This window comes from Ochotona curzoniae, unplaced genomic scaffold (genome assembly GCF_017591425.1).
Source record: "Ochotona curzoniae isolate NIBS_2020 unplaced genomic scaffold, NIBS_Ocur_1.0 scaffold_4701, whole genome shotgun sequence".
Classification (NCBI taxonomy): Eukaryota; Metazoa; Chordata; class Mammalia; order Lagomorpha; family Ochotonidae; genus Ochotona; species Ochotona curzoniae.
Genome location: NW_024467122.1, coordinates 81,814,993 through 81,955,280, shown reverse-complemented (window position 1 = coordinate 81,955,280; position 140,288 = coordinate 81,814,993). Strand labels below are relative to the sequence as shown.

The following is a 140,288-nucleotide window of genomic DNA, read 5'->3' as shown; positions in this document are numbered from 1 at the left end:
GTGGGTATGTCTACTTGATTGATTTTTCTTAAGAATCAGCAGTTAGGGGCCTGGTGTGGTAGCCTAGTGGCTAAGTCTTTGCCTAAAGAAACCAGTGCCGGGATGCTATATGGGCACCAGTTCCTGTCCTGCTGGCCCTGCTTCCCATCCAGCTCCCTGCCTGTGGCCTGGGAAAGCAGCCGAGGACGGCCCAAAGCCTTGGGACCTTGCACCTGCATTGGAGACCCAGAAGAAGCTTCTGGCTCCTGGCTTTGGATCGACTCGGCTCTGGCCGTTTGCAGCCACTTGGGGAATGGATCAACGGATGGAAGATCTTTCTTTCTCTCCTCCTCTTTGTATATCTGACTTTTCAATAAAAATAAATAAATTAAAAAAAAAAAGAATCGGGGCCTGGCATGGTAGCCTAGCAGCTAAAGTCCTCGCCTTACACACCCAGGATCCCACATGGGCGCCGGTTCTAATCCCAGCGGCCCCATATCCCATCCAGCTCCCTGCTAATGCATGTGGAGAACAACAGAGGATGTCCCAGTGCTTGGCCCCTGCACCCCACATGGCAGACCCAGGCAGAGTCCTGAGCTCCTGGCCTCAGCTTGGCCAAGCCCTGGCTGTTCCAGCCAATTAGGGAGTGAATCAACAGATGGAAGATCTCTGCCCCATCCCCGTCCCCATTCTTTCAAATATATATTTTAAAATATCCGTTCTCTGTTCTGTTGTTTTGAAAGGCAATCCACTTTTTTCCTAAAATAGAATAATATTTATCAAAGTGATATGATAAAGCCTTCTGAGCTGGGTCTTTTTTTTTTAACATGAGGATAATTCATTTTCCCTTATTTCTTTCCTTTTTGACTCTTATTTATTTGTCATATTTACTCAAGAGACAGACAGAGATTGCTCCTCTGTGGGCTCGCTCTCCAAATGTGTGCAGCAGCTAGGACCGGGTCAGAACGAAGCCAGGACCCTGGGACTCCACCCAGGTCCCTCACACCACCTGGCAGACACAGGTGAATTAAGCTGTCACCTGCTGCCTCCCAGAGTGTGCACAAGCAGGCGGCTGGAATAGGGAGAGGGCATCTGACGTGGGATGTGGGCATCTGACCCGGGATGTGGGCATCTGATGTGGCATCTGACGTGGGATATGGGCATCTGACCCGGGATGTGGGCATCCTCTGCAGCTTGCTACCCGCTGCCCTGACACCGGCCCCTGAACTGGGCTTTGAACTGAGATAGACCAAAGTCATCTATTCTTGGTGGGTTTTTTTTTTTTCTTAAAAATTTTATTTTTGTTTGAAAGGCAGACTAACAGAGAGAACAAGAGACACACAGAGATCTTCCATCAGCTGGTTTACTCCCCAAAAGGCTGCAACAGCTAGAGCTGAACTGATCTGAAGCCAGGAGTCAAGAGCTTCTTCCAGGTCTCCCACATGGATGCAGAGACCCAAGGACTCGGGCCATCCTCTGCTGCTTTCCCAGGTTATAAGCAGGGCGCTGGATTGGAAGTTCAGCAGCTGGGACTAGAACTGACATGCACATGGGATGCTGACACTTCAAGTGAAAGATTAACTTGTTGAACCATTACACCAGCCCCAAAGTAATGTTCTTAATCTAGGAGCAAAGAAACAAGGGACATGGGGATTTGTTTTCATTGATTTTCTAGTTTCTTGTAGTACATTAACTCCTATTACACAATGTATTTTTATTAAATTGTTTTGAAAATGAACAAATCAGATTTTGAAATTCAAGGGTTAAAAAGGACAGGTGCTCACAATCTATAATAGCAAAGACATGGAAATAATCCAGATGCCCATCCAAAGAAGAGTAGTTAAAGAAACTATGGGGCCCGGCACGGTGGCGCAAGTGGTTAAGGTCCTCACCTTGCACGCCCGGGATCCCATATGGTTGCTGGTTCTATCCCAGCAGCCCCGCTTCCCTTCCAGCTCCCTGCCTGTGGCCCGGGAAGGCAGCAGAGGACGGCCCAAAGCTTTGGGACCCTGCACCCGCGTGGGAGACCCGGAAGAGGTTCCTGGCTTTGGACCGGCATAGCATCGGCTGTTGCGGTCACTTGGGGAGTGAATCATGGAAGATCTTCCTCTCTGTCTCTCCTCTCTGTCTATCCGCCCTTCCAATAAAAAAATAATAAAAATAAATCTTAAAAAAAAGAAACTGTGGTACATCTACTCTTTGGAATACTATCCAGCTATTAAAAGTAATGCAATCATACCATTTGCAACTAGATGGTCCCAACCAGAGACCATTGTGCTCAGTGAAATAAGTCAATCCCAAAGGGATAACTACCATAAGTTCTCTCTAATATAAGGCAACCTTCATGCAAATTGTAAGATCAGTACCCTTTCCATACTGCTTTTGCTGCATCCCATGTGTTTTGATGTTTTTGTTTTCATTATCATTTCTTTCAAATAGTTTCTTTTGTCAAATCCATTGCTGGCTCATAGATCGCACGGTGGCATCACTTTATCCAAGAGACTTTTGATCCAGTGATGCGTTTTTTTTTTTTAAGATTTATTTATTTATTGGAAAGTCAGATATTCAGAGAGGAAGATCTTCCATCCGATGATTCACTCCCCAAGTGAGCATAACGGCCGATGCTATGCCAATCTGAAGCCAGGAGCCAGGAACTTCCTCCAGGTCTCCCACACGGATTCTGGGTCCCAAGGCTTTGGGCCGTCCTCAACTGCTTTCCCGGGTCGCAAGCAGGGAGCTGGATGGGAAGTGGAGCTGCCAGGATTAGAACTGGCGCCCATATGGGATCCTGGGGTGAGTTCAAAGCGAAGACTTTAGCCGCTAGGCCACGCTTCCGGGCCCCTCAGTGATGCATTTTTTTTGGCTCCATGGTGCTGTAAATTTTCTGTTTTAACTTCATACCTGTTGTTGACTTTGTTTTGTGGCTTTTCATTTGAGGGAATGGAGCTTATACGTTAAGGGAATGTACAGTGTCGGCATAATAGAGACTGTCACATCCAGATGTAAAGATACAATGCAGTAGGCATCCCTACCTCCAAATCTAAGATGGACTTCCCATGAAACTGTTGGGCATTTCTGGACAATGGGATGCTGGACTGTCTGACATTGTCTGTATCAGCAATGTTGGAGCACACCTAAATAACAGACTGATAGACTTATGACTGCTTATGAAGGACTATCCTACTGTAATATGGGGAAAAGGTTTTCAGGGGGGTGGGATTTTGGGGAAGAGTTAAGGAAATCCCAGACACTATGGACTTGTATCATAAAATTCAAAATAAAACAGCAAGCAAAAAAATTTTAAGTAAAAAAATTTTAAAATAAAAAAGGACAACTATATCCCAACCCACTATGGTGAACAGCCTGACTGTGTCATAAAATGAACATAAACTCCAATCTCCTTCCTGTCTTGCCCATTTCTTCCTGTGAATAGAGATCCTACTTTAATATATATATTAAATATATTCCCCCATTACTGTGTTTTAGGACACAGTTTAGGACAATGACCTCGGAAGGTTATTTAGTATGTATGGATTTGGGCATGGAATTGCGTAACAAGACTTTTTCAGGGAAATAAAGAGATTTTCCATGCTATTTATAAGACCAACATCCTTGCATGATCTTCCTCCTTAAGAATGAACTGAGTGGGCCCTGTGCGATGGCGCAAGTGGTTAAGGTCCTCTCCTTGCACACCCAGGATCCCATATGGGCGCCAGTTCTAATCCTGGCAGCTCCACTTCCCATCCAGCTCCCTGCCTGTGGCCCGGGAAAGCAGTCGAGGACGGCCCAAAGCTTTGGGACCCTGCACCCGCGTGGGAGACCTGGAGGAAGTTCCTGGATCCTGGCTTCAGATTGGCATAGCATCGGCCATTATGCTCACTTGGGGAGTGAATCATCAGACGGAAGATCTTCCTCTCTGTATATCTGACTTTCCAATAAATAAGTCTTTAAAAAAAGAATGAACTGAGTGTGTTTAAGCATAGATGAGTGATGACAGATTTGCAAAGTGAACGGGGTTCAAGGCCTGGCACATGTCTTTCTGCAGCCAGTTGTGCCAGCTACTCCCGCACACACGTTAACCCCAGGTCTGCCTGTGTGAGGATGACAGACAGGTCCAAGGGTAGCTCACGCTCCCCTTCCACCCATACCGCTTGCAAGTTCCCTGCCTTGCAAGCATTACCTGCCTCTCACGTGTCTGCTTGCTCGCATCTTCCTTTTCTTTTGAGATGCAACGGGAAAGCTGGATGTGCATCCCTTGGCCTTTCCCAGTGGACAGTGCCTATAGCAAGAGCCCCTCCACACTGGCAGCAAACACCATGGACTTAAGGTCAAGGGATATCTGCCTCCCCTCTAGAGCCCAACACCTTTCTGAGTATGGCCTGTGAAGCTCCTCAAGCTTTCAGGGATCGTTTATCAGAAATATCTGTGTGTGTCTGCAATATAGAATGATTTTAATGCATGTACTCTGAAGGAAGCGTCCCTATCACTCCCCACATGTCATCACTTAAAAAAAAAAGTGTTTATTTGAAAGGTAGAGTGACAGAGAGAGAAAGAAAGGTATCTTCTATCCTCTGTTCACTCCCTAAATGGTTGCAGTAGCTAGAGCTGGGCCAGGCTGAAGCCCGGAGCTTGGAACTGCGTCTCCATCGCTCCCATGGGTGCCACAGCACCGAGCACTTGGGCTGTCTTCCACTGCCTTCCCAGGCACATTAACAGGGAGGGAGAACCAAGACGGCTTGGGAATAGGTTAAGGACACGTTTAAACAGAAAGAGAAACATTAGCCAGTGTGAAGCAGAGAGGGCACATTCCAGGAAATAGGAGAGGACAGAAAAACAGCAGAGGGGTTCCTGGAGACTGACAGACACAGGAAAGCAGCAGACACAACAGTGTGGTGTTGCAATCACTGATACCCCAGTGGCATTCAGTGAGCAGAGATCTGAACTGCACCAGCAGCTAGAATTCCACCAGCAACCAGGTGGGAAGGGGTAACCACCAGGAGCTCAGGCGGTAACCCAGATGAAGAAGTGCTGGTCCTGCTGGTCTGTTTGATTTGACCAGGAGCAGAGACAGAGTGGCAGGTCCCAGATGGGTGGTGGGGGAACAGGGTAGTCCCTGGGCAGTCCCTCCCCTAGAGCCCAATCAGGTACCATTTTGTCTGGAGAGACAAAGGCTATGGGACAGGACTGAACATGCACTGAGCTGGGAGTGAACTCTTTCTGGCTCAGGGAACTGCAACAAAGCAGCATCCTACAAGTTCCACCCAAGATAGGTCCCAGTCGCCCTCAGACCTGACAGCCAGCACATCAAGAGCTCTAGCAGTGGCACATCAGGCACCATTTTGTAGTGTGGCAAAGGTGTTAAGACTGCAGGGACAACAGTGAACTGTGCATGTGCTGAGCCAGGAGTGAACTCACTGAGCTCAGTGCATTGCACTGGTCCCACAGGAAAATAATTTTGACTTTGGCATTGTACGGGTCAAAATAGGTCCGTGTGGCCCTCAGACATAACAGCCAACAGGTTCCAGCAAGATCAGCGCCACCAACAACCTAGCTATATAGGACACCTGGTGTCTCCCTAATTCTGGCATCTGCTGCAAACCGGAAGTGGGAGAAAGCTTCTATAGACAACGGTGCAGACTCAGCATGGTATCACAGGCGAGAGAGACTGGTGAGCCAGGAGCTGGGGCTACAGAGACCATGATGGAAATCTAACATAAGAACCCAGAACTGGAACTCACTGGAGGGAGTGGCACAGCTGACTGCAAACAAAGAGCTGTATACCAACTGCAATAAGTAAAATCAAACTGTAGACCTGTGGGTGGTACAGCTCAGAAACCTGCCCCAAGGAGAAGAATCTGCTAACCAGAAGTACAATGACCAAGAGAAAAAGAAGAGACAAAGGCACAATGAATATTACTGAAGACTCCCCTGCAAAGGAGCAAAACCCTTTGCCAACCTCAGATTTCACTGAGGAAGACATCGAGAAAATGGGGGACACAGAATTCAAAACACTTGTTATAAACTTATCAACAAGGAGAAGCATGTAAAGCAGGCATTTAAGGAATTTAAGGAATATTTTACACACAGAAATGAATTAAATGAAAGTTGATATATCAGAAATGAAGAATACAGTGGAGCAAATTAAAAGTACAGCGGTGGCCTAGCGGCTAAAGTCCTCACCTTGCACGCGCAGGGATCCCATATATTCCATGTTATTTAACTTCACTGTGTTGTTAATTCCTTTTTTTTTTTCTATTGTTGATTTTGTTTTGTGGCTTTTCATTTAAGGGGATGTACAGTAACTGCGTAATGGAGGCTATCATATCCTGGAGTGAGGATACAATGCAGTATGCATCTCTACTTCCAGACAAAGATGGACTCCCAGTGAAACTGTTGACTGTATCTTGACAATAGGATGCTGGACTCTCTGCCATTGTCCATGCCCGCAATGATGGGCATATGACTGTATATGAAGAACTATACTATAATAATGATATAGAGGAACTCAGTGAGTGGGGAGGGCACTGGGGAGGGAATAAGGGAAATCCCTTTATGAAACTGTATCATAAAATGATCATTAAAACAAACAAAAAGCCAGGGAACTGGCTCAGAAGTAGAGCAGCCAGGCTTGAACCGGCATCTATATGCAATCCCTGCATCACAGGCAGTGGCTTAATGTGCTGCGTCTTTATGTCAGCCCGCAAAGCCTTCTCTTTCTGCTGCTGCTGGTGTAAACAGCACCACTTGGTTCTCTCTTGCTTGGATCCAGATGGAATTCCGCAGTCTCAGGTGGACTCGACAGGCACACCACAGAGAGAATTCCGGCTCTCTCTATTCCAGACCAGCCCAGTAGAGCAGGCCATGTAAGTATCACGTAAACATTCCTGTGTCAGTTACGTTTATACTATACTGTGGCACATGATGTCAAAAACCAAAACATACCTCAGCTTAAAATACTTTGTTGCTCAAAAATGCTAACATCATCTTGTGTTACAGTGGGTCGTAATCTTTTTACCGATGGAGGGCTACCTCGATGTTGGCTCTGCTTGCTGACCGGGAAGCTCCAGGCTGGAGCGGCTATGTGGGTTTCTCACAGCGCTACACACACGGTGACATCTCCTTGTGTAAGTGTTGCCTGTAACGCTCAGTGCTGCCTGACGGTGTTTGGCCCGCAGATGTCCCTCTCCATACCGGAGTTATCGTCTTGCTCCTGGCGCTGCTCTGCACGTGGCTGCTGCTGGAGCAGCGCAGGTCTCGCCCCAGCAGCCTCGGTGGGAAACAAGCAACTCCTACGCGTTAGCTTCAGCAGAAATCGCAGCAGCCCGGCCACCTCGGCCGCCCGCCCCTTCGGGGTCCTCTTTATTTCTGTTCTCTCCCTGCTTCACCGAGGCCCTGCAGTCCCCGGAGTCCTCTGTACAGACCGCCGGTGACGTCAGTGGACTGATCTGTCCCTCACACGGGGACACTCGGGCAAAGCCTTTCCCGGAAGGTTTTCAGTTTATTGTGCCCAGGTGCACTAGGGAATCGTGTCCATGGCAGCCGGAGCCGTGTGCAGTGTGTTTCTTAACTGACCAGACGTGACCATGGCCACGCTCCCATGGAATGGGAGCCATGCTAGCAGATACGAAGGCACCCAGGACTGCTGTCCATCGCCTGCAGAGCTCTTGGAATACCTTAGAAATCGATTTTCTGAGCAATAGGTATGAACAGTAGATGTAAGATATTCAGTAAGCCGTGTTCTGAGTAAATGCTCTGTTATCCGCACTTTCTTAATGTATGTATAGGGCACAGCAAGCATCATTTAGTAAAATTCTTAAGGGCACTAGAATTTTCCAAGTAGGAAATGAGCATTTTTTAAAAATTATTCACAAGGTTTGCAAGAATATTTAAAATCCAATGCCAATTTCTAGGTTTCCTTTAGTTGCTTATAATTCCACTGCTTTCTGTTAAACACGGCATATTCTACAATATTAACTATCAAGAAACACCAGATCACATTCAAAAATCAGTTTCTATGATGCAAAGATTTTTTTTTAACACTCCATGGGTACATCAAATAATTTTGTTACAGCAGCATAGTTTAGTTTAAATTCAGAGATGATTTAGTACCCTGATTAAGACAAAGATAAAATCAGTCTTATTCGAGAGTGCTCCATATGCTGGTTGGCTACTGAGCGTTCTTAGAAGATTTGTTTTACTGGGCCAGGCACGGTGGCCAAAGTCCTCACCTTGCATTTGTGACAGCATCCCATATGGGCACCACGTTGTGTCCCTGCTGCCCCACTTCCCATCCAGCTCCCTGCTTGTGGCCTGGGAAAGCAGTGGAGGACAGCCCAAAGCCTTGGGATCTTGTACCCATGTGAGAGACCTAGAAGAAACTCCTGGCTCCTGGCTTCAGATCAGCCCAGCTCCAGCCATTGCAGCCACCTGGGGAATAAACCAGAGGATGAAATATTTTTCTGGCTTTCCTTTCCTCTGTAAATCTTATATTCCGATAAAAATCAGATAGATCTTTTAAAAATTGTTTTATTTATTTGAAAGGTGAACGTGACAGATAGGCAGAGAGCTCCCATTTGCTGACTCCGTCCTCAAATGGCCACAACATCTGGGGCTGAAGCCAGGAGTCTGAAACTCCATCTGAGTGTCCCAGGTGGTGGCAAAGGCCCAAGCACTTGGCTGCCTTCCCAGGTGCACTAGCAGGGAGCTGGATTAGAAGCCAAGTAACTAGGACCAGCACAGTAGCCTAGTGGCTAAAGTCCTCACCTTGAACACTCTGGGATCCCATATAGGCGTCAGTTCTGATCCCATATGGGTGTCAGTTCTAATCCCAGCAGCTCCACTTCCCATCCAGCTCCCTGCTTGTAGCCTGGCAAAGCAGTCAAGGAGGGCCCAGTGCTTTGGCACCCTGCATCTACGTGGGAGACCCGGAAGAGGCTCCTGGCTCCTGGCTCCTGGCTCCTGGCTTTGGATCGGTTCAGCTCTGGCTGTTGTGGCCACCTGGGAAGTGAATCATTAGACAGAAGATCTTCCTCTCTGTCTCTCCTCTGTATATCTGACTTTCCAATAAAAATAAGCGAATTAAAAAAAAAAAAAAAGCCGAGTAACTGGGACAGAAAGCAACAATCCAGTTCTGGATATGGACTTCACACGTTGCACCCATAACAAGGACCCCAGTCAATGAGCACTGGCTTCAGCTTAGAGTCCCTACCCGCGTCAGCCCTGGCACAGCGTGCCCGGCCCTCAAAGCTCCGAAGCCAGGTGTCGACTTCTCAGCAGCTGCAGACGTCCGACCAAAGCCTCTGCTGCCACAGCTCCTGCCGCCGCCCTGGAAGGCCAGGGTTTAGTGGAGCTGCCTTGCTCCTGCCTCAGCTGGGTCTTCTGGATTCTTGGCTGCAGCATCTGCATCAACATCTGGTCTGCACCTTGCACCTGACCACCCAGGAGACGTCGTCTTTCCTTAAACCACGAACCAACCTCTGCTCGTGTCCTGGTTTTCCCCTGCTGCCGCCTCACCTCTTTCGGCCTTCACAGAGCTCAGGCAGGTAGGGTCTAGTTCTGGACTGGATGTTAGCTTAAGGCAACGTGCTGGTGTGATCTCAGGAATGAAGGCTCCTAGAGTTTTCTGCCTGTCGACAATAAGGGGCATTTTTTTTTTTTTTAAAGATTTGTTTAATTTTCAGAAAGGCAGGAACAAGCCAAGAACTTCTTCCCAGTCTCCCACATGCAAGGGCCTAAGCATGCAAGCCATCTCCTGCTGCTTTCCCAGGCGGATTAGCAGTGGAGCAGCCAGGACTCAAACCAGCACCCATATGGTACCCACTGACACTGCAAGTGGTGGCTTAGCCTGCTCTGCCACGGTTAGGTGACGAGCTGCTCTGCCAGCAGTCCATTTCAGAGCACCACTTCAAGTCCTGGCTACTCTGCTCCCACCCCAGCTTCCTGCTGGGAAACAGCAGAAGACAGCACGAGGTCTTGGACCCGGGCCACGCACGTGTGAGACCCACGCGGAGTTCTAGGCATCTAATTTTGTCCTGGCCCGGCTCCCCACTAGTGTGCTTGGGAAGGCATCGGGAGACGGCCCAAATGCTCGGGCACCTGCTGTCCTTGTGGGAGGCCTGAAGGAAGTTTCAGGCTCCCAGTTTCGGCCTCGGCCCAGCTCCGGTTGTCATGGTCATTTGGGAAGTGAACCTCTAGCAGAGGGACAAGCACATATTGTCTGTTTGCCTCTCTCTCTCTCTCTCTCTCTGCTCTCTAAGTGCCGCCTGGCATGGTATGATCGTGGGTGATGGTACAAGTGACCACACGATGCTTGGGCCCCCGCGGGGGCGCGGGGCGCGTTGAGGACAATGCCGGAAGCTCGGGGTGGGAGTGGCAATCTCAGCTTGAAGGCTGGACGGGAGGAGGGTGTGAAAGGAGAGCCGGGTGCCCGACAGAGCCAGGGTCACCATCCTCACGCCCGTTAGAACAATTCCACCTGTGTCTGGACCGCCCAGCTTTCTGCTTTCCAACTCGTTTGCTCCCCCTTATGTCTGTGTGAGTGTCGTCTTTCTGCTCTCTAAGGGTTCATTTCTCTGTTTCCTAGCCTTTCACGCTGAGTGGTGTCCTGCGTGATGCGTTTTCTTCCGGCCCTGCCTGTGTTGTCACTACTTGGTGAGATCCTGCAGGCGTGGCTGGGATCAAGTGCTCTTAAAGCTTCCAGTTAAAGGATTTTCCTGCTTTTAACTTCATTTGTTGATATATATATATATAAAATTGCCGCAATCACAGAATGTTGATTTTACCCCTGCTGTTTTTTTTTTAAGATTTATTTTTATTATGTTTTTTATTGGAAAGGCAGATATACAGAGAGGAGGAGAGACAGAGAGGAAGATCTTCCATCCGATGATTCACTCCCCAAGTGAGCGCAACGACCGATGCTATGCCGATCGGAAGCCAGGAGCCTCTTCCGGGTCTCCCACGTGGGTGCAGGGTCCCAAAGCCTTGGGCCGTCCTCAACTGCTTTCCCGGGCCACAGGCGGGGAGCTGGAAGGGAAGCAGGGCTGCCGGGATTAGAACCGGCGCCCATATGGGATCCCGGGCGTGCTAGGCGAGGACCTCAACCACTTGCGCCACCGTGCCGGGCCCTTACCCCTGCTGTTTTTACAGTTACTGGGGATCGCTCTGTGTGTCCCTCCATCCCACAGCGGCCAGTGTGCCGGTCCTCCAGGTTCCAGACTTGTCTCTGTTAACTCTTTCCTGGCCTGAGGATCAACCCGGGGTGTCCTCTGGGACCACCAGCCCCTTCCTTCTCTGCCCCGCAGGCCCTGGCCTCCGCCAAGAGCCTTGGAGTTTGTTTCCGTGGTGGCACATCCCTGTGGCCCCATCTGTACGTGAACTGAAGCTGGCTGTGGGTGAGGGCTGGGGAGGTCACATGTTTTCTGTGAAGGCCATCACGGGGCTTCGACACCTGCCGGCTGTTTAGCAGGGGGGCCCCCCCACCACCGGAAGGGGACAGGAGGCTTTGCATTCTCGATGTTGTTTCCTTGCTTTGGCTCCATCCGTGCCTTCCGCTGACTTCACCCAGTTTTCCCTCTCACCACGGCCTTCCCTTCCCACAGACATTAAAGTCGCCATTCTATTTCTGTCTGCAAAGTGCAGCATGCACATCTCATTTCGCGCAGTCTGAAGTTCACCCATCACACGATCGTCCCACCCAACAGTATAAATAGCTCCGAGTCATCAAACTCCCATCCTCTCCTTCTCATGGCGTTATTCACTCGACTAACCCTGCTGAGTGCCCACCATGTACCCAGTTGCTGAAACAACGACCCAGAGAGGGGGGATCCCCACAATGCAGGCGTAGTTCTGGTGGGAGAAAAGGATGGGCAAGGAGTTAGAACAGACAGCATACTGCCTGGTGGAAAGAGCAAAAATGAAGCAAAGGAGGGAAATCCAAGGGGGCTGGCACCAGCATCTGCACGAGAATGGAGGATTTCATTTTTCATTAAGATTTGTTTGTTTGAAAGGCAGAGTTAGAGACACACAGAGAGACAGAGAATCTTCCACCTACCGGCTCGCTCACCGAATGCCTGCAACGGCTGTAACTGGCCCAATCTACAGCCAGGAGCCAGAAGCTTCTTCCAGTTCCCCCACGTGGCCCATTTTCTGCTGCTTTTCCCAGGCCAGGAGCAGGGAGCTGGGTCATAAGTGGAGCAGCCATGATCCGAACCAGTGGCCATGCGAGATGCCATCACTGCCGATGGTGGCTTTACCAGCTGTGCCTCAGTACTGGCCCCAGAATGATGTTTGTTTGTTTGTTTAAATATTCATTTATTTATTTTTATTGTAAACTCAGGTATACACACAGGAGAGGCAGAGAGGAAGAACGTCCATCCAATGATTCACTCCCCAAGTGAGCACAACGGCTGGAGCTGTACCAATCCAAAGCCAGGAGCCAGGAGCCTCCTCCAGGTCTCCCAAGCAGATGCAGGGTCCCAAAGCATTGGGCCGTCCTTGACTGCTTCGCCAGGCCACAGGCAGGGAGCTGGATGGGAAGCGGGGCTTCCAGGATTAGGGATTAGGGATATGGGATCCTGGTGCATTCAAGGTGAAGACTTTAGCCACTAGGCTACTGTGCTGGACCCGAATGGTGGTTTGTTTTGGTTTTTTTTTTAAAGATTTATTTTTATTATTTTGTTATTGGAAAGGCGGATATACAGAGAGGAGAGACAGAGAGGAAGATCTTCCGTCCGATGATTCACTCCCCAAGTGAGCCGCAATGGCCAGTACTATGCCGATCCGAAGCCAGGAGCCTCTTCCGGGTCTCCCATGCCGGTGCAGGTTCCCAAAGCTTTGGGCCGTCCTCGACTGCTTTCCCGGGCCACAGGGAACTGGAAGGGAAGCGAGGCTGCCGGGATTAGAACCGGCGCCCATATGGGATCCCAGGCGTGCAAGGCGAGGACCTTAACCACTGCACCACCGCGCCGGGCCCAATTTTTTATTTATTTTTAAAGATTTATTTACTTTTATTGGAATGGCAGATATACAGAGGAGGAGAGACAGTGAGGAAGATCTTCCATCCAACGGTTCACTCCCCAAATGACCACAACGGCTAGAGCTGAGCCAATCCGAAGCCAGCAGCTCCTCTGGGTCTCCCACATGAGTGCAGGGTCCCAAGGCTTTGGGCCGTCCTCGACTGCTTTCCCAAGCCACAAGCAGGGAGCTGGATGGGAAGCGGGGCCGTGGGGATTAGAACCAGCGACCATATAGGATCCCGGCACGTGCAAGGTATGGACTTTAACCACTTCGCTATTGCGCCAGGCCCATGAATGATGGTTTTTTAAATAAAGATCTAAAAGAAGTGACAGGTACTCATGCAGCCATCTTGGGGGGTACGAGGAAGAACATTCTAGACAAAGAGAAAAGTGACTTTTGAAAATGAACAGCGAACAGCCAGGTGGAGAAGGAATGAAGGGCAAGACCGGCAGTGTTGTGTGAGTGCGTAGCTCCAGCTTTAATTCTGAAGTCTTGCTCCCACCCAGACAAGAATTCAAAGCAGAGACATAACACCGTGCCCACGCGAGGGTGTGATCCAGCTACCTGAGAGCGCGTGACTGCATGCGTGTGGATCACTCCCCACGGAGAGACACCTACATGAGTGGGCCAGAGAGCTGCCTGGGAGGAGGCCGGCGAAGGGCCAAGAAAGACAAGACGCGGAAAGGCGAATGGGCTGCCCCGCGTGTGTAACAGCCGCCCCAACGGGGTACAGGGTGGTTCCCTGATTGAACATGGCAACGAAGTGGAGTATGGGCAGGTTTTGTCTGTATGAGAGGTCTTCTGGGAATTTCGCAGCATCCCCATGTGAAGTTTAACTTTTGTGTGACCCTCCTGGCACCACCCCTTTCCTGGTCCTGCAGACACAGGTGCATCATGGGAAAGGCAGTGTACTGGACTGACAGGGAAGGGGTGGGTGGGATTGCAGGGCAGGGCTGTGCACAAACTGAGCTATCTAGCTCATCTTTCGCTACTTAATTGTGCTGCCTGCTTCCTCCATGTCTGCAGGCCTGGGGGTCGTGGAGCTTCTACAGGGTCCAAAGCAGAACCTTGGAACTCGCATGCCACATTCTGTGGTCTGGCATCTGCTGTGACAGAACCAACCTGGCTGTGGTGTTGGGAAACGCAGGTCAGGAGGGCATGGCAAAATACCCATCTGAGAGATAACAGTGGTGGGAGGTGGCATGGCGTGCTGGATTCTGAGCGCCTGGTAAAAGCAGAGCCGGCGTTCCTCTCTGAGCAACAGCGAGGCATGAGCCAAGCAAGCGGTCAAGGCTGACACCCAGCACTCCACCCAGAAGCTGCAGGAAGAGAGTTGCCCCTGGCATCCTGCTGATCGCAAGTGCTTGTAATTGCCTGGTACCCCAGCAGGCAGAATTCTAAAAACCCACGCAGGGAGCCCTTGTCTAATCCTTGCTGCCCCTTGGAGGGCAGGTAGAGTTGGTGACGTCACCTCACTGCCTCATTCTGTTCTGCTGTGAGATTAAAACTGACCACAAGCGAGTGCTTCAGAGTCTGCTGCTCACCGGTGAACGGAAAGGGGAGTCAGAGAAAGGTACTGCCCTGTGCTGCTCTGAAAGCAGGGGCTCCTTGACAGGACAGGCAGGTCACCTCCCAGCTGGCAGCTCAGGTGCAGGTGAAGGAACCAGATTCTGTCGGCTCAGATGAGTCTAGGAGTGGATTCTTCCCCAGAGCCTCAAGGCAAGAGCCGAGCTCAGTGGAGAGCTCAGTTTGAAACTTGTGGGACCCCGGGCCAGGTGTGGTAGCCTAGTAGCTAAAGTCCTCGCCTTACATTTCCTGGGATCCCATATGGGTGCCAGTTCGTGTCCCAGCTCTGCACTTCCATCCAGCTCCCTGCTTGTGGCCTGGGAAAGCAGTGGAGGACGGCCCAAAGCCTTGGGACCCTGCACCCGTGTGGGAGAACCGGAAGAAGCTCCTGGCTCCTGGCTTCAGATCAGCTGAGCTCCGGGCATTGCAGCCACCTGGGGAGTTAACAAGCAGACAGAAGATCTTTGTTGCTCCTTCTCTCTGTAAAATTGACTTCCCAATTAGTTAATTAATTAATTTTTTTAAAAAGAAAAGGTAGAGGAGGATAGACACAGCGAGGTAAGCGGATCTTCTTCCACGTGCTGTGGAGCTGCTTGGCTCCAGCCAGCAGACACTGGCCACCTGTGCGTACCAGTGCTTGACTGGTACCCAGTAGCAGGTGCAGCAGGTGAGGCACGCAGGGACAGCAGCATCCCATCTGGATGCCCTGAGCCAGATCCAGCTCCCTTCTGATGCAGCTGAGGGGCAGAAGATGGCCCAAGCACGGGGCTCCTTATGCCCACGTGGGAGAGCAGGCTCCATTTCAGGTTCCTGGCTTCTGCCCAACCCAGGCCCCGCACTGCAGCCGCTTGAGGAGTGAGTCAGCAGATGGAAGCTCTCTCTGTAACTCTGGCTTTCAGATAAGCAAATAAATCTTGAGAGGAAGAAAAGGAAGGAAGGACGAACAGAAGGGAAGGAAATATTCTCAATGCAAATGAAGCCCTACCTGTTGTCTTTGTAAACACCCACTGAAGACTTGTACAGTAGTTCAGTATGTTTTCAAAGATTTTATTTATTTTTATTGGAAAGGTAGCTATATATAGAGAGGAGGAGAGGCAGAGAAAGATCTTCCATTTGTTGGTTCACTCCCCAGTTGTCGCCATGACCGCAGCTGAATCGATCCAAAGCCAGGAGCTTCTTCCAGGTCTCCCACACCGGTGCAGGGTCCCAAGGCTTTGGGCTGTCCTCAACTGCTTTCCCAGGCCACAAGCAGGGAGCTGAATGGGAAGTGGAGCTGCCGGGATTAGAGCTGGCGCCCTTATGGGATGCTGGTGATCATGGGAAGAGGATTAGCCAGTTGAACTGTTGTGTCAGCCCCAGTATCTCAGTATATTTTATGTTGATTACATCTTTGACATACTGGGGGCTGGAGTTGTGGTACAGCCAGTTAAACCAGTGTCTGTGATGCCAGCATCCCATATGAGCCCTGGTTCAAGTCCCAGTTGCTCATCTTCTGATCCAGCTCCCTGCTGATGCACCTGGGAAAACAGCAGAGGACGGCCCAAGCGCCTGGGCCCCTGCACCCGCGTGGGAGACCCAGCTGGAGTCCCAGGGCGCTTAGCCAACTCCTGGGTCCACGCCAGCCATGTGAGAGGTATGGGGGGTTAGGTGAGCAAATGGACAATTCTCTTTCCCCGTCTTTCCCCTTTCTCCGTCACACTTCTTTTCCAATAAACAAATATTTAACCTTTTCTTTTACCTAATCTGTCAAATGTATTTTAAATTTTGTTTTTATTTATTTGAAAGGCAGAATGCCAGAGAGGAGGAGAGAGAGAGAGATCTTCCATCCGCTCATTCACTGCCTTTAAGAACCGCACCAAGTCAAAGCCACTAAATGCTAGGGGACGCTCGTGCTTGAGCCATCACCCACTGCCTCCCCGGACACAGGAGCGGGAAACCGGATTGGAAGCAGAGCAGCCAGGACCCCAAGCAGTGCTCACACATGCAAACGCTGGTGTCATAAGCAGTGCCTTAACTCACAGCTCCTCAACGCGAGCATTAAAACGTATCACTAAACTTATTTTCACTTCTCCCTTAAAAAAAAAAAATTACTTGTTTGTTTAAAAGGCAGAGTTAGAGAAAGAGCTTCCGGCTGTGAGTTCCCAGCAGCACGAGCTGGACCAATTCAGATCCAGGCACCAGGTGTTTCTGCCAGCTTTCCCGCCTGGGTGCAGGGAGCTCGATGGAAGTGGAGCACATTGGGAATGCACCTTGTGCCCATCTGGGATGTTGACGCTGCAGGCAGTGACTTACACACTGCACCACAGCAGTGCCCCCCCACACTTGTTTCCTTTTACCTCAAAAACTATTGGCCACCTATGTGATTTTTAAATAGAAGTTGCTATTTTTGTTTCGGTTACAGAGAAAAGAGGGTGTGGTGGGACTAGAAACTGCTCTAGCCTAAATGCCCAGGTCTCTCCCACGGGGGCAGCTGAGCCAGAGCGCGGGAAGCAGAGCCAAGCCAAGGCTGGGCACGCCGACGTGGGACGCGGGTGACTCGGCCACTAAGCCCTCCCGCTGGAATCTGACATGCAAAGTTAGGCATGTGGCTCGCATCCAGTTTTACTGGTCAGTGAATCAATCAATTCCTTTTTGTACATTTCAGTTTTTTTCTTCTGTCGCATTCATGAATTGATTTTTTTTTCTTCCAGTGCAAAGGACTTACACTAGTACTTCTGCAAGAAATAACGGGCAAGGGCGCTCCCGACGTCCGCGGTGCTCGCGGGGGAGGCTGAGAGGCCGTCAGGAGCCCGGGAAGCGATGTCGGTAGCTCTTTGCCGTGGTGGACACGCAGGCAGGGCAGCCGGTTCTGGTGCGTGAGCGCTGCGGGTGACTGTTCTCGAAGCTCGCTCGTCCTCTCCGGACGCGTGCGCGGCGCCCTCTGGCGGGCCGCGGGGGCACTGCGGTCCGCCGCTTGCGCAGCTCGCTCTGCACGAAGGTGGGACCCTCGGGTCGCGGTTCCCGCTGGACCCCCGGGGGTGACTGCCTCTCTTCCGAATCAAAGCCCAGGTCCTCACAGTGGTCTCCACGGCTCTGCTCCCCTCACCTCACTCCGCCACCTCTCGTCCCACCTCATCCCTCAATACTGTATGGTTTCCCCCCTCTAGTTCATCCTGCTGCGCCCCTCAGTTCAAAACTTCAAAGAAAGAGGGAAAAAATGTCTCTATCAATGCAGAGGGGCCAGGGCAGGGAGGGGTGAAGGAATTTAAACAAAACTGCACTGTGCCATTAGAACTTGTGGATTGTCTGGAAAGTTAGATTTTGCAGAAGAGAGACAGGAAGCTCTGCCATCCGCTGGTTCACTCCCCGAGTAGCCGCAATGATCAGAGCTGAACCAATCCGAAGCCAGGAGCCAGGAGCTTCTTCCAGACTCAGGCGGGTGCAGGGTCCCAAGGCTTTGGGCTGTTCTCTACTGCTTTCCCAGGCCACAGGCAGGGAACTGGATGGGAAGTGGAGTAGCCAGGATATGAACTGGAACCCATATGGAATGCTGGCTCATGCAAGGCGAGGACTTTAGCCACTAGGCTATCACACCAGGCACATGGATATATATGTTTATTTGAAAGGCAGAAAGAGTCGCAGGGACCCCAGATTGTCACAACTGAGCATCTGGAAAGTCCATCTGGGTCTACATGATGGCAAGGGTCCAAACACGTGGGTCATCTTCTGCCACCTTCCCAGGGGCAGTAATAGCTGGGAACTGGATGGGAAGTGGAGCAGCCAGGACTCAAACCATTTCTGATTACCGGAGGTGGCACTGCAGGCAGCAGCTTAACGCACTGCACCACAGCACCAACGGGGATGTGACAAGCTCCTAGAAAGAGAGGAGCATTGGTGTGGAGAGCTAATAAGTACTTCAGGTACCCATTCTCGGTAGCAGAAAGATCTCACAGCAAAGGTCTGGGGCCCCGTGAGCCCGCCTGAGCACCGGCCCTGTGACACTGACTCCGCCAGGCCCGTGTTCCATCTTTGCCCAGACCACGCCAGCACAGGATCAGACAAGCCTCTCCCGGTGACACAGCAAAGGGCACAGCCTGTGAACATTGTACTCACAGGTCCCTGGGCTCTGGGCATGTTTGAGATCCCACCCTAGGGTAGGAAGCCCCCCACGAGCACTGTGGGCCGGGAAACTCCTGCCTGGACTACGGGGGGCTTGTCCCTGCAGGAATGTGCCTAGCGCCCTCCCATAGGAAGCAGGGAGGTGCAGGGTGTCCTCCTGGTGGCCAGTAGGTGTCCTCAGTGAGTAGCTCTGTGTTGGTCTGTGTGACTGGAAGCTGGAGATCGGGCTGGCCAGTGGCTGCAGCACAGCGGGAGAGGCAACCGCCAGCTCTGCAGCCGTGACTGCCAGCCCTGGCTAGGACCAGTGGGCTGAGTCCTGTTTTGTCTCATGGCTGACCCCTGACCTCTTGTCTCCAGTCTTCCGATGTTTTCCCTGGCCAGTTGCCCAGGACAGTGCCCACGGTCCATGAGTCTGTGTGTTAGCCTGCAGGTGCCAGTAGAGGATTCCCCGCATGGTCCCAGGTAGGAGTTGTGGGACAGTCCCTGGTTCTGCAGCGATGCAGATTTTAAGCCATCTGCCCATACAGCTTTCTTGCATATTTTAGAAAAAAAATATATGTATATATATTTTTTTTTTAGAGACACACACAGAGCCTGCACTCCCATCCCATCTGTGGGCTCAGTCCCTGAATGTCGGTGAGGGTCTCTAGCTGCACTGGAGCGGGGAGCCAGGAGTCATCGCAGACACCCATGTGGTGGCAAAAACCCAGTGATTTGAGCCATCTTCTGCTACGTCCCAGGATGTGCGTTGGCAGGAAGCCCGAGTCGGGTGCCGCCAAGTGGGACCCAAACCCAGGTATTCTGATGTGGAATGCAACCGTTAGCGACCAGCGTTTTCACTGCTAGACGAAACACTCATCCCTCTCAGATCTCCTCATCCTGCTGTGACAAGCAGGCTCGTGCCTTCACTATGGCTGGGCGCTCCCTGGCCTTGTGCACTGATGATGGAAAGATGAGAGGGTCACAGGCGTTTAGTGTCTTGTGGTCAGCATGAGTAGGGAGAAAGTGACAGAGTGAGATCTTTACATGCCGGCTCACTCTCCAGCTGGCCATGACAGCCGGGGCTGTGTCAGACTCAAGCCAGGAGCCAGGAACTCCATCCGGGTCTCTCACATGTTTAGTAGGGATCCAAGTACTTGGCTCATCTCCCACCGCCTTCCCAGGCACATCAGTGAGCTGACCTGCAAGCGGAGCAGCCAGGACTCAGGCATACCTACAAGGATGCAAGTGGCTGTTTACCACAACACTGCCTCCCTTCTCTCTCTCTCTCTCTCTCTCACACACACACACATTCTGTTTTTGCTGATACCCAGGGCATGTGAGACTCAAAGGATGTGAAATTCTTGCCACTCTGGAGGGTATGTCCTTGCTCCAGAGCCTAGAGGAATACCCTTCCAGCCCTACCCAGAGTTTGGCCTGAGTCATCTGCCGCCTCATGCCAGCCGCCAGCCTCCAGCCTCACAGGGCCCACAGCACTTGTGGCCCCAGCAGCAACAAAGCTCTGCCAAGCCCTAGGCCTGCTCCAGCCCTCAGTCACTGTGCCAACCTCTCAAAACACGTGAGCAGCAGCTGAGAGCCAGGTGGCCCTGGAGGTGGGCAACGTGTGGACCCAGAACCTGAAGAGCGCTGGCTTCCTCCTCTGTGTGGTGAGCAGGGGGAATACCATGCAATAATCCATCGCACTCTGCAGGCGATCTTCCCCTGTGCCCCGCCCTGAGCACGGATGTGGCAGACCCCCGAGTCTTCACAGAGCTCACTCCAGAATGCAGGTGTCTTACCCAGGCCTCCACGGGGTCCCTCCGGCTCATGATCTTGAAAGGATGCCCAGACGGTCCAGATCTCTTCAAGGCCATGGCCAGGGGAAGAGATGCAAACTTAGGGGCTCGTGTTGTCCCCTCAAGGTAAATAGACATTTTCTTGATTTTGTTTTTTCCTCTGTGGGAGAGAAAGCAACATGTTTGCCCACACAGTGGCTGCACAGTGACCAAAGTGACCCGCTCTGGCAAACGCGGGTCCCTGAGCTTGCACCTGCACATGGGACCCCAGCACCCAGGTGAGCCTGTGGCAGAGTACAGTCAGCTGCGGATTCACCTGTTTGCTGGTGGGTCAAGGATGACGAATCCAACAGTGCGATCAAAACCTCCATGCCTGCCTCCTTTGTAGCCTCAAGGATGCGACTGTAGGACCAGGCACCCCATTCCCAGGTGTAGCCCAATCCCAGTTAGACCCTCGGCGGGGTGGGAAGTAACCACTGAGTGACCGACCCCTGGGAGCCCATGCTAAGCCAGGGTTCCACTTACTGCTTGACCCTCCAGGGTCTTGACCCCCCCCTCCCCCAGCTATGATGAAGAGGGGGCTCAGGATCCTTCCAACCTGCAGGGTCCCGGGCAGCACAGGCCGTGCTGTCAACAGATCTTGTTGTGCTGCATCTGGACAGCCTCCCTTCACCGTGGGGTTACCTGAGGAAGGGGCACAGGAAGTGTATGTTGGGGGGGTGGTCAATAGCACGTTCCTCCTGCAGCCTGAGAATCCTTGTTTCTGGGGGGTCCCAGCCACCTCTGAGTGATGGGATGCCAACCCAGAAACCGCATTGGCACCTTTCCTGGGGCTGTCTAATCAGTCCACTTGACTCGGCCCAGCAGTTTTGCCCCTGGAGACAGGCACTGTGCATCCACCGTTCTTCCTGTAGGGGAGTCTTACGTTGCCTCCACATGCTGGAGTCCGCCTCCCTCCCCTTAACATCAGGCTTAGAAATTTGTCCATCTGGCCACATGTCGCAATGCAGTGTTCTTTTCCCAGTAATGTATGGTACACCACTATATGACTACAGCCCGCTTTGTCTATCCATTCTGTCATTCCAAGTTTTATCTGCAATGAATATGTTGATTCGCCTTTGGGTAGACTTATGTACCTAGTTTTGAGGACGTACACCAAGCTATTAATGTAGCTTAGTATTGCTAGATACTGTTAAGCAGCTTTTGGGGGATTTTTTAAAAGGACTATTTATTAATTTGAAAGTCAGAGTCACAAAGCAAGAGGTAAAGAGAGAAAAAAAGAGAGAGATTAGATTCTCTATCTCTTGGTCATTCCCCACATGGCTATAACACCAGGTGTTGGGCCAGGCTGAAGCCACGAGTCAAGAATTCCATCCGGGTCTCCTACATGGTGGCTGGGGCCCAAGCACTGGGCCGTCTGCTGCTTTCCCAGGGTGTATCAGTAGGGAGCTGGGTTGGAAGTGGAGCAGCCAAAACTTGAACCGATGGCCATAGTGGATGCCGGCGCCTCATGCGGCAGCTCCCCTCGCTCTGCCACAGTGCTGGCCCCCATGCACTGTTTTCTAAATGGTGCTGGCTCTCTCCGAGCACCACGCGTGCGTTCCAGCTGGTTCAGAACCCGGTGCCGCTGGATCAGTCATCCTCATATCAATCGCTCTTGCCTGTGTGAGGTGGCATCTCCCTGCAGTCTTCATTTGTGTTTCCCGGATGACCCAGAGGCAGAAAGCATTCCACGCCCAGCAGTCAGTTACACACCCTCCTGTCTGGGGCATTTGTCTGTGTCTTTTGCTCCAAATTTAGTTTTCTGACTTGTTTTTCTTAATGTTTTGTAGTGCGTGGACATCTTCCACAAAAGGTAAGTGTCCACTGCCAGGGCAAAGTCTTTGCCCCCAGAGTCCCCGGGACGCATCTGGAACCACAAACCACACCCAACAACTTCTGTCCCCTCCCAGCTGGGCTTGTCAGGGGTGTGTGAGCGTGGGCGTGGCTGGACATGGACATGAGTATGTGGTCCTGGTCAGAGCCCCCACGGGACTTTCACGTTGCAGGTGCAATCTGCGTGTCTGTGGCCTAAGATCTTTATTATTTTTTTTTTATTTTAATATTCATTACGAAGGTGAGGGGGTTGCAGACCCCTGTGGGCCTCCAATCAGGATGGAGAGGGTTCGGATGGAGTCTCGGGGAAGGCCGGTTAGAGACCTGTTTCCGCTTTCCCTCCTGTGTCCACAAGGGGGCGGCATGGAGTGCAACGCTCCTTAACTGTCAGACCACATCCAGCACGGGGACGCAGCCGGTCATTTAATGTCACCTTAGATCTTCACTTCAATCAATTCAAGCTGTGAGCATTTCCGTGGTCAGTGCTCCCTCTGCCCCTCCTCCTCCCTTTCACAGCACACGCTGGATGAAATGTGTGTTCACTGAATTGCTGTGGGATGTTCCCGGTGGTCCCCGTTGGCTGGGAGACCCAGCCCTGTCTTTAGTGTGAAACCCACAGTGACACCCTAGCCTGGTGTTCCTGCGTTTCCTCCACACCCCAGAAGGAGCCACTCTCACACCCCGCAGTGCCACTGACCAACCTGCCTTCCCGCTAGCAATTCTTGGCTGCCGTGGAAGGCTCCAGATCTCACTATGCCTGGACGGCAGCCGCCTGCCACCCACATGGGCCAAGCAGTAAAGACAATGCAAGTCAGGACTCCTGCCCGGTTAACTGAGCCTCTCAGCAGAGCATCGCAACCGCCCCGGGAGCAAAACTGCAGGTGCACACTCGGTCACACTCTGCATTCGCAGATGCAACCGACTGCACATCAGAAATAGTCAAGGTAAATGGGGACATTGAAAAGACTGACCTAAAAACAAAACCTGTGTCTTGGTGTAGGTGCTAGATGCAGCAGTTAAAATGCTACCTGTAGGGCCTAGGGCAATAGCCTAGTGGCTAAATCCTTGCCTTGCATCCACCAAGATCCCATGTGGGTGCCAGTTCATGTCCTGGCTGCTCCACCTCCCATCCAGCTCCCTGCTTGCGGCCTGGGAAAGCAATGGAAGACGACCCAAAGCCTTGGAACCCTGTACCAGCGCGGGAGACCTGGAAGAAGCTCATAGCTCCTGGCTTTGGATCGGCTCGGCTCTGGCTGTCGCGGCCACTTGGGGAGTGAAGTAGCAGACATATCTTTGTCTCCCCTTCTCTCTGTAAATCTGCCTTTCCACTACTTAAAAAAAAGAGAGAGAGAGAGAGAGAGAGAGAGGCATTTACAGTGTGTGTGTGTGTGTGTATGAGAGACAAAGAATATCTTGCATCTGCTGGCTCACTCCCCAAATGGCAGGCTCAGCCTGGCTGAAGCCAGCAGCCAGGAACATCACCGGGGTCTCCGATGTGGGTGGCAGAAGCCCAAGCACTTCCTCCACTGCTTTCCTAGCCACGTCGGCAAGCAGCTGGATCAGAAGCAGAGCAGCTGGGGCTTGAACTGGTATCCATGTGAGATGTTAGTGTCACAGGTGGCAGCTTTACCCACAATGCCCCAACGTGCCCCATCTGAAAGTATTTCAAAGTAAAACATTTTAGGGGTATGGGCCGGCATTGTGGTATAACAGACAAAGATACTGCCTATGGTGCCAGCATTCCATAGAGGCACCAGTTCAGGGCCCAGTTATTTCACTTCTGATCCAGCTCCCTGATAATATTGCCCCAAGTGCCTGAGCCTCTGCCACCCACACAGGAGACCTGGAAGAAGCCCCTGGCTCCTGGGTTTGGATCGACCCAGCTTCGGCCGCTGCGGTCAGTTTGGAAGTGAATCAGCGGACAGTAGCTCTTCCTCTCTGCCTCTCCTCCTCTCTATGTCCGACTTTCTAATAAAAACAAGAATCACAGGCGTAATGAATATGTAACTGCTCATTCCGTACAACAGAATGTAAGTATATACGGTAAGGACTGTTGGATTGCCCTTCGTGACAACCGCACAGGGATACTATCTGGTAAGCATCACTGAGCGCCTAGCTGTGTCGAGCCCAGAGTCCCAACTCAGACGTCGTGGCTCAGCTCCCTGATGTGTACCACCAAGGACCCTTCCTTTACTCAGGTCCCAGTCCCGCACCACACACTGACAGGTGTGCCGACTGGCAGGTGTCTTTGGTCTCTTTCTGCATGGAATAATTCGTCCACACTCCCTCACCCCCCCATGTCCTCGCCACCTGCAGCTCGGGCCTGTCTCATGATGAGACCGAGGTAGAATTAGCCTAAGAAACACAGCTTTCTCCCCATGTCCTACACAGGAGGTCAGCTTGCCCCTGCCTGGTGACCTCAGCTCCAGCTCCCAGGTTAGGGGGTGTCTGTGGCTGCCAGATTCCCCTCTGTCAAACTAGTCTGTGTCCGTTTGGGATGAGCAAGTATCTGTGAGGAGACCTTTGGAGGTTATCCCCTGTGCCCTGCTGGTCCTAGCACCCATCAATGCCAGTGTGACAATCGTTTCATTACAAAAGTACAAGTCTGGGGTTCATCACCGCCTCCAACACACACATGCACACACACACACACACACACACACACACACACACACACGTGAAGACACCTGCATCAGAAGGCCTGGGTTCAAGTACCCACTCAACTTCTGCTCCAGCTCCCAGCTGGTACACACCCTGCAAGGGGTTCGGAGGTGGCTCAAGGACTTGGGTCCCTGCCAGAGACCTAGATGGAGTTCCAGGCGCCCGAGCTGTGCCTGGCTGTGGCAGACACTGGGGAGTGAATCAGCAAGATGGAGGGTTGCTGGCTCTCTCCGTCTCTCTGACATTTTGCTTTTCAAATAACAAAGCCCTTTTTTATTTCTTTTTTTTTTCTTATCACTTCTTTTTTTAAAAAGATTTATTTATTTATTGGAAAGTCAGATATACAGAGAGGAGGAGAGACAGAGAGGAAGATCTTCCGTCCGAGGATTCACTCCCCAAGTGACTGAAACAGCCGATGCTATGCCGATCTGAAGCCAGGGTCCAGGAACTTCCTCCAGGTCTCCCGCATGGGTGCAGGGTCCCAAAGCTTTGGGCCGTCCTCGACTGCTTTCCCAGGCCACAAGCAGGGAGCTGGATGGGAAGTGGAGCTGCTAGGATTAGAACTGGTGCCCATATGGTATCCCAGCGCATTCAAGGCGAGGACTTTAGCCGTAAGGCCACGCCGCTGGGCCCTATTGTTATTATTTTAGATGATGTTTACATAGTCAATCAAGGTGGGAAGGATCTAGGTTTAGGGAGAAGTGGGTGTGGTCATTGTGTCCAAGCTTTCTCATTTTCTTTTCCCATTTCTGGGGAGAGTCCAGAAACAGGGGGACAGGCCATACCCAGCCTCCCAACCATCCCAGGACCCGAGATGGCCACCCAGTGTCAACCCAGGGTCACAATGTGCCTCTTGCTCTGAAGGTTCAGCCCAGGTGGAGGCGATAGTTCTGAAATGCTGTTGATCTCGCCAATCTACGGATGAGAAATCCCTTCCAATGTCCGTTGGCTGACACAGTTGTCCTTATAATCCCCATTTGCCCAGATACTTGCTATCACCATTTGGCCGGGGTAGTTGTCCATATGTTTTGTTCTCCATTCTCTGCTATGGTACCAACGTCCTCTGCAGGTCCCAGTGAGCTGCCATGTCCTCCATGTGTACCATGGTCTGCCATCCAGCACTCCATCCTCTACACTGAGGACCAGTTCTTCTAGGTGGGCTCATGGGCTTGAGTCAGACGACCTGGGCCAAGCTGGATGCCCCATCCCTGTGGCTCATGGATCCAGTGCCCAAAACACAGATGGGCCCATGGCCCTAATACCCAGAACCTGCCAGATCCCCTATCCCTGGGGCTCAGCACCTACCACACAGGCAGGCCCAAGGCCCCGAGCCATGCTACTGAGACCTGCCAGACCCCTCCACCCCTGGAGCTCACAGAGCCCATTCAAGTGGGCACCAGGACCTGGACCAGGTGACCCAAGTCACACCAGAGCTCCCACCCCTGGGGCCCCTGGATCCAGCACCTCCCTCGCACATGGGCCAAAGGGCCCCTCCGTCCCTGGGGTTCATGGATCCGGCACCCACCATCCTGAGACTGACATGGCTCATCTCACCTCAGCATCCACCAGTGGGTGCTTCAGTCCCTCATCCTGGCCCCAGTGTGAACTGGCTGGTGATGCAGCCTGACCCGGCTCCCCTTGCTCTTCATCCTGGTTCTCAGATCTGCTAGTGGTTGTTATGAACTGGCCTGGCCTGGTCCACGCCCATCCCGTGTGCTCTGCTCTGCACGTGAAGGGAGATGACGTGTCCTACCACATTCTGCAGTCATCCTGGGACCCGAGGGCTGTGGGCAGAAGCGAGAAGGGCACCCCGGGGCTGAGGCACTGGGGGCCAGCACCACCTCTCCCTCTAACCTCACCGCAGTGTGTTGAGGGTCACACTGTCTAGATGCTGAACCAGCCGCAGGAGCCCCGAGTCGCCACGCGGGAGACAACAAACAACTGCCTGGAGAGTTACCGACCTTGCCACTGGATGTGAGCCCCTACAAGAAACAGAAGCCTTTGCTGTGGCCAGAAACTGAGATTTCTAGTTCAGTTCGTGACCTTGGCATGGCACAGATACCCTGATGAGATCCTTCCGGAAAGGAGCCTCTTACATGTATCACTGCCTGCTCTGCTGGAGTCCACAGGCGCTTTGTGAGCCACTCTGCGCCCAGCCTTCCCCCGCAATAGATCCCTGCTGCTTCTAAAATCAAAGAACAGGACTCATTAAGACCTGAGAGTGCTCCACTGCATACGTTCACTTGAATCTATTTACGACATACTTTAAAAAAAAAAGATTTATTTATCTATTTTGGAAGGTAGAGTTTGAGGAAGGGAGAAAGAAAGAGATATGGAGGCCTGGTGCAGTAGCTTAGTGGCTAAAGTCCTCACTTTGAACATGCCGGGATCCCATATGGGCGCCGGTTCTAATCCTAGCAGCTCCACTTCCCATCCAGCTCCCTGCTTGTGGCCTGGGAAAGCAGTCGAGGACGGCCCAAAGCCTTGGGACCCTGCACCTGGGTGGGAGACCCGGAAGAAGTTCCTGGCTCCTGGCTTTGGATCAGTGCAGCACCGGCCATTGCTGTCACTTGGGGAGTGAATCATCAGACGGAAGACCTTCCCCTCTCTCTCTCCTTCTCTCTGTGTATCTGACTTTGCAATAAAAATAAATAAATCAAAAAAAAAAAAAAGAAAGAAAGAAAAAAAGGAAAGAGATATGGTGCCAGCACAATGACTCAATCTTACACCTCGCAGCGCTGGCATCCCACACAGGCACTGGTTCATGAACTGGTTACTCCACTTCCCTTTCAACTGCCTGCTTACGGCCTCAGAAAGTGATAGAGCACGGTCCAAAGCCTAGGGAGCCTGCACCCATGTGGGAGACCTGGAAGAAGCTCCTCGCTCCTGGCTCCTGGCTTCAAATCGGCTCAGCTCCCGCCATTGTGGCCATTTGGGGAGTGAACCAGTAAATGGAAGATTTCTCTCTCTGAACTCTGTCTTCCAAATAAACAAAATACATCTTTCCATAACAATTTCTTTTCTACGAGAGCAGAATCTGGTATACCTGGGACTTCCTCTGCTAGCAGGAAGGGGGCTGTTCATGGCCCAAACTGGGCAGGATTCCCTTACGGCCCAGGGGGCCAGTGCATGTATGCCACTTCTCTCTCTCCTATTAGAAGATTTATTTTGTTTTCCTTTTATTTGAAAGGCAGGGTTGCACAGAGAGAGGGGAAGGGTGAGACGCCAGCATCCCATCAGTGTTGGGTAAGTCCTGCTGCTGCACTTCCCACCCAGCTCCCTGCTAATGCATCTGGGAAGGCAGCAGAAGACGGCCCAAGTACTTGTGCTCCTGTAACCGTGTGGGAGACCCAGTTAAGTTCTTGGCTCCTGGCTTCCCCCTGGCCCGGCCCTAACCACTGCAGCCATTTGCACAGTAAACCAGTAAACGGAAAGATCTCTCTGTATCTCCCTCTCTAATGCCACACAGCCTTTCAAATAAATAAAAATAGGGGCCAGTACGCTGGTATAATAGCGTAGGTCTCTATGCCAGCATCCAATATGGGCTCCAGATGAAGTCCCAGCTGCTCCATTTGTGAGCCAGCTCCCTGCTCATGGGCTGGGAAAGCAGTAAAAGATGAGTCAAGTCCCTGGACCCCTGCACCCACCTAGGAGATCCAGAAGAAGCTTCAGGCTCCTGGCTTTGGACCGGCCCAGCTCCAATCATTGCAACCATTTGGGGAGTAAACCAGCAGATGAGAACTCTCTCTATTTATTCTTTTCTTTCCATAAAATCTGCCTTTCAAATAAAAATATATAAATCTTTAAATTTTTTAAAAAGATTTTATGAGAAAGATTTGCAGAGAGAAGGAGAGACAGAGAGAAAGATCGTCTGTCTGTTGGTTCACGCCCCAAGTGGCCACCACAACAGCCAGAGCCAAACTGATGCAAAGCCAGGAGCTATGAGCTTCTTCTAGATCTCCCACATGGGTGCAGGGTCCCAAAGCTTTGGGCCATCCTCAACTGCTTTCCCAGGCCACAGGCAGGGAGCTGGATGGGAAGTGGAGCAGCTAGGACATAAACTAGCACCCATATGGGATGCCAGCACTTGCCGGCACATGCAAGGCAAGGACTTTAGCCACTAGGTTACCACATTGGGCCCACATAAATCTTTTATTTGAAAGTCATGCCTGGCGCATGGCCTAGCGACTCAAGTCCTCACGTCAGGATCCCATATGGGTGCCAGTTCTAAAATCCTGGCAGCCCCACTTCTCTCATCCAGCTCCCTGCTTGTGGCCTGGGAAATCAGTGGAGGACGGCCCCAAAGCCTTGGGATCCTGTACCCGCGTGGGAGACTTGGAGGAAACTCCTGGCTCCTGGCTTCAGTTTGGTGCAGCATCAGCCATTGCGGTCACTTGGGGAGTGGATTGTCAGACAGAAGATCTTCCTCTGTCTCTCCTCCTCTCTGAATATCTGACTTTGCAATAAAAATAAATAAATCTTTTTTTAAAAGTCATAAAAGAGTAAGTCATTTGATTCTTCTCTTTTTGTTTAAATGTATTTTATTCCTTCAGTAGAGTTAGAGAAAGAGAGGAAAAGATAGAGGTCTTCCACTCACTGGTCCATTTCTCAAATGGTTGCAACAACTTGGGTTGGGCCTCTGGATCTCCCTTGTGGGTTCAGAGACCCAAGCACCTGGGCCACCTTCCACTTCTCCCAAGTGCGCTAGCAGGGAGCTGGATCTGAGGTGGAGCAGCTGGGATATGAACTAGCACCCTGTGGGATCCCGATGCATCCAAGGTGAGGATTTAGCCTCTGAGCCTTCGCGCAGGGCCCTCAATGATTCTTTTTTTATATACGTCTCTGCCACATGCTGGTTTCTCTGTAAATTACATCATTGACATCAGTGGAAGCACTGTGACTTAATTTTTTTAAAAAATTTTACAAAAGCACACATTTTTCTTGAGCCTTTTTTTTTTTGGAAAAAGATTTATTTATTTGCGATGGCTCAATGGTAAATCCTCACTTTGCATTAAAAATTTTTATTTATTGCCATTGGAAAGGTGAATTTTAGAGAGAGAAGGAAAGACAGAGAGAATGATCCTCCGTGTGCTGGTTCACTTCCTAAATGTTCACAACAGCCAGAGTTGAGCCAATCCAAAGCCAGGAGCCAGGAACTTCTTCAGGGTCTCCCTCGCGGGTGCAGGGTCCCAAGGCTTTGGGCCATCCTCGACTGCTTTCCCAGGCCACAGACAGAGAGCTGGATGGGAAGTGGAGCAGCCGGGACATGAACCAGTGTCCATATGGGATCCCTGTGCATGAAAGAAGAGGATTAGCCTGTAAATCCATCGTGCTGGCCCCTTCAATATTTATTTTAAACAAGAAGGTTTGTTTGTTTGTTTGTTTGTTTCCTTCTAGAATTTGTGACTATTCCTTTGAATTTTGTCCTTGAACCACAAGGATTGGATTCTATCAGAGCTGATCCTTTGGGGTAAGTCCAGGAAATTCATTGTAGCAACATACCATCAATTAATTGACACACAGCCAGTACTGCAGAGGTCCCCAGGTCCTCATGACCTTGGGGGAAGGGGAAGGGAAGGAAAGAAGTTGAGAAAGACATACCCAGTACAGGTACTGTTTTCCTGGAGCTCGGATGCCAGCCGTGACTTTAGGGGCCTGCTGGGCAGGTCTGTACTGGGAAGCAACCGGGTGCCTGGCTGAGCTCCCTGTTCCACTCCTCCTCGGGTCTGGAGGGGACCTTCCGTGGGGCCTCAGTCAGCGCCGCAGCAGCAGCATCCTCCCGCAGAGGTCAAGGGTGTTGGGAAGCAAGGCTTCACTCCCCAAGCTTGCCCAGGGTGCCCTGAGGGCCCAGGCTGCTTTGACATTTAATTCTCTGAAGTCTCCGGGACTCTCACTGAGCTGTACTGAACTTCTTTTGGCTCTCAGCCAGAGTGGAAAGGGCATTTCCCCCGCCCTGGGAGTGTGGTGGTGTGGCCGGGGCTGTGCTGGGACAATTACTCCTCACCCTGCTGTACTTGGGGAAACTGCCAGAGAGAGCAGAAAGGAGGGAATGAGATCCTGTGTCTCAGATTCACATCCCAAAGGATCTCAGCAGCCACAGTCAAAGCCAGAAGCCCTGGAACTCCACCCAGGTCTCCCATGTGAGTGACGGGGGCCCAAGAACTCAGGCCATCTTCTGCTGCCTTCCCAGACTCAGCAGGGAACTGGATCAGAAGCCACTGCACCACAGCACCGGCCCCGGGAAACCTCCCATGTCTTCGCCATTTTTCAAAATGCTCTAGAACACACCCACCTCTGGGTACACACCTGCAGAATGCTTGGCCCATGTCCTCGGGGGACCTTTCTGCCCTTTCCCCCTCTCGCAAATAGTGTTGTATCTCACCAGCCCAGAAGCGATGACACATCCGGCCCACCTTGACTACGGAGAACATGGGCCGTTATCCTTGAGCAGCCAACGAGTTCAGTGTTGGGGCTTGGAAACAAGGTGGCCCCACGACTCTGCTGACCCGCCAAGCTCACCAGCAGGCCGACTCCCACCTGGCCTCCCTCTCCTGTCCAGCAGCCTCACAGTGCCTGGCTCAGCACAGTTTTGTGGGTGGGAAGGAGGGAGCAGGCAGCAGGGATGGGAGCCCTGTCCAGAAGCACAGGCCTGCGACCAGCTGTCCCGTTCTAAGACAAGCGGCTTGCTCAGGGCAGCACTGGCAGACCCAGGAAGAGCTAGGCAGAACAACTTTCCGCAAAGTGCCAAAGAGAGTGAAAGAACGCAGCATTTCCAAAGAGACCAAGTCACCATGGGCTTGGGTCCCCCAGCCTCTCCCACACCCAGGCGCCAGGAAGCTGCGCAGGGCCAAGGCCGGCCATCCAGACGCTGGCACCGCAGTCATAACGCGAGCGAAGGCCGCCCAGTGCTGCCAGCAGGTTGAAAGGGAATGTGGGAAGAGGTTCTAGGGCATGTGTGTCTGTCCACTGCCAGGAGGCCTGGACAGGTTCAACAAGTCCAAGTTTACTGTAGGGGTGTGGTTAGCGGAGGGTTACGGGGACACAAAATCTAGGTTGACAGACACCAGAATCAACAATCTGATTTAAAATTCAAACAGATGTGGGCCTGGTGCAAAGGCGCAACTGGCTAACCTTTCCCCTGCCAGCACTGGGATCTCATATGGGTTTATGTCTTGGATCCTCCATTTCCTATCGTGCTCCCTGCTTATGGCCTGGGAAAGTAGAACAGGGCCTTGAAACCCTGTACCCACTCAGGAGACCCACAAGAAGCTCCTGGCTCCTGGCTTCGGATCAGCTCAGCTCCAGCCATTGCAGCTATTCGGGGAGTGAACCCTTCTCTCTATAAATCTGTCTTTTCAGTAAAAATACATTTTAAAAAAATTCCCACCATTCTGTGAGAGAGGAGACCTTGAGCTCAGCCTGGCGGAAGCATCCTCTCGCTAAGTGACAGGGCCAGTCAGGCTGCAGGCCAGGACACTGTTGTATTTACTGCATAACCAGACAATGGCACTCCATCACCTCTGTCCAGGGGCCGCCTGCCTCTGCGTGCAAGCTTGCTGATTTACGCTTGCTCCAGGGAGACTGCTGAGGTAGCCTGACCTGGGACAGGAAGAGACCTTCAAGATGTGGTTCCATGTTCTTCGTTCACGACAGTAAAAGGTACCACTGGGCAGTTTCCTGTTTTACTGTTTTACTGGGCTCAGTAATTCTGAGAAAATCTCTCTTGGGCCAATTCAAATTGATAACGTAGTACTAATAACTTCAATGGGAAACATTCGTTGAACGGTTTATTTCAAAGTCTTCACCTGCTGGATTTTGTTTGGTTTATTTCAAAGGCAGAGTGACAGACATAGAGATCTTCCATGTGCAGGTTCACGTTTCAGATTCCTACAGCAGACAGAGTTGAACTGGGCCGAAGCCAGGAGCCCGGGACTCCATCCAGGCCTCCTAGGTGGGTGGCAGACGCCTGGGCCAACGTCATGGCTCCTCCTGGTGTGCATGAGCAGAAAACTGGAATTGGAGTGGCAGCCCATGTGGGATGTGTGTGTCCCATGTGGCAGCGGCATGGCTGTGCCAGGCGCCAACTCTAGGAAGATATTGCACATGTTGCCTGAATCCCAGAATGGACACTGACTCCAGCTATTTTCATGCGGAGAGACACAATTACCTCAGTAATGAATGTTGGCCTTTATAGACACAAAAACCGTTTTCCTTCCTTACTAATGACAACTTAGACTGTTCTAGAACATGCTATCTGCTCGCTTGTGTTCATGCACCATAGGGTTAAGGTAGAAGTTTTTGTTTTTAATTCAGTGTTTGTTTGAGAAGCAGAGAGACGGTTTTCTCCACTGACTTCATTCCCAGCGCTCCGTTGTAACCTGGGCTGGACGAGGCCAGATCCAAGAAACAGAAGCTCAGTCAAGGCCTTCCTTGTTGATCACAGGGGCCCGACCACTGAGACAATCACCTACTGCCTCCCAGGGCGTGCAACACCAGGAGTGGGAGCTCAGAGTCGGTCCTGGGCACTGCGATCTGGGATGTGGGCATCCCAGCCAGGGTCTGAATTATTGGTCAAGTGCCCATCCCAGGTCTAAATGTCTGAAAAAAAAAATACAGAAAAGGAGACACCCAGGACCTGATGCAGTAGCCTAGCCTGGAGTCCTCGCCTTGCATATGCTGAGATCCCATATGGGTGCTGGTTCGTGTCCTGGTGGCCCTGCTTCCCATCCAGCTCCCTGCTTCACATCCAGCTCCCTGCTTGTGGCCTGGGAAAGCAGTCGAGGACGGCCCAAAGCCCTGGAACCCTGCACCTGCGTGGGAGACCCAGAAGAAGCCTCTGGCTCCTGGCTTTGGATTGGCTCAGTTCTGGATGTTGTGGACATGTGGAGAGTGAACCAGCGGGTAGAGGGTCTTTCTCTCTGTCCTCTCTTTCTGTAAATTGGCCTTCCCAAAGAAAAGAAATCTTTAATAAATAAGTAAACTAATAATGTAAATAAAGATTGAAATGCATAAATATTGGATAGCACTTTTTTTTTAGATTTATTTTTATTGAAAAGTCAGATTTAGTCAAGGATGGCCTAAAGCCTTGGGACCTTGTACCCATGTGGGAGACCTGGAAGAGCTCCTGGCTCCTGGCTTTGGATCCGTGCAGCTGAAGTCATCGCACTTACTTGGGGAGTGAATCATCGGACGGATGATATTTCTCTCTGTCTCTCCTCCTCTCTGCATATCTGACTTTGCAATAAAAATAAATAAATCTGGCCCGGCGCGGTGGTGTAGTGGTCAAGGTCCTCGCCTTGCACACCCGGGATCCCATATGGGCGCCGGTTCTAGTCCTGGCAGCCCCTGTACTCGCGTGAGAGACCCAGAAGACGCTCCTGGCTTCGGATTGGCTCAGCTCCAGCCGTTGCGGCCGCTTGGGGAGTGAATCATGGGACGGAAGATCTTCCTCTCTGTCTCTCCTCTCTGTATATCCGCCTTTCCAATAAAAATAAGATGAATCTTTAAAAAAAAATAAATCTTTAAAAATGTAATAAAGCCAATGAGAGTTATGTAGATGACATTACCTAATTCAGTAAGTTGATGTAAGAAATACAATTTAGGGACCAGTGTAGCGGTGTTAGCAGGCTTATCCTCTGCCTGCAGTAGGGACAGCATCCCATATGTGTACCTATTTGTGTCCCAGCTGTTCTGCTTTCAATCCAGCTCCCTACTTATGGTCTGGGAAGGCAGTGGAGGATGGCCCAAATGCTTGAGCCCCTGCACCCATATGGGAGACCCAGAAGAAGCTCCGGGCTTCAGATCAGCTCAGCTCCAGCTGTTGCAACCATTCTGGGAATAAACCAGTGGATGGAAGACCTTCTCTCTCCATCTGTCCTTCTTTCTGTAAAGTCTGCCTTTCCAATAAAAATAAGCCTTTTTAAAATATTTACTTATTTTTATAAGAAAGGCAGATTTTACAGAGAGAAGGAGAGACATGAGAAAAGATGTTCCACCTACTGGTTCATTGTTCAAGTGGCTGCAGTGGCTGGAGCTGAGCTGATCTGAAGCCAGGATCCAAGAACTTCTTCCTGGTCTCCCACGCAGGCGCAGGGTCCCAAGGCTTTGGGCCGTCCTCCACTGCTTTCCAAGACTACAAGCAGGGAACTGAAAGAGAAGTGAGGCAGTCAGGACACAAAGCAGTGCACTTATGGGACCCCGGTGCAGGCAAGGTGAGGACTTCAGCTGCTAGGCTACTGTTCTGGGCCCTCTGGTGATAATTTTTTTAAAAGCCTTTAGAAAACATAGCTAAGGATCAAGTGTTCGACATAGCAGTTAGTACCGCTTGTTGGAATCCTGTATTGGAATGTCTGGGTTCAACTTCTGGCTCCTTTTTTGACTCAACTTCTTGCTCACGTGCACCCTGGGAGGCAGCAGCGAGTAAGAATTCAGGAGGGGTCCCTGCCATCCATGAGATCTGGGTCTCCCACGTGGGTGCAGGGTCCCAAAGCTTTGGGCCATCCTCTACCTCTTTCCCTGGCAATAGCACGAAGGGAAGTTGGGCCACTAGGATATGAACCGACACTCATATTGGATCCAGGCGCATGCAAGGTAAAAACTTTAGCTACTAGGCTATTGTGCTGGGCCCCTGACTCACTTTCAAGTAAAATAAAAACACAGTTTAAAAGTAAAACACAGTAAAACACAGTTTAGAACAAAATTGTAAAAAGGAAACATAATTGCTAATACTGAGAAGGCAAAAAAGAAAAGAATCCTATAAAATGCTCAACTAAAACCAAAGCAGGAAGGAAAAGAGCAAAGTTGTGAACAAGTCATAGAAAACCACGGCAAAGTGGGAGCTGTCGCTGCAGGAACAGCCGGAGGGGCCACACCAGGGACAACAGTCTCTGGACTCCAAGTGGCTCAACTCGTGGGCTTGTCCCTGTGAGCCTTGCACGTGGAAAGCTCCACTGGGTTCCAAGTCATCAGCTGTGACCACTGAACACAGGTGAGGTAGAGGGATGGGCCCTACAGAGCTGGGAGGGCCTGCTGCCCACCCAAGGATGCTGCCTCAGCCAGCCGAGTGGTGTCTGCTGATGCCAAGCGATGGCACAACAAGGGCAGCGCCCTCAGGCCAGCTTGGCATGTCCTGCTGGGCGGCTTTCACAGTTAGGAGGAATGGGGGAGTCGGTCACTAATCCCCCACCTGGGCCAGCTCCCAGATAGCTCAAGGCTACAGGCCAGGACCCACCTGCTGCCGCCTGAGTGGCATCAGGCCTCCTCAGTACAGACCCTCTGCCCTGAGGCTACCAACGGAGAGCAGAGCAGGTTTCAACTTTAGGTCTTGTGTGACTTTAAAAATAAATAGATAGGGCCCGTCGCAGTGGCACAGTGGTTAAGGTCCTCGCCTTGCACGCCCGGGATCCCATATGGGCGCCGATTCTATCCCAGCAGCCCCGCTTCCCATCCAGCTCCCTGCTTGTGGCCCGGGAAAGCAGTCGAGGACGGCCCAGAGCTTTGGGAACCTGCACCCGCGTGGGAGACCCGGAAGAGGTGCCTGGCTTCGGATCGGCATAGCATCGGCCATTGTGCTCACTTGGGGAGTGAATCATCGGATGGAAGATCTTCCTCTCTGTCTCTCCTCTCTGTATATCTGCCTTTCCAATAACAAAATAATAAAAATACATCTTTAAAAAAAAGATAGACAGATAGATAAATGAACACATAGGATGGGACAACGAGAGTGCTGCCTTACCATGTGACTGAAGCTCAACATGAAGCAATGGCTCCTGTGAACAACAGGGAAGATGATCCAAGGGACCCTGCAGCGGGCAAAGACAACGCTTGCCCTCGTCACAAGTACATGACTGCCAGGTCAGGAAACCGCAAGACCGGCGACTGGCACTGCAGGAAGAGGAGCAGGCAGGAAGGAAATGGGCGGTGTTTGTGGGAGCTGAGGCTACTGAGCTCCTGGGCCTCCAGGAAGCAGACAGAGGCGCAGCCCCTGTGGCTCTGTGTTCCTGGAGAGAGTTCGGAGCAGGGTGTCCTGCAAACCTCACTGTCCTGTAGGAGCTGCAGAGGGAGCAGGTGGCTTTACAGAACTCAACTTCCTGGCTGGACCGGGGCTGCGAGGGGTTTCTGCTGAGAACTGCCACCACACTGCCCCAGGAGCCCTGGAGAAGATGCAGGGGGTGGAGCTGAGGAAGCTCAGACCTGCAGAAGAGGCAGACCTGGGGCCAGCACGTGTGTCCTAGCTGTTCCAGTTTGCATCCAGCTCCCTGGTTGTGAAAGCAATGGAGGACGGTCCAAAGCCTTGGGACCCTGTACCCATGTGGGAGACCTGAAGAAGCTCCTGGCTTTTGGCTTCAGCTCAGCTCAGCTCCAGCCATTGCAGCCACCAGTGGAATGGAAGATCTTTCTCACTGTGTCTCTTTCCTCTATGAATTTGCCTTTCCTATAGAAAGAGAAAAAATTTCTGCAGGCTACTTACTTGAATAGCTCTCATTGGTTTTAAAAAACAATGTAAAAAAATGAGCTAATCTGTAATGATATACCCTTCAAATTTATACTACCGTTATCTGCTTAACACGTTCATCTATTAACAACGACCATAGGATGAGACATTATGGGGCTTCTAAGCTCTTCTTTTGGAATTTTAAACAATTGCTTTCAAGTGGTCTTTCAGTGTATTGGCCTTCTGTTATGTGGAGTTCCGTGTACCCCTGTACAGATTTGTGGAAGCACTGTCACGACCAGGATTCCGAAGGATCCCCTCACCCCAAGCACTCCTTTCTGCTCTCCCTTTAATGTCATCCCTCCATCCCTTCCTAACTCCGGCCATCTGCTGCTTACACACCATCACTAGCTTTGCTATCCTGCAGAGAGTCGCTTGGAGCCTCATTTCAGCGCAACGCTCTTCACTGCTGTGCTGCTTGAGCACCGGGCTGCTGTGTGTGTATCAATGGTTGGCTCCCGTTTGCTTTTGTTTTGCTGAGTACTAGCCCACTGAGACCACAGCTCTCACAGTAACCGCCAGATCACACACCCCTACCGTTCCTGTGACTTGAGCCCAAGCTTGACATCTTCTAACCTGTCTGAAAACTCTTGGTGGCTCCGCTTCCAAAACACGCTAGTTACTCAGGGTCTTCATGGCTGTCACACACCTGCCAGCATCTGGGCTTCTGCTTCTGCCCCTCTAGTGCTCCTAGCATGTTCCTGCCTGAGACCCAAATCCAATCCAGTCCCTGTGCCACACCAAACTCTCCAGCATTTTCTGTAGCATGGTCAAAGTGTTGCCATGCCCACCCAACCTTGTACCATTAGGTTCCTGGCTGTCTCTCCCTTCCCCACTCATCACTCTTCTCTCACTCTGTGTCACTCTTGGGGCTCCCCTGGCTGTCCCTACAGCTTGTTGAGCCGCCCTGGCCATCCCGTGGCTCCCCCACTCCCATAAGGTTAACTTGTTTCTGCCTAAGGGCTCCTTATCAAACAGTCCCCCTCTGACTAATGTCTCAGATAAGAGCGGCTGGACACAGCCATCCGGCCCTCACATTCCAGCCACCCGGCTTTCCTGTCTCCCCAAATCCAGCACACGGTGGGAGTTCTAGGAACATTTTTTGATGGAGGAAATGGGAAGGAAGAACATGGGCATTCATATAAGTAGACTTCTAGATTTCAGGGCTTCCTACAATCTCTGTGACTCAAAGAGTGAGACAACTGGATTTGGACAGGAAGAATTCGGGATTTGCAGAGTGGAGAACAAACAGGCCTGAAAAAAGATAATGAATTTCTGATCACAATTGCATCTTAGGAAAAAAAAAGTTTAGGGGACAGCGGAGTGGCTCAACAAGGCTAACACTCTGCCTTGCAGTGCTGGAACCACACGTGGTACCAGTTGTGTTCCAGCTGCTCCATTTCTCATCCAGTGCCTACTTGTGGACTTGGAAAACAGTGGACGATGGCCCAAAGTCTTGGGACTCTGCACCCACATGGGAGACCTGGAAGAGACTCCTGGTTCCTGGCTCCTGGCTTGGGATCTGCTCAGCTCCGGACATTGCAGTCACTTGGGGAGTGAACCCGGAGATGGAAGATCTCTCTCTGCCTCCGTCTATCCTTCTCTCTGTAACTCTGCCTTTCAAATAAACACTCTTCCTTTATTTGAAACGAAAAGTTACAGAGGGGGAAGAGACAGAGATCCTCATCTTCTAGTTCACTCCAAAATGGCTAAAGTGACCAGGGCTGAGCCAGGGGGAAGCCAGGAGCTCAAGTACTCATCTCCAGCTGCTCTCCCACAACATTCGCGGGTTGCTGGATGGGGAGCATCCAGGAGTCCACCCAGCGCCCTCAGGGGATGTTGCGGTCTGTCACAGGTCATGAATCCATTTAAGGTTAATGCCAGCCTGTTTAGCAGGACAATCTATGGCAAAGTACAAGCGTGGGTAAGTATCCAGGGCGGGGGGTTTGTGATCACAAAAAAGGGAGTGTTGGAATGGGAATGAGTGGTTTAAAAAAATAGGTAGTGGTGGGGGGTTGTTACTCTGCCGCGGTGCAAGGAGGAAGTGAGGGGTGGAGGGCGTCCGCTCGATAAAGTGAAAGCAGGGGCCGCGTGGGGCGCGAACACAGAGCAGTCCAGTCACTGCCTCCACGTTTCTAGGAACCAGGTGCAGATGCACGCGGGCACTGGGAGGTGGACGTTAGGACCGCTGGACACCTGGCCCCAGGTCGAATGGGGGTCAGCAAAGTCAGAGCAGGGCTGGGTGCACATAGCGACCGGGTGGCCCCCCAAACCGCAGAGGGCATCCAGGGGAGCAGCGTCCACAGGGGGCGAGCTGGAGGCGGCGCAAGGAGCTGAGACGTCCAGGGAAGTGTGGGTCAGGAGGGACCGGAACGACAGAAAACCCCAAGACCAGGCTATTGTTTATTAACTTTCCTCCCGACACTCGGCCTGCTGCGGCAACAGCTTCCACCCGCAGTACGAACACACTAAGCCGGACGAGATGCCGTCGCCAGCTCGGCTCTTTTCAACTGCCCGCGGAAGTGCCCACACCGGAACTCCTCCGCGCCTACTCTCTTCCATTGGCTGAAGCTGCAGCCAGCTTCCACCCTTTTCCGCCCTTAGACTCCGGGGGCGGGGCCGTTCCGAGGAGTCATTTCCGCCCCGCCCCACCCCTCCTTTCCCTTTTACGCCGCTTCCGGGCCCCGCCCCGCCCCGCCCCGTGCGGCCCCGCCCCCGCCCGGGCCCCGCGGTGCGGCCAGCGGCGCCGCTTCCGGTGCGGGCCCCGCCCCGGCTGTGGCCCCCCGGCTGCGGAGGAGGCCGAGACGGCCGGGCGCGGCGGGCGGACGCGGGCGGCCCCGCACGCAGGTGAGGCGCGGGGGGCTCCGGGGCCGGAGGGGGCGCCGCGGCAGGTGGAGGCGAGGCCGGTGGGTCCCGGGAAGGGCGTCCGGTGCCCGTGCGAGGGCATGCAGGGAAAGGGGCGCGCCCGGGGACAGCCGGCGGCGGCGGCGGGGTGACCGGCTCCGCGCCCCGGGAAGTTCGGGGAGCGGCGGTGGGGGGCGGCCCGGGGCGGGCAGGTGGAGCGAGCCGCGCGCTGCGGGCCCGAGTCCCCGGGGGCTGCGGGCTGAGGGTCTCCGGGCTGCGGGCTCCAGGCAGCGGCATCCCCTGGGCTGCGGACTGCGGGGCTCCCGGCTCCCGAGCGGGGCTGGGGGTGGGCGTGCGGCCGCTCCAGCCCGCCCCGCCCCGGGGATGCCGCTTGCGGGAGCTCAAGGCGGAACGAGAGCTTCTCCGAGTGTCCCGAGGGGAAGTCGGCGTGGGCAGGCGGGGCGCGAGGCTCGCTGGAACTTGAGTCTTTTCTCGGAAATACAAAAGGCACGGTCAGTGCTTTCTAAGATAAACCCGAGAGTGAGAAGTTTTTTTTTTTTTTTTTAAGATCTCTACTTTTTTTTTTTTTGGCCTCGCTTTAACCAATGTCCCTAATCCTCCACCTCCTTCCTTATCTATAAGAAAAAAAAATTCGTAAATGCCAAGTTTTTCTTGCTAAGGGTATGATTACTGCCTCATGAATTTTTGAAGATGCTAAAGAGAATTTTTTTTTTAACCACCCCTCCATCCCCCTTGACCCTGTCCCAAACGCTGGAACAATGCGAGTATCAAGTCCCAGCCTGTGCAAGGCAGCGCCGGCTTCCCTGTGATAACAACATTGTAAGCAGGGGTGCAGGTCTGGTGCACCCTCAAGTTTGCGGGTGCACGGTGATCCCATCCCACACACACCCTGTGTTGATTCTTCAAGCTTTTGGGGGAGACCACTGCAGGGAGGCTTGCTATGGGGGAGTTGGGGGCAGGACGGCACAGTGTGGATAGCTGGAAGGGGGAGAGGAGGAAGAGGAGGGGGTGTGCTTGGAGACAGGGCTGGTAAGAATGCAGATAAACCTACCCCCAGAAGGCTTTTGGCCTCCCGTGCCCTTTCTTTTTGTATTCGTTTTGTTGTGGTAGAGTACCTTTGCCGGGAGCGAATCCGAAAGCAGTGTGGGAGAAATACTTGGCTGGCTGCTGGCAGCGGGGAGTGGAAAGAAGAGGAAGAAGAATCCGCTTGTTTAGGAGGCAATATTGATATGTTTCAAATTAATTAACTTTCAGATCTCCCGAGGAATCCCCCTCCCTTTTTTTTGAGCAAGGGTTGCAATTTGAACCCTCCAACTCCCCCTGCCCCCCATGTTTCTTTCTTTCATGTTGTTGAAATTGGATTCTTTCGTGTCCAGTTCACCCGGCTCCTGCCACCCCGCCAGCCGCCCAGCGGGTAGGCGATCTGAGCTGGGCAATTCGGGGAGCTTTGAGGCAAGGGGAGCCTGATCTCATCTTGCACCAAGTCGCTTCCCCGGCCCGAGGTTCCAGTGGGCCTGGTAACGGTGGGGTGTCCTCCCTTGGAGCCACCCCGTCTTTTTTTTTTTTATCCCCCGCGGTCTTCACAGTGACTACCCCCGTGTTATGGAGAACCTCAGCTGTCTTCTCAGGAATAAACAGATGACTGGTTAGAGGGAGAGAGTGCAGAATGCACACGTCAGCCGACCAGATCGAGTCTGGATTTGCTCTCTTTAAAGTGCTCAGGAGCCTCCACTGCCTGGGAACTCCCTGCACAACCGCCCCCCCCAGCATCCCCCCCCCCCAAGTTAAACGACAACAACAGCAATGTCAGGCTTAGGAGCGCGTTTGATATTCAAAACAGCAAGTCTCCTGAGGAGAGAACAGGATGCCTTTTCTACGGGTTTTACATAGTTTTTTTTTTGTTTGTTTTTAATTGTTGAAGGTTTTAGGCCCAGTGAGCCTGCCAGGCTGCGCTCTGCTCTGAGCCATGCCTGTGTGCGGGTGAAGCTGGGAGCCAGAATGGAGCCCCCGCAGCAGCCGCCACTGCCGCCGCCACACCTGACTCCTCAGCAGATGGAGACTCGGCCACAGCAGGGGCAGCCAACCAGAGACGCCTCAGGGCTGTATGCCCAGAAGCTAACGACCCAGCCGGCCTTGCTGTCTGCCCCAAGGTTGGCTGGCAGCCCTGTCCTGGCTCCCCCTGCCCGAGTTCTCCCAGCCTCCACCGTGGCCCGGGTCTTCGAGCGGAGCCACGGGAACACAGACGCTAAGGAAGACGAAGGTGGCTTGGAAGATGCCGACGGGGATGAAGAAGATGCGGAGGCAGATGACCAGGAGGCTCAGGCGGCTCCCAAATATTTTGCTGTGCACAAAACAGCTCGTCAGGAGCCCAGAGTGGCCCCGGCTTCTGGCAGCATGCTTCCAGCACAGCCGGGGCTCCCTGCGCATGGACACCAAGCCAGAGAAGATACCAAAGATGCTTCGCGGGCCGCACCTGCCGTGGCCACTGCCGGGCAGCCAAGCTGGAATCTGGACGAGCAGCTCAAGCAGGTGCGTGCTTCTGCCAGGGGAGGTCACGTGTCCCTCCTGAAGGCTTGGGAGGGCACCGGCGCTGTGCCAGCTGGGTCTTGCCAGCCGCCTTCCGGGACTGCTACCCCAGACCTGTGTGAATAGCCTGGGAAGCATTTTTCTCGCTTGGCGTTTGTTTTCCTTGTTCAAGCAATGGAGTGCATAAGTCACTCTTAACATATTATTCTCAGTGGAGTGAGGGAATGGCAGCGCCGTCTCTCTGTCTCTAAAGGAAGGATGAGCTTGCGCGAATGTTTTGAGGGCTGTCTTAAAATGAGATGTGGGGCTCTAATTATAGGTCTGTGACGTCGAGAGAGCCATCCTGCCTGTATTCAGCTTCTTGGCAAAGCCAGGCTCTCTGAGGACGCTGTGTTCTTTTTGCAGCTGATCAGAGCTGATAAGAGGCACGTGCAGTTGTGTGTGTGCCTACAGAGAACATCTCCCCATTATCTCCTTAGAAATAGGGACAGGCCGGCCGGAGTGGTGGTGCAGTGGGTAAAGCCACCACCACCGATAATGCCGGCATCCCAAATGGGCGCCAGTTTGTGTCCCGGCTGCTCTACTTCAGATCCAGCTCCCTGCTAAATGTGCCTGGGAAATCAGTGGAGGATGGCCGAGGTCATTGGGCCCCTGCACCCATGTGGGAGATCCAGAAGAACCCCTTGGCATTGGCCTGACTCAATCCTGGCCGTTATGGCCGTCTGGGGAGTGAATCAGAAGGTGGAAGATCTCTCTGTGTAAATTTGTCTTTCAGATAAACAAATTCACCACTACCACCTACCCCCCCCCCCAAAAAAAAAAAAGAAAAACGAGGTGGGAGAGGGAGAAGAAAAAGGAAGTAGGAATGGGTAGACCTCAAAATCCCTCTCTAGGCCAGGAAAGCAGATGGAGGATTCTCTCTCTCACAACTCTATGTTTCAAATAAATAATGTTTAAAAGAAGAAAACAGAAACGAGTTTGGGAGCACAATGCCCAGGCCCCGCCCTGTGAGGTAAATCACTGCAGTTGGTGTTCTTACGAAAGAGTGAAAGAGTTATTTATTTATTTGAAAGTCAGGAGTGAGTGAGAAACAGACACACAGCTCTTCCATCCATTGGTTTATTCCCCAGAGGGCTGCAGGAGCCGGAGCTTCATCCACGTCTCCCACGTGAGTGGCCAGGGTCGCCAGCATTTGGACCATCTTCTGCTGCTTTCCCAGACATTTAAGCAGGGAGCTGGATGGGAAGTGGGGCAGCTGAGATTCGAACCAGAGCTCTGATGGGATGCTGGTGCTTGCAGACAGCGGCTTAACCCGCTGTGCCACTGTGCCAGCCCCTCTGATTCCATCTTTTGTTTGTGGCCTTGGCTCACCCAAAGAATGGGAGCGATGAGTTGGGGCAGGTCCAGTGACATGGATGCTCAGGTGGGGAGTGACAACAAGCCAGTGGCAGCTCAGCGTTCTGCATGTGTAGGCCCAGGGTGCTGGGTTCAAGGCCTCAGAACTGTGGGTTCACATGGGGCCTGTGAGACGTCAGATGAGACAGGGCTTGCAGCAGTGAGAAGTGAGGTTCCCAGCCTGACATTTTCTCGTCTTCCGCCCTCCCCCAAGTCTTCTCACTTGTGAAGGAAGAAGTGATAGCTCCTTGGGCTGGCACGTGTTACAGTCAATCCATTGCCCAGGCACGTGGCAGGTGGTGGTGGTGCTCCTGTATCCACAAGGACACGCCCTTGAGGCAGGGCCAGACGCGGAGCCACACGTCTCCGCACTCTGGGACAGCAGTCAGAGAATCCCAACTTCCACGACAGCAGTGCCCTGGCTGCCAGCCCGGGCCCGCCTCCCGGCTGATTGCTTCGATTTAGCAAAACATCTGTGAGCTGCCGGCCACCCCCGCTTGCCTGTGTGGTTGGCAGAGTTCCATGGCGGCCGCTGAGTCAGCCCCTAGTGGGATCCCGCCCTGACAGCGCTGGGAAAGTTCAGGCCCGAGGCGGCTGGGCTGCCCCCGCCTTGGCAGCCGGCCAGCCGCGGCGTGTGTGCGGTTGTTCCTAGAAAGTGCCGCCGCGTGCGCGGAACAAGTGCAGCTCCAGAGCCTGTCTGTCTTCAGGAAGTGCAGCAGGTGTTGAGGTCAAGCCATTAGGGCTTTGAAAAAAGAGACACTGGAGAGTTGGCGTGTGCGGGTACCCACGTGTGCTCCAACCAAGGCAGGCACCGTGCTGCAGCGGGCCTCAGTGCTGGGGAGGGGTGGGGACTGGCTGCTGGCATCAGAAACCCTTCGAGTTTGTTTCATTTGAGACTTCCTGGCTAATTATAGACTGCCTCGCAGAGCACCTGCCAAAATGTTGTACAAATGCTGAGTTGCTGGGGCCTAATCCCTGACCCAGAATTTACCTTGGCTTGGATTTGAAGATCACAAACCGGGTTAGGGGGGCGTTGGGTAGCAATTACTCAAAACTGGAGGTGTGCCCCTCCTTCTCTTTTGAATTTAAATTTTTCAGAAACTCTTTGTTCTGTACTCCCCTTGTCTAAATCCTTTAAAAGTTTTAACAATGACTTGGAGCTTTTTTTTAGTAGCACTTTAGGAGTTTAATATCCTTGGGGAGACTCAGTGGAAACTGTTACATGGTGAGGCTAGCTTTCTTTCTTTCTTTCTTTCAAACTGTTCTAGGTCTATTCATTTCTGGAAGACAGAGTATTCTTTCTTCAGTAACAGAGACTCCTGTGGTTGCCCCAGATCTTACTGTGAATGTGTTACAGCGTCCATTTGGTTCTTTTGAACAACCCACTTTTTATAGGCGTCTCATTGTGCCTGGTTCCTGTTCTGAGGGGCAGGTTGGTTTTTGCCTCCAGGAGCTGGTGTGGTTGGTGTGACTGCCACGGGGATCAGAGCCCACGTTGGGTTAGGCTGTGCCCTAAGCCTGCTGAAACCCAGTACTGGATCCCTGGGGTGGCGTGGAGAGCCAGAAACCCCTGTTGGTCTTACACACACACAGACCAGAGACAGAAAAAGCTAACTGTGTGCTTAGCCTTTAGCACAGCCAGGCTCTCCACCAGGAACGCTCAAGTAGCATCTGCAGGATTTGGGGTTGGTGTGGGGGCAGGAGGGATCTTCAGGCACCCGCCCCTGGAAAGAAACTGCAAAAGCTTGAGGGCACCGCACACTGGCCTCCGTTGCTCAGTCCTTTTCTTGGAACAGGGAAAGTCAAACACAGAATTACTTCATGGTTTCCCCTTGACTCCGCTCCTTAGGAGGTTTCCGCTCCCAAAGGCCTGGGTCACTGGGGTGCGGCGTCCATTGACACCAGGGTGATGGCAAGATGGATGGCGCCGTTGAGTTCAGCTTTCTCAACCCCAGCAGCTCTCGGTGGGTCGAGTAAATGATTGTAAAACAAGACAAAGACAGAGAACCGAGTGTCCGTCCCTCAGAGGAGGGAGCAGAGCCGGCCGGGGACATTGCTGGCCTCGTGGGGTGGTCTTCTGTCTGGGCCAGTTCTGGCTTTGTCGAGCCTGGAACCCTTGCATGGGCCCGAGAATGGGCAGTGGGTTGGCAGATGTGCAGGCCAGAGCAGGTGGTGACCTGTGCATTTTTTTGCCTGTGTGGTGTCACTGGGTCACAGGCAGCTCCATGCAAAGCGCTGGCAGCCATTGCCCATGCAGCCTTGGCCTCCTGCCTTTCCATTTCCTTTGGGTTTTCCAGGGCTTGTGTTCAGGTGTGCTTTCTAGAACGACAGAGTAACTGCACAAAAGATTTATTTATTTTTATTCGAAAGGCAAATTTACAAAGAGGAGAAGAGAGAGGAAAGATCTTCAGCCCACTGGTTTACTCCCTAAGTGGCTCCAACAGCCAGAGCTGAGCCAATCTGGAACCAGGAGCTCCATCCAGGTCTCCCATATGGGTGCAAGTTCCCAAGGCTTTGAGTCATCCTCTGCTGCTTTCCCAGGCCACAAGCGTGGAAATGGAAGGAAAGTGAAGCAGCTGGGACATGAACTATCTCCCATTTGGGATTCTAGCACTTACAGGTAGAGGATTAACCGGTTAAGCCATCATTCCAGCCCTGAATTCCTGGCGCTTGTAAACCTCACTGGTAAGCGTGTGAGTTGCCAGGATAGGATGGCAACAGTTCCACACACCTGGAGCCCATGGGGCCACCCCAGCTGGCAAAGGCTGTGTGCACCCTCCTGGAGTTCATTGGGGCAGGCTCTGTCCTCTCCACCTATGGGGTGAGGTCTTGTGTTAGGTGGGCACCAGGAGACCAAGGATGCTCGTTTGGCTTTTGGCCTGTGCTCATGAATTGCATACAGAACCCATCTCGTCTTACTGTTGGATAGGGAATGGGTACCCAGGGCTCCTGAGGCTGGTGGGCCCTGGGTACATGCCGAGTGACTGTGGGACATCACATCGGGGCAGGGGAAGTGGTGGCAGGTGCCTCCCAGCCTGTAGCTTAGGGTGCCCACCCTGGCACCCATGATCTGTCCCAGTGTCATCTCTAGAGTTGTTCTCAGCCTGGGGGGAGCTCTCACCCAACCAGGGTCCAAGTTTCAGTTGTTGTGACTGGAGCAAGGGCAGATGAGTGGAGGACAGGGGTGCTGTTGAAAGGCCCACAGATTCCTAGGGTGTGGAGCCGAGGCCCTGCCACCACGGAGCGGCAGTGCTCTAGGATGTGCAGCAGAGGCAGGGCCCATGCCGACAGACCCAGGTGTGGCTCTCTGCTTGTGTCTGATCCAGGACGGTCTGCTTGGTTTTCTTCACTTCTGCTTTTTTTTTTTTTTTTTGAAAGGTCGATTTTAGAAAGAGAGCTGTTTGAGCTGCTGGTTCACTCCCCAAACAGCTGCAATGGTTAGAGCTGGGTTGGTCCAGAGCAGGGAGCCAGGAGCTTCCTTCGAGTCTCCCACGTGAATGCAGGGTCCCAAGGCTTTGGGGAGTCCTTGACTGCTTTTCCAGGCCACAAACAGGGAGCTGGGTGGGAAGTAGAACAGCCAGAACGTATGGGATCCCAGCACCACAAACTCTTAATGTACCAGATCACAGTGCTGGCCCTGCAGTTCTGTTTTCAGTACCCATGTGCAGTTTGGTCAGCAGCGTGAGACTTTGGAACCAGAATTTGAGATGTCTGACTTGGCTGTGGCAGTGGGCATCTCGTCTGTCCATCTGTTTCATTGTGTTGGGAGTGCTCCCTTCTCCCTCTCTCCCTGAGAACTCCCATCTGCTGGGGCACTCTTCAAATACCCGCACTGGTCAGGGGCATCAGGCAGACAAAGCCAGGATCTGGAAACATCTGCCATGTGGGTGGCAGGGGCCCAAGTGCTTGTTCTGTGCTCTGCTGCTTCCCAGGCTGAGATTGAGCGAGACGCACACCCGGGCACCCCTCATGAAGGCGTGTGGACAGTCAGCCACTAGATGACACATCTGCTCCTCCACCACCACTTCCTACCCAGCCCTGCATCATGTCCATGGTGATGGGTGGGAGAGCTCGGTGGCCCTTAAAGCCATGAACCCCCAAGACTAAGGCACGTGTGCTAAATGAACTGGTTACTTGATAACGTTGGGTTATTGAGTCAGTGTTGTTTTGAGAGCTCAAGGATGTGCTTCTGTGGTACTTGGGGATTTTTTAAAAAGATGTATTTATTTTTTTAATTGGAAAGGCAGATTTACTGACAGAAAGAGAGAGAGAGAGAGAAAGATTGTCTGCTGGCCCGCTCTGAATGGCTACAACAGCCAGAACTGAGTCCGTCCAAAGCCAGGAGTCAGGAGCTTCCTCTGGATTTCCCACATGGGTGCAGGGTCGCAAGGCTTTGGGGAGTCCTTGCCTGCTTTCCCAGGCCACAAGCAGGGAGCTGGATGGGAAGTGGAGCAGCCGAAATATGAGTCAGCGCCTGTAAGGGATCCCATTGGTTGCAAGACGAGGATTTAGCCATTAAGATGTCATGCTGGTGTCGGTGTTTGTGTTTTGTACCAGTGCACTAGCAAACTTTCAATTCTGTTTTCCACAAATGTTGCACGAGTTTGAGCTGAATCAGAAGTGAAGCAGCTGGGACTTGAACCATTGCCTAATATGGGATGCCAGTGCTGTTGGCAGCAGCTTTACCTGTGCTAACGGTGCTGACAGCATGCTATTTTTAAAAATGTTTTCTTTATCTACTTAACAGCCAGAGAGAGAGCCATCTCAGTACCATCTGCCAGTCCACACTCTGGTGCCTGAAGCAGTTGGGCTCATACCAAATCCAGGAGCCAAGGGCTCCATTCAGATCTCCTGTGGTGTGGGTGCCGGGGGCCAGGGTAGTTGAGCCACCAGGTGCTGTCTCCTGGGGTGCATTAGCAGGAAGCTGAATCAGAAGCGGAGTAGCCAGGACTTGAACTGTCACTCCAAAGTGGAATGTGAGTCTCGAAGCAGGGGCATGACCCACTGCAGCGTCATCTCCACCCCCATGCTGTAGTGCTTTGGACCCCAGCCTCTCACCCCATGCGTGATCGCTCATGTTCTAGGACACAAGTGTTCTCCCACCATGCCCAGAAGCAACTGTAAACCGCTACAGAGAGAGAACAAACGTGGACGTGAGAGATCTTTGTAAAGTGAATACCATTATCCAGAGCTGAGGTCAGTTTGTTGTACCTGAATGCTTGATGAAGCTATACTTCTCCCCTCCCCACCCTTTTTTATAATTCATTTTATTTATTTGAAAGTTACAGAGAAAAGAAAAAAAGGAAAAAAGTACAGAGAAGGAATGAGACAGATCTTCCCTCTGCTGCTTCAGTCCCCAGATGGCTGCAGTGGCTAAGGTTGAGCCCCGCTGAAGCCAGGAGCTTCAGCCAGGTCTCCCACACGGGTGCAGGGATCCGAACACTTGGGACATTTTCCACTGCCTTCCCAGGCCATCAGCAGGGAGGTGGATCAGAAGTGGAGCCCATATGGGGTGCAGGTGTCACAAGTGGGGGCTTCTGTGTGCTGCACCACAGCGCTGTCCCCGTGGCCGTCAGTTTCAGTGTTTTGGGTAAGCAGCTTGGCATCCTCCGCTGCTGGCTTGTGAGGCGCAGTGGTGTTTAGGTTACAGGCACGCCCGCATATCTCGCACAGCGGCCAGCCTGCCTCCTGCATTTAGCGTTGTCAGTGCTATGTATTTAGGCTGTTTTTCCTGTTTCCTTAACAGAGATTTTCATGAAGATAATGGTACATTATCTTGCGGTTGTAAGCATGCAGGAGCAATGCCCGTAGGCTTTGTCTGCCGCTCGGTAACATTGGAGAGAACTGCAGGGCCTGTCTCCTGGCTGTCCACCCAGACCAGATTCACCCGGATTTCTGCCGTAGTCTCACTTCTGCTCCTTCAGTGTCCCTGGGTCTGTTCTGTCCTGAAGCCATTTTGGTTGTATGTTTAATAAGTTCTCTATAATTTCTTTTAAAGATTTATTTTATTTTTATTGCAAAGTCAGATATACAGAGAGGAGGAGAGACAGAGGAAGATTTTCCCATTCAATGATTCACTCCCCAAGTGAGCACAACGGCTGGTGTTGCGCCAATCCGAAGCTAGGAGCTCAGGAACTTCCTCTGGGTCTCCCACGTGAGTGCAGGGTCCCAAGGCTTTGGGCTGTCCTCCACTGCTTTCCCAGGCCACAAGCAGGGAGCTGGATGGGAAGTGGAGCTGCCGGGATATGAACCAGTGCACATTATGGCATCCTGGGTGTATAAGGTGAGGACTATCTACTAAACAGCCACTGGCTGCTAGGCCACTAGCCTGCCCCCTTCTTTTCAACCATGCTTGTTTTCAGGATGATTTCCAGTTATTCTGCTGTTACCTGCGGTTCTTGCCTTGCGAGTTTTGCATTGCCTCTTGCAGTGGTTCGTCTTGGTTGCTGGTGTTGCTGGGTGTGCTCACTGTAGCACTTGGGGTGGTGGAAACATCTCTGACATGTCCCTTCTGCCAGGCACTTTGACCCTGACTGGCCTCAACCTGGAGTCCCACCTTTGCACAGTGACCTCGTGTGGACATCTGGCCCCAAGGCCCTGGCATTTCACTGGTGCCTCCTCCCAGGAGGCCCTTGCCTCTGTGTGTCCCCTCACGCTCGTCTGTGAAGGTTGTGGCTGCTTTAACTGCACCTGTCATTCTCTTGCTTCAGGTCTGAGCTTCCTGGAAAAACTACGCCAGTCACTTTATAGTTGTGCTTTGCTGTGCAGGTATTCCTGCCATCTGGAATTAATGGGAATGATGTGGAGGGGTCACAAGGCAGGGGTGAAGTTGCTGCTTTGGGACACCCACAATCCATAAGGGTGCCTCTAGATCACGTCCTGGCTCCTCCCACTTCCCACTAATGCATCCTGGGCAGCAGCAGGTGGTGGCTCAAGTTGCCGGGTCCCTACACCACTTGTGGGAAGACATAGATGGAAACCCAGTGCCTTAGCTTGTACCTGTTTCCAGCCCTGCCTTTTGGGTAGTTGGGTTAATGGACTAGTAGATGGAAGATCTCTCTTCACCTCTTTTCTCTCTGCCAAATAAAATGAAAAATAAGTTAAATTTTAAATATAAAAATATTTATTTAAAAAATAAAAATTATTTATTTGGCAGAGAAAAAAACTAAATAGTCTGTCTACTGGTTTACTCCCCATCTGCTCACAACACATGGAGCTGGGCCAGGTTAAAGTCAGGAGTCTACAACACAGGTCAAGTCTCCTGTATGGGGACAGGGACCCAGGGATTTGTGCTGTTAGCTGGAATCAGGAGCCAGAGGCAGGCCTGGAACTCGGGCCCGCCCATATGAGCTGGCTGCACTCTGAGCAGTGCCGTGTCAAATGGCTGCATGACATTCTGTCTCCTGGACAACACTTGCCCCTGGTGCCAGGTGTTTCAAGCTTGTCTGGCTTCCATCGCTGAGATGTCTATCAGATTGAGTGGTGGAAGCAGAGCTCTGTGCTCAGGTGCACTCCAAGAACCGAGCAGGGAGAGCTGGGATCACCGTCATGGCTGTGCCTGGTTCTAGCCTTTTCCAAAAGTCAGTCGCTCGGGATCCCCCTCAATTTTCCTTCCTTCTGCTTTGATTTGTCATCTGAGAAGCCAGGTGGCAGTCATAGCCCTGTGAGAGCCCCTGACAAGGGCGCAGCTGAGTATGTGTGGAGCTGCACTTCCTGCCTGGTCCTGACAGGGGCTCTGCTGCGTGGAGCCGCGCTGCCAGGCTGGCCACTTGGGCACTGCCCAGTCATGTTGGGCACTCTGCTGCCTTGGAGAGGCAGTCACTCCCAGGAGGATGGTGCTGCTTTGAGTCTCCCCTGTGGAAGTGTGGGGAGGCCTGCTGTTCTACCCTATGCCCCCCCCAGCCTGCTGTTTTCACAGCCTTGCTAGCGCGTGCTAGGTCTCCCTCGGGGGAGCGGGCGCTGCTGTCTTCTGCTTTGTTGTTGTTGAGTTGTTTCCCCACTGTCTGCTGGCCCATGCATGGCAGGCTCACAGCCTGGCAGAGGCGTGGGCAGCAGGGGATCGTGTGACAACAGCTGCTGGACTTGGGTACGACCTGGTGTGAGCACTGAAGAAAGTCCATGGCTGGGGCTGCTGGCCCCTTGCCACCAGGGACCAAACTTGAAACAAAAGAGGGACGTTTGCTTACTTTATAAAGTAATTGATGCTGAAAGTTTTTGGGAAAAGGGGTATTTTTATTTACTTATTAGATAGGCAAACTGATGGGAAGGGAGGAACAGAAAGATCTTCCAACTACTAGTTCATACCCCAAATTTGCTACAATGTCCAGGGTTGGGCTAGTCTGAAGCAAGGCGGCTGGAACTTCTTCCAGGTCTTCCACATGGGTGGCAGCTGCCCAGGCGCTTGGGCCATCGTGTGCTCCCCAGTCACGTTAACAAGCAGCTGGATTGGAAGCAGAGCAGCCAGAACTCAAACTGATGCTTATATGGAGTGCCATCATTGTGTGGTGGCTTGATCTACTACACCACAGGACAATGGAGGCTAGTCTGGGTCCTTGGGACTCCACACACATGAGAGACCTGGAAGAAGCTCCTGGCTCCTAGCTTCTGACCGACTGCTTCCAGCTATTGTGGCCATTTGTGGAGTGAACTAGAAGATTAAGATCTCTCTCTCTCATCCCACCCCCCCCTTTGTAATTCTATCAAATAATAATAATTAAGTAAAATGTTGTAGTCATCTTCCACTTTTTTTTATGATATATTTGTTTTTGTTGGAAAGGCAGTTTAACAGAGAGGAAGAATGAGAAAGATCCTCCATTTGCTGGTTTAACTCCACCAGTGACTACAGTAACTAGAACTGAGCTGATGTGAAGCCAGGAGCTTCTTCTGGGTCTCCCACACGGGTGCAGGGTCCCAAGGCTTTGGGCCGTCCTCCACTGCTTTCCCAGGCCACAGGCAGGGAGCTGGATGGGAAGTGGAGCAACTGAGACGTGAACCCGTGCCCATTTGCCTACCCGGTGCTTGCATGGAAAGGAGCCATCATCTTTGAACCTTCATCCTCTCCTTTTAAATTTTTTTTAAGATTTATTTATTTTTATTGCAAAGTCAGATATTCAGAGAAGAGGAGAGACAGAGAGGAAGATCTTCCATTTGTTGATTCACTCCCTAAGTGGCCACGGTGGCTGGAGCCGAGCCGATCCAAAGCCAGGAGCCCAGAGCCTCTTCTAGGTCTCCCATGTGGGTGCAGGGTCCCAAGGCTTTGGGGCCATCCTGGTAGGGAGCTGGATGGGAAGTGGGGCTGCTGGAATTAGAACTGGCATCCATATGGGATCCCAGCACATTCAAGATGCCGCTAGGCCACTGCACTAGGCCCCCTCCTCTCCTTTTAAAATGTAGTTTGAGGGAATGGCATTGTGATTCTGTGGGTTAATCCTGTTACCGTGCAGCTTGAGCTCCCGCTGCTCCACTTCTACTCCAGCTCTCTGGTAAAGAAGTGGAAGATGGTCTAGGAGCTTGAGTTCTTGCTCCCCAGCCGTGTGTGGGAGTACTCGGTGAGTATAGTGATCCTGGCTTTGGCATGTGCCTGCACTGGGCGTTATGGCCATTTGAGGAGTGAACTGGTATGTAGAGGATATATCCCCCTCTCTCTGTGTCATTCATTCTGACTGTGAAATAAACCTTTAAAAATAAAACGAGGGGGCTGACACTGTGGCACAGTTGATAAAGTTGTTGCCTGTGGCACCAGCATCCCATATGGGCACCAGCATCCCATATGGGCACCAGTTTGAGTCAAGGCTGCTCCAGTTCTGCTCTAGCTCCCTGCTTATGCACCTGGGAAAGCACTGGGAGATATGGCCAAAGTGCTCGGGCTCCTGGCTTTGGCCTGGCCCAATGCCAGGCATTGCAGACATTTGGGAAGTGAACCAGTAGATGGAGGGTATCTTTCTCTTACCCTGTCTTTCAAGTAAATATTTTTTTAAAAAGAATGCACAGTTTTAGAGAAGTTTGTTAACACTTTTGTGAAAGTTGGCCTCAACCAGTTTCCTGACTCTGGTCCGGCCTGTGTGTGTGTATATATCAGACTGCAGAGGCCTGGGAGGTGCTCAGGGCTGGCGGCAGGGAGCCACGGTGCTGCCAACAGAAGGGAGCTAGGCTCCCCATCTGATGCCCAGGCTTGAGCTTGGCCAGGGGCACCAGAGCTCCTGGTTCCGAGCCTTGCATCCGCTTTGTTCTTCCTTGTGGACACGGTGTTGGGTCTCTGCCTGGGGGGCAGGTGGGATGGCACCCTCGCCTCCCTCCCCCATCCTTTGGGTTCAGCGCCGTCAGCAAAGTGAGCGCTTGGCGCCTTTCCAGGCCACCGCCTTTGAATGGGTCTGTGTAGCAAGTGGGAGGTGGACAGGCTCTCTGGTTCCTGTTAAAGTTACCTGGCGGCGGAAGGTGTGCATCTGATAATTACAACCCTAGCGCTTCCGAGGCCTGAGCCGTTGAGTGCAAGGCAGTAATCCTGATCTTATCGCAAGGGTTTTGTAGTTCCGCAGCTGGCTTAGAACTGTAGCTCCGTTGCCTCCTGGGCTCATTCTCTCTGGACTGTCCGTAATCCTGCCCATTACCGCCTGGGATCAGTGAAACCTGTGGCAGGACAAAGAGCGTGTTTCTTTGTGCCGAACTGGCAATTGCACTAGCATCACCAACCACATCTTCCCAGGCAGGTGCACTATGTGTCGCCTTTACTGAGCCAGTGACCTGGCCACAGATAACTCGCCTATGTTCTACTTATTTAAAAACAAGAACAACAAAAAGGAACTAATGTACTCCGCCAGATACTTGAGCTTCAATGGGCTTGGGCTGCGCCCCTTCCCCCACCCCCGGAGCTGTGGTGGCTGCCTTGAGTTTGGCTCTTTGACCCCAGGGTGCATTGTCCTCTCACAGAGTCGGAAGGGACCCTGGGATCTTTGGATCTGTAAATCCAAGATCTGGACGCCTGGGCATTGGGATCTTCTGGGTGTCAGGGGCGCAGAGTAAAGAGGCACTGGCGGGCCTGGCCAGGATCCCATATGGGCGTCTGTTCTAATACCGGCAGCCCCACTTCCCATCCAGCTCCCTGCTTGTAGCCTGGGAAAGCAGTCAAGGATGGCCCAAAGCCTTGGGACCCTGCACCCGTGCGGGAGACCTGGAAGAGGTTTTGGGTTCGAGGCTTCGGATCAGCACAGCACCGGGTGTTGCGTTCACTTGGGGAGTGAATCATCGGACGGAAGATCTTTCTCTCCGTCTCTCCTCCTCTCCTCTCTCAAAGTATATCTGACTTTGTAATAAAAATAAGTAAAACTTTAAAAAAAGAGGCACTGGCTGAGCCCCACACTCTTGTCCCCAGGAAAGGGTTAACTGCCAACCAGGCCTGGAGTGAGGAATGGGAGCTAAAATTGCTTTGGACATCTGAGCTGGGCTTTAATAAGATATTGCAGGTGGTCAAGGAGTAATCCTAAAATAGCCTAGATCCTTAATTGCTTTTAAAGTCAGGCTCCCGCCTCTTTGGGCGGTGCAGCACTAAGGAATGTGGCCTGGCTCCTGGGATCCTGGAGGCGTGGTACCCGGCTGCTTTGGTGGGGGTGGGTTCTTGGGCTTTTTGCTCCTTCAAATGCCACCAGAAAGAATGAGCCCAGACAGCCTTTCTGGGTCAGGAGACCGTTTGCTGAATTCCCCTTTCCCGTTTCTCAGCGGAAGTGCACAGCCTGCTGCCAGCTGCAGGCACCTGGCTTCCTGCTCCATGCACAGCCCAGCTGCTTTCTGTCAGCCAGGGCGTCATCGCCTCACACGCCTCCTCCTCTTCTTCCCCCAATCCACTCACACCCTGGTTGCTCCGTGGTTTTCGACACCAATGCTAATGTGTGGGACGCTTAGCCCCTGGCCAGCTGCTGGCACAGAAGTTACCCGTAGCTTTGCTGGTCATCCTGAGGGCTCTGAAAGTGCACTTCATCAGATGGAGGAACAGAGCGCTCTCCTTTGTGAGCAGCCAAACCCTGCAGAGCTGTCAGCTGGGAGCGGGCCACTTCAGCACTGTCCCAGTGCAGAGGCTCACCAGGAGGTGAGGCAGGGAAGTGGCTGACGGGGCTTGATTCAGTAGTTAATCCAGGAGAGGTTGGCAGGTCTGTCTTGTGCTTATTTGGAAGAGAGGGAGAAGTTCTCCGCGGGCATTGAGAGAGATCTTTCATCCACTGGTTCAGTCCCCAAATGGCCAGTGTCTGGGGCTAGGCTAAGAGGAAGCCAGGAGCTTCATCCATGTGTCCCCATGGCTGCAGAGGCCCAAGCACACGGGCTGTCCTCTGCTGCTTTCCCAGGTTCACTAGCAGGGAGCCACTGACCCCCATGGGAGACGCTGGTGCTGCTGCACCCCAGCGCTGGCCCCGGCACCAGTTGTCCACACTCGGCACAGTCACATTGTCTGGTTGCTGTTACAGCCGTCCCTCCCCGTGTTAGATGTAAGCTCGACGGGGTTAGAGCCTCTCACCCGACGTTTTTCCTCCTCTGCGTGGCAGGTCATGATGTCCTGAGTCAGAGCCTGCACTGTCCCAGGAATGAGGAGTCTGGGTCAGTGTGTGTATGTGTGTGAGAGAGAGAGGGAGAGAGGGAGGGCGGTTAGTGTGTGTGTGGTGTCTGTCACGTGTTAGGAGTCTGTGTGCATGTGTGTGAGTACCTGTTTGTGTGTATATGACATATCAGGAATCGGATTCCCTCTGTGTGTGTCACATAACTAGGTCCATGTGTGTACTTGTATATGTGTGTGTGTGTAAGAGAGAAACAGGGGTCTGGTGTGTGTGTGAGAGAGAAGTTTAAGAGGCTGGGTCCATATGTGTACCTGGTGTATCTGTGTGTGTGTGACAGACATTTAGGAATCTGGGTCCATGTGTGTACCTGTGTGTGACGGAGGCTGGCTCCCTCTGTGTGTGGCATTGTCCCAACAGAAGTGGGTCTTGGGAGCACTGACTTAGTCATTTGTTTTTCAGGAAGTGTCCGTTGGCCCCCTCCCCTTCACAGTTCACAGTTTAAATTTCCTTCTGGAATTCAAGGCATTTCGCAGCCTGTTTCCATCCTAAGCACTCAGACTTACAGCCTCCCTGCCAAAACACGCCTTGTTTACCCCAGCTCCCTGCTCATTTACACTGTAAATCTCCCTCCACTGACTTGAGCTCCGCCCCCACGCTCCCCACCCCCACTGTTTTGCTGCCTTGCCCCACTCAATGCTCTGTGTGTCCAGCCTGTTTCCCAACTTGTGGTACCAGCTGCGGGGACCACGTCCAGGGGCGGCGGGGGGGAGGTTCCACGGCATGTCCGGTGCTCTCCCTGGGTCCTCAGGAGATCGGTGTGCTCTAAGGAAGTTGTCACCCAATCTTCGCTGCCTGGGCCAGCCCTGTCTTTTGTCCACACGGGGACATCCACACAGGTGGTCATCTGGAAGCGGGAAGCTACCTGCTCCTCTCTTGGGCATTGCCAAGCAAGGGACTGGCTAGTTCTTATCTCACCTTGGTTTTGCCCTTTCGGGGAGCTTTAGAGAAAAGGGCGAGTCTTGCCCCTCCTCCACAGGGCAGCCTTTTGGATCTTAAGATGTACTTACTTATTTGAAAGGCAATTACAGAGAAAGATCTTTCATCTGCTGTTCACTCCCCACATGGCCACAGTGACCCAGGGCCTGGGCCAGGCCAGGGACCAGGAGCTCCATCTGGGTCTCCCACGTGAATGGCAGGGGCCCAGGCTCTGTCTCCGGGGCGCTTCAGCAGGGAGCTAAATTGGAAGTGGAGTAGGCGGGGCCTCACATAGAGCAGCTGACCCCTCTGCACCTGGGCACTGGGTCCCCTTTCAGGGGTTCACAGGTCGTGGGCTTTTCACCGTCCTGTGGGCTTTCCCCCGTCCTGTGGGTCTCCTGGGTGCAGGTGAGGGACCAGCACCATTTCTCTTGGGAGTAGCTACCAAGGCAGAGCCAGGAGCTTCAGAGTGGAGCTCTGAGCGTGCAGGGTACCATGTGCTTCTTCTGGCCTTAGAGGTGTGGCTTCTCTCTCTGCCCCTTCTCCCCAGGGTGCTGTGGCTGCTCTGTGTTGAGGTGCTTATGGCAGTGCCCAGGTCATGCGAGGGCCACTTCTGATGAGGCCAGGAAGGTGAATCAAGGAGTGGGTGAGAGCCAGCAGGGCCAGAAGCAGGTGTCTGAGGCATCCTCACTGCTTTCCCTCTGCCTTGCTGATGTGGTGGGTGCTCTACTTCCTTACTGTCCCAGATAGCCTTCCTGCCTGTAGAATGACGCAGGCTCTGCCTCCTCTCCTTCCCCAGCTGCCACTCCCCACATTCTGCCAGGGCTTAAAGGCACAGCATCACGTCTTCCCTGGGAAAAAGCTTTTCTCTGTGACCAAGCAGCCAAAACTGGTCTTGTGTGGATATAGGACAGATTATTTCCCATTATAATCTCTGTGAGACCAGAGGTTAGCATCAGGCTCTGACAGAGGAGCGGGCCGGCCCTAAAGGAATGCTCAGGGCACTGCAGCCTCCTGGGGTGCACCCCAGGAGGCTGAATGACTCCCCTGCAGCTCAGATCTGCATGCAGCCTCAGCAGCAGCTGCCTAGAGACCAGGAAGTCTGAGGGACCTGAGGGAGTAGAAGGGAGCCACTTGCAGCAGTGAGGATGTAGAGGAATCATGGGGTTACAGGGGAGCCATGTCTGTCCCTCAGCAGGTTGACCTGGGTCTTCTGGAGCCGCTGTCCATCCCTGGTAGGGGATGGTTAGAACTCCCCACACCCTAGCTACAGAGTGCTGGGAGGCAGGGTCCCTGTAGAGCAACCCCAAGACCCAGCAGGAACTGTCGGGGACCCTTCTCTAGCTGCCCAGCTGAGCAGGGAAGGTTCGTTGTGGAACATCCCTGCCTTGGCATCTGACCGAAGAGGACAGGCCCCGCCAGGGCTCCCCACAGCCGACCGCTTCCCTCTGTGCTAGAGGTGACCATCCCATGGCCACCCTGCTCTGCTAGCTGGCCTGCCCCGGGCCTCCCACATGTGGGCAGGACATGGATTGAGAGGACCCAGACCTGCAGCCCTCTTCTCCAGGGGTTCTTCCTCTGTTCCTGCTCTTGGTGTGTATTCTCACACCAGCCTGTTCCTTTCCAGTTTTCACCTCCACACCGCCCCCCTCGCCTGCCCCACGAGGCTCTGGGTGTGGAGGCTGGCCTCTCCTCCCAGCTAAGTGCTACATCACGTGAGTGATCAGAGTGCCCAGAGGTTAGTGTAATTGTAATGAACAAAAGACACATCTCCTATCTCTTGGCGCCTTCCAGCTTCCCATATCTGGCCTAGTGTGGAGGCAAGATCCTCAGGAAACAGCTCACCTACCAGATGCAGGGCACCGCTCTGCTGCACCCCCCCATAAGTGCCTCTCAGCTGTGGGGCTCCCACTAAGTGTCCAGCAGGAGCTCCCTGTCCTGCCCAGTGTGGCTGACCTCACGGGCATCATTCCTCCTAGCTGCATGCGCCAGTTGCAGTAGATGACACCAGGTTTCTGGTTGGATGGTTGCCATGTGGAACTTGAGCTTTTGCCTTTCTTGTTTGTGTTTTAAATGCTGTCCTTCCCACTTGGCCATAGGCTCCCCTGAACTGAAGGTGCATGTGCTGTCACCACCCCTGCCACCCTGGGCCTGACTCTGACTCTCTTCAGATAGCATTGGCCAGATGCAGCTGGCGTGTGGCTGTTTCCTCTCACCTTCTCCCTTGGCCTTACCTTGCTACGTGCCAAATGGCTGCTATCAGAAAGTGGAGCGTGTCCCAGGCCATGTGGAGCAGGGGAAGTAAAATACAGCTGAGGGAACAAGCCTCAGGCACTTGTTCATGGCTGGAAGCTGAGAGCGACTGCAGCTGGGCCAGGTGCAGCTGGGCCTCGGAAGGCGGTCCTCCAAAGACTCAGAAACCTCTGCTCGCAGCCGCACGTGCCCCTCCCCGCCGCTTGCTGGGTGGCAGCTATGGTCCTGGGGAGAAACGAGAGTGTGGCTGGGAAGAGTCAGGGTGAGTGCAGCTCTGGGCTCTTGAGATCTGCCCATCCCTACATGGCATGGCATTGTTCAAGGTGCCAGTTAGCTAAGATAGCCTGGCTTTCTGTGCCAGATGGCATTGCGATGTGGGTCTAGAGCAAGAAGACAAACCTCCAGAGCTGACATGATGGCTCAGTGGTTAAATTCTCACCTTGCACGCACTGGGATTTCATACTGACAGTTCATATCTTGGCTGCTCCACTTTCCTTTCAGCTTCCTGCTTGTGGCCTGGGATAACGGAAGAGGGTGGGCCAAAGCCTTGGGACCCTGCCACCCGCATTGGAGATCTGAAGAAGCCCCTAGCTCCTAGGGTCAGATCAGCTCAGGTCCAGCTGTTGTGGCCACTGGGGGAGTGAACAAGTGTATGGGAGATCTTCATCTCCTCTCTAAATCTGCTTTTGCAATAAGAAGAAATAAATCAGAAGACACACCTCCCAGTCCCAGTTTTCCGGGTGTGGGTGAAGAGCTTTGCAGGGTGGCTGTCCGAGCAAGGGGCGGGCGCTGCTCCGGATCCATGGGTGCCACCTGCCGAAGGAAGGGGAGGCTGCCCGCAGGAGTGCCTCACCTGGAGCCTGGGAGTTACCTGAGGGGAGGAAGGGAAGAAGTGGTTCAGAGAACTCAGGGGCCTTGTTGGCCCTCTGTGTCTTTCTGGCTTTCTGTTTCTCTAACAAAAATGAGGGGAGGCTGTGCCTTAGGGACAGTCTCAGGCTGTGCCAAGATCATCGCACCCAGGAGGCACTGTCACGGTTGCTGGGTGTAGGGCTTTGGATGGCGAGGTGAGGCTTCAGATTGTGGGCCCTGGCCCCTTTATCCCCCACTAAAAAAGTGTTGTAGGAGGTAGGCTAAATACTAGGTACTCAGTACTCGGCTATGCCACCTGGTGATGGCTTCCAAGAACCCTGCTGTGGTGAGCAGGGTCTGGCAAAAATGAGCCTGTGTGCTGCTCCAGGATCATCAAGTTCAAGTGGCACTACGTCACCCCAGCAAACCTGACTCCCTCTTACTTGGGAACCGTGATAGCAAAATATAAAGCCAGTATGTGGCATAGCAGCTAAAGCTACCACCTGCAGTGCTGACATCCCTTATTGTTCAGCAGTTCAAGTCCCAGTGATCTAGTTCCAATCCAGTTCTCTGCTAATGCTGGTAAGGAAAAGCCGTGGAGGATGGCGTGTCTGCTCGGGCCCCTGGACCCATGTTGCAGAACCAGATGAAGCCCCTGGCCATTGTGACCATTTGAGGAGTGAACCAGCACGTGCAAGACCTCTCTCTCTGTAGCTTTTTCAAATTTTTTTTAAAAATAAATTCAAGTTAAAAACAATGAAAAAATATTGTCTAAGGGTGGGCCTGGCTTGACAGGTGGAAGCAACCTGCCAGTGTAAGTGTGTGCTGGAGGATGGAGTCGGTTAGGTTGAGGTAGGCTTCAACGCATGATGTGTACACAGGAACCTGGGCTGGGGGTGGGCCCGGTGAGGGTTACTGGTGCTCACTGACTGGGCTGCAATTCCACTGATACACATGAAGGCTGAGTGTGTGGTGGGCAGGGTTGGGCTGGGCCGTAGCGTTCATTGGTTTGTGTAAAAGGGCAGGAGATAGATCTGATCCAGCAATTGCAACTACCAGTGTGTGCATTGGCTGACAGAATGAACCAGACCCTTTACTGGCAGGCACACACAGGAGTCAGTACTGCAATCACATCAGACGAGCTTTCTTTGAGGATCCCCCCAGCTAAACCGCTGGACTCAGAACTCCAGCCATAGGGAGAGTGGCAAGACCTGTGGTCTGGCTGAGGAGGCCGTGTGTCAGATGCGGACGGAGGCCTCCTCAGTGGCTTAGAGCAGTGGACGGCATACCCAGGTGCCCGTGGAAGGTATGGGAGCACACTGGGCTCTGCAGAGGACTTTTGGTACCATAGCAGAGGAGGGAAAGTACAAATTGGTCAACTACCCCAGCCAAGCATTGACAACAAATATTTGAGTGAATGGAAATTGGGGGGTGTGCTGTGGCAGCAAGTGGCCCTGGGAAGGATTTCCTCATCCTCAGATCGGCGAGATCCACAGCGTCTCACAGCTGTCGAAAGCACTTGAGCAGAACTCTCAGAACATGCTCCACCTAGGGGAGCCTGGGGTGGCATCGGGTGGCCGTTCCCCGTCGCTGGCTACTGAGGGGGTTGTGGGGCTGGGTGCAGCTTCTCTTTATTGCTTCCCCTCCCCCAGATGTAAGTGGAAGAGAGGGAAAAGTTGGAAACAGCGGTCTCACCCAGGTTCCCCTACTCTTGCCCTTCCCAACCCGATCAACTGTGTAAACAGCAGTGAAAAGAAATTTTAAAAATAATAAATTAATTAAAGCACAAAAAAAGAAGAGCCACCGTCCCCCGTAAGAGGCAGAGGTAGTGAGGGGTGTGCTGTGGCGTGCCCCACCCCATGTGGCTGTTGGGCGCCTTCATTGCCCCAGCAGCAGCCTTACTCACTGCCTGCTCCTCCTGTGCCCGTCTCAGCGTGTGCTTTGTTCTCTTTTTCAGAACGGCGGCTTGGCCTGGAGCGACGATGCGGATGGAGGCCGGGGAAGAGAGATCTCCAGGGACTTTGCCAAGGTCTGTGGGCATTGCATCCTCGGTGATGGGGAAGAGAGCGGGAGTGGCCGGGGTGTTCCTGGGGTGAGGGCCTCACGCCGAGGTGGCCTGACCCACCCGCTTCCTTCTTGCAGCTGTATGAACTGGACAGTGACCCTGAGAGGAGGGAGTTCCTGGATGACCTCTTCGTCTTCATGCAGAAGAGGGGTGAGTGCGCATGCCTGGGCGCCCTGTGAGGACGAGAGGCCTGCCCCGCAGAGAGGGTGCTCATCCAGTCCCCAGGAACAGATCAGAACTGAAGGGCTGGCAGGGTGGGCTCTGGCAAGAGATGCGTGGACTGATGAGCCACACTTGACCCCACCTGACCGGCTAATTGGCTGGTCTATGGAGACCAAATTCAGATGGATGCCTGGTGTCTGAGCCTGCAGCTGCTGGGGCCGGGGGCGGGAGCCGGGCCCCCCAAGAGTCCAGGAAAGTAGAGGCAGCTTTTCTCATGCACACTGGCTGGCAGCTTTGGCTCTCACCAACTTGGTTTATGGATTCAAACACTTCCAACCACAGAATACGCACCCCTGCTCATCAGCGCACCTTCAAATCCTCTGCCATCCATCTTGTTGCCTTCTTGCTTCCTGCATCCCCCCAGAAGCCATCTGCACTTGGACCATGGTGGGACTGACCCGGAGCTCAACGATTCCATTTCCCAGCTTTCTCTCCCAGCACAGCCACCTCCCCTACACCCCACAGTGCCCACATCCTTGCTGGTGGCTGCTGATTAGCTTAGAAAGGCAGTGAGAGTTTGGCGTCAGGGTCTCCGTTCTCAAGCCTGGGAAGCAGCTGAGTGGCCCCACACTCCCAGGTCTACCTGAGAGGAGACACCCAAGCACGGCCTTCCCTCCCTCTTAGTTAGGTGCAGGCTCTGCAAGCTGTAGGAGCTGGTGCACGCCCCATGCCCAGGCGCAGCCATTCCCCAGGAACCCCAGCCTAGAACGGCCTGTGCCTCATTCCCTCTGTCATTGTTCTCTTTCAAGAAGGCTTTTTTTATTATTTTTTTTTGAAGATTTATTTTTATTATTTTTTTATTGGAAAGGCGGAGAGACAGAGAGGAAGATCCTCCGTCTGATGATTCACTCCCCAAGTGAGCACAACGGCCGATGCCATGCCGGTCCGAAGCCAGGAGACTCTTCCGGGTCTCCCACACGGGTGCAGGGTCCCAAAGCTTTGGGCCGTCCTCTACTGCTTTCCTGGGCCACAGGCAGGGAGCTGGAAGGGAAGCGGGGCTGCCGGGATAGAACCTGCGCCCATATGGGATCCCGGGCATGCAAGGCGAGGACCTTAACCACTTGTGCCACCGCGCCGGGCCCCCAAGAAGGCTTTTTTCTTTTTTTCTTTTTTAAGGAGAGTGGAAGTGAGATCTGGGTGACCAGGGGTGAAGATATGGGATGATGTGTTAACTACAGGGACTGGTGGCACTCCTGCCTTCAGTGAAGCCACCTTGGAGCCTGTCAGTCTCAGTGTCCCTGTGTGTCCCCAGGCAGGAGCCTGGGACTCCAGTGGCGTCCGCATGGGGCTGTTGAGGTCCTGAGGAAACCTTGGGGCACTTGGGTCAGGCATCTCCAGGGGACAGGAATGATCCAACGGCTTTGAGAGGGCCTCTCAGCCCAGGGGCCACACCATGCTGCCCTTGTGGCTGGACCTCCCCAGGCAGCCCCCTCCTGACTGCCAGCCATTGTAAATGCTTCGTGGGGACAAGAGTCCCCTCACACCTACCCCAGCCCCCATCTCTCAGACTGGCTTACCTGCCCCACCTCCAAGCAGCCTGTGCCTCCTGCTGGAACTGGAATGTGAAGGTTAGGGTGCTGGGCCCCACCTTGAGCTGCACTGCGAAAATATACTAGCTGGGGGGGAAGGGGGGTTGTGTTCGCCTGTTGTTGAAGGCGAGTTATGGGCTTTCAGGGAACTCGCTATGGCTCACTGTGTGCTTGGGCAAGAGCCAGGGGACTGAGACCCGAAGACAATGGGGTCGCCTTTAAGTTCATGGTGATCTGCCTCCTGGAAAACACTGAGTGGCTGCAGAGGGAAGACTGGGAACAGACTACACCTCGCGGCATGCAGGCAGTCTGGGCAAGGGTGTTCAGGGGGCAGATGCGTTCCCAGGGCCTGTGAACAGCCTGAACCGGAGCCAGCCTCCCAGGAGCCACGCGAGGGGCGGGGCCCTGCTGCGAGCAGAGGAAACGGTTGGCCCCGGGGAGGAGAGCTAGCCCAGCAGGCAGCCCAGGGACTGAATGAGTGCAGCTGCAGGTGATAAAACTGTAACTCGACACTCCTGCTTGTGAACCGCTTTGCGGCCTGACTGTCCAGCTGGGCCGGCACCTTGCTTTCTGGGCTGAGCACTCTGCGGCCCTGGAGCAGGGTGGGCGGGGTGGGGCCGCAGCTGCTGCCTGCCTCCTGCGGAGCTGATGGGCCGGCTCAGTGGGAGTTAGTGTACCTGAAGGTTCCCTTAGCTACACCTCCTGCTCCTGCTGGGCCTCCACGCCGCTGGTTGGGCAGTCAGTTGCTCCTTGGCTGACTGAAAACGAATTAAAACAAATTCTTTGCAGAATATTTCTCTAGAAATAAAGACGTTCCTGCCAGATCCTGGCGGCCCTTTGGCAAAATACAGTTACTTGCCAAAAGCAAGTAACAGTTCTGAACAAGCCCTCCTGGTGGGTCAGCTTGCCCTGGGCTGTCCCAGGAAGCCTGCTGGCTTGCCCGAGATGTCCCTGTGGCTATTGCTGGAGCGGGAGAGGCCTGAGGGCTGGTGGGTCTGGTGAGGAAGGCTGGGTAGGAGCCATCCCATTTTTACTTCATCCTCCAGGGCTGAGGCAGCATGAAGGCAGGGCCCTGTGCGGGCCTAGGTCAGTGATCCCAGCCCACTGGCCTCCTGGCACCCAGGTCAGTGCGCCTCCTGCACCTCTTGTACCACCTTGAGACACGTGCGCTTGGCACCAGCAACCCCGCTGCTACTTCTGGCTCAGCAGGCGACCTCGTCTGCGGCAGCGCCCACATCTCCAGGGTCCTGGTGGGAAGGTGTTGTTACAGCCTGTGCCTCAGTAAGGGCACTGGAGCCAGCTCCCCAGGGCGGGAGGTGCTCCGAGAATGCCCAGACGGGCGAGGGCTGCCCCTTCTGGGCCCTGTGAGACATTCTGTGAGGGCCTCACTCCCACCTGCCTCCTGTCCCTGCAGTTAGCTTCAAGGCTGCAGTTGATCTTGCTGTTTCACAAAGGCGTGGGCATGTGGAGGATTTGGTGGAGAGCAGGCCTTGCTCTGAGGGCTCCTCCACCCTGGCTGCTGGTCGAGGCCCTCGCTCATGTGTTCTGCGCACGTGCAGCACATGGCCTGGGCCCAGGGCACCCGGCCTGATGACTGGAGTATGTGTTGTGTCAGCTAAACAAGTTTTGGCATTCCATTTTCTCACCCTGTGTTTTTTATTGGAAAGGTAAATATATGAAGAGAAAGACCGAGAGAAAGATCTTCCATCCTCTGGTTCACTCCCCAAGTGCTGGCAAAGGCCAGGGCTGAGCTGCTTCGATCCTGGGAACTAAGAGCTTCTTCCGGATTTTCCACGTGGGTGCAGGGTCCCAAGGCTTTGGGCTGTCCCTGCTGCTTTCCTAGGTCACAGGCAGGGAGCTGGATGGGAAGTGGAGCAGCCAGGGTATGAATTGGCGCGCATATGGGATCCCGGTGCATGCAAGGCAAGGATTTAGCCACTAGGCTATTGCACCAGGGTTCTCATTTTCTAAAAGGCAGAATTAGAGAAAAGAGGACATGGCTTTTCCTGCTTTTAGGATCATCCCATGCACATTGTAGGGCCCCGCTTCTCGCCAAGTCCCAGCCCACGCGCCTCCTGGTGCCTGGGCCAGTGCATCTCTCCACCTCTTGCACCACCTTGAGAGGTGTGTAAGACCAGTGCTGTGGCATAGTGTGTTAAGCTGCTGCCTGTAACACCAGCATCCTGCATGAGTGCCAGTTTGAGTCTCAGCTAGCATATTCCCAATCCAGTTCCCTCCCCACTTTCCTTTTTAATGCTTGTTTGTGAAGTTTTATTTATTGGGCTAGACACAATGGCTCAGTGGCTAAATCCTCACCTTGCAAGTAACAGGCATCCATATGGGCACCAGTTAATGTCCTGAGACTGGGAAAGTAGTGGAGGAATACTCAAAGCCTTGGACGCCTGCACTCTTGTGGGAAACCCAGAAGAGGCTCCTGGCTTCTAATCAGCTCAGCTTCCAGCCATTGTGGTCATTTGAGAGGTGAACGAGCTGGTGGAAGATCTCGCTCCCTGTCTCTCCTCTTTGTAAGTCTGCCTTTCCAATAACAATAAATAAATCTGTTTAAAAAGAATACAATTACGGATTGATATTTGAAAGGCAGATCTCAGAAGAAAGAGTGCTTCTGTCTGCCACACCGCCCCTAGTTTTTTCCATCCTTAGCAGTCCTGACTCTGTTAATTTCCACAGCCTGGGGACGGGAGGGGAGCCTGGTTTTTGAAAGGTGTAGTTAGTTTGGGTGGTGCGATTTCATCATTAAAGTTAGCCTCTTCTTTAGAATCTTTGAAACTTGCAGCACATGCCAGCATGAAGTTGTTGATAGGTTTGTCTCTTTCCCGAAGTGAGCTGACAGTGAAATCATCCCAGCTGGGGGAGGGGAGAACCTGGCCCCTCACACCCACACCTATCCGCAGGCTGGTGATCCTAGCAGCGGACAGCTGTATCCAGTGCTGGTGTCCCAGAGGTGGGCTCGGCAGGGTGGAGGTGGGCTGGCAGGGCGTCTGGCTGCGGGGTTGGCTCTCCGAAGGCAGCTCCCCTGAGAGAGGTCGTCCTACCAGCCCGTGTAACAGAGTGCCGAGTCACTGCTTCCTGGCTTTCTCTGCCTGACTTCTGCCTCTCTGGCCTCACCACGCACAGCCTGGCCGATGGGGCTGCCCGGCCTGTTTGCAAACCTGAGTCAGATTGAACCTCCCTTGTGAAGGAGCTTGTCGTGGGGCTGGAGCCATTGTGCTATGCACCCCTCCCTGGATGGCCTCACACCCCTTGGCCCTGGGTTGGAGGGGACACCTGCCCAGTGACCCAGTGGCAGGGCAGGCCACGCCATGGAGCTTTACAGAAAGAGGTGGCCCCAGGCGTAGTGATGGCAGAGCCTCGCCTCGCACCTGCTGTGGTCCTGCCCTAAAGCTGAGGAATGAACAAGCCTAAGACTTCGGAATGACTCCCAGGTTATAGAGCAAGCAGAACTCACCCTGGTGCACGCTTCCTGCTGGCGGCCCGACTGCGGTGAATAAGTCCTGGAAAATCAGTACCTACTATGTGTGTTCTGGGGAGTGGGGCCAGGGTTGCAGTCAATATTCACCTCCCTGGCACACTCCCAGTCAAGCACGGGGCTCGCTGGCCAGCCCTCCTGACAGGCTATGGAAATGATTAATGATCTTTCTCAAAGCCATGAAAAAGCAACAAGGATCCCCAGCTGGGCCGTGCCCTGGCTCTGGGGTCCCTGCCCCAGTGACTCCTGGTCTTGCCTGCCCCCGCTGCAACACGCTGCACTGTCCCGTCCCGTCTGTCCTTAGAGCTAGAAGATGCCCCTCCCCTTCTGCCCAAGCAGGCAGAGGGAAGCCAGATGCTCTGGCCAGTGGGCAGCTCTCGTGCTGCTAGGTCATCTTTGGAGTGCTGGGGCCAGCGTCCAGGGCCCCTCCCAGCAACAAGGGTTAATGCCCTGGAGTCCGGAGGCCTCTCAGGCTCCTGGCCCTCATAAAAGCCTTTTACATCCTACATCCGCCCTCCTCCCGGCTGCCTGGGGCAGCCTTGGCTGAAATCTGATAAGGGACCTCTTTGTTGTAACTGTCAGCCTCCAGCCTTGAGGAGGGAACTGGAGACCAGTGGCATTTCTTGGGGTGCAGATAAGGCCCTGGATTGCTGTCAGAGAGCCCATGATTAATTACCCTCAGTTCCAGCTCTGGCCCTGACAGCAGTGACTGACAGGCTCCAGGCTCCCTGGGGCAGGGCTAGTGGAGCAGCCTGCGGCTCTGCAGGTGCCTCTAGGGCCTCCTACCAGGAAGATGCTTTGCACTTGACCCTCATGGGGTAGAGGACCCCCAGGAGCAGCCCCCTGCTGGCCCTTTCTCCCATGCCAGACCTAGTGGTCCCCCATCTAAGCCACAGTGATTGCCTGCCCTTTCAGGTTTTGATCCATGAGACTTAGATCCAGGAGCTTCCTTCTCCAGAGTGGGGAAACTGAGGTCCAAGGTCCCTGGCATCATGAGTGGGTCCTAATGCAGTGCACGTGGTGAACTGCTGACGTGGTCTTACCTGTGGCCTTACCTCATAGTATCTGTGTACACTGGATGGTGTAAGGTAGCCTCGACTGCTGTGGAGCTGGCCTCCAGGAGAGCCTGGCAGCCTTACCAAGTCCCCCTGGCCACAGTTCCCTACCGTGAAGTAACACAAGACTGCAGGGTGGGCTGGTCTGCAGGGCAGGGCTTCGCAGGCCACCCCAGGGTTTCTCGCAGCAAGGCTGGCTGGTTAGGCTGCATCACCTGGACTTAAGGCCACTTCATCCTGTGTTTGCCCAGATCCTGGGGACTCTGCATCTCCCTTCCTGTGAGCAAGCTTCATGAAACATCTGTGCCTGGGGCTGTGTGGCCATCAGAGACCGTGGCCATCAGAGGCCATGGCCCTGGCTTAACCTTGAATCCTATAGGTCCCACCAAGCCCATCCTGGGACCTTGCGAGCGGAGAAGGAGCCCCTCACCAAAACACGTGTGGGTGAGCAGGGGCCGCACAGAAAATGCTAGGTGCCCCATTGTCTTTTTTTCTGTTACAAAAAACATAAATACATCCAAATTCCCTTCCTCCCCCTACTCTCCCAACAAGTAGAGGATGCAAGAGGGAGGTGAGGGGGAGGAAAGCAAATGCAGAGGAAGTGACAGTGGAGAGGGAGAGGAGAAAGGGGCACTTGGGATATTTGAGATGCCGCATGCTGGGGGCCAGACTGTGGTGCCGCAGTTAAACTGGTGCTTGAGCTGGCATCCCATATCACAGTGGCCAGTTCAAGTCCTGGCTGCTCCACTTTCAATCCAGCTCCCTGCTCATGTGCCTCAGAAAGCAACAGAGGATGGCCCAAGTACCCTCGGTGTTATAGCCATTCATGAGTGAGACAGTGCATGGCTTTTCAGATAAATTAATTTTTAAACGTATTTATTTTCATTGTAAGATCGATTTACAGAGAGAAGGAGAAACAAAGAGATCTTCCATCTACTGTTTCACTCCCCAGATGGTCACAGCGGGCTAGAGCCAAACCAGTCTGAAGCCAGGAGCTTCCTCCCAGTTTCTAGAGCAGCCGGGACGTGAACTGGGACCCAGGTGGGGTGTTGGCACTTGCAGGGAGAGGATTAACCTGTGAGCCACCATGCCAGCCCCCTGATAAATCTTTTTAAAAAAGAACTTTTTTGTATGTGATCTTGTGAGTGCTAGGGAATGTGTGCCTCACGTAAGATGTAGGTTTTTGTTTTGCTGAGAGAGAACAAGAATGCCTTCATCTGCTTTTCATTTCCCGTGCCAGCCCTGACAGTGCTGGCCCAGGCTGAGGCAACACCAGGAGCTCCATGCAGGGCACCCACGTGGCTGGCAGGGACCCAAGCACCTGCTGCCAGCAAGGTGCTCATCGGTAGGAAGCGTTGCTGGGACGGAGACCCAGGCATCCCCAGTGGCACCTCAGCCTCCAGGTCATTCACCTGTCCACTGTGTAGGGTTTCTAACAAGGAGGCAGGTGATGGGGTGATGCATCATTGCCACAACACAGTCCAGCAGCGGTGTGCAGGTCATGTGGAGTGGAAAGAAGCTTTGGGTGGAGTGTACCAAGGTTTAGCCCCTGCATGAACACTCTGGCTTGATGGGGAGCAGGCCCCAAGTATAAGAATGTTCAGGAAGCTTCTGGAATGTGAGCTTGGCAAGACCTGTTTGGGGGGTGGGGCCTGTAAGTAGTTCTCGCTGAGGCTGTGAGCATGCCCGAGTGGGCAAGCCTGAGCTTGCCCTGGCCGCTTTGTCCTTGACCCTCTCAGGACCAAGGTCTTGGAGTTCGGCAGCAGCACTTAGCAAGAGGGCCTGGTCCTGTCATGGGGCTCCCACATATCCCTGCTCCCGGGAGGGGCTTCCTCCTTGTCAGTGCCAGGTCCTTGTGGCTTTTATTATCCTGCAGAAGTATTGCTGGAGGTGAGGGAGGGAGAGAGGAGCAGAGACTGCACCCTGGCCTGTTGGAGCTGGTCTGGGGCCCGGGGCAGCTCTGGAGAGCTCCAGGAGATGAGGCAGGGAGGGACAGGCAGGCAGAGCTGTGGCGGGCGTACAGTAAAAGGATCTTGCCATCAAAGGGCAAGCAGTCTTGGCCCTGCCATGAACAGTGACCCTTCCCTGCGGAATTCTCCCCTCTGACCCCAGGATCATTAATCCCGGGGCTGCCAAATGACAGTCATCCATCAGGCCTGGACGGCAGGGCCCCTCCCACCCTGTCCCCTGGTGCTCGTTAGCGGCCCTTCCTGCTTGGTGCCAGGTTTCCTAATCAAGTCGGTAGCTCCCCTCACTTCCCCTCGGGCCAGGGAGCGGAAGCCACTGTGCCCCTCCTCCCTCTGAGCGCTGCAAGAGGAGGGGCCCAACCCAAAGCTCACCTCCCAGGCAGGGCCTCCCTCCCAGCTGGCTGGCAGGGGGTGGCTACTGAATGAAATCTGAAGGCACCAGAGGAGTCTTAAGTTGCTCAGCTGAAATTATACTGTCAGGCGGGAAAAAAAAAAAACACCAGAAACCTTTGAAATTGTCAAGGCCAACCCTGTTACTCGAATATGGGACAGCGGAACCAGGGAGGCCGAGGACTAAGCGGACCTGCCTGCTTCCTGGCTCCCAGGGCTGCCCTGAGCCTGCCCCAGGGAGGTGACACAGCTCTGCTGTCTCCCCCTGGTGATCGCAGGGACCCCCATCAACCGGATCCCCATCATGGCCAAGCAGACGCTGGACCTGTACATGCTGTACAAGCTGGTGACGGAGAAGGGCGGCCTGGTGGAGATCATCAACAAGAAGATCTGGAGGGAGATCACCAAGGGCCTGAACCTGCCCACCTCCATCACCAGCGCCGCCTTCACCCTCAGGACCCAGTGAGTGGCCCGTGCTGGGTGGGCTCTCTTCCCACCCCCCGGCCCCGCATTCTCCAGAATTAAGTGTGAAGTTCAGTCATTGAGCCCAAGGCCACCGCAGCCAGTGAGTGATGGGCTTAGACTTGGGCCTGGCCTGTGGCTCCTGGCCACTCTGGGCTGTCGCCCAGTAGAGGTCCTGGAGGACTGCAGGTGGTCTGGCCCCACTGGGAGGGTGAACTGTTCTTGTCACTGCTTGATTAAATTATGGGGGGCTGGGGGAACCGAAGCCAGGAAACACAGCTCCTCCAACTGCCTGGCTCTGTGGGGCCAGAAAATCAAGGAGCCGGAGAAAGCTCACACCCGTGTGGGCCTCACGCCTTCAGGGCTACTGTGTTAACCCATTCACTCCCTCAGTGAGCGGGACCGGTGACCTGAAGGGGGCTGCCTCGGAGGCCCCTCGTGTTGCACTGCACAGGCTCCTGGGCTGCGCGTGCTGACGGTGCCCGTGCCTCGTCCCCTGCAGGTATATGAAGTACCTCTACGCCTACGAGTGTGAGAAGAAAGCCCTGAGCTCCCCGGCCGAGCTCCAGGCAGCCATCGACGGCAACCGCAGGGAAGGCCGGCGGCCCAGCTACAGCTCCCCGCTCTTCAGCTACTCGCCTTCGGCCGCTGCTGCTTCCACCGGAGCCCCTGCCCTCCTCACCCCACCCAAGATCCGCTTTCCCCTCCTTGGGCTTGGCTCCAGTGGCGGTTCTGGTGCCAGCGCACGGGGGGCCATGGCCAGCACGCTCAGGAAAGGTGCGTGGGGCCTTGTCTCGCACCGGGTCTTGGGGCAGGCAGGTATGTGGGGCACTGGTCCAGCTCCCATTCCTCTCCAGGTGACGCAGCCGTGGGGACAGCAGCACCTGTGCCAAATCGCCTGACTGTGCCCGGAGCCTTGGCAGCCCAGGGGGCCGGCCCTCGCACAGCCACACTGGAGCAGCTACGGGAGCGGCTGGGCTCGGGGGAGCCCTCCGAGAAGAAGGCTGCGAGGCTCTCAGAGGAGGAGCAGCGCCTGGTGCAGCAGGCCTTCCAGCGTGGCTGCCTGGGTGCGGCACGGCCGCTGCCCGTGAGGATCCGGATCAACGGCAGGGGTGAGGGCTGCACCCCTGCCCCACGGCCCACATGGCTTGGTCAGGAGCCTTGGCCTCCAAGAAGGCAGGTGGTCACTCTGGGAGGTGGCTAGAGGCCTAGAGACAGCCACCCGCCCCTCACTTCAACCCAGGGGCTCACCAGAGACCCACACTTGGAAGGGACAGGCGCCACCCCAGCGCCCTTGGTCCATGTCTGTTTCCCTGCTTGCTCTTGCCCTTGGCTTGAAGCCTCCACTCCTACCCTGGGAAGAGCAGAGGGAAGCTGGTTCCAGCAGGCCGTGCAGGGCCACGTGTCCTGGGCCTGGACAGAGAACCCTGTGTGCCCGCTGCCCAGCCCTGTCTCCTCAGGGTCCTGGCAGGGCGGGACCCAGCAGAGGGGAGGGAGGCTCTGCACAGCCTTGACCACAGCTGTATCCCCCGTGTCTGCAGAAGACAGAACTGAGGCCTCGGCTGCCGCGCTGAACCTGACCGCCAGCAGCATTGGGAGCATCCACATGTCCGTGGACATCGATGGCACCACCTACGCAGGTGAGGCCTTGGAGCTGGGCAGGTAGGCAGAAGCCACCAGCTCCCTGGCACCTGGCGCCCAGTGCAGGGGTCACTCAGTCGGAGGCTGTGAGGTCAGTGCTGCCTGTAATCCGCGTGGAGCCAGCAGTGGCCACCCTCCCAAGCGTGTGCCGTCACACAGGGTCCAGGCTGTGGGGTCAGTGGTCTTGCCATCTTGTGGTCGTCTCTGCCTGGTTAGCAACAGTGCTCGGTGTAGACCCTTGCCAGGTTCCTGCAAGACCTTTGGGGTGCCTTGTCCCTGAGCCCCTGCCTTCCCCCTCCCCCAGTGCTTGAGGCCCCTCTGAACTGGGGGTCCGTGCCCCAGAGGCCTGGGGATGTCATCTGTGTTCAGAATGGATGCAGATGTTCTTACTGTTGTGCATTTTTCCAATTTTTAAGGTTTATTTTTAATTTAAAAGGCAGTTACAGAAAGGAAAAGACAGAATGTCTATGTTCTGGGTCACTCCTGGAGTGGCCACCGTGGCTGGGGCTGAGCCAGGTGCAGGCCGGGAGCCTTGGCCTCCATCCTGTTTTCTGCCATGGGCGGCAGGGTGCTGTGTCCACAGCAGAGCAGCTCGGGGATGTAGGCGCCTGAGCGGGTGGCTTAGCCAGCTGGGCTAGGACGCAAGACCCCTGGTTTGCATCTCTCAGTCCCTGCTTGGCTTACTCAGTGAATGCAGAGGGCTGCCCATGTCTGTGGGCACCGCTGTCCTCCACAGGCTCCCGCTCCACCACTCTTGGGCTGAGTCTTGCCGCAGCAGTGAAGCCCGGGGGGGGGGGGGGTGTGAGCAGGGGCTGCAGGCCGCCTACCGTCTGGGGTGCCCTGTGGCTGTGCCTTCCATCAGGGCACACCTCTGTCCTGGGGACTGTGGTGGGGCCTGGGACACACGCCTGTCCCTCGTATTGCAGAGCTGGAGTGCGGCAGCATTCACAGGAGGTGCCTGAGGAGGTGGGCTTGTTCCTGTGCTGTGTGAGCCAAGCGGGGTAGATGAGGGTTGTGGAGAGCACAGGAGAGGAAGAGGAGGGGGAAAGGAGCTAGTTACCTGCTCTCCCTACCCTCTGCCCACAGTGGCAGGCCCCTCATGTCCTGGGCGCCTGGCACTCTGGTACCCCCTGTGCCTGTGGTTTTTCTGACCTGGGTACCCACAGAGCAGGGCGGGGCACTGACTGCCAGGACTGAGCCACCGTATCCCCACAGGTGTGCTGTTCGCCCAGAAGCCCATGGTACACCTCCTCGCCGGCGCCGCAGCCCAGGGCGGCAGCAGCAGCAGTGCCAGCAGCGCCAGTGGCACCAGTGGCGGTGGCGGAAGCAGCTCGCACTGCTCGCCCAGCCCTACCTCTTCACGGGGCACGCCCAGCACCGAGCCCTCCACCAGCTGGTCGGTGTGAAGCGGCCGGCTGGCCTGCCATCCTGCCGTGCCCTGCCCTGCCCACAGGAGTGGAGGGAGCCCATGCACAGTTTACCTCATCTCACGGGGCCGCGTCCCACACGTCGGCCCCCATCAGGTCCTGCTGTACTCTGGGGGCCCGGAAAGGGGCGGGGCGGCGTGGTCCAATCAGGGATTGTCCTGGGGAAGTGGACGGGGTCTGTGGACGGCCACCTTCCTCCTGGGCACAGTGTAGCGACAATCTGTAAGCCGACTCTGGCGGCCTCCATTCCCTTCCCTTTTAATTTATTTTCCTCCCGCCTTCTGCCGTGACCAGGGCCACTGGTCTCCTGGCTTAGTCCCCAGGAGGGAGCCCCCCCCTTGCCTGCTGCCGGGTCCCCAGGTGGGGAGCTCTCTCATGAGTCTGGAATCAGTCCTAAGGGACCTGAGCCCCCCTCCTAATGGTCCCAGCGAGGAGCCCCCCACCCCGGGTCCCCTGTGGCCCCGCCCTGCCCCCGCTGGCCGGTGCCCCCACTCCCAGGCCCCAGCCTACTGAGGCTGTGGGGCTCATCGAAATACCTCAGATTTGTAATTGTCGTTTGATTCTGCAGGAAGTATTTGCAGCTCTGATACCTTTTTTTATATGTGTTTTGCTGATTTTTGAGGTTTTTTTTTTTTTAATTGTTGTTGTTCTCCTTGTTGTCGTCTTCGTTGTTGTGGCACCAAAGAAAGGCAACCAGATCACCCCAGAAGCCAGCTGGGTGCTTGCCGGCCCAGCCCCCCGGCCTCTTCCCGGCAATGGCAGCAGGCAGGGGCCACTCAGGGATTGCTGCAGCCGGGAGCAGGGTGGTCCCTGGGGGATCAGGGCGGCTGGTGGGCCTGCCTCGGGGTTCCTCCCCCAGCCGCCGTAGCCGCATCCCTCCCTCTACACTCACGCGCCGTCACTGGCACCCACGCCAGTGTCAGTGGCACACGTGCACACGAACACATGTGACTGCATGCCCACATGAACACAGGCCCCGGCCACTGCGGCTGACCCTCCTCTGGCCATGGGAGCCTCGCCCTTCTGGGCACTCTTGGAGGTGACACAAACATTTGGCCAGTGTGTCTTTCTCAGGAGTTTGTCGCAGGGTGTGGAGCCTCTGATTCTCAGAGCTTCTCTCCTGCCTTAGGCCGCCTGTCCGGCCTAGCCCTCTGAGCCTGACAGTGGGGTGCCTTTGGGGGCCACAGGAGAGGAGCCCTGCCCCCCTCCTACCCACCTTTCATGTGTGGTACCAGGACCATGTGACAGTACAGGGGAGCCCCAGGCAGCGAGGCCATACCTCAGCCGCCCTGCAGCTAGTGTCCATGTGTGTGGTGGTAGTTTTCTATCTTCCATGTTCTCGAATGTTTATATTTCAATAAACCTCTACCTCTTGACACAGGCCTGTCTCAGTTCCCTCTGCTCCCAGGGCACAGCGGGGTAGGGTCTGAGGGGAGAGACCCAAACTGCCAGAGCCTGAAGCTTCCCACTGTGGCCCAACTGGGCTGGGCAGGTGGCAGCCGGAGCAGCTCCCACAGGTGGCCTTAGAGCCTCAAGCAGCGTGTCAGCTGGGAGTCCGAGGGGAGCGTGGTGGGGGCGGAGGGACACCCCGGAGCCCCACAGGCCAGTGTTTGGAGGGATCTAGCCTGGAGCTGGGAGTCGCTGGGTGTGAGGCCCCAGGACTCCACCAGGGGTGCTGGGCGTTGGTAACTCGGGCATAGCCTGGAGAAATGCACACGTCGCTGACCCCAAGTGGGCTGGAAGGGGCCCCTCCTGCTGGGCACTGAGGAGGAAGGGATGTGGAAGGCAGGTTCTTTGCTGCCTCCTCCTGGCTTTTACTTTAGATTTACTTGTTTATATTTGAAAGGCAGATTTTTAGAGAAAGCAGAAACAGAGACAGTCTTCCATCCACTGGTTCACTCCCCAAGTGACCACAAGGATCAGAGCTGAGCCTGGTCTGCCACGCGGGTGCAGGGTCCCAAGACTTTGAGCCATCCTCTACTGCTTTCCCAGGCCACAAGCAGGGAGCTAGATGGGAAGTGGAACATCTAACACACGATTCAATGCCTGTATGAGATCCTGGCACTGCGGGGCAGAGGATTAGCTTGCTGTGCTACCATACCAGCCCCCTCTGGCTGGTTTTTAAATTTCTTTTGGAAAGAAATGAACAACTCCTTCCTACTTTGATTACTCCTGGGCAGCTGCTTTTGTCACTTTCCAGCTGCCCAGTTTGTGTCCCAGCTGCTCCTGTATGGGAGACCCAGAAGCTCTTGGCTTCTGGCCTCAGACTGGCTCAGCTCTGGCTATTGCAGCCATTTGGGGAGTGAACCAGCAGAAGGGATATCTTTTTGTCTCCTCCAAAAATCAGATCTGCTTTTCTAATAAAAATAAGTCTAGGGCCTGGTGTGATAGTGTAGTGGCTGAAGTCCTCGCCTTGAATATACCGGGATCCCATATGGGTGCCAGTTTTAATCCCGCTTCCCATCCAGCTCCCTGCTTGTGGCTTGGGAAAGTAGTCAAGGGCGGCCCAAAGCCTTGGGAGCCTGCACCTGCATGGGAGACCCGGAAGAAGCTCCTGGCTCCTGGCTTTGGATCGGCACAGCTCCAGTCGTTGCATTCCCCTCTGTGTCTCCTCCTCTCTGTTTATCTACCTTTCCAATAAAAAATAAATCTTAAAAAAAAAGCAAAATCTAAAGAAAGAATGAATAGCAGAATTAAATGAGAAGGAAATACCTTTCATGCACTGGTTCATTCCCAGATGGCCACAATGGCTAGGGCTGGGCAGGCTGGAAGCCAGGAGCTTCCTGCAGTCTCCCACATGGATGCAGGGGCCAAGGATTTGCGCCATCCTCTGCTGCTTTCCCAGGCCACATCATTGGGGAGCTGGATGGGAAGTGGCACAGCTGGGACTCAAAACTCCTGCTCATATGGGTTGCGGGTGCTACAGGTGCCAATATGGTACATTCAGAAGTTCATGTGAAATTGAGGAGGAGGGGAAGGAGCCAACTGCAGGCAAAGCTACCATGGCTCCTGGCTTCAGACTGGTGCAGCTCCAAAGGCCACTGGGGAGTGAACCAGTGAAGCTGTCTTCCTGCCTGTGTCTCCCACTCCGTGTGACTCTGCCTTTCAAACAAAGGGACACTTTGGCTATCTGGAAAATGACCCCAGAAAGACTGAGAGCTGGCTTGAGTGGAGGAGCCACAGATGCCAGGGGCCACCAGCTGGAGACTCACCTTGCAGCCAAACCAAATAAACCTCCATGGGCAGCCTGGCAGGGAGAGCTCAGCAAGCCCAAGGAGGTGGAGGAAGTCACCTTGTGTCACACAGCCCTCATCACCCCACTGCCAGCTCCTGAGCCCGCGTTCTGACCCGCTGGTTTGTGGACAGTGGGGATCGCTGACGGAGACGGGCTGGAGCACGGCCCGCCGAGCCCTTGCACCACTTTGCTGGCCAGACCTGTGTAGGAGGGCTGTGGCTGGCCTGCCAGCCGGGTGCTGCCACCTCTCACTGGGACCCTGCAAGCCTGCGGGCATGGCTGGCACCCAGCTACCTGCTCCCACAAGGTGAGTCCTGCCAGGGACCTGGGCAGCTGCTCAGGGGCTTTGGGAAGCCCAGGTTGGTGCTGGCTTTTGGCTGTGGTGTGTGGCCAGGCCAGAAGTCCCGATCTCACAGCAGATAATTGGTGCTCAGGAGCTGGGTCTCGGGCTGCTGTGCCATGCCAGGGAGCTGGTTCTCAGCTGAGGGTGTTGAGTGGATCTGAGCCCTGTTGGCATCCTGGCTCCCCACATCATTGCCACCCTTCAGGCTGCACCAGTGCTGTCTTCCAGGACCCACCCAGCACTGTGAAACAAAAGTAGCATTCTACTTCGACTCTGAAACAACAGCTAATCACCTTGGACTCTGTACTTAAGACAGGGCCCAGCATTGTGGCAGAACTGGTCAAGCCACCTTGTATAGTGTTGCCACCCCATCAGGGAGCACCAGTTAAAAGTCTTGGCTGTTCTACCTCCCATCCAGCTCCCTGCTTATGCGCTTGGGAAAGCAGCGGAGGATGGCCCAAGTGCTTGGGTTTCTGCCTCCATGTGGAAGACACAAATGAAGCTCCTGGCTTTGGACTGGCCCAGCTCCTGCCATTGCAGCCGTTTGCGGAGTAGAACAGCAGGTGGAAGAACGAACTCACCTCTGAGATACGTAAGTCTTCACTGAATCAGGGGCTTCTATCTGCTAGTTCACTTCCCAGAGGGCTCAAATGGTAGGGGATGAGCCAGGCCAAACCTGGGCAGCCAGCATGCCATCCAGGTCTGCCATGTGAGTGCAGGGACCCAAGCCCTGGAGCCATCTCCTGCCTCTCCAGATACACATCAGCAGGATACTGGAATAGAAGTGGAGCTAGGTCCTTTTCCCAGGAATGCTTGAAGTGGGGTGTACCCGTACCACCGAGCGCCTGGGGTGGCAGGGGTCCATCCTCCCCTGCGCACTGTCCTTTCCCACTTGCAGCAGGAGCAGCTGACTGCCATGTCCGGCACCCTCACTTCACGTTCGCATCCCCTGCTCTCCAGGAACACACACGTTGCACCTGCTGTGTGGCCACCGCCCAGTTTCCCTCCCCCTTCCCCTGGGGGCGGGGTTGGGGAGCAGGGTCACTGCTAGGGGGCCCCAGCTGACAGCCCTGGTGTGGCCCCACCAAGCTTCTATCTCCAGAAACCAGAGGAGAGGCAGCCCACAGCGAATGGGTCACACCCAACCACCTCTCCCAGCTGCCGCCACTCCCCAGCACGGGCTGAGAGACCAGTGTCTGCCGGGTAGGAGCAGTGGCTCCAGAAGGTGCCAGCTGTGGGCTGGGTCACTCGTGGTCTGGGCACAGAGGCCATCCTCACAGGGCCACTCTGCAGTCGCCCATGCCTTGCCACCGGGGCGTCCTGGGGGCGCTGTTCAGAGCCTGACTGACTGACCTGCAGCTCGAAGCCACCCACGCCACGGCCCAGCCCCTGGCCAGGGACACCAGTCAATTGGTCACGACCAGCAACCCCAAGTATTTCCACTACTGTCCCAGAACAGGCACCCCACCCGTGCAATTCTTGGGTGGGTCTGTCCAGATATGAGTGGGAGCCTGGAAATGGTGGGGTCCAGGGACCCACTGTCATAGGCTGTGACAAGATCATAAGCCCTGCAGGTCCCTGGGCTGGCCCAGCTTTGACCCCGTACTCCCAGCAGCTGAGCACAGCAACCCCCTTCCCGGGAGGATGGCCCAATGCTCTCCACACGCACTCCCCACCACCAAAGGACTCCCCAGGCCCTGCTGCCTCCCCCTAACTGCCAACTCTGCCTTCCCAGTTGGAAGCAAGATCGTGTGCCACGCACGGCCGCCTGGATCTTGGGGGGTTCTCCTGGTCCGTCCAGTAGGAGCCCTGTGGTTGGGCGGGGAGGGGTTGCCCCCCATATCCCGCCAGTCTGACAGGTCTGAGTTCTCAAATTGAAGCGCTAACGGTGGACTGCGGCCTGAAGGTCACGGTGAAGAAGGGCTGTTTCCCGGGCTTTCGGGGCCTGAGCGACACCTCTCGCCCTCACGCCGCGCTGCACACCCCCGGCGCCAGGGGGCGCCAGAGGCAAGGGAGGAGCCCAGGGCGCGGTGGGCGGGGCCTGTGGCCGCCCGCCCCGCTGTCCGTGCCGGCGGCGCACGCATGCGCCCGAGGCGGTGGCGGGGGGGCGGCGCCCTCGGTGTGCTCCTCCGGAAAATGGGCTTCGGTTTGGGGCGGCTAAGGCCGCAGCCTTGGAGGCCGCCGAGTGACCGGCCGACTCGCTTCCTCCGCACGCGCCGCCGCGCGGCCCAGGTGTCGCTCGCTGCTTCCGTAGCAGCGGCCCCGCCTCTCGGCCCCGGTCCCCGGTCCCCGCGCCGGCCGGGAACGCGGTCCGGGCTGTCCCGGGGCGGCCTACGAGCGCCCCACCAGGACGGGCACCGGGCGGAACCCGAGGCTGCGGCCGCGGCCCCGCCCCGAGCTGGGAAGGCGGGGACTCCAGCGCCTTCGAGTCCGAGTGGGCGGCTAGAGCGGCGGCTGCGTCAGGCGAGGGGGCGGGGTCGCCGCGGGCGGAGGCCGCCGCCGGAAGCGGAAGAGGCTCCCGGAGCGGGGAGTGGGGCCTAGACGCGGCCCGGAGCCTGGGAGACGGTGAGTGTGGGCCGGGGCCGGCGGGCGGGCGGCGGGCGGGCGGCCGGGGCGGGGGAGCCGGGTGGCGGACGGCGGGCCGGGCCGGCGGGCGGCGGGCCGGACGCTCGCGCGGCGGCAGGCGGCACCGCGGGCTCCCCGCCCGACCTGTCACCCCTGACCCGCCCCGAGGGCGGACGCCGCAGCCCCCGGCCCTGCGGGTGGGGGTGATGGGGGCGGTTCGGGGTCCGGCGTGGGGCGGCGTGGGGCGGCCCGGCGGGCTCGGCCGCGGCGGTTACCGGGGACCGGGCTCGGCGATGGCTGCATTGCCGGCTTGGCCGCCTTCCAGCCCCTGCTCCGTGCCCTTGGACGGGAGCGGCGGCTCGGGCGGCCCGGTGCGGAGCCCGCGCCAGCCAGAAATAACCGCGAGGGGCCTGGCTGCGCTGCCCGGCGGCCCAGTCCTCGGGCCGGGAGGTGCGGGTGAGCAGCCGGAGCCCCGGGCCGGGAGGGCGAGCGCGTTCACGCGCCTGCAGCCTTGCGTTTTTGTTTTAAATCTTATTGTTGATGTGAAAACCAGAGTGACGGGAGAGCTCTTGCACCTGCTGGGTCACCCCCGATGGCCGCCGCGGGCTGAGTGCCTGTGGGTGCCCGCGGCCCAGCACCTGGCCGTGTGCCACTGCCTGCCCAGGGGCCGGCACCCAGAGGGCAGAGCGTGTCCCCCCTGCAAAGTCGGGGCTCGGCCAGGCTGGGGTGTGACCTGTGGGTCACCCCTGGGAGGGAGCCCTCCAGCCTGGTCCTCGGGTGCCCCGGAAGCCTCCCAGGAGGGCGCGTGCCCTGGCCGGGCAGCGTCCTAGAGATCAATTAGTGCGAGACCTGACTCTGCTGTCCATCCCTGGCGTGGGCACCTGACCCGGGCTAATTGCAGAAAACAGTGAGCTATCAGTCAGGTGATGGCATGACTGAACGACCACAAAGCCGAGCTCTGGGAAACCGCCAGGGACTTGCCCAGGGGGCCACGGGAGCCATGACTGGGGGGTTGGGAGGGGCTTCTGCCTGGGGTCCTGCTCTCAGGCTGATGACCCAGGGCTGTCTGTGACCGGGTCTGGATGGGAGCGGGGCAGGGAGCTGGCCTCGAGGACACTGAGGTGCGGCCTGTGCTGAAAGCCTGCGGGACAGCTGACCCTTAGCCACTCAGGGGAGGATGCTCGGCAGTGAGGTGGGCGTGGTACCTCAGGGGCACTGGATGGAGCTTGGGCTAGAACCACAGATGTTCCTCTGCAGGCCCCTGGTGGCCTTCCAGCTGGAGCTGGGCAGAGCTCTGGGCCTGGGTGCACCTGGGTGAGCCTGTGTGCTGCTTCCCCAGGCGCCATCTGTCTGCGCTCTCCTGGGGTTCCGCGGCAGGCAACTGCTGTGGGTTGGAGGGACCCTAGGGTCTCCTGGGACGCTGCTCGCCAGCCCTCCCCTGGGTTCTGCCCTGGTCCCTGGGCTCTACAGCAGAGGGGGTGCTGCCCTTTGTCTGCTGGCAGCCCTGTGTGACCTCAGAGTTCTCTTCATAAACCCCCAGGGGGCCCCCACCCCATGCTCAGCCACACACACTCTGTCTCCTGGTCTAGATGCATCACTGCAAGCGGTACCGCTCGCCCGAGCCAGACCCGTACCTGAGCTCCCGCTGGAAGCGGAGGAGGTCCTACAGCCGGGAGCACGAGGCCAGGCTGCGCTACCCGGCCCGCAGGGAGCCTCCCCCCCGGAGGTGAGAGGGCCTTGTGGGGGAAGAGGGGCTCCTGATAGGTGGGGGGGGTACAGCCTTGGTGGAGCCCGCCTCTGCCCAGCAGCTGCCTCGCACCTGTACTCCTGGACCCAGCAGGAGCAAGTGGACTCACCCCCATCCCCAGTGTCCCTTGCTCAGCCAGCCCTGGCTCCACTTCTGTCCCCAGACCTTGGGGAGCTGCCCCTGACCTCTGTCCTGTGTCCCTTTCGGCAGCCATGACCATGACCACGTGCCCTACCAGAGGAGGTACCGGGAGCACCGGGACAGTGACGCTTACCGCTGTGAGGAGCGGAGCCCCTCCTTCGGCGAGGACTGCTACGGACCCTCTCGCTCTCGCCACCGGCGGAGGTCACGCGACCGAGACAGGGCGCCCTACCGGCCCCGCAAGCACGCCCACCACTGCCACAAACGCCGCACCAGGTCTTGTAGCAGCGCCTCCTCGGTGAGTGGTGGCCAGAGTGCGCCGCCCGGCTGCCGGGCCTTGGCTGTCTAGTCTCCTGGGCCGGCTGGCGCGGGGCAGTGCCGCCGTCCAGGCGCCCGCTCATCGTTCGGACAGGGCGCCGGCTCCTGTCTGCTGGCCCCTCACCAGGGGCACCTGAAGGGACTTTGGCTCCGGCGTTGGTTGATCCCTTACCTGTGTGTGCGTCCAGGCTGCATGGTGGAAAGGGCAGGGGTCTCTCCTCAGGGACCCCAGCGAGTTTGCTGTGGCCCCACCTGTGCCACAGGAGGCTGGGCCGCAGTGGTGCTGGTTGTGGACGGCTTGCCCTGGGCCCCGGTTCTGCCCAGCCGCAGCAGTGTGTGAGAGCTTCTTCTTGGTCTCATGTTCAGTGAGATGCTGGCGCTGCCTTGGGGGGCCCAGCAGTGGCAGAAGGGCCCCCGCCCCGGCCTTGGGTGGCACGTAGTCCTTACCAGTGCTCCTTGCCTGGTGGGTTCTGCAGGTTGGGTGGGAGGCAGGCCAGTGGAGTGCCACGCTGGGACCTCAGGGGGCCCTGTCCTCTGTGACTGTGGGGTGGCACAGCTCTGACAGGTGGCCTGCGCAGTGCCACATGCTGCCACAGGGAGGCAGCGCAGGTCTGTGGCTCTGCTTCTCTCACTGCCTGGTGCAGAGGTTTGTGGTGGGCACAGGTGCCAAGGCCAGGGAGCTGGCGCGGGCCCACGGGGGCCGTGGCGGTCGGAGGCCAGTCTGCCCGGGGTCGCGGTGTGGAGTCTGGCCGGCAGGACCGTCTGGGGCAGGTAGCAGCTCGGCCCTGGGTGGCGGCTGTCGGCTGTCGGTGGCAGGAGAGGCCCAGCTGGGCTCCGTGTGCGCGGTCAGGCTCTTGTCGCTGCGTCTTGGGCTCAGGCCGGAGCCGGCCGGGAGGGGAGCCGCGCCCGGCGCTCTCTGCGCCTGCTCACTGGCCTGCGGGCTCCTCCTAGCAATAATGTCCGAGTTTCTTTACATACCTGTAGCTGTTTTTACTTTTCTGTTTTTGAAGTCAGTTTGTGTCTTGACGTGTCCCTTGCAATATCCCTATCGTTATATATGCTGTGTGCCTTATGAAATGCTGGGATCTGGAAAATCCAACCAACCAACCCACCGGCTCCTCACCGTCTCCACCTCTGCCTTTGACTGACACATCAATCTGTCAATCGGAACCGCCTACCATGCGATTGGTCGGATGGCGTTTCGGGGGGCGGTGCATGCAGAGAAGCCAACAGAGCAGTAAGCGCAGCAGCCGAAGTGTGGAAGATGACAAGGAGGGCCACCTGGTGTGCCGGATCGGCGATTGGCTCCAGGAGCGATGTACAGCCACCTTTCGTAAACTTTACCTCTACTTCCTCCCCCTGTTAGACCAGACCTGCCCAGAGGGCTGCTGGTACGCTGGCGCCTCAGGGCCCCAGTGGTGACCTAGCAAGTTGTGTTAAGAGTGTAGCCGTGAGAGAGCCTTTTTGTTTCTGAGAATTTGAATGCTGTGAACCTGCAGGAGCTGCCGTGCCCCTGCCCTCAGATGCTCACGCAAAGCTTCTGTTCTCTCCTAGATGAGATCGTGGGCAACCTGGGTGAGGGCACCTTTGGCAAGGTGGTGGAATGCCTGGACCATGCCAGGTGAGCCTCAGCAGAGACCTGGAGTGGAGGGTGGGGGTTGCGCGCACCAAGGGGCTGCCCTGTGGCAGGTGTTCTTAGGGCTGTGTGAGTGGCCTGGAATCAGGAAGAAAGTGTGGGTCTGGCAGGCAGGAGGCCCCTCTGCCCCAGGACCTGGTCCTCCAGCACTAGCGGGCTGCCTCGGAGCCGGGCCAGCATCCCTGGGCATCTGCACCAGGCAGGCCCAGGCTGGCACCTTGGGCACCATAGGGTGTGCCTGTCTACCTGTGTCATGCTGCCCCTTCTCAGGCCTGGGACCTCTGCTGCTTCTCGGGAGCCAGGGTCCCGCCCATCAGTGTGCAGCTCTGGCCACCAGGTGCCAGCACGGCTCACTGGCTCTTCACTGTGCTGAGGCAGAGCGCCCCCCTTAGGGCTGTCTGCAGTGTCCCTGTGTCAGAGAGGGGCTGGGAAAGAGTGGACCCTGGTGGTGCTGGCCAGCCCCATGGCTGCCAGCTGGGCAACAGTGGTGACTGGCAAGACCCCTGTCATCAGTTTCCACTGAAAGTCCTGGGCTCAACATGGCCCATGTGAGTGCAGGGTGCCCTTAGTGTGGGGACCAGATGGAGACACCCCAGAACTCTAAGGTCAGGGTGGTGCATACAGGCTTGGCATTCAGACCCTTGGGGTCAGCCGCTGGGGGACAGGGGCTTGCCCTGCAAGGCACTGTAGGGCGGGGCCTCCCAGTGAGAGGGGGAAAGGAGAACTGTGGAAGTGACCTCAGAGAACACACCCTCCTAGGCCAGGCTGCCCAGGTTGTGTGCCCTGGGCATCTAGGGGCTTGCCTGGGTGGCCCACCTCACTGGGCTGCTTTTTTGCTCACATCCCATATATGTGGCAGCCCAGGTGGGGTCAGTGGGCTATGCAGAGTGCAGGGATGGTGGGGGCCCTCAAGGGACTTTAACCAAGGGTCCTAGCCCCAGCACCAGCGTCCTTCCCCCTTGCCAGGCCTTGGCACCTTCCTGGACTGCCTGTGGGAGGCTGAACATGAACTGGGTAGTTGGCTCCAGCAGGCCAGGCCAGCGCCAGGAGCCTCCCTGTCAGGCCCGGGGTAGCTGGGTGACTGACGGTGGCTCTGCTTCCTTCCGGGGCCCAGGGGGAAGTCTCAGGTTGCCCTGAAGATCATCCGCAATGTGGGCAAGTACCGGGAGGCCGCACGGCTGGAGATCAACGTGCTCAAGAAGATCAAGGAGAAGGACAAGGAGAACAAGTTGTGAGTGTCACCCGGCCTTGGGAGGCCGCACCAGGGAGGGGACGCCACCGATCTTTCTCTGCACGTGCAGCTGCGTGCTGGCCTGAGGGCGGCTCCCACCCAGTCTCAGCCCGCCCGTCCCGCCCACAGCCTGTGCGTGCTGATGTCAGACTGGTTCAACTTCCATGGCCACATGTGCATCGCCTTCGAGCTGCTGGGCAAGAACACCTTCGAGTTTCTCAAGGAAAATAACTTCCAGCCCTACCCCCTGCCCCACGTGCGGCACATGGCCTACCAGCTCTGCCACGCCCTGCGCTGTGAGTGCCCTGCCTCCCAGCCTTAGACCCTTGGGGTCCTCCATGGTTGGAAGGGTGACGGAGAGATTGAGCATGAAACAGCAGGTGCAGCTTGGCCAAACCTGGAAGCCTGACCCATGCTCAGACCCAGCACCTGAGCTGCATGGGCTGGCTGTGCAGCCACAGGAGTCTTGGGCCTGACTCGGCCTCCCGCTGCAGCGGTCTCCAGAGCCTGAACACAGAACAGGGGCCCCTCCCGAGTGCAGGGCCAGCCCGGGGCCTCAATACCGCCTCCCCCCACAGTTCTGCATGAGAACCAGCTGACCCACACCGACCTGAAGCCCGAGAACATCCTGTTTGTCAATTCCGAGTTTGAGACCCTCTACAATGAACACAAGGTACTTATGAGCAGGAGGTACCCATGGGGGGTGGGTACTGGGGCAAGTACCCACTGGGGCAAGTTGGGACTGGCTGGCTGTGTGGCCTTGCAGAGCTGTGAGGAGAAGTCGGTGAAGAACACCAGCATTCGGGTGGCCGACTTCGGCAGCGCCACCTTCGACCACGAGCACCATACTACCATCGTGGCCACCCGGCACTACCGGCCACCCGAGGTGATCCTTGGTGAGTGAGGGCCAGAGGTGGGCCGCGTGCCGGGGGGGGGAGGGTGGCTTGCCCCAGCCCTGCACTGGGCTTGAGTGACAAAGTGGGGCCCGGCACACTCACACTGCCCCGCCTTGGCTTTCAGAGCTGGGCTGGGCTCAGCCCTGTGATGTCTGGAGCATCGGCTGCATCCTCTTCGAGTACTATCGGGGGTTCACGCTCTTCCAGGTGCCCTGTGGGGGCGGGGCTGAGGGGGCATTCCCGGGCAGGGGGCCTGGGACAGGGCCTGACCCGCATTCTGGCATCCTGCAGACCCACGAGAACCGAGAGCACTTGGTAATGATGGAGAAGATTCTGGGGCCCATCCCTGCCCACATGATCCGCCGGACTCGGTAGGAACCCTGCTGCTCTGCTGCCCAGGGAGGGGGTCCTTGGACATGGCCACAGCCACAGCGTCCCCCGTTGACCTGGCATATGTGTGTGACCCCTGTCAGGAAGCAGAAATACTTCTACAAAGGGGGCCTAGTTTGGGATGAGAACAGTTCGGATGGTCGTTATGTGAAGGAGAACTGCAAACCCCTCAAGGTCAGTCTCCCCTCTCCCCAGGCTGTGGGTGTCCTCCCTGACCCTCCCTTTTCTCAGGTGGGGGTGTGAGGGGAGCCCCTGATGTTGGGGTGTATGGGTGCGGTGACGCCGCGGCATGTCCCTGCAGACCTACATGCTGCAGGACTCGCAGGAGCATGTGCAGCTCTTTGACCTCATGCGGCGGATGCTGGAGTTCGACCCCGCGCGGCGCATCACGTTGGCAGAGGCCCTGCTGCACCCCTTCTTTGCTGGCCTGACCCCCGAGGAGCGGAACTTGCACACCAGCCGCAACCCAAGCAGATGACAGGCGCGGGCCGCGAGCCGGAGTGGGACTGGGCTGCTGCTGGGCCCTTGTTTGCGGCCTCTCCCACCGGGCCCAGGGCCAGAGCCACACCATGGACAGTGCAATGTGAAGGCAGGCAGGAGCCTGGGGGACGTGGTGCCCAGCTGGCAGGAAGCACAGACTTGACCGAGCTATTTATATGTTGTAAAGTTATAATAAAGTGTTTCTTACTGTTTGTAACCCCGGGTACAGTGTGTCCGTCGCCAGGCTCCTGTCCTCCCTGCCACGGTAATAAAGTCTTTCTCAGCAGTTGGGCTATGGAGCGCTGAGTGTACACTGGGCCAGCCAGGTCACCTGCGGGGCAGTCACCACACAGCGCAGCCTCGTTACTGTCACTCTTTATTGTCACCCACCCAGCCAGGGCCATCAGAGCAGGTGGGAGGAGCCTCAGTGCTGCCTGGGACAAGGAAGGAGAGGCCCGCAGACTGCTGTGGCCCTCGGCAAGGCGATACCCCAGGCCACTGCCCCCCAAAATGCTAGCCTGCTCCCCGGATCCTGGATGCTGGGCTCGCCTCACACTGCGGAGACAACTTCACGCTGCAGGAGGGGAAGGGCCAGCCCTCCCATCAACTCCTAGAATAAAGACCCTCAAGCCGAGTCCTCTGTAGCAGCCTGGTCCCAGCCTGCCAGCCCAGAACTAGCCTTGCTTTGGCACCCTGGACACAGGTCAGCTGACTGGTATGAACAGCAGAGCTGGGGAGCGTGGGCAGGGGTGCATGCCCTCCTGGGGGACAGAAGCCACAAAGGAGTGTTTCAGGGGTGGGGTGGGGTGGGGAGGTCAGAGGAACCCTAGGACACAAGCACCAGGGAGCCTCGTCTGGCTCAGCACCGGTTCCCCTAAGGGCCTCCCCAACACTGACCATTAAAGCTGTACCCTGAGGGGGCTCCTCAAGACTAGGAAACCCTCAGCAGAGGGCGGGCACTTCAGCACTACAGAAACAGAGCCTAGCGTGCCCCGTCTGAGGAAGCCCCAGACCAGTGTGCAGGGCCCGCCCTCCCGCCTCAGAGACGCGGTGGAAAGGAAGCCACCGCCCTTGGGATTCCGGTGGGTTGGGGCAGCCCCGTGGACCGCATGGTTAGAGGACGGACTCTGCCACCACAAGCACTGCCGCCCAGCCCTCTGTACAGGGCAGGTGGGGGTTGGGGGAGCCTGCCCCAGCTGAGGGCCCCATTCTCTTGCCAAGAACCCAACCCAGAAGAGCAAAGCACAACAGAGTCCAAGGAGCTCCCATCTTAAGGCGCTTGTCCTCTGCGGCGGCGGCAGGCTGGCTGGGAGCCTAGGCTGAGTGCAGAGGGATGACAAACTTGCAGCCGAAGGGTGAGTGGTAGTTGATGCCCACCTCCTGGAAGACCTGCTGGGGAATGCCGATGTCGCACAGGTAGACCCGGCCCGCGTGCTCACCCAGCGGCAGGGGCAGGCCCAGGGCCAGGGACCACTTGGCGTCAATGCCCTGTTCGACTTCATGCACGGGAGGGTCTATGCTGAGGACTGGAGCGCGGTTCTGGTTGGCCCAGGCCACAGCTGCCTTGTACCACGGCTGGTCCCGCAGGAAGGCGTTCTCGGGACAGTCCAGGCAGTTGATGACCAGGTCCACGGGGCTGCTGGGCAGATCTGCAGGGAGACGGTAGCTACAGCCTGCAAGGCCCACGAGTGGCCTCCTCTAAACCCCTCAGGCCTGCATTACAGGAGGGCCTAGCTACCCCGACCCAGCATGCTGCACAGCACACACTGGGAGGGTCCACCCACAGCTCAACCAAACCCAGGGGAGTGCCTCTCCGGCCCGGCTGGGGCAGGAGCTGAATCACCCAGGAAAGGGGACGGGAGGCAGGCAGGAACACTCACTGCAGGGCACCGAGCAGAGGTCAGCTGTCCTCTGTGCCCACAGAAGCACAGCGTGAGAACAGGTAGCCTGGGCCCAGGCGTGACCCTCTCCAGGCCCACCCTCCAGCCCTGCTCTGTCCCCTTGGCTCCATACCAGCCAGCACAGCAGGCAGCTAGGGCTCATACTCCCAGCACACTTGCCACTCCTGCTCACCTGCCCAGGTCACCCGAACTCCCCGATTTCTCAGCCTCCGGCCCAGCCCTCCCCACCTGCAGCCGAGGTGGCGTCTCACCATGGCCTCAATGCTCCCGTGCATGGGGCTATAGGCTCTCAGCCCACCGCACTGGCCTGGCTCAGAGACAGCACCTCAGTCACGCAGGCCAAGATCACAGAGCCATCCTGAACTCTTCTCCCACACCTCTGCCCATGTGCTGGCTCCACCTTTCTGGAGGATTCAGAAAGAAAGCCCTGCACCATGGCCGCCAGCCCGCACTGCACTGGGTCAGCTAGCACCTGTGTACCCCTGCAGCCTTCCCCCCACGTCCTCCTGCAGCACTGGGCCCGCCCTATGCTGTGCCCACTCAATACTCCTTAGCCCCCTGCCCCCACCTTGCAGAACATGTCACGGTTGTGAAAAAGCAGAAGCGCCTGCAAGCCTGGTCACAGCCTTTGGCACCAGGGGGGTGATGTCCCATGAACATCTGAGGTCAGCGAGTCCCCAGCTGTGCCCAGGAGCTGAGGGGATGGAGCAGGCCGGGGCACCCAGGCTCCCACACCACAGGCTTCCGCCAGTTGCCACTTGGTGGCGCCAGCAGCCCGCCCAGGGACCAGGGCAGCCGCCTGTGGACACACCCACCTTTGAGGCTGGACACCTGCTGGCCCTGGGTCTTGCTGAAGAGTGAGAGTTCGTTGGTGATGGACTCCAGCATCTTGACAAAGTTGGGCAGGAAGAGGATGACTTGGACGTCATGGTTGGCCAGGTGCCTGCCACAGCTAATGCCCTGAGCCCCTTTCACGTGGGGCCCACAGAGCAGCGCCACTGTGGGCCTCTGGTGAACATTTTTGGGGTTTAGCCTGGAAGAAGGTGAAGTAGCATCAGTCACAGTCCGGTCCCCGCCCCTGCTGGAGCGCCAACCCCATGTGACTGTCAGGGCCCCCCCAGGGAGCTCATGCAGCCCCTTCTCACGGGCTCGGGTTCCTGGTGTGGCCCACTCGGCCCACATGCCTGCTGTCCCTGGCCGATGCCCAGGCAGCCAGCACTCTGCACACAAGGGTTTGCCTTCTCCCCGACCCAGCTCAGCCTCGCCTCGGGGAGTCACTCTGCTCTCCTTTCCGCAACTCCTAACTCCCAGCTGGTGCCAATGTAGGACAGCACTCAGCAGGGCACAGGGAGGACTGACGGGAGGCAGAATGCCTGGGAGAGAAACAGAGGGAGGCGCGCTGCTGCTTCCCTGCCCAGATGCCCACATGGGCCAGGAGCAGGGCCAGCAGCCGGGAGCTCATCAAGGGCTCCCACAGGATGCGCAGGAAGCGGAGCACTCAGGCCGTAAGCCACGTCCCAGCTGCATGAGCAGCAGGCTGGGCTGGAGCACAAGAGCCAGGACTCAAACTGACGCTGTAACACGGCGTTTAATCAGCTACAGCCCTAATTCAGGGTGATTGCAAAGTGTCTTCCGTGGCCAGCCAGGCTCCCTGGACTGGGTGGGAGTCTGCCTTCCCAGGACGCTGCACCAAGGCAGGGCTCTTGGCAGTGGTGGCGGACACACAGGAAGCGCCTGGCAGATATCAGCCCGCACCCTGTCATGCCCCTGTTCCCTGCGGTGCAGTCGTTAGGATCACGGCCAGCTCTGCTCGGTCTGGATGCACCCCTAGACCTCACAGCCAGCCCTGGCCCAGCCCAGCAGGAGGCACGTACCTGTTGGGTCCCCCGAGCAGAGTCAAGGCCATCTGGCTGGCACACACGCCGGTCACCTCCAGTCTCCTCTCCAGAGTCAGCCCGTGCTTCTCGGCCACAGCCAGGAGCTTCTTATGCAGCTCATAGGAGACACTTGGAACGACAAGGCCAGAGTCTGCAGGACAGAGGGAGGTGAGGGGAGCCAGGGAAAACCAGTCCTGTCACGGGCTCCCCTTTCTCAGGACCCTGCACCAGTCACTCCCGCCCCGGCAGCCCACACGCAGGCCTGGGCAGCCAACAGCCCACCCGTGACTCCCCCTTCCTTCCCGGAGGTGGGCGAGCTCGACCTGCAGGGGCTGACCTCCATCGGGGCCTGGCCACACACCTCCATTCTTGCCTGCATTAGCCACTGCTCTCTCCAAGCGTTCTACCTGCTGCTGTCCCACTGTCCCCCTCAGCACAGGGGGACCCTCCGAAACTACTGGCAGGGGTTCGTGTAGGGCTTTCACTCTACGCAAATGAAAACGACTTCACAGAGGCCATGGTGAGGCCTAGCCAAACTGAGACAACGCTACAGCCAGTACCTGGCGTCCCCAGGCTGGGTCTCCACCAGGGTCCAGGGCAGCACTCTGCCCCCCGTGGCCCCACACTGACCATCCCTGCAGACCGTGCCCTCCCAAGCTTTGGTGGTCAGCAGAGGTGAGCACACGTAAGCCCAAAGACAGGACGGGGCCTTTTTCCTTTTATAAGACATATGCATTTATTTGGGAGACAGAACGACAAAGAGAGGAGACACAGACAAATCAACTACCTGCTGGTCCACTGCCTAGATGGCCACAACGGCCGGGCACTTGCCAGTCCAAAGCCCGCAGCTTCTTCCAGCTCTCCCCTATGGGTGCAGGTGCCCCAGCACTTGGGCCATCCTCTGCTGCTTCCCCAGGCACGCCAGCAGGGAGCTGGATTTGCAGTGAAGCAGCAGGCAGCTTTCTGTGCTGTGTCACAGCACCAGTCCTGAGCTGAGCCATTTCCAGCCCAGCCTGACCGCAAGATAGGCCTCGTCAGTGAACTCATCCAGTGCCACCATGGGAAGGTAAGAGGACCACCTCATGTGACACAAACAATTAAAATGCTCAACATAAAAAACGCCACCCTGTCAGCTCCCCAAGGCCTAGCCCTGTCCTGACCACCAACAGTGCCGCCTTCCAACTTTGCTGTGACGCCAGTCCCGGCTTCCCAGGGGGCATGTCAATAGCTGATCTGGAACCATGTTTACGGCAGCAGTTTCCAGAACGAACAAACAACCTCAATAGCAGTGTGCTGCCCAGCCTGTCAGACAGACCCCGGTCCTGCCTGCATCACAAGCCCGTCCCCACAGTCCCCACGCCCCCTTAACAAGGCTGCTGCTGGGCTAAGCACCCTCCAGTCCCTAGCTCACAGGAGCAGGCAGTAGCATCTGCTGTCAGCCTCCCCCCCAACCTCCCCCAACTCGCACAGCCTCCCCACCCCGTCCTCCCCCAACTCGCACAGCCTCCCCCAACTCGCACAGCCTCCCCACCCCAGCCTCCCCCAACTCGCACAGCCTCCCCCTCACAGCCCCCCAACTCACACAGCCTCCCCCTCACAGCCCCCCAACTCACACAGCCTCCCCTCACAGCCCCCAACACACACAGCCTCCCCTCACAGCCCCCCAACTCACACAGCCTCCCCCTCACAGCCCCCAACACACACAGCCTCCCCTCACAGCCCCCAACACACACAGCCCCCCTCACAGCCCCCAACTCACACAGCCTCCCCCTCACAGCCCCCAACACACACAGCCCCCCCCTCACAGCCCCCCAACTCACACAGCCTCCCCCTCACAGCCCCCCAACTCACACAGCCTCCCCCTCACAGCCCCCCAACACACACAGCCTCCCCCTCACAGCCCCCCAACTCACACAGCCTCCCCCTCACAGTCCCTAAGGGCACACACGGGGCACAGGTCCCTCATCCTTGCTGACCTGAGTGGAGGTGCCGACACTGAGGGTGACCAGCTAGGAAGGCAGCGCACTCACAGCTTCTCCCAAAGGAAAAACGTCCCTTCCAAACACGGCCCAATCCACCCAGGCCCCCCAGCTGACGGGAGAGGCGCAGAGGGAGCGGATGCCTCACCAAAGGAGGCGTGGGGCTGCCAGCTAAGGGCCACTGGGAGCTGTCTGGTCACTGCTGGGAGCTGGAGTAGCAAGGCCAGGCAGGGCCAGGCTCCTGGGCCAACAGCCGCCTGGTTAGGCAGGCACAGTCACCTTTACCATGAGCAGATGGGGGAAAGGGTCGGGGGCAGGCAGCCCCTTCAAAACTCCTAGGGAGCAGACACACAGGCAGATCACCCACTCTGCCCAAGGCCAAGAGAAACCCGGCCTAAGCCACAACCCCAGTCTTGAAAATCAAAGGGCCGGGCCCGGCAGCGTGGCCTAGCGGCTAAAGTCCTCACCTTGAACATGCCGGGATCCCATATAGGCTCCGGTTCTAATCCTGGCAGCTCCACTTCCCATCCAGCTCCCTGCTTGTGGCCCGGGAAAGCAGTCGAGGATGGCCCAAAGCCTTGGGACCCTGCACCCGCATGGGAGACCTGGAGGAAGTTCCTGGATCCTGGCTTCGGATCGGCATAGCATCAGCCATTGCGCTCACTTGGGGAGTGAATCGTTGGATGGAAGATCTTCCTCTCTGTTTCTCCTCCTCCTCTCTGTACATCTGACTTTCCAATAAATAAATAAATCTTTAAAAAAACTAACAAACAAAAAAACCAAATTGCACATTAAAAAAAAAAAAAGAAAGAAAACCAAAGGGCCATTCCACTGATCAGCCAGCACAGACCCTTTATGGAAATCAAGAGCATAAAACAAAGCTGGCAGAACTTCTCCAGGCTAAAAGAAAAGATACTTAGCAATTGTAGTGTACCACGGCAGATTAGAAACAGCACCCTGCTCACCTCTGCCCATGGCAGGGGGCCCAACCACAGCACCTGGCAGCAGGTGGGCTTACCACACCATGCCACCACTGCTGGGTTGCCCAAGCAGAACATGCAACCTTGTGCACCAAACTTAGGAATGGGCCACAGTGGGAGCCAGCGCACCCACAAATGAGTGATAGAGCTGGGATGTGGGGTGGGACAGAGGGACCTAGAGGCCTAAGGTCTGGCCGCCAGACAGACACACACACACACATCTATATCAGATCAGGGGTCTGGTCTAGTGAGGCTTCTGGAGATCTGCCTGAATTGACCACTACCTCCACCAGTGAGCACAGGAGCCATACTGGCTGTGGGCTGGGACCAGCCACTACACCTGCTGACACGCAGCAGAGCTGGGCCATTGTACCTGGGTGCAGGCTGGGCCAAGTCACAGCACCCACTGACATGGCTGAGTACCAGGCCTGGGGGCCAGTCTCTGACCACAACACCACAAAGTGTGTGAGAGCTGGGTCTAGGGCCTGTGAGGCACAGACGCAGTCGGAGGGTCTCTCCAACTAGGACACAGCATCTACCAATATGCATGGGGACCAGAGCTGTGGGCAGGCCGAGCCAAGCAGACGCACTCTCCGGGGCATGTGCGGGCTGGGGCAGGGAGTTGGATAAGCTAGGCTGCTCTACTTGCCAGAACACTCAAACCAGGTCTGAGGACCGGCCTGGTAGGGATTCTTAGGATGCTCCCAACTCGACCAAGGCACCCAATGCCAGACCTCAGGGAAAATCACAAATGTGTGATCTGGCTTGGAGTACATGTTGCTAGACTAAGCTACCTCAGTGGTATATATACCCAGATGCACACAAAAGACAAGACTCCAGTCCAACACAGGACTTAAAGCACCTCATCAAAGAATGGAAAGGGAAGCAAGTTGAACAACACCGCAGGCCAAGTTCTACAGCAAACACCCACCTCTGGATACACCAAGGAAGACATGGAAAGCCAACAGACCTTACTAGTAACTTTTCATCTCTGCTCTGAAGAAGCCAACAGCTTTCAGAACAATTAAGACCACTCAAGAAACACCCTCAGGACTTTCCTCCCCCATCCCACATTGGGGTAAGGCAACATCAAAAGACCGTCCCATCCCTGGCACTCTTGCAGGCTGACAGCAAAGAGTAGCGCCCATCTCTCCCACCCCAAGCTCCCACTGAGAGGGAAGGCAGAAACTTCTCTTACCTCCCCTTCACTCTCATCCTAATCAACAGTCCACATGGGTTTGCAACCTTTGTAATTAAAAGACTTAGAGGATCAGAGAGAGAGCACCCTCGATACTGCCAGACGCAGCTGAATACCAGGTGTTAGAATCTTCTGTGGCAGCCTACTGGCTGCTGGTGGGTCCCAGGCCGGGGCGTCTTCATGCTCAGATCCCTGACTCCAGCCACCACATGCACATGGTGAGCTGTCCCTGGGTCTGCCTGGGCTCCATGGTATGCTCCCTTTGGGGTGAGTACACCGAGGGGGGGAGTTTCAGGGGCCCATGCAGGTATGGGGGCCCACCCACCACCATCATTGAGCAGTGGATGGGATTGGGGAGGGGTGCGACCTTGGACCTGGAGGATGAAACTTCCAGCAGCCTGCTGGCTGATGGTGGGTCCCAGGCCCGGGCGTCTCCATGCTGGGATCCCTGACTCCAGCCACCACATGCACGTGATGAGCTGTCCTTGGGAAGCCAGTGTGCCATTTGGTGCCAGGCTCCGCCTACTGGCTGCCCAGCAGCAAGCTCTGGGGTTTTGGTTCTTTGAATCGCTGCTTATGTAAGCTCTACGTTGAACCCACTGTGCTTCTTGGATGTGAATCAATCCTAAAGATTCCCAATGACAGAGTAACTCTTCTTTAAAGAACTTATAATCACTGAACAATGCTGACCACCGTACACCAGTCCATGCAAAAGCTAAGGCTTGGAGCTTGTCTAGCAGGATCACATCCTATTACCTGACATGATGGTGGGTCAGGAGATGGGTCACATTAGGTAGGGCCACGACATTAACTAGCACGCCAGACAACCATATCCGGGGGTAGATTCTGTGGGGGATGTGTGGGTCAAATCCTGTGCAATTTCTAGCTACACGGGTTAGCTCAAGAGTTAGGGTGGTGATAGAGTAAACGAGGTATGACCAAGGAGCCTGCCATCAATCACAGGTAAAGGAACTGACAATAGTCTGGACTGGTCAAGGCAGCAGCACCTGAATGTACATCCTGAATAGGGTGTGGGGTGGGCCGGGCTGCAACAATCACCAGCTCATACAAGGCCAAATGGAAGGCCAGACTTCACCAGAACCTGACCTAAAACCCAATGGCATGTATGAGAACTGTGTCTGGGACTGGATCAAGAGGAGGAACTTGGGAAACACCCCTGGCAGGTCATAGCTCCCACTGGTGAACATGTGGTCCAGACCTGGAGGTCAGACAAGCTGGGCAGAGTAGCTCCAATGGCTAGACAATGTGTGAATTGGTAATGGAACGGGGTGGACTGGGCAGGACTGAGCAAACCTTAGCCCACAAGCAAAACTAGAAACCAGGATGGAGCACAGGTCATGCCAAACTAGGCTCTTGCACTTACTGGTCTGCGTGAGCCAGGGACACTAAGCCACAGTGTCTAAGGCAGAGTCTGGGATAGGAGGGGCTGAGCTAAGCTGAGTCAGAGCAACCACTGGCATGTGTGTGATCTATGGCTGGGAACAGGCCCGGTTGGGGAGCTAAAGGGACAACCTATCGGGGTTGAGGTTCCCACCAAGGGGCATGTGAGCTGGAATGGGGGCTGTGTTCTGATCAGGATATAGTTGTAGTCTCCCTTGGCACAAGTGTGAGCTGGGACTGGATGCACCGAGCCAGGCCAGATCAAACACCGTCTGGTGTTCTGGAGGACCAGGGTAGATGTGGGATGGACTAGGCTAGGTCTCAACCCCTACTGAGCCATGTGTGAGCTGTATGTGGGTATGGACGAGCTATGGCTGGCTGAAACATCCAATAGCAAGAACCAGTTTGGGTGAAGGCCAGTCAGGAAAAGCCACTGTTCCTGCTAGGACAGGAGGTGAACTGAGTAGGGCTGGCTCATGGACACCCTGGTAGGTGCAAAATCTGGCATTGGGAGAGGTTCTGATGAAGGAGCCTGGGCAACTCCTCTGGCAGGACACAGACCCAGCAGGTAAGTGAAAGAAACATGATAGGAAACAGCCCAGAACAGGCCATGGAAAGTTCCAAACTGGCACACATTTGGCATGGGTTGGAGGCAGACTACACTGAATCAGTTCACATCATCCACTGGCAAATCTGAGCACCAGAACAGTGTGGGTCAAGACGGGTTTGGTCGTGACAAAAACCAGTGCACAATACAGAATGCCAAGGTGAGGTTGCCTGTACCGGATGTGACCGCAGCACCCAAACAGCACGCATGAGAATGAAGAAAGGAGTGGGCAGAGCCAGCAGGGAGAATGTGGGGGTGCTCCCCTGCTGGACAGCTACTCCCACTGGAGAGCATGAGCTGGGATGGGGCAGACCAGACTAGGCAGGGCTACAACACCTGTACACCTCATGTGGACTGGATCAGGGAAAAGCCAGGCTGGGCTGATTGTTCCTACTGGTGCAAAGAAAATTTGAGTGGGTGAGGGTTTTTGGGCTTAGCTGCAGCATCAGCTAGTAGATGCTGACACTGGGGGTTTGTCAAGTCAAACCACAGAACCACCTGGAGAGTGCATAATCCGGGAGTGGGAAAGGCCTGGGAGGGACATAGTGGGCTCCTCTCTCTTGAGTTACCACTCCCACTGGAGCACATGAAAACTAGGACTAGGACAGGGGCTGGGGTGGCTAGACAGAGAGGCACCCAACAACATCCATGAGGGCTGGATAGTTGAGCTGGTTAGATGGAACTAGGCTTTAATACCCATTGACATGTACGAGAGCTGAATGGGATGTAGGACAGACTGGACTAGTCTGCTACACATACTGGCAAACCAGGGTAGGGGGTGGGCCTGGTGGGGGTTATTGTGGGTCACTCTGGCTAGGGTGCAGCTCACACTGGTTTATGGGAGGGTCAAGTATCTGCTGGGGAGAACCAGGCTGGACTGCAACACCCACTGATTCCAATGGAAGACAGGGCTGGAAACAGAACCAACCCAGCAATTGCAACCTCCAGCTGATTGTGGTGATGGACTGTGCCGGGCCCTGTACTTGCAAGTACATACAAGAATCTGGTCTGGGAACACCTCACACAAAGTTTCTTTAGGGATCTCCCCAAGTGAACTGCCGGACTCAGAGCCCAAACCATGAAAAGACAGAGGACAGAACAAGTCAATCAACCACTTCAGCTATATATTGGCAGTGAAAAACTGGGCAAACAGACTCTATGATGGACTATGTCAATCAGTGGATTTTTCAGCGACCTCATCATACTTGGAGGGGCGAGATTTGCAGTGTTTCATAACTGTTGAACTATCAAAACCACTTGAGCAAGACTCTTGGAGCATGCCCCACATCAGGGACCTGGGATGGGTGGGAGACTGGGTGGGGCTTCTCCCTTAAAATCCCCCTTTACCTCAGATATATGAAGGAAACAATATGGAAATAATAGTCTTACCCATTTTCCTGTAGCCCTTAAACCTTTTTGCCCTAATTAACTATGTAAAGATTGTCAAAATATAATTTTAATAAAGAAAAAAAGAAAGAATCTTCTGTGGCAGGTTCAGGTTTTCCTAGAGCAAGCCAGTGGCTCGCTGTGTGGGAGGCCATGGGTGGCCCACAGTGACCAGTGACCAGGTGCTCACTGTACACACACACACACACACACACACACACACACACACACACACACACACACACACACACACACACACACACACACACACACACACACACACACACACACACACACACACACACACACACACACACAGCCAGCATATCCCTGGGGGGGAAGAGGCAGGTCAGCATACTCGTCTAGTAACTTCCCTCAACATGGACAGTTGTTTTTAATAGCAGACACTGGAGAGAAAACAAACAAAACAAACAAACAAACAAACAAAAAAACAAAAAAACTAGCAAGGGGCTTCCCAACTCGCTATACAGCTCTACCCACTGGCAGGGCAAGCATTGAGGGCACAAGGCAGGCCTGTCCCTAAGGTCCCCACCCTGACCACAGGGGCAAAGGACGAAGTGCCGGACAGGGCTCCCCCACCATGAAGCTGTTCCATGTCTGAAGGCCAGCTGGGCTACACATCCATCAGAGAGACCAGGGGTTCTGGACGGGGCCTGGGAGGGACTGCACATAGGCCCAGGGGGCATGAGCCAATGGCGATGGCGCTACCCAGCGCCAGAGGCTGGCATAAGGGCCCTGCATGCAGCAGTGGGCAGAGCCTGACTCTGGAGGGCTTTAATCAAGCCATATTGCTTTAGGCAAGATGGACTTGGCAGGTGGACACAGGGGCGGGAAAACCACAGAGAGTGCATTTCCGGGGACACAGGGAACAAGCCACCACACGGACAGAAGGTCAAGGAAACTTGGAAAGGAAGACTGCTTCCGGGGACGAAGCCGTCTGCTACCAGGGCTGGGCAGAAGACATTCGCTCAGTGCCAGGACAGAGATGACTGCTGTGTGTCCCCACACCCAGCTGCCTCCGAGACATCAGTGCCTCACACTGGCACCCAGGAACAGCGGCCCCGTGGGGAGAGAGGGACGGTACAGGAAGCAAGGGCATGGGCATGAGTGACTGAGCTCGGATGTGCCGCACCGGAGGCTAGGGCTCAACTCGGCTCCTCTGTCACTCAGGATGGGACACGTGTGTCCCAGGCATGCAGCCCTAGCGGAGACCAGCACCCATCCCCATCCCGAACACCCAAAGCTTCCATACCAGCGCCTGTGTGGTGGCACAGCACTGTTATAGCATCACCTGTGATACTGGTTCAGGTCCCAGCTACTTCTCTTGCAAGCCAACTAGCCACTAAAGCACCTGGGAAAGCAGTGGAGAACAGTCCAAGCACTTGGGCCTCTGTCACACAGGACACAGCAGACAGAGTCCAGGCATCTGAGCTCAGCCTGGCCCAGCCCCAGCCATTACAGCTATTTGGGGAATGGACTAGTAGAGCGGAGACGGAGGGGGTGGTGGTGGTGGTGTGTGGGTGTGTGGGTGTGTGGGTGTGTGTGGGTGTGGGTGTGTGTGTGTGTGTGTGTGTGTGTGTTCTGCTCAAAAGGAAGGGTTTGCGAAGAATGGTTAAGAGCCCAGGGAACGAGAGCTCAGGTCACTCTGGGTCAACACAGCCAGACAAGTTAACAGACCCACTCCTCAGAACCACCCAGAAAGTACAATGAGAGAAGCCGGGCCAGGGCTGAGCACCTGTGGGCTGTACAGTCACATCCTGAGACCTGGCACACAACAGGGAGCCTGAGAAGGTGCCGCTGTGACACCACCGCATCTCTGCAACTTAGACTGGAGGTCAAGGACTTCCTCCACCAGCCCTGCGAGCAGCTGTGCTTGAGGTGTAACTGTCCAGACACCACAAAGGCATGCAGAACTCCATGCCAACTGTGGCAACTCGCAGCTCTTCCCCTCAGCCACATCCCCCGGGCGCTGCCACTTTTCCCATCTAAAATCCTCTGCTGTGCCCAGGGCCGAGGGACAAGGCCCTCTGTGCTGCAGCCCAAAGCTATTTACCATCCTAGCCAACAACCTCGTGACCAAACTCTCACAAAGCCCTATCTGTTCACACCACTCGCCAGCTTCTGCCAAGCCTACTGCGAGAATCCCCGTCGTCTGCCTGCCGGCCCCGCTGCCTGGCCTAGGCTCCCCGTGCTCCCCGCCCCTTGGCACTGCACACAGACGCCAGCTTCCGACCTCCTGTTCCGTTTAACAGCTCCCGGGTAAAGACCGGCTCAGGGTGACTGCCAAGGGGTCTGTGTCAGTTACAGTGAGAAGCAGGTCTGTGTAGCGCAAAGAGCTAAACCAGCTGCTTCCCGGAGCTGGGTTCCCATCATGACTGCCCTGACCCATACACAGCACGGCCACCCTGGGTCTTGGCCAAGGCCCAGCACTTGACACGTGGAGGGTGCCCACAGTTCCATGAGGAGAGAACTTTGTGTTTTTGTTATTAGACACAAGCCACTGGGAAGGTCGGAGGTGGGGAGAGGATGCAGTGAAAGCATCCCCCAACTGTCTGCTCAGGCGTTCAGGGCCAAGTCTCCCAGTTCTCATAGCACACTCGGCGACCCAGTGGCCTCCCTCCCATGTGGAACCCCCGAGGGCACACACTTCCGCTGCTGCTGAGGGCACTGGAAGCAGCAGACAGGCCAGGGCAGCACCGGCCAGAGGGACGGGAAACGGCCTCAGCCATTTACATGAAGCTCAACTCTGAGCTGGGCTGTCTATTCCTACCTGAGGTGGTAAAAACCAAGTCACACCATCGAGCGACAGGAGCCCTGCCAGCAGGAGGCGGGAGGGCGTAGCTGCAGCCAGCCAGGGGCATGTGGAAGTGCAAACAGGCCTGGGCAAAGCCAGACACAGCTGAGCTCCAAGCAGTCTACAACACAGCCAGCTCCCATTCGCCTTGCAGGCGGTACGCGGTTCTCGGCGGCACAAGGATAAACAAGCCGCCCAGGCAACGCAGAGATAGAGAAAACCAGAAAGAAAAACGAGAAGAGAATGTATACAGTGGTTGTGTAAAGTCCTCGTGTGGAGCTCTGCAATAGATTAACCCTCCACCTTGTAGTATCAGCATTCCATGCAGACACTGGTTCTGGTTACTCCACTTCTAATCCACTCCCTGCTTGTGGCTTGGGAAAGTGGGGAAGATAGCTCGGGTCCTTGGGCCCCTGCACCCACGTGGCAGATTCGGAGGAGGCTCAGGCCACTGTGGCCAACTGGGAAGTGAATCAGCAGATGGAAGATCTCTCTGCCTCTCCTTCTCCATGAATCTGCTTTACGAATAAAATTAAATAATTTAAAAAAATTATTTTTATTGAAAAGTCAGATTTACAGAGAAGAGAGACAGAGAGGAAGATCTTCCGTCCGATAATTCACTCCCCAAGTGAGCACAACAGTCTCAGTGGCTGAGCCAATCCGAAGCCAGGAGCCAGGAGCTTCTTCAGGGTCTCCCATGTGGGTGCAGGGTCCGAACGTTTTGCGCTGTCCTTGACTGCTTTCCCGGCCCACAAGCAGCGAGCAGGAAGCTAGAAGGGAAGTGGAGAAGTCAGAAAACGAATTGGCACCCATAGGGGATCCTGACACCAGCAAGGTGAGGGTTTAGCCAATGGAGCCATCACATTGGGCATAAAATTAAATAACCTTAAAAAGAAAGTTTTTATCCCCAGGATTGGCACTGTGGCACCACCTGTTAAACCACTGAGGCTGGCACTCTGTATCCCAACTCACATCTTGGCTGTTGTGTTTCTGATCCCACTCCATTCCCTACCACTCTCACATGGGAGACTAGGCTGAAACTCTGGCTCCTGGCTCTAGCCTCCCGTCACTGTGACCATTCAGGGAGTAAACCAGCACGTGGAAGCTCTCCCTCTGTCTCTCCTTTCTTACCACGCTTTCAAATCAATATTTTTTTTTCAGATTTTCTTTTTTTTAAAGTTATATATAGAGAGAGATTTTCCATCTGTTGGCCCACTCCCCAGATGGCCACAACAGCCAGGCCAAAGCCAGGGACCTGGAACTCCATCTGGGTCTCCCACAGGAGTGCCAGGGGCCCTCAAGTATTCGAGCCACCCTTCTCTGCTGGTTTCCCAGGCACATCAGCAGGGAGCTGCACTGCAAATGAAGCAGCCGGGTCACAAACCAGCACCCGTGAGATGCTGGTGTGGAAGCAGGGTTTATCCAGTACAGTAAAACGCTGGCCCCCAAATGAACAAACCTTAAAGAAAAAGAGACCATATTCCCTGCACTGCAAAATCAATCCTAAACACAGACACACTCATGATCTCCCCTTAGATCCTAGGCACTCACTGCCGAGGGTTTTCCCCCATATGCCAAGAAACCTATTTAGTAACATGGTTTGGGGAAGAGCAATGGGGCCTGAGAGGAAGCGGACGCCTTTTCAGCAGCGGCCTCAGACGGGAACGGCTGAAAAGATTCCAAGACAAAACAAGGAACTCCCACACAGGTGAGGTGACAACGAGGCCATCATCACACAGGCGCCCTACAGGAGCCCTCAGTGACAGAGACCTGGAACCGGTCACCTCAATGGCCAGGGCTGGCCCGAGACAGCACAACAAACAAGGTGACCGACCAAAGACCCCTCTGCACCAACAAGCGCTGGAGAGAGCAGAGCAGGTGCTGGATGACACTGACAGTGGTAATGGAAGCCACGGAGGAGACGCTGTATGGCTTCCACAATCAGCCGGCACCCTTGGCTGCTGCAATGCACACGCTAGAGGGGCAGAACACTCATAGACCCCCAGGGCTGCCCCCCCCCAGGGCAGGGCTGGCCCTGAGCACCCCCAGAGCCAGCTCCTATAGCAGGACAGTGGCTCGGAAGGCAGAGGGGCCAGGCCCAGTGGGGCACTCACCGGTGCAGAACTCCTTGCTCCCGCCGTGGGGCACGGAGATAGGCCGGTAGACGATGGGCTCCGACTCCAGGATGTTCTCATCATGCCGGTAGCGTGCCGGCCTCTCGCCAGGGGGACCCCGGGAGCGGGCGCCGCTGCGCCTCTCATAGGTGTCGATCTCCTCGAACACGGCGGCCTTGTCAAAGAGCGCCAGGTTCCCCTCAAAATCAAAATCTGTGTCTGGGATTTCCTCGATGTCATCCCCGAAGCACTCGTCGTCTTTGCTCTTCATCTGGCCATTCTTTAAACCACTTTTCTTCGGAGTCGCCTGGTTTGGGTGCCTGCTGCTGGACGACCCTGGGGACAAACAGTGACCCAAGTCAGCACCCAGGCACGTGCTCGGTGGGGGTGGGGTTCCCTCGTGGGGCAGGGAGACTCTGAAGGAAGGTGGTCGGCCAAGCGCTCCCCTTCCCAGATCTCTCCTGCACTGCCAGTGAGGAGCCGGTCCCTGACAGCTAGGCCTCGCGGAGGTACAAGTGCAGGGCGGGCATGCGGTCAGCACTGCCTGCACTCTGCCGGCTGAGTCAGAAGCCCCAGCACCTGCCCCCACAGTGTGGGTCTAGCCAGTGGCTCTGTCCCCTCAGCTGGCCAGCCATCAGCCTTCACATTGTCTTCACCCTAAGCGGATGACGGTACTGGAGCTCAGGCTGGACCCTAGCAGTGCAGCAAGCAATCTGTGGCTCAGAAGATTCTAGATCTTGACCCAGCCATACACTGATCACTAGACTGTGGAATTCTGTATGATCTCGTCTTATGGCCAACATGACCTTTCTCAAAACTCCCTCTTCCGGGTAGGCAGTTTCTGCACAGTCACAGAGGCAGGCTGTACTCAGACACCAGACGGGGACTCCATGCAGCCAGCCAGCCTCTCTCTCTGGGATGCCATCTGGCTCCCACACCTTGGTCAACAACAACTCCAGCAGCCATGGGGATGCCACAGACAACACACACAGACTTCCACACATGCACACAAAGTCACCGCTCAAACCCTCCCAACCCAAGGGCCAGGGTCTGAGATGGAGGATCTAGGCACCCCAGGCAGCCACATCAACACATGCTGCAAATTCAGCGTCTTCTTAACACTCAACTGAGGCACAGGAGAAAGCTGCGCTGACAGTCAGGGGAGCCACCTCAGCTCAGTACACAAAGCAGCACAAAGCTCGCCCAAGGCTGGGTGAAGCTCCACTGCGTCCTCTGCTGAAGGCACAGAACCGAGGCTCGCTGCTCAGCAACAAGGAAGAACTGTATGTACGGACAGCCAAAACAGTGTGAGCCAGATCCTGAGCTTGGATAAAATGCCACCGAAATAGGTGAGAGCAGAGCTGGATAAGGAATGGGCAAACAGGCCAGTTCTCCAGGCAGCCAGCCACGAGAGCAGTTAACCCAATCAGCAACCCTAGACCACAGTGTAAACCCACACTGATTCTGCCTGAGTGGACGATGGAGGGCACCTAAAAGTGTTTGTGGACATCAATCAACAGCAGCAAGATAAGCTTATTCTGGTGTAAAACATTTTTGAAATGTATGCCTGACAGGTCAGAAAGTCATGCAAAAGGTTTATCATTAAAAAAACAAACAAACAAACAAAAAAAACTCATATGCACGGACTTGAAAACACTGTACCTAAAGGAGTTGACCGACCACAATCCAGTCAGCAGAGACCGGGCTTCGAGAGCCTCATTCACAGCACTAAGTACATCTGGGCAGGCGCTGCGCGGGGCTGGGTATCGTGGGGATTGCTGGCATCCCCTGTCGGTATCCCTGGGATTCCTGGGAACCGCTTTCCATCCAGCTTCCTGCCAATGTGCTTGGGAGGCAGAGGATGGTGGCCAAGTACTTCAGTTCCTGGCTCCTGCTGTCTGGCTGTTAAGACATGTAAGTGGATCAGAGGATAGAAAAAACCTCCACCGCATTCAAATAACCTTTAAAAAAAAAAAAAAAGGAGTGGGCCCAGCACTGTGACATAAGACGCTAACAGCAACTTTGACATCGTGTAGATAACTGGCTCATGTTCTGCTTGCTCCCTGCTAATGTGCCTGGGAAAGCAGTGGGACATGGCCCAAGTCCCTGAGTCCCTGCCACTCATGTGGGAAACTGAGAAGAGGCTCCTGGCTCCTGGCCTCAGACTAGCCCAGCGCTAGCCACTGCAGCCATGCAGAGAGTGAACCAGTGGATGGATCATCTCTCTCCCTCGCTAAAATCTTTGTCCTTCAAATAAATATAGTAATCTCCAAAGAATCACGGGATCGCTTTTTCAACTCTGTAATGCTGAGGCTGAGTTCGGCAACTACTTTTCTCCCTTGGAAGCATGCTTCCTGTTAGGCCCCCACCAGCAGCAGGAAGTGAGTGGAAGGAAAGAGGAAGAAGAGGCAGCACTTTCCCCTGTCTGGTGCTCCTGCCAGCCTCTCTCTCAGGCACGCACAGATGGCTGCAGGAGCCAGGCCTGGCCCAGGTCCAAGCCAGGTCTCCCAGGTGCGTGGCAGGGGCGAAAAGCTTTGCTGCTTTTCCCAGGTCATCAGCAAGACGACAGGCTGAAGCAAAGCAGCCAGGACACAAACTGGTGTCCACACAGCATGCCAACATGCAGCAGGTGGCTTTACCCGCTGTGGCACACAATGCCAACCCCTCTATTAACTTCAGTTTAATAAGTAAAAAAAAAAATCATTAATATTAAAGAAGTAATTTCTTTACTGTAAATTCCTTTTTAGTTCATCCTTTTATGTGTCACATCTAATGTATAAAATAATAGGTATGGAATAAGCCAACCAAGTTCTCGTCATCATCAGAGAAACATTTAGTTCTGGAAAGTATTTTAAAAAACTCTCACGAATTATTATCAATATTATGAATCAAACATGAGATCTGAAGGCACCATTAGGCCAAAGCACAACTCCTCTGAATAGAGGTCTTAGGTGGCAGGAGAACGGGGGCGGGGAGGGGGGCACGTGTCTGCTGGCCACTGCACTTACACACCACACAAACCGCTCCTGAATTCCAAACACCAACTTACCCGTGAGTATTCTGGTCTGGTACGTTTCAGTATAGACTCAAAGAACACCTGCCATGCACTGGCATCCTCGGTGCTTGAGGGTCAGTGTCACACTGCTGGGAGAAAGTGGCTAATACTTGGTGGGTACTCTGGGCCTGGTTAATGCCAAATCTGTGTTAACCACACCAGTGTGCCAGCGCAGCTGCCTGTTCTTTTTTTCAGGATATGTGGGGGACATATGTTTGCACACTGGCAGATGGGGTCTGGAGACCCACACACAAGCATGGGTGGGCTCCAGGCAGGCAGGAAGGGCCCCAGGCTGACACAGCACACCACCAGAAGACCAGGTTTGGGGATCTTTGTGCTTGCAGACACGGGGGCTGTGGATTGCTCAGGGAAGGGTTCTGGGGATGTGTGGGAGGGAGGACTGCTGAGGAAGAATGTGACATGAGGAGGAATGACTTCTGAGAGACTTCCATCAACCAGGCTACTGAACTTGCAGGTAAAGAAAGGGGCTGAAACTGGGCGGTTTGGAGGAAAACCAGAGGAACTTTCTGGTTTATACCAATGAACCTGCCCATGTGGAAGACCTGAGCTGGGCTGGCTGGTATCAACCACTGCCTACCAGTGCACACAAAAGGTAGCGCTAGGGGCCTGCCTGGCAGGGCTTGAATACAGTACCCACCAAGGAGTGTCGGGGCAGGGGTTAGGCCATGCTAGGCTGGGCCCTAATATTAACCACCATGCAAGAGAACTGGGTCTGGGGGCAGATTCTGTGGGGCATATGTGGGCTCACCACTGTGGGACTGCAATACCCATTGGGTTGCTCAAGATGGGCCAAGCTAGGCATGACCATGGAACTCACTGACACTTATTGCAACTGGGGTTGGGACTAGGCTGGGCTGGTCTAACCTGTAGCACCTGCAGGCGCATCCAAGAATTGAATGGCATGGGCCAGGCTGCAACATCCACCAGCACATACAAAGGCCAAAACTGGGGAAGGGAGTGGACTATGCCAGGCAGGAACCTAGCACCCACTGATACTCATGAGATCCAGGTCTGGGAGTGGGCCTGTCAAGCATACATTTCAAAAATGTTTTACACCAGAACTTTCCCTTCTGGGCTGTAGCTCCTGCTGGTGAGCGGGAGAGTCAGGGCTGGGTGTGGGCCAGACCAGGCAAGACTGTTCCACCTGGGGCCCGGCGCGATGGCGCAAGTGGTTAAAGGTCCTCACCTTGCACGCCCCGGGATCCCATATGGGCGCCGGTTCTATCCCGGCAGCCCCGCTTCCCTTCTAGCTCCCTGCCTGTGGCCCGCGAAAGCAGTCGAGGACAGCCCAAAGCTTTGGGACCCTGCACCCGCGTAGGAGACCCGGAAGAGGCTCCTGGCTTCGGATCGGCATAGTATTGGCCGTTGCGCTCACTTGGGGAGTGAATCATCGGACGGAAGATCTTCCTCTCTGTCTCTCCTCTCTGAATATCCGCCTTTCCAATAAAAAAAATAATAAAAATAAATCTAAAAAAAAAAAAGACTGTTCAACCTGTCAGCAGATGTGTGCGGGCTTCTGGGATAGACCAGGCAAAGCTGGGCCAAACTGTAGCATACTGACATATGCAGAAGTCAGCAAGGGGTGTGGGCCACGCAAAACCAGGCTATTATACCCACCAGTTTGCATGAGAGCTGCGGATGGGGACAAGCTGGACAGGCTTAGGCTGCAATATCAAATAGTGAGAGTTGGGACTGGGGGCCAGTTGAGCTACGCCAGGTTACAGCACCCAAATTGCAAGGGCCAAGATCAGGGTTAAGTCAAGACAGGATGGGTCAGAGCACCCACCAGCATGACCAAGACCTGCAGCTAGGAGCAGGCATGGCAGGGGAAGCTAAGGGGATGCCCCTGCTGTGTTGTGGTTCCCACTGGTGAGTGAAAGAACTGGGAATGGGGGCAGACTTGGATGAACATAGTTACAACATCCCTCAGCATGCGTGTGGGCTATATCTGGGATGTGGCTAACTCCAGCACTCACTGGCGCTTGCAAAAACCAGATGGTTGTGGGACGGACTGGGCTAGGTCTCAGCACCCACTGATGCACAAGATAGTTGGGTATGGAGTGGACCAAGCAGGGCTGGGCTGTAGAATCTACAGTCAGAGCCAGATTGGGTGTGGGCTGGTCTGGCAAGGTCAGTGAAGGTTGGGATTGGAGGTAGGCCAAGTCGACCTGAGCCAAACACCCACCAGTGTGTGCAAGATCCATGACTAAGAGCTGGTCTACTAGGGAAGCTCAGGAACTCCCCTGTTAACTTGCCATGCCAAGCTGGTGCGCTCAAGAATCGAAGCTGGGGCAGTCCAGGACAGGCGACCCATCAGCATACATATGGGCCAAGTATGGGGGTAAGCCAGGCTGGGATAGTCTGCAACTCCCCCTGGCAGGTGAGAGTCAAGACAGGGTGCAGGCCGGGCCAGGTTGGGATGCAATGGCTGCCAATTCATGATAAAGCTGAAGCTGGCGGTAGATGGAGCAGAGCCAGGCTACAGCACCCGCCAGTGAATTCCATGCCATACAGGTCAGCAGCTCCCACCAGCACATGCAAGAGCCCAGGCGGGGAGCAAACCTGATGGTGAGCCATGGGAGTTCCCCTGCTTCCAGTGGGGAGCCTAAGAGCTGTGACTGGAGTCAGTTCAGGCTGCAACAGAACCCAAGCAGGGTTGCAACAACTATCAGCCTTACATGTGAGCTGGGTTTGGGGGAGGTCTGCATCTCCAGGTGCATGCCAAGGGCCAGGGTGTGGCAAGTGTTGACTGACTGGACTTGGCCACAGCATCCACTAGCAAGAGCTAGGACAGGGTGCAAGCCGTGGCAGTGCTACCTGGAAAGTGCAAGATCTGGGGCTGGGATTGGGCCTGTAAGGGAAACTATGGGCACTCTGCTGGGATGCAGCTCCTGCTGGTGTGCATGAGAGCCAGGGCTGGAGGCGGGCCAGACCGGGTAAGGCGGCAGTTCCTGCTGGTGTGCATGAGAGCCAGGGCTGGAGGCGGGCCAGACCGGATAAGGCAGCAGCACCTGCTGGAATATGTGCTAACTGGTTCATGGAGTGGGGTGAGCTGAGTCAAGCTCCAACGCCCTATCTGAGAGCTGGAGTTTCTGCTGGTATAGGCAATGGCCAGGTCTGTGGCCTACTGGACTGGACTGGGCCACAACACTCATCAGTCTGCACCGGATGTGGGGCTGGGGACAGAATGACTAAGTAGCTACACCAGTGTGTATGTAGGCTGACATAAGTAACTGAACTGGACCCTATACTGGGTAGCATATACAAGAGTCAGGTCTAGGGCCTGGTGCAGTACCCTAGTGGCTAAAGTCCTTTCCTTGCATGCACCAGGATCCAGTTCAGGATCCAAATGGGCACCAGTTCATGTCCTGGCTGCTTCACTTTCCATCCAGCTCCCTGCTTGTGGCCTGGGAAAGCAGTCGAGGATGGCCCAAAGCCTTGGGACCCTGCACCTGCGTGGGAGACCCTGAAGAAGCTCCTGGTTCAAGGCTTCAGAACCAGGTCTGGGTCACCCCAGGTGAGGGTTATTGGGGGACTCCCTAACAGAACCACCGTATTAAAGCCACAAGGAGAATCACAGAATCTGTAGTCTGGCCTTGGACCGCATGCTTTGAGACAGGGCCTCCCTGACTGCTGATGCCTGTGCAGCGGACGGCACGCCCAGGCGCATGACTAGAACACTAGGGTGGGCTCTGTCAGCCAAGGGAACTTGGCAAGGCTTTCCAAGCAATAACCTGGGAACATTCTTCTCCACCTGGGCTCTCTAAGACGTCATCAGGTAGACACCCCCATCCCCAGGTACTGATGTAGTTTGGTGGGGGGGAGGAGAGCGATCCCCTCCCCTCCTTTCCCTCCTAAGCCACACAGCAGGAAAGGGGAGAAAAGTAAAGCTGGAAGCATGTGCCCCAGTCGCCTCTAGCCCATACCACAACCTTCCTCACCCTATTCGATGGTCCTCATGGGCTTGCATTCTTGTCAACTAAGTGAATGTCAAAAATAAAACAAAAGTGAAAAAGAAAAACATCTGCAAGCCAGTACCCTGTGAGGCACCTCCTCAAGTCCATCAAGACTGCCACCTCGCCCAGCACGGGCCCTGGGCACCTACGACTGGGATGTACAGGCCACAGCACCTGGATGGCAGCACACAGACCCACGGCCCAGGGGCTCCTCCGCTCCTCCCCACTGTACTGCTGTGGCTCAGCCCACATGGTCCAACTCCTCCGCTGCAAACTCACTGCCATCTGACCCATGTGCCCCAGTGACTGAGCACCCACTGTGTTCTGAGGCCCCACGGGGTTTCAGAAGCCAGCAGAGAGCTCTGAGCCATTCACACCTGTCACCCCAGTACTGTGCTTAGAGCTCTGCTGAATTCAGAAATAAAGACAGTCATAGCCAAAAGCAGACACCAAACAAACAAAACTCAAAGTCTAAAACAAGGGTGTAAAAGGGTAACTGCGATGAGCTGACACATAGGAAAGGGAGTCACCAATGATTACTCCAAGGCTGCAGTGTGACAGAAAGGCAGCAAGGTGAAGCTGTGGGAGTAACACCAGAAGAAGCACAGGTCAGGGCTCCAGGGCAGACGGGAGCCACATCACAGCGGGTGGACACTCAGCAGCTGATCCCTGAGGGGAAAGAAGGGACGGGGCAGAGCTCTGGGCCAGGGACGGAGCCAGAACACAGCTCAAGGAAAGAGGCACAGAGAAACCCCAGCGTTCAGAGTGAGGACACAGGCCCGACACCAGCACTAGGATATTCGGATGTCTCTGGAGACAGAGGGAGACCACAGGGTAGAAACAATCCAGCCTGCTTGGTTTAAAAAAAAACAAAAACAAAACAAAACAAAACAAAAAAAAAAACAAAAAAACAGCTGGGCCCAGAGCAGCAGCCTAGCGGCTAAATCTTCACTTTGCACATGTCGGATTCCCATATGGGCACCAGTTCGTGTCCCAGCTACTCTACTTCCCATCCAGCTCCCTGCTGTGGCCTGGGAAAGCAGCAGAGGATGACCCAGAGCTGTGGGAACCTGCACCCATGTGAGAGACCTAGAAGAAGCTCCTGGCTTAGGGATCAGCTCAGCTCCAGCCATTGTGGCCACATGGGGAGTGAACCAGCAGATGGAACATCTTTCTCTCTATATCTTCTTTGTAAAATCTGCCTTTGCAATAAAAATAAATCTTAAAAAAAAAAAATGATGAACAAAGACTGCCTGCTTACCACACCACGTGAGGAAGAGCCAGGGAAAAAACAAAGAAAGACAGCTGGGCTGCAGTGAGCCAGGCTGGGTCTGGTGGAGTGGGTGCCACCAGCTCCGCCAACACCCACAGGCTGTGTTCTCAGAGGGCCTGGGCTCGTCTGCTTTGCCTCTGCCTTCAACCAACCTAATGAGGCTGGGCGCTGGGCACCAGGCTGGCTCTGCCAGGAGACCCCGCCACACCCACAGGCTGTGTACCCAGAGGGCCTGGGCTTGTCTGCTTTGCCTCTGTCTCCACCTCCTGGTGCTCCTCTAACTGCAGGATTTCATCCACTCCGTTGACACACACGCTCACTAAGGGCCCACCACCGGGAGCTGGGAAGACACTGATGTCACAGGTTGGCAGGAGAGAACAAGATTATACAACAAGGGGAAGGCAGGCTAATTAATGTGCTCATTGTCCTGCTCTCACGAACACCAACACTAGGAAATCCGGGGTCACTAAGTGTCTCGGTACTTGGCTCACTGAGTCCAAAAGGTCTCGCTCTGAATTACACCGGCCTCTGACTGCGGGGATAGAAAGGCACTTCCTATGGGGAGGATAAACAGGGAGTTCCAGATGTCTGCCCTCTCAATGGCCAGGGCCAAGCGGGCACTGGGATTGTGGGACTGGCGGCTGGCCACCTTCCTGCGCCTTTTCTCTGCCAACCATTGGCACAGAGACCCTTTGGCCAGGACAACCTGTAACAAACCCATTGTTATGTAATCTTCAGTGTCACTTATTTATTGAGTTTTGTCACACACATCGTAAAGGGAAACTTTGTCCTGTACTTGGCATGCAAAAGGGCACCTGAAGGTCAAGCTGCTCCCCTTTTCAGATCAGACACAACAGGCTCCATGAGAAAGTGCCTAGAAATACCCAAGACATCAACTTCTAAATTCTGGGCCCTGGGCCCTCAAGTCTGTCGGGTGTACTAAGTACAACCAGGGGGTAAGCAATCAGGAGGGGGCCAGGCATTGCAGCACAGCAAGTCAAGCTGCCTGTTGTGAGGCCGGCATCCCATGTGGGCACTAGGTTCGTGCCCGGGCTGCTCCACTTCTCACCCAGCTCCCTGCTAATGGCCCAAATGTCTGGATCTCTAGCACCCATGTGAGAAGCCTGGATGAAGCTCCTGGCTCTGGCTGGCCCAGTTCTGGCTGCTACAGACATATGGGGAATAAACTAATGGATTGAAGATGTCTCTCTCTGTAATTCTGGCTTTCAAATAAATAGTCTTTTTAAAAGAAAGTCATGGGCCTGGGGGCATGGCCTAGTGGCTAAAGTCCTCGTCTTGAAGGAACCGGGATCCCATATGGATGCCAGTTCTAATCCCGGCAGCTCCACTTCCCATCCAGCTCCCTGCTTGTAGCCTGGGAAAGCAGTCGAGGACGGCCCGAGGCCTTGGGACCCTGCACCCGTGTGAGAGATCCAGAAGAACTCCTGGCTCCTGGCTTCGGATTGGCTTAGCTCCAGCCGTTGCGGCCGCTTGGGGAGTGAAACATCGGGTGGAAGATCTTCTGCTCTGTCTCTCCTCCTTTCTGTACATCTGCCTTTCCAATAAAATAAAATCTTTAAAATAAATAAATAAATAAAGTCAAAAGCCATTGTAGGGCCTGCATGGTGTTGCAGCAGGTGAAGCTGCCGCCTTCAACGTCAGCATCCACATTAAAGCAACCAGTTCAAGTCCCAGCTGCTCTGGTTCTGATCAAGCTTCTTGCCGATATTCCTCGGATAGAAACAGCACACGGCCCAAGTGCTTGGGTCCCTGTACCCACATTGGTGACCAAGTTGGGAGTTCTAGGTAGCTGACTCTGGACTAGCCCAGTCCAGGACACTGAGATTATTCGGGAAATAAACCAGCATAGAAAGCAGTCGAGGACGGCCCAAAGCCTTGGGTCTCTGAACCCATGTGGGAGACCCAGAAGAGGCTCCTGTATCCTGCCTTTAGATCAGCGCAGCTCCGGCCACTGCAGCCACTTTAAGGGGGGGAGCGGGGGGCGGGGAGTGAATCAGTGGACAAAAGATCTGTCTCTCCTTCTCTTTGTAGATCTGACTTTCCAATAAAAATAAATTAAAAAAAAAAAAGATTTCTTTTTAATGGAATGGCAGATCAGATTTATGGAGAGGAGAGGAAGACACAGATCTTCCATCCGCTGGTTCACTCTACAAATGGCCATAATGGCTGACAAAGCTACAAGCCAGGAGTTTCTTCCAGGTCTCCCACATGGGTGCAGGGTTCCAAGGCTTTGGGCTGTCCTTGACTGCTTTCCCAGGCCATAAACAGGGAGTTGGATGAGAAATGGGGCTGCCAGCATGAACTGGTGCCTATATGGGATTCCAGCAAGGTGAGGATTTAACCACTGAACCATCATACCAGGCCCTGTTTCTATTTAAGATTTTTTTTTGAAAGGCAGTGACAGAGAGAGAAGAGGGAAAGATGGAGAGATCTACCATCTGCTGGTTCATGTCCCCAAAATGGCGGAAACAGCTGGGACTGGGTCAGGCTGAAATCAGGAGCTCCGTCTGGGTCTCCCACGAGGGTACAAGGGCCCAAGCATATGTGCCGTCCTCTGCTGCTTTCCCAGGCACGTTATCACAAAGCTGGAGCAGAAGCAGAGCATTCAGGAGCACCCGTGTGGGATGCCAGTGCTGCAGGTGGTGACTTAATCTGTTATACCACAGTATCCGTCCCCTTTCTCTGTCTTTCAAATAAATAAATAAATTTCTTTGTAAGCCCAGATCTCATTTGAGTGGCTGGGACTGCCTGCTGCCCACCCTCCGTCCCCCAGCATGCACATCAGAGAAGGCAGGCCTGAGACCCAGAGCTGAGATTCAGAGCTAAGCATGGCACATGTGACACAGGCATCCCAAGTGGCAGCTTACCGCCAGCTTGAGGTGTCACAGCCACGCTCCCCCTCCATGCTGAGAACAAGAGTCAGGCCAGGAAGTTACTCCAGAGTCCTCTGCAGAAGCCCAAATGCAGTGCAGTTCAGACCTCACCCCTGCCTGAAATGTTGGATTTAAACCCCACTCTTGCGGCATGTCAGCAGACTCTGGGTACGCTCGGCCTGCTCCTGAGGAGGGAGGTGACACGGGAGCAAGGGCCAGAAGTTCGCAGGTGTATCCAACAGCAGATTCCCTTCCCCATAACACCTTTTCTGAGACCTGTGCTGCACGCTGTCAAGCTGTGGCAGCACCCCGCTTACAAGAGCAGCCCCGGCCTGGCTGAGCAAGCGCTCACCGCCCTGCAGCAGCCGACCCTACTCACAGGAGTTGTGCCGGCGCCGGAAGCTCTTGGACTGACTCAGGGACTCCGTGTGCCTGTCCACGTAGCTCTTGGAGCACTGCTGCTGTTGTGGGGATACGGCAACGTCCTGGCTCCGCACGTCTGTCCGCTTGGGGATGTTCTGAGGGGCACTGCTGGAAGAGGTCGGCTTCCTGACCAACTTGCCCGTGCCATTCTGATTGATGCCCACTGAGTACCCCATGCCAGAGGGGCCTGACTCCGTCTGGTGAAGATCGCCAGAATGCTGGTTGTCTCCCGGACTTGGTATCTCCAGAATTTTCAACTCTGTAATGTCACCTGCCCTGAAAGAAACAAGAGAATCCCCATCTGGGAACCGTGTGACAGTGATCAGAAGGCCAAGGAGGAGCCCTCGCCCGGCCCGCCAGCACTGCCCTCCAGTGAGGCTTGAGGCAGACATTGGGACAGAAGGCAGGGCCCAGCTGCAGCCCTCCACCGGCACAGCATGCCTACTCCAGAGACACGCTGGTTGCCTTCCGCTTCCAGATTGCTAACACACACTCCCTCACCCACCAGCATGCACCCACAAAGTATCGCTGATGGCAGGAGCGTCATGCTGCAAACAGCCACTTCTTGGGGTGCTCACAGCCCAACCAGGGAACAGACCCAACACCCCAACAAGAGCAGACCGGGCTGTGAAGGAGCAGGGGCTGCAGAACAAGGATAAAACACCCAAGTCAGCTTGGCAAAGGAAGTGTGGGCCCGAGTAGGGGAGATGAGATGCCAAGCGGAGGACGGATGGATGAAGGCCCAGAGACTTAGAACACACGGTTAACGAGGCTATGGGCAGCACTGCAACACCGCTGTGTCACCACAGGGGACGCTGCCTGGAGATGGCCTTTGGGAATGAAGATGCAGAGAAAACCAGCAATCACCCAGGACCTCGTCGGCCCTCCTGCCCGTGGCTGCAGGTCAGACATAGAAACTAGAGGCAGGGCCCCAGTGACAAGACCAAGCAAGAAAAAGGAGATGAAACAGCGGAGTGACACGGCGAAAGGGGCATGGGCAAAGTGACATTTACATACCATTCAGCAACTGACCCCATGTGAGGAGTAAAGAGGAGGAGTTATTAAGACTCCTAAATTTCTTTTTTTTTTTTAAAGATTTATTTTTATTATTTTTTTTCATTGGAAAGGCGGATATACAGAGAGGAGAGAGAGGAAGATCTTTCATCCGATGATTCACTCCCCAAGTGAGCGCAACGGGCCGATACTATGCCGATCCGAAGCCAGGAGCCTCTTCCAGGAACCTCTTCTGGGTCTCCCGCGCGGGTGCAGGGTCCCAAAGCTTTGGGCCGTCCTCGACTGCCTTCCCGGGCCACAAGCGGGGAGCTGGAAGGGAAGCGGGGCTGCTGGGATTAGAACCAGCGCCCATATGGGATCCCGGGCGTGCAAGGTGAGGACCTTAACCACTTGCGCCACCGCTCCGGGCCCAAGACTCCTAAATTTCTAACGTGGGTGAAAGGTAGACTTCTGGGAGGAGAAGTCGACGGGCAAGGCACAGTGCCTTCAGCTCAGGTTGCCTTGTGTGATGATCTGCAACTGGAAACAAGCAGCAGCAGCCAGGCATCCAGAGCTCAGGCAGGGGACGACATCCTTAGCAGATGCGTACGCATCCATGAGACTGGAGAGTACAGACAACAAAGGGCCACAGGTGGAACACTGAGTAAGTTCATCTTAAGAGGTAGTTCTGAGCCAGCATGATGATCGAGCAGGGAAAGCTGCCACCTGTTCATGTCTTGCTGTTCCTCTTCTGATCCAGCTCCCTTCTAGGCAGCCTGGAAAAAGGCAGAAAGCGGCTCAAGTGCTTGAGCCCATAAACCCACGTGGACGATGCAGAAGAAGCTCCTGGTTTAAGCCTGGTCCCAAACCAATGAACAGATCTCACCCTTTCAAATAAGTAAATCTTAAAAAAAAAAAAAAAAGTGGCTAGAATGCAGGAACACAAAGAATACTGGGCAAGAAAGCCCACAGTGATGACAGAAACTATACACCGGGGGCAGGTATGGAGCACGGCACTCGGACACTGCCATATCAGCGTCTGGGTTTGAGCCCCATCTCCATTCTCCATCTAGCATTCCAGCTCACGTGCACCTTGGCAGGCAGCAGGTGATGGCTCAAGTCCTGCGGGCCTGGCCACTCTTGGGAGAGACCCAGACCAAGCTCCTGGCTCTCGGCTGCTGCCTGGCACGGTCCCAGCTATCGTGAGAGCATTTGGGGTAATGGACCAACAGATGGCAGATCTGTCTGCATTCCAAGTAAGTAAAAGAAATAAAACTATCTTTCCTTTTAAAAAGAAGAGAGCACTCCAACAAGACTGGAATGCTGAGTGAAGCTGGCAGGCAGATCACCTGTAACTCCAAGAAAAGCCAGTTCCCTAAGAGGATCAAGTCAAGTCGCAGACCACGCAGGGAGGGTGAAGGCAGAGGAGAATGAAGGCTGCCTGCTCTGCTAAGCACTGTGGTGTGAAGGGAGGGGCAAGACAAGGCAAGGCTGGCAGCCAAAACCAGCTCAGCAGAAGGAGGGTATTTAGCATGGAGTGAGACCGCAGGAGCAGAGACAGCCATGGAGGCCGTGCATGCAAACACCAAGGGATGGACTGAGGTGGTGAAGCCAGCCCTGTACAGGATGATGTGGGTGCACCCGTGGGAGAGGCCCTGTGGACAGGTGGGGAGCAGGGAGTGCTCAGCTGATCAAGGAGGCACTCCCATCTCAGCCTCCCCTCCACTTTCTGGAGCATCAGAATGAACACCATCGGGTTGTGAAGACACAAGTGGACGTGAGGCCCACCGGCACACACTGAGGCCTTCACCTGGGGCTCCCGTGTGCTCTGGGGATGTTAGGATACAAATCTACAAAGACAGATACAGGCACATGGGAAGAAAGCCAATAAAGACCCCACACAGGAGCCGCTGCCATGCTGTTATCACCGAGTGGAGCCCAGTGGGAAGCAGTCGGTAGGGGAGCACCACACACCATCACCCCATCCTTACAGCCTCGTGCCCACCTGCCTGCAAAGCATCATGGCAACTGGGAGCACCAGCGAGGAAGAGCACAGCCTCCGCAAGTGTGAGCTCTATGTGCAGAAGCACAACCACCAGGCCCTGCTCAAGGACTCCATCGTGCAGCTGTGCACGGCCCAGCCCGAGAGGTCCTTGCCCTTCCTCAGGGAGTACTTGGAGAGGCTGGAGGCAGCGGCCAAGCCGATTCAGAATCTGCAAAAAGCCAAAACCTGCACAGACTCCAGAGAGGATGAAATCTCTCTTCTTCCACCCAACCCAGTGGTGAAGGGGCAGCAACGATGGACCAGCAGTGCCCAAGTATACACGGACGAGGACATGGCATCATATGCCACAAAGGTTATGCCAATGTAAGACGATGGCTGCTTTAGCCAAAGCCATTGAAAAGAATGTGCTCTTCTTGCACCTTGACTATAATGAGAGAAGTGGTATTTTTGACACCATGTCTCCAGGCTCCTTTACTGCTGGACAGATCGTCATCCAGCAAGGTGATGAAGAGGATCACTTCCACATGATTGATCAAGGAGAGATGGATGTCTGTGCCAACCACGGATGGATGACCAGTGTTGGGGAAGAAGGGAGCTTTGAAGAACTTGCTTTGATTTATAGGACATCCAGAGCAGCCACCATCAAAGCGAAGACCAACGTCAAGTTGTAGGGTGTCGATCAAGACAGCTGGAGGAGAATCCTGATGGGGAGTACACTAAGAGGAAGACGTATGGAGAGTTCCTTAGCAAAGTGTCCATTTTAGAATCCCTGGACAAGTGAGTGGCAAGGCCTCACTGTAGCTGACGCCCTGGAACCTGTCCAATTGGAAGATGGGGAGAACCAGGGGATGAAGTCTTCATTATTTTAGAAGGGTCAGCTGCCATGCTACAGCGTCAGTCAGAAAATGAAGAATTTGTTCAAGTGGGAAGATCGGGGCCTTCTGACTACTTTGGTGAAATAGCACTTCTCATGAATCGTCCTTGAGCTGCCACCGTGGTTGCCCGTGGGCCCTTTAAGTGCATGAAGTTGAACCGACCAAGTTTTGAACATGTTCTCAGCCCATGCTTAGATAGCCTCAAGCGAAACTTACAGCAGTACAACAGTTTTGTGTCGCTGTCTGTCTAACATTTGCCTCCTGTCCCTCCCCAAGCCAAGCTTCCCTCTTGCAGACTGCTTTCTCCCTGTTGGCAGCACCAAGTGGCCACTGGCATTATAGCTTCTTGTCTCTTTATATTAAAGTTGCTGTTACCACACCACCTTTACTTTGGGGCATTACCTAAATGTTCAGACACCAATGAACAGACTTCTCGGAGATTTTGTTGTTTCCTGCTTCTCTCTGTTCAATGTTAGTAGTATTCAACCTGGGCTGTGAGTGCCGTGCTTTTTTTGGTGAGGGCAGATCCTAGCACCAATTGAATTACCTTAATGATGTCACAGTGCAAGATTTTTTGTTAAGTGACATAATTTTCCAGTTGTAAGCATACTCAGACTGTGGCCACGTATACCGTATTTCTTTACAGAATAAATGATTTCTCATGTAATGCTAAGGATTACAAAAAATGGCTACAGAAAAATCTTAGTAGAAAGATACACGACTAAAATTAAAGTAGCTTACAGGTGGAAAAATGCCCATCTTGCTAATTATTAGATGGGTGTGATCAGTTATATTTCCCACTTTTAACCAGGTTTTGTGTTTGCCAAGCTTGTTTGCCTGGTTTTGTTTGTACCTTGTTAATTAATCTTTCCTCTCCAGTTCTGAAAGCTTTTTCAGTGTGGCTGTGTATACCTGCCTTTTAAAATGAAAACCAAATCATCGACAGCTGATACAAAGTTATCATTTAACTACAGCTGCCTCACTCAGAAATTCTGACCAGGCATTGATTTATCTAGCTAAATACTGATCATCAGATGCTGAGTTGGGAATAAGAATTTGAGGTCTACACTCTGGGTGTTAGCTTAGATCTTCTAGTTAAATTATGACCTTCAGTTCACTCCCTCGTGTGTTAAATTCTGATTCCAGGAGATGGAATTTGTTCAAAGTAGAAACAGATGAACAAATGTCATAACAAAGATGAAGGTGATGTTGCTAAAAGGAGAAGCCAAGTGACAAAACTCAGTATCATGAACTTTCTGCCATTCAGTTTTCTGAGCCATAAAATTTGGAAAGACATTTTTTACTTGTTCTAACCTCTTCTGTGTCAGAATTTCTGGTGCATTGGAGGCATGGTAGAAGTGTGTCGGTGCCATTTCATATGGTCTCAAAGGCTATCCTGGATCAGTGAAGAGAGCCCTTAGAAGTGTGGCGACTGCTGGGGGTACCTGAGCCAGGTCAGACTCAATGCTTGGGACTCTGGCCATGGACACCATAGCCACGGGGTGAGCAAGTCCTGGGCTTTCCCTGGCCTGAGAGATTTCTCCTGTCAGGGTAAGCACACCACGACGGAATCTCAGGAACTGGATTAGGTCCTTGGCTCTGACCTGCCACCACCACCTTATGACAGGGAGAGCCTACGGGGTGTTTGACTGCAGGGTTTGGAAGAAGGGAACCCTCAGCAGCGTGGCGACTGCTGGGGGTACCTGAGCCAGGTCAGACTCAATGCTTGGGACTCAGGCCATGGGAACCACTGCCATGCAGTGAGTGAGTCCTGGGCTTTGGGCAGCCAGCACGCCAAGTGGCGCTAGGTTCTGCCTGCTGGCCACCCAGCAGCAAGCTCTAGGGTTTTGGGGGTATGTAACTGCTGCCTAGGGACAACCATGGATAAGGCCAATGTACAAGAATGAGAAATGAATCCTATGTGACTCTCAGAGACGGGGTCACTGACCTTGCAAACAAGTAGGGGGACTGAGACCTGGTGGTTTGGAGGGGACAGTCCATAAGATCTGTTTGGGTCAGACTGATTCACCATCCCACATCAGAGTCCTGAGATGGGATGTTAGCACAGAGCATCACTGACTGCCACATGCCAGCCTTCACAAAAGCTAGGGCGGAGGGCCTGTTTGGCAGGGCTAGATACCAGTAGTTGACTGAGTGTCGGAACAGGGGATGGGTCACATTAGGCAGGGTCATGACACTAACCAGAATGCAAGAGAACCAGGTCTGGGGGTAGATTCTGCAGGGCATAAGAGGGCCCAACTCTGTGAAAATACAAGTCCCGCTGGTTAGCTTAAGAGTTGGGGTGGTGATTGGCTGAGCTGGGAGTGACCATAGAACCCGCCAACATTCACGGGCGCTGGGGCTAGAAACAGGCTGGAGAACCCACACGTGCACCCTAAAACAGGGTGTGAGGCAGGCCGGGCCGCAACATCCTCCAACTCATACAAAGGCCAAGATGGAGTGGCAGGCTATGCCGGGCAAGAACCTAACACCTGTTGGAGCATGTGAGATCTGGGTCAGGGAGTGGGGGACCTGGGAAACTCCCCTATTGGGATCACAGCTCCCGCTGGTTAGCACACGTTCCTGGCCTGAGTGTTGGGCAGCCTGAGTAGGATAACTTCAACTCTTGGCTAATGGGTGGGTTGGTTTTGGAGTGGGGCAGACCGGGCAGGGACAAGCCAGGCTTACTTCACCGGCAAGAGCAGCAATCAGGTGGGAGCACAGCTCAAGCTCAGTTAGGTTGTCACACCTACCAGGTTGCACAAGCCAAGGATGGGAGCAGACTGAGCAGGGCCAGGTTCTAGCACCCACCAGCGAGTGGTGAGACTGGGGGGAGGCTGGGTCAGGCCAGGCTACAGCACCTAAGGTGAAGGCCAAATCAGATGAGCGGCTATGCCAAGCTGGGTCAGAGCAACCACTGCCACATGCAAGATCTACAGCTGGGAACAGACCTGGTTGGGGAGCTAAGTGGACACCCTGGCTGGGTTGTGGTTCCCATTGGTAAGCACGGGGCTGGGAAAGGAGCCGCGTTTTGGTCTGGACATGGCTGCAGCGTACCTTGGCACAAATGTGGGCTGGGGCTGGGTGTACCAGATTGGCCTGGACCCCAGCACCCACTGGTGCTTGCGAAGACCAGGGTAGGTGTAGGGCAGGCTATGCTAGGTTTTTGCCCGTGCTAAGCCATGTGTGAGCCGTGTCTGAGTGTGGATCAGACTAGACTGGGCTGTAACACCCAACAATAATAACCGAATGGGCTCAAGGCCAGTCAGGAAAAGCCATTATTCCTGCTAAGTCAGGAGGTGGACTGAGTAGGGCTGGCCCATGGACTCACCTGTGTGCGCGAGATCTGGTATTGGGAGAGGTTCTGATGGAGGAGCCTGGGAAACTTCTCTGTCATGCACAATCCAAGCAGGTGAGAGCAAGAAACACAATAGGGAGTAGCCCAGACCAGGCCAGGGAAAGGTACCCGGCGGCATACATATGGTGCAAGTCGGGGGCAAACCAGGCAGGGCTAGTTCATACAACCCACTAACGAATCTCAACACCAGAATAGAGTATGGGTTGGGCTGGGTTTGGTCGCAACACACACCAGTACACATGAGGGCTTGGACTAGGTGCTGCCGAGGTTGTGCTAAGTTGTAGCCCCCACCAACCTGCGCTAGAATTGGGGAGGGGCCAGGCTGGGCCAGGCTACAGACACTCACTGGCAAAAGCTGAGAAGAGGCAGGCCATGCCAGACCGGGCTGCAGCACTCAACCAGCACACACAAGACCTGGGGCGGCAGGGGAAGGTGAACCTGGTAGGGGGGTGAGGAGGGCTCCCCTGCTGGATCACTATTCCCACTGGAGAGTGTGAACTGGGATGAATGCAAACCAGACCAGGCAGGGCTAAAACACCTGTTGGCCTCATGTGAGCTAAATCAGGGGAAAGCCAGGCTGGGCTGACTATTCCTACTGGTGCATGCATAAGAGAGATCGGGTGTGGGTTGGTTGGGCTCTGCCACAACATAAGCTAGCAGATGGTAACACAGGGGGCTAATTCTATCAAGCCAAACTGCACAACCACCTGGAGAGTGTAAGATCCGGAAGTGAGAGTGGGCCCAGTAGGGAAACAATGGGCACCTCCCTCTTGGGTTGCCACTTCCACTGGTGAGCATGAGAACCAAGACTGGGGCAAGCATGGCTAGACAAGAGAGTGGCACCCGTTGGTATGGGCGTGGGCTGGATAGTGGGGCTGGTTGGGTTGAACTAGGCTTCAGTGCCCATTGACATGTATGAAAGCTGAATGGGATGTGGGACAGACTGGAGCAGTCTGTTGTATATACTAGCAAGCATGAGAACCAGGGCAGCGGCGGGTCTGGTGAGGGTTACTGGGAGTTGCCCCAACTAGGCTGTAGCTCTCTCTGGTTTATGTGGCCAAGTATGTGGTGGGTAGGATCAGGATGGGCTGCAACACCCATTGGTTTGTATAAAAGACAGGGCTGGAGTCAGAACTGATCCAGCAATTGCAACCACCAGCATATGCATAAGCTGAATGGGGCAACGGACTGTGCCGGACCCTGTGCTGGCAGGCACACACAAGAATCAGGTCTGGGATCACTTCAGATGAAATTTCTTTGGGGATAGCCCCAATCACACTGCTGGACTCAGAACCCCAACCATAAAGAGAATTCCAGGTTCCATGGTCTGAGCGTGGTGTGCATGTGTCAAAGCTGAGCCACCTCAGTGACTCAGAGCAGTGGCCAGCATATCCAGGTGCACATGAATATGATAGTACATTGGAGCCTGCAGAGGACACCTGATACCACAACAGAGGACAGAACAAATTGATCAACTACCCCAGCCAAGTGTTGGCAGTGGAAATGGGCAAGTGGAAATGCTAAAATGGAGTATGTCAGCCAGTAAATTCAGAAGAGATTTCACTGTGCTTTGAATGTCGAGATCAATAGCAATTCAGAACAGTTGAATATCAAAACCACTTGAGCAGTGTCCTCGGAGGTGCCCACACTGAGGACCCTAGCATGGTTGGGAGGCTGAGTGTGGCTGCTCCCTTTTGTCTCTCCCCTTCCCCCAGATACAGGAAGAAAAAAAGAGAATGTGGAAACAATTACCCACTTTCCTGTACCTTTTCACTTTCCTTGACCTTCTGAGCCATAATCAACAATGTAAAGATCATCAAAATTTTTAAAATTGAAAAAACAAAACAAAACAAAAAAAAAAAACCATCCTGCTCACAAAGTTTGAGGTTGACTTGGCTGGCTGATTTTTTTAACTAGTGTTTTGAATCTTAAGTGTTTCAGAATTTTTCAGTCTTATTATTGCAATGATACTAAACACTGTATTTTTTTTATTACGTTTTTTAAACAAAAGTTCAATAGCTCCATAAACACGGGCAGTTTGTTGTCCTTGTGATTTATATAGATTGTAAAGGGTTACATTAGGGAAGACTGTAAACTTGCTCTGTTATTAACCCTTCCCACACTCTCCCAGGTGATATGAATTGGTCATAGTTTTTTGGTTTTTGTTTTGTTTTCCCGTAGATTCGGAAAGCTTTTAGATTGTTACTATATGTGGAGTAAAATCTGGGGAAAAAGTTTTATTTACATCTCAGTTCGAGATACAAAGCCACTGTGTTACAAATTTTTAATTTCCAAGGTAATCCACACTGAGGATTTTCTGATTTATACTTTGTATTTAGCTATGTTTTTATATTTAAAAATGGAAAACATGTTCTGCTCTTATTCACATAAAGCTCAATTTGATATTTGTTTAAATGTCAAAAATGTGCTAAATTATTTAAAATGCCATATAATTGCACAATTTCATGTATGTACTTAATCACGTTCATGTGTATTTAAATGAGTTAACTCCGAAATCATTTGGCTGGTTATTTGCTCCTTTTTGTAGTTGTAAAATAAGAAGTTTAAATGTAAGTCTAAATTGAAAATGATCACATTTAAAGCCTTATCTTTGCGCAGTCGAAGTCTATGTGAGACCTCCCTGCTGGCATACTTTGAGCTGGTACTCAGGGTTTTAGAAGCCATTGTTTCCGGCTTGGTGAGTGAATTACGAGATCCACTGCTCTGGAAAGTATCACTGGCCAAAGGACCCTGGTTATCAGTCTGATTACACTGTGTGTGTTAATATTCTCTTCTTCGGGGCTTGGTGCAATAGCGTAGTGGTTAAAGTTTTCACCTTGCACACTCAGGATTCCATATGGGCACTGGTTCTAATCCCAGCAACCCTGCTTCCCATGCAGCTCCCTGCTTGTGGCCTGGGAAAGAAGTAGAGGACGGCCCAAAGCCCTGGGACCCTGCACCCATGTGGGAGACCCAGAGGAGGTTCCGGGCTCCTGGCTTCGGATTGGCTCAGCTCCAGCCATTGCGTTCACTTGGGGAGTGAATCATGGGATGGAAGATCTTCTTCTCTGTCTCTCCTCCTCTCTGTATACCTGCCTTTCCAATAAAAATAAATAAATCTTTTGTAAAATTATGCTCTTTCTGGTATAGATTGTCATAATGGTAGGTCACATAATAAAGAGATTAAATGGTTTTAAAAAATTTTTTAAAAAGACTCCAAACACAGGGTCGAGCGCGATGGTTCAACGGCTAAATCCTCACTTGGAAGCACCAAGATCCTATGTGGGTGTCAGTGCATGCCCCAGCTGCTCCAGTTCCCCTCTGGCACCCTGCTGGCAGCCACACCGGCCCCTGGCTCCATAGAGCCCCAGGCTGGGCTGGGAGGGATCGGCCAGGACACTCACCTGAAGGTGACTTCGGGCACAAGACACTTCACCCCATTGTGGAAGGGTCGTGTGAGCGAGATGGTCTGGCTGATCTGGTCCACGGCTGACACCCTCCCCTGGTAGACACCCAGGCTCTCGCCGCAGTTGATGGACACAATGCTGCCCAGCCAGTCAGTCGCCATGCTGCTGATGCCAGGCCCCTGTGAGGAGAAGGCACCGTTCAGTCCATCCCAAGCAACACATTCTTAACTTACTTCAGTCAGTGAACACAGAGGCAGACTCCACAGCAAACACTGCTAGATGAAATGGTGCGCCTGCCAATAGGGAGCGTTATCTTACATACACAAAGCTCTTGTAACTGCTCTAAAACAATGGGAACTAGATGAAGGGCGGTACTCACCAAATAACAAATGACACACAATATCATCTGTTCATATTGTACTATAGTAAATCTGCCACCAAAATGCTTTCAAACAGAGTATGCTGCCAAAAACTGGCTTACGAAAAAATCCCTGGGAATGTTGGGGTGGCCTGTGTGGAAGCCGATGACCAATTCTAGGTATTTTTTTAAGACAGCTCTGCTCCTGAGCTCAGTTACTTTTCAATGCATACTTTGGGAGGCAGCAGGTGGTCACCAAGTCAGTCAGTCCCTGCCACTCATGACACACACACACACACACACCGCACCTGGCTTCTGCTTCAGTCCAGCAGCTGGTCCACCCACCTACACACACACACACACACACACACACACACACACACACACACACACACACACACACACCGCACCTGGCTTCTGCTTCAGTCCAGCAGCTGGTCCACCCACCTACACACACACACACACACACACACACAAAAAAAAAACCTGGCTTCAGCCCAGCCCACACACACACACACACACACACACAAAAAACCTGGCTTCAGCCCAGCCCACACACACACACACACACACACACACACAAAAAAAACCTGGCTTCAGCCCAGCACACACACACACACACACACACACACACACACACACAAAACCTGGCTTCAGCCCAGCCCTGGTGTTGCCAGCATTTAGAGTGAACCAGCAGGTGGAAGCTGTCTGTCTCTCTGCCCTTCTAACAACAAGGAAAAATCACAGCCAAGTCCTAGTGTGCATGCAGAAAAAGCACACCACTCACGCACTGCTAGTGGAAACGGCACAGGGCACAGCCACGCTTACCTAAGCGGCAGTTCACAAAAAATCCAAACCCACAGCTTGTGTATGACCCAGCAACTGCATGCCTCATCATTTATATCTTGGGAAGGAAGATATAAGCTCATACAAAAAAACCCCATGCATAAGTGGTGGATTAACAACCTACAGTACACTGATACCATACACAGCACAGCGGTGAGGAGGGGACAGCAGGAGAGTGAGAAATGCCAACTCACCCCCCAAAATTACGTTCAGTAAGATTCCATTTGTATACATTCTTGAAATGGCAAAGCTATAAAATGAAGACCAGGGGCTGGAGCTGTGGCGCAGCAGGTTAAGCCAGTGCTTGAGATGCCAACATCCCATAGCACTGTGACAGCCCTGACTCTCCACCATCCTGCTTCCAACGCAGCGCCCTGCTAAGGCACCTGTGAAGGCAGTGGATGGGCCCCTGTCACCCACAGGGGAGTCGTGGGTGGAGCTCCCATCGTCCTGGAGGCCATTTAGAGAGCGACCCAGTGAATGGAAGATCCCTTTCTGTGTCTCACCATCTCTCCTCAGGTTGTTCTGCCTTTCAAATAAATTTAAAGCAGAAGAGGGACAAAAAAAGAGAAAAGACTAGTGCTTCCAGGGACCGAGGAACGCAGGTGGGCACTGCTCTATGAGAGCCACAGGAAGGCGTGTCCTATAGCTGGACAACGTCAACGTCAGTGCATTGCATAGACACTGACAGTTCACAAGACTCAACCAACAGTACAAACCGGGAAAATACACAGGATCTTGGTGCATCACTTCTTGTAACTGCACATGGTTCTAGAACTATCTCAAAATAAAAAGCTTCATTTAAAAATTACATTAACGGGCCCAGCGCGGTGGCGCAAGTGGTTAAGGTCCTCGCCTTGCACGCCCAGGATCCCATGTGGGCGTCGGTTCTATCCTGGCAGCCCCACTTCCCTTCCAGCTCCCTGCCTGTGGCCCGGGAAAGCAGCTGAGGTCAGCCCAAAGCCTTAGGACCCTGCACCCGTGTGGGAGACCCAGAAGAGTCTCCTGGCTTTGGATCGGCATGGCATCGGTCGTTGCACTCACTTGGGGAGTGAATCATCAGACGGAAGATCTTCCTCTCTGTCTCTCCTCTCTGCATATCCGCCTTTCCAATGAAAAAATAATAAAAATAAATCTTTAAAAAAAATTACATTAACAAATGCGTGGAAACTCATACATGATCATATTAACAAAAGCAGAAGGCTCCACAACATTTACCACATTTACCTCTGGCGAGTCGGCAGCTGGTAGCTGGCTGCCACAAAGCAGCTACAGCCCACAGTATACCTGTGTTGTGGGCTAAGGAGTTGATTAGTGCTCCTTAGCCTGGGCAGGAACAGGAACTGGGCTTGTGGCTAAGAACACCTAGACTAATTGGACTCATCTGTATCCAATATCCTGCTAAATGAGGATGGGGGGAGAGTATATAAGGAGAGGTGAAGGAGCAATAAAGTGAGACTTCACAGAGACTTCCACCATCACTGGTCTCCTGTCCGTGTTTCATCCCCAGACCCTCTCCCTGCCCAGGCTCTGCTGGCCGGAGCATACTGTACACCTACAGTGAGAGAATGAAGGCTTTTCCTCATGGCAAGCGTGTCCACCCTGATCACCTGTGCTTCTATTTAACACCACCGTGCTGCAAGTCCCAGCCAGTGCAACGAAACATGTGACAGAAAGCCTAAATGCTGGACCCGAAGGAGAACTGTCTACTACCAATGACAAGATAATGTGGAGAAAATCCTCAAGAATGCACAAATATGAATTTCACCAAAGAAATGAACTCAGCAAGATCACAGACCACATGCCCAATGTGGATAGGTCATTATAACAGCAGGAAAAACCACAAGCAAAACTGTGATAGCTTAAAATGCTTGGGAATAAATCTAATAAAGCTGCTGCAACTTTAAAAGGAAAATTAGCAATGACTGCTGAGGAAACTCAGTGGACAGAGGCACTCCACTCACAGATTAATTACTGTGCTGGTGCACTGTCAATTCCCTTAAACCGACGTACGTATCAAATGTAACTAACCCCACACCAGATGGCCTTTGTGGAAAAACTGAAAAACTGATTCTAAAATGTAATACAGAAAGACAAAGTCTGTGGAACCACCCAAATGGGGGTGGTGGGAGGGAAGCACGTCTTCTCTATCACATGGCATGATTTGCTCTGAAGTTAGAGCAAGCATGACGCTCTACCCCAACTACACCCCAGACACACTGGCCTCACACTGCTCAAATCCACCCAGCCGCTGCCTCAGCGCTCCACACCAAGTCTCCCCCACACTCTCCTCCTCCCTTCCCTCCCCCCTCTGGGAACAAGTGGCTCCAGTCTTTCTTTCTGGGATCAGCCTACATGCTACCACCTTGAGACATCTCACCCGGATCCTCATCACCACTCTGCTTTGTTTCCACTGTGTATGTCACCACCCCAGAATACAGCAAAGGACCCTGTCTTATTCAGCCACCAAAACTGCCTGGAACGGGAGCCAGCACCACAGCACAAGGAGTAAAGCCACCACCTTGCAGCACCAGCATGCCAAATGGGCACCAGTCTGAGTCCCGGCTGTTCCACCTTCAATCCCACTAATGCACACGGGAAAGTAACAGAAGATGGCCCAAGTGCGTGGGCTCCTGCACCATGCAGGGGACCTGGATGAGACTCCCAGCTCTGGGTTCCTGGCTTTGGCCTGACCCAACCTCAGCTGTTGTGACCACTTGGAGAGTGAATCAGCAGACGTAAGATCTCTCCATCTCTCGCTAACTCTTTCAAATAAATAAAATAAATCTTTAAAAAAAGACTGCCTAGAATGGAAGAGGAACTCAATTTACAGTCAATGGCCGAGACTAGGCATAATAAATGTGACTGCAGTTAGTCCCTCCAAGCCAAAAGCATTTAAACACTTAGACCTAAATGTTCTCGCTCCTCTTCAAAACATTTTTAAAAACATAGCCTTTCAGGCCTGGCAGCGTGGCCTAGCGGCTAAAGTCCTCACCCTGAACACCCCAGGATCCCACATGGGCGCCAGTTCTAATCCCGGCAGCTTCACTTCCCATCCAGCTCCCTGCTTGTGGCCTGGGAAAGCAATGGAGGACGGCCCAAAGCCTTAGGATCCTGCCTCCATGTGGGAGACCTGGAGGAAGTTCCTGGCTCCTGGCTCTGGATCGGTGCAACAACAGCCATTGCAGTCACTTGGGGAGTGAATCATCAGACAGAAGATCTTCCTCTCTGTCTCGCCTCCTCCTCTCTATATATCTGACTTTGTAATAAAAATAAATAAATCTTTAAACATAAATAAATAAATAAACACAGCATTTCTTGGAGCTGGCCACTACGTGAAACCTTCCGTAATACATAAAATGAACACTTTTGGCTCAGCATAGAAGTCAGCAGAGCAGTTGACAGAAACCTAACACACACCTCAAGCACAAAGGGAAGTGCTGGCGGCTTCAGTGACACACTCAGAAAAAGAGCAGACACTTCAAGCTGTTTTCAAATATAAACTTCAGACATATGCCCACATAAAACGGGAAGTCTCAAAGAAGGAAAAAGAACAAAAAAGCACGCATGAAAGAGGATTAAAAACACATTCACATAGTTTAAAAAAAAAAAAAAAGAGTGCCCAGTAAGCACCCAAAACCCAAAAAACCCAAAAATGACCCCCACCCTTGGGGTGAATCAAACTCTGGGCCACTGTCTGTGGATCTCCTGAGCAGGTGGCCTGAGCTGGGCCGAGCTGGGCCCAGAGGGGAGAGCCTGAGGAGCCCCCACACACCTACCACCCAGTGGCAACAATCAGCAGGTCTGTCGGAATTCAAGCAGATAGAAGAGCTAGTCTCAGAAAGCCACAAGACTTGCACAACCACAACACCGAAAAAGGCACAAGGCACACGCCTCAGGCTCATTTCCCCTTCCTGGGAGCTTCACCTCACAGACACACAGGTTTCAGGGCTGGCACGGTGATGTATCAGGCTAGTCTTCTGCCTGTGGCACCAGCATCCCATAAAAACACCAGTTCCAGTGCTGGCTGCTCTGCTTCCAACCCAGCTCCTTGCTTAAGCACTGGGAAAGCAGTGGCAAAGGGCCCGAAGCTTTAGGGATCCTGCACTGGCCGAGTTGTGGCCATTGTGGTCATTTGGGAAGTGAACCAGTGGATGAAGATTCTCTCTCTCTCTCCGCCCTCTACTCCCATAACTTTCAAATAAATCAATCCTTAAATTTTTCTTTTTCTTTTCCATTGTTAATACCCTATCATAATCCTACTCCAACCTTTAAGTTGCAGAATTTTCATCAGTTGTAGGGGGAAAAAAAGGCTTACCTTTCTCCACTTAATGTTTTAATTCTTTTATAAGAGATGGAGGGAGAGGCAGGCAAACAGAGCTCCCACTTGCTGGCCCAGCACAACCAGAGCCAGGCACCAAACCCAGGCCTCCTGGGGGCACAGCAGGAACCAGAGGGAGCCAGGACCTGCAGGGGGAAGGGGGCAGGAGCTGGGCCCGGAAGCAGAGCCAAGCGCTGAAACAGCCTTCCAACGTGGAATGCCAGTGTGCCAAACATCCAACTCAACATGTATCAGTCAGGCACTGAGCTATCACACACTCAAATTTGTATCAGGCTAATAAAAACTGAGTAGAATTTTAATACTTTGAAAATGTGGGTGCTAGGTGACAAGTATGTATTCTCTCATTTAATTCTGTATTAATAAAAACATTTTTTATATTTATTTTATTTTTTATTGGAAAGCAGATTTACAGGGAGAGCGAGACACAGAAAGATCTTCCATCCACTGATTCACCCCCCAAGAGGCTGCAAGGGCTGGAGCTGAGCCTATCCGAAGCTAGGAGCCTGGAGCCTCTTCTGGATTTCCCGTGCAGGTACAGGGTCCCAAGGCTTTGGGCCGTCCTCCACTGCTTTCCCAGGCCACAAGCAGGGAGCTGGATGGGCAGTGGCTCCAAATCATCCCAGCTCAACTCAGCTCAGCTCAGGTCTAGCTGTTGCAGCCATTCGGGGAGTGACCAGTGGATGGCAGATCTTTCTGTCTCTCCTCCTCTCTGTAAATTTGCCTTTCAAATAAAAATAAATAAATATTAAAAACAGTAGTAAGACCCTGAGTTGGGACACCTGCACCCCTCAGTGTAGTTCCTGGGTTCAATGCCTGGCTCTAGCCAGTGCAGACTCTAGCAGTCTACGGTGCCAGCTCAAATAACTGGGGGTTCCTGCCACCCACGGGGGAGACAAGACTTGGTTCCCAGTTGTAATCAGGTAGCGAACCAGAGGATGGGAACTCTAACCCTGTCCTCAAATACACAGGACACTTTATAGTATCCACTCAATCTTTGACAAACTCCCTTCTCCCTTTTATCAGAAACTTCTGCAAAACACGCACATCGATGCATCAGTCCAGGGGGCAGGTACTGTGGTATACTGGGTCAAGCCGCAATGTGAGATGCCTGCACTCCCTAGCAGAACACCAGTTTGAGGCCCAGCTACTCCACTTTCAGTCCAGCTCCCTGCTAATGCAGCTAGGCACACAGAAGATGGCGGCTCTGACAGCTCAAGTACCTGGGACCCTGCCACCTATGCAGCAGGAGTTCTAGGGTTCCTAAGCTTCAGCCTAGCCCCGGCCTGTGTGCTGTGGACATTTGGGAGTGAACCAGATCAAGCTCAGGGCTGGCACCATGGCAAAGAAAGCTAAGCCCCTGCCCTGTAGTGCCAGCATCCCATATGGGAACCTGTTTTGTGTCCCAGCTGCCCACCCTGCTTACGGCCTGGAAAGGCAATAGAGGATGGCTCAAGTGCTTGGGCCTCAGCACCCCTGTGGGAGACCCAGAAGCAGCTCCAGGTTCCTGGCTTCAGATCGGTTCTCGCTCTTAGTAGCCATTTGGAAAATGAATCAGCAGGTGGAACCCTTTGCCTCTCTTCTCCTACTGCTTTACAAATAAGACACTTTAAAAATTAAATATATTTTTTAAAATCCAGCTTCCTCTAACCTGTCCCACTTTGCCTTTCAAACAGGTAAAAACAAACATTTAAAAAAAAAAAAAAAAACACTCATGGCCTGCACACTGGCAAAGCAGGCTAATTCTGTTAGCACTGGCATTCTACATGAGCATCAGTTCATGCCCTGGCTGCCCCACTGCCAATCCAACTCTCTGCTTATGGCTAGGAAGGCAGTAACAGATGACACAAATCCTTGGGTCCCTGCACCTACATGGGAGACCAGCAAGAAGCTCCTGGCTCCCAGCTTGGGATCAGCTCAGCTCTGGCCACTGCAGTCATCTGGGACATGAACCAATGAACCAGAGGAGGGAAGACCTTTCTATCTCTCCTCTATCAAAACTGCCTTTCAAATAAATCAAATAAACCTTTATAAAAAAAAAAAAAGAAAATTCCTTTATTAACAGAAACAGTAAACCTAAAACAAGTGGATTCACTGCCCCTGTATTCCGAATCAGATGAAGACACTAGGGAAGGGCTTCTTCAGTTGTCGGAACACAGCCCGTAGGCAAGCTGGGACAGCAGAGGCCTGCGGGACCCTGATGAGAAGGCGGAAGGCCTCTCCCCCACAGTGTGCTCCTGCCCCCACTGAGTCCTTGGATGTGCTTCCGTGCTCTCCTTGAAGATAGGCGCACATCTGTGCTCCGTCTAGTCAATCAAGGACGGACAGTTTTATCTATTCCCTGTGACAACAACCTTTTGACTAGGTCGCCTTGCTAGCTTCTTTGTTGTCTCTGAGTTCTTAGACATGACCTAATTCTAATTTATGTCTGATTCATTGTTTCATCAACTGTATAAAAACTGAGACTCTGGAAATAAACTTTGTCAGTTGCCGAAAGAGAGCACTGTCCCCCCATTTCTTCAGGTCACATCTCCTCCCCAGGAACCCGCAAGGTGAACTTGCAGTCAATGACAGCCAATTGCAACAACCTAACCCACAGCACACTGCAGGGGCGTGGGCCATGCTCCACAGTTCCCTCAGAGGGTACCAAGCACAGCAAGAGTGCACACCTGAGCGTCACAGCTCTACAAGTTCTCTCATCACCTGCATCAAGATCCAATTCGTCCAACGCTCCGTGAGGGCCACAGTGTTCTGCTGGCACCAGCCACCGTTCTAGCACCTACCAGGAAGGATGAGTCTGGCCTGTGTTTGTACTTCACATGAACAGAAGCTCACTTAAGGTCCCTGCTTTCTATTTTAACAGCACACCTGTGAGCATCACCCTGTTGAGAAAATTCCAAGTTCACAAATTCCCCTACAGCATAGCTGCACTGTTACAGAAGTAAGATTCAGTGTATACACCCTCTCTACCTTGACAGAGTTGGGTTACCTGCAGCAGTTAACCATTAACATTCTTTCTTACTTGCATTAGCCTTGGAGGCAGGCAGCCACTTTTGCCAGGCCTTTCACATATGAAGTCACGCAGAAGGGATTGTCCTTAGCTTGACTGAAACTGCCAGTTCCTCTGTGATGGCGCTGTTTTAGAACCCACCTGCACGCACACAACCAGAATACACAGTCCCTCTGCTCCACAGCGCGGCCAGCGCAGCTACCACCACCGCTACCACCACTCCCTCCCCCTCTCCTCTGGTCACTTCCTCAAACACGAACTGTGTTCTCTCGCCACTGCTGATGGTGTTTTTCTACCAGGTGGTTTTCTCACCTCTCACACCTTGAAACTTCCTGGACTATTACTGAGAATAACTTGCTTTCCCAGTGGACCATCACTTTGCTGCTGCTGCAGCTTCCGTTTCTTAGGCTACACCTAATGGACACTAATGCTCCGTCACTCTGCTCTCACACTGCTGGGACAGCCCTCAACCCATCAATCCACACTCCTCCTCTTTTGTTTTTTGCTTTTCTTTTTTTAATGCTTATTTAATTCTATTGGTAAGATATGCAGAGAGGAGAGAAAGATCTTCCATACACTGGTTCATTCCCCAAATGGTTGCAATAGCTGGAGCTTGCTGATCGGAAGCCACGAGGCAGGAGTTTCTTCTAGGTCTCCACACACGGGTGCAGGGTCCCAAGGTTTTAGGCCATCCTCGGCTGCTTTCCCAGGCCACAAGCAGGGTGCTGGATGGGAAGTGGAGCAGCCTGGACAAGAGCCAGCACCTATATGGGATCCCAGTGCTTGCAGGATGAGGATTTAGCCATTTAGCCATTGTGCTGGGCCCACCTCTGCTATCTTTTGCATAAGAGTGGTGACATAATTTGATGTACAACAAAGTCGACACTTTCTCTGAAAAGTGTACCTACGATAGTGAGTCACTGCAGTTATTTCACCTCTACAAAGAACTGGTTACCTATACGTGGTCAACAATGTTAAAAAGACATTCCAGCAAATCACAACGTCAAGTGCAGCTACATATCCAATACTTACTTTGCGAATTTGCTATTTACACTCAAACCACAGACATCAGAACATTTAGATGTTCCGGTTTACTATTAATTATAGAACTATATTTGCTTGAATTCTGAAATACCTGGTTTCCCAGACTGCCACACGGCACACTGAATACAGGACCTTACCTCCTTCTGAAGCCTGAGAAAGCTTGGGCAGAGTCAAGCAGCCCTAACACGCACCTGAACACAAGTCAGGACAATTGCTAAAGTGAAGGGTAAATCACAAACCAACAGCCTGCTAATCACAGGCTGGGCGACCTGCAGCTCATCAGCTGTGCCAGGCTTCAACTCACAGGCTGCAGAGCCCAGGACATCCTGCTAAGGACAACCAGAATTAACCACCTGGGAGACCAAGATGACGTTCCTGACTCCTGGCTCCAACGTACCCAGCACTGGCTACTGTGGCCATGTAGACACTGAACGAGTGGCGCAAAGAGCTCACGCTGCTGTTTCAAATAAGTCAATCATAATAAAGGGAAAGAAGAGAGAAAGCGGCTGCAGGTGAGGGAGCAGTCACAGAATCCCAGCAACCAGAGGGTTTCCACACACCAGAACAGACACATGCAGCCTTGAAAGCTTAGGAAAACGAGAAATCTCACAAGAACACAGGCAGGGGTGGGCACTGTGGCACACCAGTTCAGCCACAGCATCCTGAGCACCCCACATCCAAGTGTGGGTTCAAGGCCCAGCTGCTCAGCTGTCCATCTAACGCACGTGGGAGAGGCCTGCCACCAACCTAGGAGGCAGGTCCAGCCCTCATCGCTCTGGCCGCATAGGGAACTCGAGGATGGAAAATCTGTCTCTCCCTCCAGTCTCTGTCACTCACTCAGTCTTTAAAATAATTTGCTTTTTAAAAAAGCAATGTGTTCTGGCCTTGTGCTAGTAATAAATGCACATGTTTCACGTTCCGAGGACACGAGAAGGAAAAGAGCAGACCTCTGGGTCAGACAGCCCAAGCCCCGACTCCCTTCCAGACACACTCAAGCAGAACAGCCTGGCACATTATCCAATCTCCATTATTTCATCCTTAGAACAGGGCTCCTGCCAAGTTCAAAGGAGAAAGCCAACACAGGGTATCCCGTATCCAACTTCAGTTCAAATGTCTCCTCTCAGCAAAAAGACTAGCACTCAAGCTGTATTTCTGCAGAGATTATACTGTAAAAAATCAAACACAGCTACCAAGGACCCAGGGCAATGCCTCAGTGGCCAAATCCTCGCCTTGCACAAGCTAGGAACCCATAGGGGTACTGGTTCCTGTCCCGGCTGCTCCACTTCCCATCCAGTTCCCTGTTTGTGGCCTGGGAAAGCAGTGGAAGACAGTCCAAAGCCTTGGGACCCTGCACCCGCGTGGGAGACCTGAAAGAAGCTCCTGGGTTCGGATCAGCTCAGCTCCGGCCATTGCGGCCACTTGGGGAGTGAACCAACGGAAGGAAGAATTTTCTGTCTCTCCTTCTCTTGGGAATTAAGTCCTGTCTTCAACTTGCTACGGAGAAACAGGCAAACCAGGGAATCAACTTCCACAGGAGTCTCTTGGCAATTATAGAACAAAAAACCTTTGACTAAAATGTATTCCTTAAAGTAATCTTGCGTGCTGCCAATAAAATTTACCATATTCAAACACCTACATATCACCCAGTGCAGTTTTGTGCAATGCGAGGGCGGGGCTAGGAAAGAGCCCCCAGGCCTACCCTCCATTCTCTAGCAAAAAAGCAAGATGGGGCGACTGGCTGGATGCTGGTGGCATTAGGTGGGGTGTGATTGCAAGCCTCGGCATCTGAAGATCAGACAGGAGACGCTGGTGACCCGAGCTGGGGCTTCTGCACTTCCCCCGTACACCTGCATGAACCTGAACGTGGCCCGGAGGGTTTGCTCATGGAATTACCCACCCTTTGCAAAGTGACATGGGACAAAGCGGCGCCTCGCCCACTAGGGTTATTATGAAAACAACAACAACAAATCCCGCAAGAAAAATTCCAAGGCATTAGCACCATGCTGACCGTCCTCCTTTGAGATCCCAGTGCATTCCCATCCAGCTCCCTGTTTGTGGCCTGGGAAAGCAGTTGAGGACGGCCCAGAGCCTTGGGACTCTGCACACATGTGGGAGACCTGGAGGAAGTTCCTGGCTCCGGATCAGCACAGCACTGGCCATTGCGTTCACTTAGGGAGTGAATCATCGGAAGGAACATCTTCCTCTCTGTCTCTCCCTCTCTCTGTATATCTGCCTTTGTAATAAAAAATAAATAAATCTTAAAAAAATAAATAAATAAAAGAGAGAGAGATCCCAGTGCAGATGTCGCGCCCCTCTTACATGCTGGGTCAGGGAACCTCAAGAACAGAAACGGAACTCTCCTGCCTTTCCAACAACAGGTCACAGCTCGCTGGTGCTCAGCTAGCAAGTGGGCTGCAACCAGCTCTGTTCTTTGAATGAAATGGAGAATGCCCACTCTGTGTGTGTGTGTACACAAGGCATGGACACGTAAAATGTATCAAACTGTGAGTCACACACAGTTGTACCCCAACAATGGTGATCAAAAGGAAACGTTTCCCGGACCGGACGACTCAACAGGCTAATCTTGTAAAGCACCAGCATCCCCTATGGGTTGGTTCAAGTCCTGGCTGCTCCACTTTCCATCCAGCTCCCTGCTTGCAGCCTGGGAAAGCAGCAAAGGACGAGTCAAAGCCTTGGGACCCTGCACCTGTGTGGGAGACCCAGAAGCTCCTGGTTTCAGACAGGCACAGCTCTGGCTTGGGGAATGATTCTGCAGGCAGAAGAGGTTTCTGTCTCTCTCTTTGTAAAATCTGCCTATTAAAAACAAATCTTTGCGGGGGGAGGACACGCTCTTGGCAATCTTTCATTTCACAGAAACCAACAAATGGCAATTTTGTGTGGGAACACCCAAGCCATCCACCGATTAAATAAATCGAGGCCGAGCCAGGTGAACCGCAAGCCTCGGAGGCAGGCCTGCAACAAGGGGATGCAACCAGCTCAGCCGGTGCTCCTTAACCCCAGGTCAGGTCGCTGGGAGGCCTCCTCCCAGGTGGGCAATTAGTGCAAACCCACAGCCCAGCCTCCCACGCCCCCCCGAGGTCGTTCACCCCGAAAATGTCTAAGAATAAACACGACCCCAACGGGCGGAAGGGGGCGGCTGACCAACACCACCACAGGGGCCGCTGCCAAGCACCCACCCCGGACCCCAGCCCAGCTCTTCCTCTTCCTCCTCTTCCTCTACTCGACATTGTACCTCTGCAGCCGCCAGGCCCGCCGCGGCGCTCGCGCCCTTCCCGGCCACCCCGAGCAACCAGTAGGGGAAACTGAGGCACGGGACCGCTTACCGCGGAACTAAGGCTGCGAAAGCGACAGACACACACCGGTAGTCCTCGGTTTCCCCCACTTCCAGCTCCGCTCGGCCCGGCGACCTCAGAAGCTCCCCGGTCCCCCTACTCCGCGCCGCTGACCTGGGGCTCCGAAGCGCTACACGCCCAGCGCACCCTCAACTCCCTGGAACCCGCCGAGGGGCCTTCCGTTCCCCACCCGCCCCCACGGCCGCCGTCCTGAGGTCACTTCCGGCGCGACGGGCCTTGGCGCCCGGGAAATTCGAAAAGCTGGTGGGGTCGTGAGCGCGTGCGCCACCATCTTCTCTTTGCCCAGTTCCGTACACGTGAGCTAGAGAATGGGCTGGGAGGGTCGTCTTCGCGGACTGCATATAAAGCTCAACAGCTCCCCGTCCCCCTCGCCCGCGACCACTTTCTTCCTGGGTCTGGTCAACCTGGGGCTTATCTTTACTAAGTCTCCGACGCCCCAAGCGCCGACCCCCTGGATAAATGTGTTAGACCCACAGCGGCTGATGCACCTCGGCGCTTTGGGGTCGGGAGTCAGAGGTTAAAACCATCCAGTGTGTGCCTGGCTGCTTGTGTCTGTCCAGGGCTCGGACAATGGGACGGTGCCACCCTCCCTCTCCTGAGCATTTTAGAGTTTACAACGAGTTTTCCATGTTCAAATTGGCGAGAGGGGTCTGCATCGTGGCAGGTTCGAGTTCCAGCTCTCCACTTCCGATCCAGCTCCCTGCTAACC

At 54.4% G+C, this 140,288-nt stretch overlaps 3 protein-coding genes and 1 pseudogene across 4 annotated transcripts; 3 read left to right on the top strand and 1 right to left on the bottom strand.

Moving 5' to 3' along the window:
* Positions 1–40,255: 40,255 nt before the first annotated feature.
* ARID3B (AT-rich interaction domain 3B) lies at positions 40,256–76,487 on the top strand. Its single transcript, XM_040968813.1, has 9 exons — positions 40,256–40,308; positions 42,248–42,855; positions 62,821–62,892; positions 63,006–63,078; positions 71,857–72,040; positions 72,543–72,817; positions 72,898–73,152; positions 73,582–73,680; positions 74,897–76,487. Exons 2-9 carry the CDS (start codon positions 42,325–42,327, stop codon positions 75,085–75,087), a joined length of 1,680 nt encoding a protein of 559 aa, XP_040824747.1. The 5' UTR covers positions 40,256–40,308; positions 42,248–42,324; the 3' UTR covers positions 75,088–76,487.
* A 4,680-nt stretch (positions 76,488–81,167) lies between these two features.
* On the top strand, positions 81,168–88,356 carry CLK3 (CDC like kinase 3). Its single transcript, XM_040968350.1, has 13 exons — positions 81,168–81,251; positions 82,841–82,977; positions 83,209–83,437; positions 84,679–84,775; positions 85,012–85,078; positions 86,208–86,324; positions 86,454–86,620; positions 86,903–86,997; positions 87,091–87,220; positions 87,345–87,427; positions 87,512–87,591; positions 87,694–87,784; positions 87,912–88,356. Exons 2-13 carry the CDS (start codon positions 82,841–82,843, stop codon positions 88,086–88,088), a joined length of 1,470 nt encoding a protein of 489 aa, XP_040824284.1. The 5' UTR covers positions 81,168–81,251; the 3' UTR covers positions 88,089–88,356.
* A 101-nt stretch (positions 88,357–88,457) lies between these two features.
* EDC3 (enhancer of mRNA decapping 3) lies at positions 88,458–139,737 on the bottom strand. 2 transcript variants are annotated; one of them, XM_040968346.1, is made up of 7 exons: positions 139,673–139,737; positions 126,606–126,787; positions 115,927–116,246; positions 104,349–104,684; positions 91,866–92,019; positions 90,807–91,024; positions 88,458–89,739 (listed from the first exon to the last, which is right to left on the bottom strand). In XM_040968346.1, the coding sequence occupies exons 2-7, from the start codon at positions 126,767–126,769 to the stop codon at positions 89,405–89,407; spliced, it is 1,527 nt and encodes a 508-aa protein (XP_040824280.1). In that variant the 5' UTR covers positions 126,770–126,787; positions 139,673–139,737; the 3' UTR covers positions 88,458–89,404. The 2 variants fall into 2 exon arrangements, with proteins under 2 accessions (XP_040824280.1, XP_040824282.1); XM_040968348.1 differs by lacking the exon at positions 139,673–139,737 and adding an exon at positions 139,550–139,630.
* On the top strand, positions 118,985–119,975 carry LOC121148298 (annotated as a pseudogene).
* Positions 139,738–140,288: the final 551 nt, after the last annotated feature.

Bases quoted from the DNA above. Each gene is read 5' to 3' on its own strand.
- ARID3B (XM_040968813.1), top strand. From the start codon at position 42,325: ATGGAGCCCCCGCAGCAGCCGCCACTGCCGCCGCCACACCTGACTCCT. The intron at 72,041-72,542 runs GTGAGTGGCCCG...CGTCCCCTGCAG, and splicing joins GCCTTCACCCTCAGGACCCA to GTATATGAAGTACCTCTACG. The intron at 73,153-73,581 runs GTGAGGGCTGCA...CCGTGTCTGCAG, and splicing joins GATCCGGATCAACGGCAGGG to AAGACAGAACTGAGGCCTCG.
- CLK3 (XM_040968350.1), top strand. From the start codon at position 82,841: ATGCATCACTGCAAGCGGTACCGCTCGCCCGAGCCAGACCCGTACCTG. The intron at 83,438-84,678 runs GTGAGTGGTGGC...CGGTGCATGCAG, and splicing joins CTTGTAGCAGCGCCTCCTCG to AGAAGCCAACAGAGCAGTAA. The intron at 87,221-87,344 runs GTGAGTGAGGGC...CTTGGCTTTCAG, and splicing joins GCCACCCGAGGTGATCCTTG to AGCTGGGCTGGGCTCAGCCC.
- EDC3 (XM_040968346.1), bottom strand. From the start codon at position 126,769: ATGGCGACTGACTGGCTGGGCAGCATTGTGTCCATCAACTGCGGCGAG. The intron at 92,020-104,348 runs GTGAGTGCCCCA...TCTGTCCTGCAG, and splicing joins GAGCAAGGAGTTCTGCACCG to ACTCTGGCCTTGTCGTTCCA. The intron at 89,740-90,806 runs GTGGGTGTGTCC...GTCTCCCTGCAG, and splicing joins GCAGGTGTCCAGCCTCAAAG to ATCTGCCCAGCAGCCCCGTG.